Raw genomic sequence first — 144179 nt, 5'->3', positions numbered from 1 at the left:
TTTTAAGCCACGCCCACTTTAAAACACACCCATGTTACTACAAGACCATGTCCACATTAATGGTGGTAGCACACCAAAAAAACAGGTGGTTGGTGCTCACTGCAGGGATATCACTGAGGATAACATAGCACCCACCAGCACATTATTAAACACAAACCCTACGAGGTTCTTGTCCCACAGTTAGCCTAGGGCAGGCAGAGTATGGCACACACCGGGAGCATAGGGCAGGCAGAGTATGGCACACACAGGGCGCATAGGGCAGGCAGAGTATGGCACACACAGTGAGCATAGGTCAGGTAGGGTATGGCACACACACAAGAAGCATAGGGCAGGCAGAATACAGCAGGAGACAGAAAAAAACTATCAGGACTATTCTAAGATGAACAGATCAGCAGCAGACGGCTGACTGCAGTCTCGCTAGAATAAATTTGGCAGCGGGAGCATTTCATAGCAAACGTTCATTTCTGCCTAGAGAAACTTTGTTAGTACACTTGTGATTAGATCAATTTGAATAGAGCTGGTAAATATAGGTCTTTTATATTTCTTTATTAGTGATGTTGGTACAAATGCTTGAAATGGCCACGTATTATTAAAAATGTCCAAGGAAGCAAAATAAAGACAAAAGAGATGCTCTAATGTCCTAGATATAAGCCCACCCTAAAACACAATCCCACTTTAAAATATGAAAAAACGCCACAGTTTTTTTCATTTTTAACTTTTCGGCATATAAGATATGATGTCACTGACCTACGATTGAGGAGGATGTAACTTCATCTTATCAGTTATACCTGGTGAAGGAAACTCTAGCGAAAGGGGTAAAGTAAGAGGGAAAAATTTGCCTGGTGATAGGGCGCAAAACTTTGTTAGCGATGAACACTTTCCCTAGTTAATTGTCCTCTATGCCTGTTAGTAAGCTGGCGATGTCCCTGCGGATTGGATTTCTGGTGAATTTTCGCTACCAACGGCCACTCCGCCCACTTTGCCCCTTAAGGTCAGAACAGAGAGGTTTAGGAAAGGTTTTTATCCTCAGACTATTAGGCTTCTTAATCATGATATGCCACCACAGCTTTTTTAGTTAAATTATTTCTATATTAATAAATCTAGGAACATATTTTAGACATTGTTACCCTGTGGTTGCTGTGTTTTGTTAACAATATGACAATTTGCACTTTAGCATGTATTATTTATAATGTACTCAAATTTATGGATATTGTTAGTGTTTCACAGTAGGAAATTAGTATGTATTTTCATATTATAAGCACAATACATCTGTGTTTTGGAAAAATTATGGCACTACATTTTATTTATTATTTATTTAGTATGTATTGTTTATTATTGTCATTATTGCACTAGTAAAAATTACACAGTTTTGGAATGATCAGGGTACATTTCACTAAAGGTTGTACTTGTATGACTTTGTATGTGACAACTAAAGAATTGATCTATCTATCTATCTATCTATCTATCTAAATACTGTACAATATTAGTTACTAAATCTAGTGACCTGGCCATATTTAATAGCATCAGAGTAGGGCACAAAAGGTTGTACATAACTAGCTTTGCACAATATTTCCCCTTGAGAGATGTATCTTTGATTGTCTATATACTGTACATTTCACAGCATACAATGGCAAGGCTTTCTGATCGGTGTGTGAGCATGCTTGTTTAGAAAAATGTTTACATCAATAACACTTAAAATGTTCTAGAACTAAAAGCCATTGTTCAGTATAATGTAGCTATGATGTCATTGTACTCAACCATTCAATTGCTAACACCCCTGTTTACCCATTACTTAAATTACACTAGCAGAATTAGGTTTAAAGCTTTGAGATGCTGTATATAACTGCTTAATAGCCCTAGCTGTATGAATTGCTGCATAGACATGGTACATAAACGTTAAAATTGCTTGAAAACATCTCAGCTCCAGCATCAAAAGAAATGATGAGCTGCATATCTCCCACAAAAACAACCGGGCACACAATTCTGAGGATATACAAATACTAACACAATCAAACACAACTCCATGTGCCCATTTCAAGATGAAGGCGAAAAAGAGAATGCAATAGAAATATTGTCATATAAACATCAAAGCCTTTAATGTCATCATACATACATATATCAAATTAAGACAATAACATGCTAAAATTATAATGAAGAATATTAGGTGGTGATGAACAGAAGATATTGCATGTAATTATGCCCTGTGCATTAAAAAGCAACGATGCAATGATCTGAGTGAGCTTGTGAACAACATGTTGCTCATCAACCCCTAGGATGTTGCTCCCAGGGGCCTCAAAGCAGGTGCTCATTTTTTAATTCCTGACTTAGAGGCAAGTTTTGGTTGCATAAAAACCAGATGTGCGGCCAAACAGATCCTCCTGTAGTCTGCCAGTCTACATAAGGGCTACCAATTGTCAATCACAGCCCATAATTGGCACTGCAAAATAAGTACATTTTTTACATTTGAATGTGGCTCACAGGTAAAAAAGGTTGGGGATGACAGGTTTATGAAAAAGTCTTTTGTAACAAACCTAATTGCAATAAATTCAACACTTCATAGGACGATAGAAAATAATATTTTATTGCACTTTGTGGTTGAGCAGCAGACACAGGGATATCTAATAGTGCTGCAGATGGACAATACACTAGGGGGGATATTTATCAAAGTCCGAATTTATCTCAATATTTTCTGCTACAAACTCTGATCAAATCCGCTCATCTTTTTTACGCTTATTTATTATTACATTTTCCCAAAAATGTCCTTTTATGCAAAGGCAAAACTGTGCTTCTCCCAAGCAAATGCACAGACATGTTTTTCAAGAGATTGGCATCTCTTTAAACCTGTTTAGGTATATAGCTTATTTTGCTTTTGTTGCAGTGAGCACATTTGTATTTTTCTTATATGCTGAGGTGGGTGTAAAATATTTATATAAGTCTGATTTGCAAGCCAAGCCCTTCCTATAAATGCAAATATAATATCCAGGTGGCTGCTTTGTTTCTTGGTTTAGTTTGTGCTTACATTCACTGGCACCTTTCAAACATTCTACCTCTGGTGCAATGCTCTTCAGATACCAGCAATATTTGCCAGTTAAAGGCCACTTCCTATCCTGCTCCCTATTCCAGGTTTTTCCTGCTGGCTCCAGGTAGAGTGGAGTAGATGCACACCATGCAACATGGTCTACAGGGAAAATATTTTTATATAAACAGATAACGTGGTCTCTAAGTGGCAGCCATTAATTGAAATTACCTTCTCAGCGTTTTGGCTAAGATCAAGTGTAGTATCTGTAGCATCCTAACTGGTAGAATTTTATTCTCACTTTTTGAATGTCACTTCACTTTTTTATGTCTTTTGGATCAAGGTTCTCCTGGTTCCTGTTGGCTGAGCATTCAAGATCTAGGGGGGGGGGGGATATGTGGCCATAAGGCTCCCTTCCTCCCACAACCCTAGCCCCGTTGTTGGTGCAATTGTTGGAACTTTATAGATGCCCTTTCCCTTGAAATGCCTTTTGGCCGCTGAGATTGGTACAAATGTGTCGTCCAACCATTGCAGCGATGATGATTTAGACACAAATCGATATAATTTAAAGTTCACACTTGAACATAACAAATTTGAGATTCATTTTTCGGATCTCACTTTACGAGAAGATACACATCAGTGGTAGAATTGACTCCAATATTTACAGGAAGCCCACGTCAGGTAACACAATTTTAAGAGCTAATAGCTGCCATCCAAAACACATCAATCGAGGGATACCATATAGTCAGTTTGTTAGATACAAGAGGAACTGTAGTCAGGATATCACCTTTAAAGAACAATCAAGACTCCTGGGACACAGATTACAGAGGCGAGGCTATCCTAAAGATATATGATAAGGCAATCTTGCGAAAAAGCAAGTAAATACCAAACCAAGGACAGGTTTCATATATCCAACACTAATATAAATATAAATAAAGATTTGGACAAAAATGGAGAGAGAGATAAAATCTATTTTATTACGGAGTTCAGTGAGGAATATGGGAGAATTTGTAACATAATCAGAAAACATCTCCCGGTGTAGTATAACGATGCTAGGTTGTTTGAAATTTTGTCGACCACAGATTTAATGTGTGTTCCAAAAAGAGCTCCAACACTGGGGAAGATGCTGGCACCAAGTCTAGTCACTTCTATGAAGAATAGACAGAGGGACAATTGGCTATACTTGAAAAGGAGCTATAGATGTGGAGCAACCACATGCAAAACTTGTAGGGTTATCTCTATGGGTCCCAGCTTTAAATCCAGTGTCACAGGAATCGTAATCAAAGCTATTACAATTGTAACACTAAAGGGGTGATGTACTTACTAGAATGTAAATGTTGTGAAAAACAATATGTAGGTCACACTACCCGCAGTCTAAAGGAGAGGATACGGGAGCATATACGAGTGATTGACAAACAGGATGAGGGGTCCCCAATTGGTAAGCATTTTGCTTTATGTTCCAAAAAAGGAGTACAAGATCTATCAGTCAAAGTTATAGAACATGTAAAGACACCCCTTAGGGGTAGGGATCAGATGTGGTCTTTAAATTTAAGAGAGGCATTCTGGATCCTTAAATTGGAGACAAGAATACCTAAGGGACTGAATACTAGACATGATATATACTACTTATACTGATTTGATCTTGTGAATAAACCACCTCATTCCTTTCCACTCCATTTTTCGCTCTATTTTTTCATTTTTTCATTTTCTCACATTTTCTCATTCCCCCCCTCATTCATATGTTTGAAAATTTATATTCAATAATAATTTAAAATTACCAATGTTTAACATATTGACTCATAGAATCTGATCACAGATGTGTGTATATACATTTATAGACTAGGATTAAAAGACCAGGAGCTAAAGAAGACACACGTAGTTACATGGGTACAGGGATCATTTTAACTAACAGAATGTTATTTTAAGATAACATTCTGTATGTTGGTTTTATTATGAGGATTAAAAGTGTTTTTAATTGTAGTACTATGTTGAAGCCAGCAGGTGTCACTATGCCCTTTTGGTATATAATGTGTCTGTGGTTATTTGGATGTATGCCTATGATTAAGGGATTGTATCCCGAAACGCGTAGGGCGTTAGATCCTTGTAGGAGCGTGCAATAAACTTGCTACCTCCTCGAACGGAGTGCCGTCCATCCTTTTGGTTTTGACCCAATGACCAAAGGGGTCTTCCTAAGACTTGCAGCGAAGGGAGATCCTTGCCCACCATGATCCTTTTGGCCAGTGGATCTTTTGGGATGTTTGGCCGTTTTTGGGCACTTAATGTACTTTTTGATTTTTTTCACTTTGTGCACTTGGTGTTTTTGGATTTGAAGCATGACTCTAGCTGCAACAGAAAAAAATAAAAAATTAGCATAACATCTTTAGCATAGATTTATGTAAACATAATCATAATTAAGCTTTACAAAATGATTCATCTAACGAACTTCATCTGGTGCAGATGCAAGAAATGGAGAGCAAAGGGCTGCTGCTAGTCTTGAAAGCGCGGGTCCCTGCACTTTCTAAATAAGGACTACAGTCTCCAGCAGTTTTCCCATCTCTCTAAGCAGCCCCACTCCCAGGCCTGAGACAGCTTACTACCAGACCACACTCCCTTTAATTATAGGTGAAGACTAACCATCCCAAACACTTGAATAGATACTCATTTTATCTAACTTCTGCTCTGCATAGAATATTGTGGGAGATATACTGTATAATTTTCCTCCAGGATTCTTAAAATTACCATGCCATAAAAGATATATTTAATATTCTTATACAACATTGCTAATTCTGAACAGGCTGATCCACAGATTATCTTAACAATTTATAGTTTGAATCTGTTTTAGTTTGTTTTACTTGTTGAATTGAACATCCTTTATTTTTATTCTTTTTGGCATTGATTCATCTATGTCCGCTGGTTTTGGTTTTGATGCTGAGCCTGGTTTTCCTGTGTATATCTCAGTCTGGGTAAGTGTATGTGACAAACGTTTTAAAAGTTTTCTCTTTACATACATATTATCTCCTCCTGGCTACAGTAGTTGATTCTAGTAGTTTCTAAACCCCCTTTGTCAAGTCCTTCCCAGTTACCACAACCACAGCACATGGTTGAAATTAAACAGGTCTGATGTCATTGTTTATCTATTTTCAAATAGGGATGTCGCGGACTGTTCGCCTGCGAACTAATTCGCGCGAACATCGACTGTTCGCGTCCGCCGAATGTTCGCGAACGTCGCGCGACGTTCGCCAATTTGGGTTCGCCTTAGCTGGCGCTTATTTTTGACCTCTCACCCCAGACCAGCAGATACATGGCAGCCAATCAGGAAGCTCTCCCTCCTGGACCACCCCTACACCCCCTGGACCACTCTCCTTCCTGCAGCGTTTTTTCATTCTGCCTGTGTGTGCTTGGAAGAGCTAGTGTAGGGAGAGAGCTGGTTAGTGATTTGAGGAACAGTTGATAGTAACTTTGCTGGCTAGTAATCTACTTGATAACTGCTCTGTATTGTAGGGACAGAACTCTGCAGGGATTTGAGGGACATTTTAGGTTAGGTAGCTTTGCTGGCTAGTAATCTACCTTCTACTGCAGTGCTCTGTATGTAGCTGCTGTGGGCAGCTGTCCTGCTGCTGATCTCTCATCTGCTGACTGCTGCCTGTAACCCAATAGTCCTTGTAAGGACTGCTTTTATTTTCTTTTTTGTTTTTTTACTTTGCTACTATAAGAGCCCAGTGCTATTAGTCTAGCTGTGTTGGGGAGTGGGACTGGTGTGCTGCTCCTCCTAGTAGTTCATCACTACCAGCACCAACCAGAGTCAAAATTGTTACAAAGTATCTTATTTGCACCTGTTAGCTGTTCTGAGCTCTTTGCCAAAAGCTAATTAAGTTAGCTGTTCAGTTCAGAGAAAAGAGGGACTTTCCAGTACAAAAGAGGGACAGGGGGTTGAGTGGTCAAAAGAGGGACAGTTGGGAGGTATGCAAGTGCCACCTAGCTGTGTGAGCTTTTTCACATTCTGTCTAAATAACAATAATAATTCTGTGTCCGTAAACATCACCTGAGTGATACAGCAGCAATAATATATTGTAATATATAATATCCGTATCCACTACTGTATACGTTGCCCTTGCAGGCATTGTTTGCCCAGTCTTTAACCAAGTGCCACCTCGCTGTGTGAGCTTTTTCACATTCCGTGTCCAGAAACATCACCTGAGTGACGTAGTGTGATTTCTGCCCTTTACAGCACAAAACGCAGCGCTGTGTCAACAATGTATTTTTCAGATACATTTTTGCCCTTGATCCCCCTCTGGCATGCCACTGTCCAGGTCGTTGCACCCTTTAAACAACTTTAAAATCATTTTTCTGGCCAGAAATGTCTTTTCTAGCTTTTAAAATTCGCCTTCCAATTGAAGTCTATGGGGTTCGCGACGTTCGCGAACCGTTCGCATTTTTGACGCAAGTTCGCGAATATGTTCGCGAATATTTTTTCCGCCGTTCGCTACATCCCTATTTTCAAATACTATTCAAATATTTTGCTTACTGCACCTGACAATCTGATTTGTATATTTTCTGTGTGTTTTTTAGAAAAGCAAAAATAATATAAAACAAATTGGTTTGGTAAAGTTTGCCTTTTAACAGCTGCCTAAAATGCTACTTAAAATTCGAACAGACAAGGTCCTCATTGGTACAACAATATAGCCCTCCCTAGTTTCCAAATACAATCTGATTGTTGACCATAGAGTCAAATGATTGGAATGTGGCACTTTGTTTTATGGCAGAGGCCCATGAGCAGATCTTAGTATAGGTTCAAATTTCATTTTCATCACACTGGTGAAGAGCCAATTAACTAAAAAAAAATAAAAATAAAAAAAATACACATTTTCATACAAATATAAAATATGCATTTTTTTAAAAAAAAACAAGTATTTTAAAAATGTACAGAGGGTTTAACAGTCCATTGCCATATTTATATAAAAGCAATGCTATTAAGAGTACGTTTCTATCTTTAGACAATGCTACTTATTAAAAGTCTATACTTAAAACCCCTTGTAATTGACTTCTCTTTTCCTTTCCAAAGCATTAAAGCAGTGGCATATTTAATTATGGGGCAACCTCTTGCTAAATCTGGAATAGATCTATTATAGACCTGGAGTTAGTGGTGACATTGCTAAATCTGGAAGACATCAATTTATTTTTATGATCAGAGTTTGTCTTTAAGAGATCCCCACAAGTTTAATTAGTAGATACACTGACTGAAGTTATTGACGATAGAATCCTTTGTGCTTCTCAGCCACATATTCTCTATGAGAAACCAGCTGTTTCCTGGATTTATTTTTTTTATTCAGGCTTGAAGAAAGGAACAAGTATTTTATTTAAGTACAATTCTGCCTAACCTTTATTTATTCTAGGACAAAAGGGAAATCATTGATATCAAGCATATATGTAACATTTTAACTCCTGGTATCTGTTAAATAAACGCTTGTTGGAACCATGAGTATTTTGAGTATTTTATGTCTCTCTTGGTCTGCTGGCGACATTACGGTATTACAATTTAATACTGCTGGTAGTACCTCCATAAGTAAATGCATAAAAATAAGAGCTTGGCAGAAAAGATGAGAGGCAGTTTGCTGTATGTGAAAAATTCACACAATTTGCATTTGTGTTTAAGAGATTCATGTTTTTTCAGTACTGGCACTCTGGGGGGGGGTCTCATTGCATCCAATTCAGGATAGCAGGGGTCATTTTAAGGGGTAATTTGTGATGACCCTGGATGCAAGTGCTAGAGAGCTCATTCAATAAACACTTGCCATAGGAAAGGTAGTAAGTAGTGGGTTTTTTACAGTCCATGTCAGCTAACTCTCACTAAATTGCTGATTCTCATGACCACATAATACCAGATGCTCTGTATTTTTGGTGAATGTGTGGGTTCTTGCACTTAGAGCTGTGGCTGCAGGTTCTTTCACTTCCTGCCCACCTTCAGTAACTGACCCATTTTGAAATCTTCTACACCAGCTTAAATATCTTGGCACATAAAATGCCCTGCTTGCTTTCAACCTAATACCGTAAGGTAGACATTTCTAATAACAGATATTTAAATGAAACAGGATGAATTAATGGCAGAATGTATGCAAGCAGCTGAATAATGTATGGATGTCACTGCCAATACCAGAGTTTCCACAAAAATGTGGAAAATTGTAATAAAGGGCAAGATTTAATTAGTCTGTGTATAAAGGCAGTGTTTTGTAAACAATTTGTTTTCCAATTGTGCAAGGGTAACATAGTAAAGCAAAAAACATGTGGTATACTCCAAATAATAAACTAATATCAAAAGAAAAAGTTCTACAAATTGTCTTCTCATATAAACCAGTACATAAAGATCTTGGGTGCAGTGACTGCAGTACATATGCCTGCCCCTAGCAGTATCACAGTGTCAGCATACAAACAGTAGCGTGCAACATCCATACATCCAAACATTGCATTAAAACTATAAAACAAATAGAAATACAATTTTAAGTAGAACTCAATTTGTTGGCCTCCAGTGTACTACATAAAGCTATGGACACCTGACTGACAGTAAAAGGAGCTGGTCCATGTTGTAACCCCCACCCTTCCCAGCTACAGTCAGGTGATCCCACTGGTGTCTAATAAAAGGGCAGCCAAGTTTGGGAGTTTTACTTTGAAAGCAGCTAGTAAGTTGCAGGTAAAACCTAGTCCCTTTGTAAAAGGTATAATGAAGTAATAGAATTCTTAATGAATCAGATGAAAATTGAGCATAGGACTGGCCAGATATGGGATGACTTTGACGTAGTTGGCCAGCTTAAATATATTGCAATATATGGACAAACAATCCTTGTTTTGTTTAAATGGTAAGGCATTTTTCAGTAGCAGTATGCACAAAATGTCTCTGTCTTAAATATATTGATAATGAGTTGAGTGCAGAGGACTCTTGTATTTGTCTATATGTATTTTGTGGTCACACCTAGGGATGTAGCGAACTGCCGTTTATGTGTTCGCGAACGCCGTTCGCGAACACCGGCAAAAAATGCGAACAGTTCGCGAACAGTTCGCGAACTTCGAACATCCGAAAATCGTTCGATTCGAACGATCGAAGGATTTTAATTGTTCGATCGAAGGATTTTCGTTCGAATCGAACGATCGAAGCCATTCGATCGAATGATTTCATTCAATCCAATGGCTTCGATCGTTCGATTCGAACGAAAATCCTTCGATTTTAGCGGTCGAAGGAATCGAATGGTCGAATGGTCGAACGATTTTTGACGCGAACGCCTATTGGCGAACGTCGCGCGACGTTCGCGAACATTCGGCGGACGCGAACAGTCGAAGTTCGCGCGAACTAGTTCGCCGGCGAACAGTTCGCTACATCCCTAGTCACACCCTCATCAACATGTTCTTTGTACCCTGTTTTTCCAAGATGGACTTGATGTTGACATCACTAAACCACTTTTTGCAAATGCTTGGCTGCAGAACTATAGGGGGAGCCGAGAGGTATAAATAGTAGTTGCTGGTTACATTATTTGACCATCCAATGGGTAATTTCTTGCTTGGATTAACTATTGGATAAGTATTTAAATTTAGCTAGAAATATATCTGTGTGGTTTTAAAAATCTAAAAGGGAGCACTTCCAAGAAGAGAAGTCAGTAGAGATTTGCATCCATGATATTTTATTATATAAATGTATAAGCATGCCTTCATCAGGATTCATAAGGTTACATAAACAGCATCTGATAAACATACTGTACTGTTTTAAAGGAAAAAATTTTTCTTTGTGCTGCTTACCTCTTCTACTGTGTCAGAGACAATAAGTTACAGCCCAAATGAGTAAACAGCTCCAATACTTTCTGAAGAGCACTGTACAATATAATACTTCTTACATTCTGACATGTTGATATGTGCCTGGAGGATTTACTCAATGTTTTTTCCCTTAGGATCCTCCAGAAAACTATTTTTCAAACATATCTAAGGATATGGAACAATTGTGCATGAGATGGTGAGCTATACTACAGTATGGAACCCATTTATCTCAAAACTGACATTTTACCATTAGATAATAATGTACTTCCCCTTATTGTACAATATAAGAATATTTTAAGACATAGAGGCATTATATCCCCATATAAAGGCATGAGGTCAAAGGTATTTTTATACAGGTCATGGAGATTCAGTTTCAGTGAGTAAAACATATTACATCACTAAGCACCTAGTATAACTGTGTCAGGGAGCCGGGAGCCCCCTCTGGGGAGTAGTCCGGATCTAGGAGGAAGCCCCTCAGGAGGGATCAGGATCGTGGTATCCAGGGATTAAGCAGAAAGGGTAATCGGGTTCAGGCTACAGGTCACAAGGCAGGCAGAATATAATCAAAGTCCAAAGTCCAGGCAGGGGGTCAATAGCAGGCAGAGAATCAGCGAAGTCCAGGTCCAGGCAAAGGGTCACAACAAGGAATCAGGCAGATATAAGTAGGGAAAACAGCAAGGGAACCCAGGAAACTCTCAGGGAACAGAATCCTATTTTCGGGCGCCATCTTGGCGTCTCAGGCGTCCTTTTATGTTTGAATTTGGCGCCCTTGCGCCAGCGTCAGCGCGCCTGCGACCGTCGCGCCGCGCTGACGTCACGGCGCCGGCGTCGGAACCCACGTGGGTTGACTGGGCGCCGCCATCTTGAATTCTTCGCCGCCGGGAGCGGACGCGACTCCTCGCGCTCCCGGCGGTCTTGACAGTACCCCCCCCTCACGGGGGGCCTCAGGACCACCGGGACTTGGTTTCTGGGGAAACTTGGAGTGGAAGTCTCTTACCAAACGAGGAGCATGCACATCACGATGTCCCTCCCAAGAGCATTCTTCGGGGCCAAAGCCCTTCCAATGGATGAGGTACTGAAGGGACCCTCTGGAGATTCTGGAATCAAGGATTCTCTCCACCTCGAATTCTTGTTGACCCTCCACAGAGACAGCAGGAGGAGGAGATTGGACACCAGAGAAACGGTTGGAGACGGTGGGCTTCACCAGGGAGACGTGGAACACGTTGGGGATTCTCATCTCTGGTGGGAGTTGAAGTCTGATGGCTACGGGGTTAATTATCTCCAAGATGGGGAACGGACCCAGGAACTTCGGACCCAACTTGGGAGATGGCACCTTCAAGCGAATATTCCTGGAAGAGAGCCAGACATTATCACCCACCTTGTAGGGAGGAGAGGGCCTTCTACGGCGATCCGCGAAAGTCTTGTGGACTAGAGCACACTTCTCCAGATTAGACTTGGTTGCAGCCCAAATAGCAAGCATATGGGCTGTCAGATCATCTGCAGCCGGGACGTCCGACAACACGAAGTCCTGAGGAAAGGCTTGAGGGTGCTGTCCATACACCACCATAAATGGAGACCTTCCTGTGGAGGAATGACATGCATTATTATGAGCAAACTCTGCCCACGGGAGGAGGTCAGACCAATCGTCCTGGCAAAGAGATACGTGGTTCCTCAGGAACTGTTCTAAGGCTTGGTTCACACGTTCAGCTGCCCCATTCGTCTGCGGGTGGTAGGCAGATGAAAATTTAAGTGTTATTCCCAAGTCTTTACATAGAGAACGCCAGAACTTGGCGGTAAACTGGGTGCCTCTGTCGGAGACGATCTCCACCGGGAAACCATGCAGGCGGAAGATGTACTTAATAAAGAGTTGGGATAATTCCACCGCAGAGGGTAACTTCTTCAAAGGGATGAAATGGGCCATTTTGCTGAAGCGGTCAATGACAACCCAGATCACAGTATTCCCACCGGAGGGAGGAAGTTCGACAATAAAGTCCATAGAGAGGTGCGTCCACGGACGAGAGGGAACCGGCAAAGGCTGTAACAACCCGCTGGGGCGGGAATGGCTAGGCTTAGAAGTGGCACAGACATTACAAGCAGCCACAAAGTCCTTTACATCCTTGCGGATATCAGGCCACCAGACTAGGCGCCTCAAGAGTTCAAGGGTCTTGGCCAGACCAGGATGTCCAGCTTGTCTGGAGCAGTGGGTTTGTTGCAGGATGGCCAGGCGAAGTTCTGGAGGGACGAAGGCCATGCCAATCGGAGTATCTTGAGGAGCCGAGGACTGCCCAGCCAGAATCTGGTCGGCAAATTGGGGATACAGAGAGGCAATGATCTTGACTGGTGGAATGATTGGCTCCTGCCTCTCAGGGTCACGATCCACCGGAGTGAAGCTACGAGACAAGGCATCGGCTTTCAGATTCTTGGAACCTGGGCGATAAGTCAAAACAAAGTTAAAACGAGAAAAGAAAAGGGCCCACCTGGCTTGTCTGGGATTTAGCCTCTTGAGGGACTGTATAAACTCCAGATTCTTGTGATCTGTGAAAATCTGGACAGGAATTTCAGAGCCCTCCAGGAGGTGACGCCATTCTTCAAGGGCAAGCTTGACTGCTAAGAGTTCTCGATTTCCGACATCATAGTTCTGCTCTGCGGATGAGAACTTCTTGGACAAAAACGCACAGGGGTGCAATTTCCCATCAGTGGAGTGTCTCTGAGACAGGATAGCTCCGGCTCCGACTTCAGAAGCATCGACTTCGATGCAGAAGGGTAGTGCAGGATTGGGATGTCGGAGAACAGGAGCGGACGTGAAGGCCTCTTTCAAGGACTGAAAGGCTTCTATGGCGGATTGAGGCCACAGGCTGGGTTTACCCCCTTTCCGGATGAGGGCCAGGATAGGTGCAATGCGGGAAGAGAACCCCCGGATGAACTGTCGATTATAATTAGCAAATCCGATGAACCTCTGGATTGCCTTGGTACTCAGTGGGAGAGGCCACTCCTGGATGGCCGACACCTTCACGGGGTCCATCTCAAATCCCTCTGGAGAGATAATGTATCCTAGGAAGGGGATCTTGGATACCTCGAAGACACACTTCTCCAACTTGGCGAAGAGAGAGTTCTTCCTCAGACGAGAGAGTACCTCCTTCACCTGGGAGCGATGACTTTCAAGGTCCTTGGAAAAGATCAGGATGTCGTCCAAGTATACGACTACGAACCTTCCTAGGAGATCTCGGAACACATCATTAACAAACTCCTGGAAGACGGCAGGGGCATTGCATAGGCCGAAGGGCATAACGAGATATTCATAGTGCCCATCCCGAGTGTTGAATGCCGTCTTCCATTCGTCACCCTCCCGGATGCGAATGAGGTTGTAGGCCCCCCGGAGATCCAACTTGGAGAAAATCTTTGCCCCTTTCAGCTGGTCAAAGAGCTCGGCAATCAGGGGCAGGGGGTACCTGTTCTTCACGGTGATCTTATTCAGACCCCGATAGTCTATACAAGGCTAAAGGCCTCCGTCCTTCTTCTCCACAAAGAAGAACCCAGCCCCTGCAGGAGAGGTAGAAGGGCGGATAAACCCCCGCTGGAGATTTTCTTGGATGTACTCCTTCATAGCGGTAGTCTCTGCAGGAGAGAGAGGGTAGGTGCGCCCTCTGGGGGCATAGCTCCTGGCAGGAGTTCAACCGGACAATCGTAGGAGCGATGTGGGGGAAGGAACTCTGCCGACTTTTTACAAAACACATCGGAAAATCCCTTGTAAGTGGAGGGCAAAGTCTTTAATTCCGCAGAGGAGACATTCACCTTCTCGAGGGGTTTTGACGGAAGGCAATGTTGCAGGCAAAATAAACTCCAACGAGAGATCTGCCCAGTGGACCAGTCTATGGTGGGGTTATGCAGACGTAACCACGGAAGACCCAATATTACTGGAGTAGAAGGACAGGGGATGATGAAGAATGAAAGTTTTTCTTGATGCAGCGCCCCAACTTGTACAGATAGTTCCGCCGTGAACTTTGTGACGAATTCAAACTCCAGGGGTTTGTCATCTATGGCGGTAATTCGCAGGGGTGAAGATAATGGAAGCAGGGGAATCTTCATGCGTTCGGCAAAAAAGGCATCCATGAAATTGCCATCCGCTCCGGAGTCGAGGAAGGCCCTTTCGAAGATAGACTTACTTGCCAGGTGAATCTGCAAAGGAAGAAGAAGTCTGCGTGAACTTTCTTGATACTTCTCCTGAGGACCTCGAGTGATGCCCCCTACATGAGAAACCTGAGACATACCTCGGGGTACAAAACTCTTGGCTTTGGCAGGACAGGCGTTGGCAAAATGGGAATACCCACCACAGTATAAACAGAGACCTGCCATACGTCTTCGGAGTCTTTCCTGCTCGGAGAGGCGAGTCTTTCCTACTTGCATAGGTTCCTCCAAGGGGGACGTCGACACATGAGTCACAGGAACAGCGGGTGTTTGCAGAATCGGCCTTTGAAAGCGAGGGGCCAACAAGGGAGAAAATCGTCTGCTGCGCTCTCTCTCCACCTGGTGCTCTCTGAGACGAGTGTCCACTTTAATGGATAGAGCGATCAGCCCTTCCAAGGTGTCAGGAGTCTCTCTGGAGACGAGATCATCTTTGATGCGGATGGATAGGCCTTGGTAGTATACAGCCTTGTAAGCGTCATCACACCAGGAAGTCTCCGCCATCAGTGTTCGGAAGTCTATAGCATAGTCATTGACACTGCGGCTTCCCTGCCGGAGCTGCAAGAGACGGGCAGGGGCGTTCGTAACCCGACCTGGAGCATCAAAGATTAAACGAAAAGCTTGGAGAAAGTCTTTAACATCAAAAGTCAGCGGGGAATTCTTCTCCCAAAGAGACGTTGCCCACTCCAGTGGCTTGCCTTCCAATCGAGACATCACATACCCCACCTTGGAACGCTCACTAGGAAACTGTGTGGGTTGGAACTCAAATTGAATTTGGCATTGCGTGGCAAACCCCCTGCAGGCTTGTGGGTCCCCACTGAAGCGAGGGGGAGGTGGAATGCGAGGCTCACCTGTCGGGTAGCTTGCGTTCGTAGGGGCTGCCGCCATGGGGGGATCTCCAGTAGGTGGAGCAGTGGAAGGCTCAGAAGGCACTTGAGCTAGCAGGACATCGAGTGCTTGCCCAATGCGAACCTGCTGGTTTTCGTAGTCCTCCATGCGGGATGCCAGTCCGCGGAGCGCTCGTCCGACATGAGGTGTGGCTTCCTCAGAAGGATCCATGGCCCGAAAATAATGTCAGGGAGCCGGGAGCCCCCTCTGGGGAGTAGTTCGGATCTAGGAGGAAGCCCCTCAGGAGGGATCAGGATCGTGGTATCCAGGGATTAAGCAGAAAGGGTAATCGGGTTCAGGCTACAGGTCACAAGGCAGGCAGAATATAATCAAAGTCCAAAGTCCAGGCAGGGGGTCAATAGCAGGCAGAGAATCAGCGAAGTCCAGGTCCAGGCAAAGGGTCACAACAAGGAATCAGGCAGATATAAGTAGGGAAAACAGCAAGGGAACCCAGGAAACTCTCAGGGAACAGAATCCTATTTTCGGGCGCCATCTTGGCGTCTCAGGCGTCCTTTTATGTTTGAATTTGGCGCCCTTGCGCCAGCGTCAGCGCGCCTGCGACCGTCGCGCCGCGCTGACGTCACGGCGCCGGTGTCGGAACCCACGTGGGTTGACTGGGCGCCGCCATCTTGAATTCTTCGCCGCCGGGAGCGGACGCGACTCCTCGCGCTCCCGGCGGTCTTGACAAACTGATTACATAACTCAGCTCACTAATTATTGCAAAAAATCCAGTAGCACACCAATCAGTGTCGTAACGAGATGTTACTGGGCCCCACAGCAAATTAATTTTAGGGCCCAAAACATATCCAGATACCAAAATGTATTGAAATTGTATATGAATTTGAGCCTCATGGGGCCCCTATACTCCCCTGCAGCCATAGTTACGCCCCTGACACCAATTAGAGTTGCAGAAGTGCAGAATTTGTTTATTCAGTAAATAGACACATGTACAGAAGGCAATGTTTCAGACCCCCCTGGGCCCTTTATCAAGCCTAGTGAATTACGTCAAGAACACAACAATTACAGTCTAAGTGGGGGTGGAGTCACAAAACAAACCCCCTTACTGAGTGATGTCATCAAAAGTCTCATAAATATTAATACCGGGAAAGAGTAAAATTATTTTGCTAAATTGCCATCTGAAGTATTAAATGGTAATTATACCAATGCTGGTCACTCACGGCTATCTCTAAAAAAGCTGGATTAAGTAATCGTGGAACATCACCTACTACTGATAATGTAGTGGAGGCTTATGGTGACTACTGACATATACAAAATGAAAAAGAAAATGTCACGTAACCAACAGTTTAGGAATGTCTAAAACCTTAATTATTGGGAAAAGTCTTGCTAGAAAGAGCTAATGGCTAATGATAAAATCATCAAGCCAGTCAATAAAGGAGGAGCTCTAGTATTTCTAATTGAGTATTACTATGTCAAAGAGATTTTACAGAATGGAAAAGCATTCTTTGGACAGATGAATACAAGATCAACCTCTACCAGAATGATGGCAAGAAAAAAGTATAGAGATGGCGTGGAACAGCTCATGATCCAAAGCATACCACATCTCTATAAAACATTTGGGAGGCAGTGTGATGGCTTGGGCGTGGCACTGGGACACTAGTGTTTATCCATGATGTGACACAGAACAGAAGCAGCCGAATGAATTCTGAGGTGTTCAGAGACACTGTCTGCTCAAATCCAGCTAAATGCAGTCAAATTGATTGGGAGGCATTTCACAATACCGATGGACAATAACCCAAAACATATAGCCAAAGAAATACAGGAGTAAGTTGAATATTCTTGAATGGCCAAGTCAGTCACCTGATCTGAACCCAATTGAGCTGCATTTCACTTGTTGAAGACTAAACTTCGGACAGAAAGACCCACAAACAAACAGCAACTGAAAGCCGCTGCAGTAAAGGCCTGGCAGAGCATTAAAAAGGAGGAAACCCAGAGTCTGGTGATGTCCATGAGTTCAAGACTTCAGTCATTGTCAGCAAAGGGTTTTCAACCAAGTATTAGAAATTAACACTTTATTTCAGTGTTTTAATTTGTCCAATTACTTTTGAGCCCCTGAAATGAAGTGATTGTGTTAATAAAAGGCTTTATTTCCTGACATCTTTTTGCAGTCCCTGTCCAAATATTTATGGACTTAACTGCATATAAGCTTGTACATGATTTATCTCTCCATTGGTAATGTTTTGCTAGTAAACAGCTTTTTTGAGTTAGCACATAAGCTCCATTTCTCTGGATGTTTTTAATACTTTGTTATACTGATTTTTTCATTTGTACGTCGGGGTTATGTAATTAAAGGCACTATGTTATGTATAAAAGACATATCACTCCTGCTGCTTTTTAGGCATAGAATTGCTATGTTATTAGATTGCCCTGTCTAGCTGATCAGCTTGAAGGACTGACTATTTGATAGATCAGAGAACTTTAAAAGCACAGAATCATTTTTTTTATCTGTGTGGGATGATGCAATACATATGGAGGTCATTAGTCTCATTAATATTCTATTGACTAGTCTAAAGTTCGACCATCCAAAAACTGAAGATCTTGCTGCTAAAATATTACACTAAGCCAAATTCATGGAACTTTATTTTACTTACTAATTTGTTTTTTGTACATGCAACACTACCTCCATCTAAACCAGGGGTCTGCAATCTTTTTTACCCATCGACATTCAGATGTAAAAAGAGTTGGGGAGCAATGCAAGCATTAAAATGTTCCTGGTGGCACAAAATAAGTGCTGTAATTGGCTATTGGCACCACCTATGTGGACAGGCAGTCTACAAGAGACTCTGTTCAGAAGTTCATCTGTTTTTTATCCAACCAAAACTTGCCTCAAAACCAGGAATTCAAAAATAAGCAACTGCTTTAAGCCCACTGGGAGCACCATCCAAAGGGTTGTGAGTTACATGTTGCTCACAAGCCATTGGTTGAAGATGACTGCTCTAAACTATGGCAACAGGCAAGAGTGACCACGATCCATTGTACATATACAAAGAAGGACATTTCAAGGACAGAACTGAAATTCTGTTATCAGTTATTTAGTATTGCACAGCCCAAAAAAACGAAATAAACGTAATAAAAATATTAACTCATTTTACCTTGACATAAAAACCAAAAGTACAGACCTACCATATATGTTGTTTTGAAATATCAAATAGGCTATGGCTGATTCCATCTAAAAGAACATCTGAGATCATTTTTAGCTATTGTTAAAACCACTGTGCATTTGTTTCTCAAGGCATAAAATGCATAAATAGCATGATTATCAAGTCAGAATTTCCACAAGTCAACCATCCTGTGTAGCCACAGGTGCAGATGGACTCAAAAGTTACGGGATGCTGAACAGATCAGATTTTCCGACTAAAAGTTCAGAGTAATTATAAGCGATTAGGCATACGTAAGCCAAAAATGCCTTAGTAAAATAAAATCAATGGTGTAAATCCACTTAAAGCGCATCGTTTAAAACCCACTATTATGACTCCATAGAGCTAAATGTTTAAAAAATGAATACATACTGTAGTTGAGAGACCCATTAAACTTTGCCGTAATCATCATATTTTAAAATGAAATAGTCAAGGATGACTGATTTTACTTTTTACTCATTACGTTTTATGTCTCTTTTAACACATTGCCAGTCCCTCTGGTGCTTAAAGGTTTAATTGCACTTTACATTTAAGTCAAGTAGTGATTGTAGCACTGGTCCTAGAGAAAAAGCTCTTTGACTACATTTGGTAATACAAGTGGACCAAACTAGTGGATTTTTCAAGTCCAAATCAGCTGTTTTAGTAACACCTTTCTCCTCTGGGTTAAATTGCTTTTTAACTTAACAATACAAAACTTGAAATATGTGATTTTAGTTTTATCACTGGGCTTGAAAAGTTTTTCTTTTTTTAATTTTCTTGACTTTTGGGTGTTATAGTTTCAGTGTTAAACATACATGCGTTGAGTTTTTCATAAGATCTGTGTATCCCACTTTCCCACTTGGTGTCCAGGAACCCTGAAATTATTTCAAGAGGTCTCCCTGGTTGGAATGATGGTTACAAATTGATATTGCCAATGATATGTCTTTGATACACTGCCAATTCTGACTCCTAATTGTGCAGCTTAGTGAATGAGACTGTTTCTTCTGACCCACCTTGCCTTTTGAATGTTTATATACATTATGACTTTAAAAGAAAAGGAAATGTTAAAACCATGTAAGCTTTACCAGAAAGGTCTATATAAATATACCAGTAACCCCTCAAAGTAATGCTGCTCTGAGTCCTCTGTCAAAAGAAACATAGCTTTTCTCTCCTTCTATTGTGAACACATGGGCTTCTGTATCAGACTTCCTGTTTTCAGCTTAAACCTCCAGGGCTAGGGTTTGAGCATGCTCAGTTTGCTCCTCTCTCCCTCTTTCTCCCTTCCTCCTCCCCTTTCTGCTTTAATCTGAACCCAGAGCTATGAGTGAGCAGGGAGAGACTCAGGCAGGAAGTGATGTCACACTAAGCTAACATGGCAGCTGCTATCCTAAACAAACACAGAGAGTTTCTAGAGCTGTTATAGCTTGCACAATTGTGGCTAATCTATTGGAAATAAACTGCTTTGGTAGCTTTCCTTCTCCTTTAATGCATATTATTAGGACAGTAACCTATTGATGGTAAAGGTGACTTGGGCTCAAAGATAATATATCCTGGCTTTAAAATCAGTCAATGGTAAATGTGTACTAAAACTTCGGAACAGTGTTGATTGGTTCCCGCACACTAAATACGATGATGACGGCAAATTTATCATAGGTCAAGGTAAATTTTCGAATTCAAGAAATTTGAATTTCTAGCAAATTTTTGTTTACTTCGACTAGCGAATAGTCTAAATTCGATTGAAAAAATTAGAAAATACAAATTTCGAAATTTATCATGTACTGTCTCTTTAAAAATTCGACTTCAACCATTCGCCATCTAAAACCTGCCGAATTGCTGTTTTAGAGTACGGGGTAGCTCCTAGAACCTATTTGGAGTCAATTGATGGACTTTGAAAAATCAATGGGTTTTTTGGTAAATGCTTCGAATCGAATTCAATCGAATTCACTATTACTTTGACGCGTATGATTCGAATTTGGCCGAATACGGATCTATTCCTATTCGATCGAAAACTGACCTATTCGACCAAATATAAAAACTATGACTTACTTTCGGTTGGTCTTTTTGAATTCGAATTTCGCAGTTTTTCAAATTCGAAATTCAACCCTTGATAAATATGCCCCTTAGAATATTGTACAGCTGCAATATGAATGATTTAAATGTGTAGTTTGGCCATGAAAAACAATCAAAAACAAAAAAAATATATCTATTTAAGCTGGAATGTTACTGAACTCCTAAACAACAAGAACTGTCACGAAATTTTGTAAGAAATGAAAAACACTTGTGAAGGATTTCGTACAAAATCATTGGGGTGAAATAATATTCTTTTCACCTCATTAATGCATATTTTACTTGGCAACAATTTAATGAAGAGCCAGTACTGGATCCAAACAGCCCTCCTGGCTATCTCTGTTCCCGTGGCTTTATCATAACTAACATTCCATGAAAGGGAACAAGAGGCACATTTTTTGAGAACAACTGTGTTCAAAGCTCATTTTGGTAATTAGTATCTTGGCTTTTCGTAGGCGATGGAAAACAGCAGACAATATATTGTGTTACAATTGATTTGCTCCTCCTCCCACAGAGATAACCATAAAAATACATGGTGTAATGTGAACAGAAGAGGATGTGCATTTCCCAGACTGAGCGTCACCAATCATTGTTTCTAATTTTGTAACAGAGATTTCAGAATTATACACTGCTCAGGACATTCCTCCACACTGGGATTCTTCTTCTTGGGAAGGCTTAGATCATTTTAGGGTATTAAGTGACATGTCTGTTCCGTTTCTTTTCCAGACACATTTATAGTGTATGATGCTATTAAAATGCAGTGCTAAATCTTCCGTGCAGACTACTCCTCCAGAAAACTGCTAGGGTAATCACTTTTGGGCCTCTGCCATCTTGGCAGATATAGATAAGCCTCAGGCTTTCAGTTGAGTATCAAACAAAAAAATGAATGTGTTTAAACAGCAATTGGAAGCAATATCCACGCTATAAATCTTGTTTAGCATTTCCTCAGACCTGTTACACAATGTTTGTTCCTTTGATGCATAAGTAACGATTCAGAAACCAAACAGTAAAATCATTATTTTAATAGTGCAATTAGTTACAAGTTACACCAGGTATTAAACCCATGAACTGTTTGGGAGAACAAAACAATTTTATCATATTCAACGACACTAAGACACTTAGAACAAGAGGGTTTTACATGCAAGCTTATGTTGTAATGTTTTATAGCAAATGGATAGACAGACAGATGGAGAGACACTAATTAGAAAACATAGACAGATACATATATAGATATGATAGAAATAATTAGACAACTAAATGGTAGTTGTGGAGAAGAGTATTAACAGCTACACTGATCTCTGCTCTATGAAATAGAAACAGAATATGCAAAAAAAGTTAGGCCAGGGTCGGACTGGGCCTGCGGAACACTGGGAAAAATCACAGTGGGCAGAGGATTTCGGCTTGGGCAGAGGGCCCCTGGGGTTGGCAGAGGGCCCGATGCAGCAGCCCAGTGCAATACTGTTTAAGGCAGTGGTTCCAAACTATCTGTCTGTCTGTCTGTCTATTATCTATCTATCTATCATCTATCTGTCTATCTATCTATCTATCTATCTATCTATCTATCTATCTATCTATCTATCTATATTATCTATATATCTATATATATATGCAGTCCCACAGTACCAGCACTCAGACAGATGTTGCCAGTGGTGCACGATCAATAAATCGTATATAGTCTTATGAAGGATCAGCACACACTGTTCTGTAGTGAAGTAATAGTGTTTATTTTCAAACAAAACACATTTTTATCCTGATAAAAATGTGTTTTGTTTGAAATTAAACACTATTACTTCACTACAGAACAGTGTGTGCTGATCCTTCATAAGACTATATATATATATATATATATATATATATATATATATATATATATATATATATATATATATATATATATACACATATATATCCATCTATCTATTATCTATCTATCTATCTATCAATCATCTATCTATCTATATATCTATCTGTCTATCTATCTATCTATCTATCTATCTGTCTATCTATATATATTATCTATCATCTATATATATGTGTATATATATATATATAACATCTATCTCTCTATCTATCTATCTATCTATCTACCTAACCCTTTGCCTTTTACATCTGAAGATTCTTTGCTCTCAAAAAACACAGTTACATTTACTACAATTCATAATTAATGGAAAAGGCAGTGGTTCCAATCTATCTATCTATCTATTATCTATCTATCTATCTATCTATCTATCTATCTATCTATCTATCTATCTATCTATCTATCTACCTATCATCTATATATATCTAGATATCCATCTATCTATCTATCTATCTATCTATCTACCTATCATCTATCTATCTATCTATCTATCTATCTATCATCTACCTATCATCTATATCTATCTATCTATTATCTATCTATGTATCTATGTATCTATCTATCATCTACCTATCATCTATATCTATCTATCTATCTATCTATCTATCTATATCTATCTATCTATCTATCTATCTATCTATCATCTATCTATCTACCCCTTTGCTTTTTACATCTGAAGATTCTTTGCTCTCAAAAAACACAGTTACATTTACTACAATTCATAATTAATGGAAAAGGCAGTGGTTCCAATCTATCTATCTATCTATCTATCTATCTATCTATCTATCTATCTATTATCTATCTATCAATTATCTATCTATATCTATCTATCAATTATCTATCTATCTATCTATCTATCTATCTATCTATCTATCTATCTATCTATCTATCTATCTATGAATTATCTATCTATCTATCTATCTATCTATCTATCTATCTACTATCTATTATCTATCTATCAATTATCTATCTATATCTTTCTATCATTTATCTATCTATCTATCTATCTCTCTCTCTCTCTATGAATTATCTATCTATCTATCTATCTATCTATCTATCTATCTATCTATCTATCTATTATCTATCTATCTATCTATCTATCTATCTATCTATCTACTATCTATCTATCTATCTATCTATCTATTATCTATCTATCAATTATCTATCTATGAATCTATCTATGTATCTATGTATCTATCTATCTATCTATCTATCTATCTATCTATCTATCTATCTATCTATCATCTATCTATCTATCTATCTATCTATCTATTGTCTATCTATGTATCAATTATCTATCTATCTATGTATCTTTCTATCTATCATCTATCTATCTATCTATCTATCTATCTATCTATCTATCTACCCCTTTGCCTTTTACAAAGATTCTTTGCACTCAGAAAACACAGTTGCATTTACTACAATTCATAATTAATGGAAAATATAAGGGGGGGGGGGTCAGTCAACCTAATTTGTAGAATTTCTAGCCTGAACAACTAGGAGACAGGATATGTTGATGGTCACATTTTTTTTCTATGAACAGTTGTAGCATAAGGGCTTCTCTAACATGGAAACTGCAAGATAAATGTATCTTCCCATTGACTCCTTATAAATACATAGAATTTATATAGGCAGTGGTCCCCAAACCTAAACGTGGGACACATTCAAATGTGAAAAAGTTGGTGAGCAATACAACCATGCACCTGGGAGTGCCAACATGGGCTATGATTTACTATTAGTAGCCTCAATGTGGACTGGCAGCCTACAGGGGTTTCTATTTGGCAGTATCAGGGCCTAATAATTCAATTAGCGGAGAAGTCTGGACCAAGTAGGAAGCACTAACTATAAAGTCCAGTACATGGTAGCCAAGGGGTTAGGAAGGATCATAGTCATATTCAGGCAAAGGTTCAAAGGCAGGCAGCAATTGTACATGGTCACAAACAAAACGGAGGGTCAGCAGAGTGCAACCTATTTTCAGACATTCAGGGGGCTATTTATCAAGGTCCGAATTTATCTCAGTTTTTCTAATATCCAACTAAGAGCAACTCCGAATTCCCAAATGGACCTTATTTATGAAGATAAAAGTTTTTTGCGCCGAAATCCCGCACAGACACTGGGACCTTCCCCATTGATTTATACAGGACCTCGAGAGCTTTTAGATTCAGGGTTTCGGATTCTGAGTTTTTAGACCATCAGACTTTAATAAATCTCAAAAAAATTGTAGGTTTTCTTTTGCTCTGAAAACTACAAATTATTCGAGGTTAGGATATTTGGAGCTTGATAAATAACCCCCTAAATCTGTGACTTGGCATGCCTTTTACTTTGAAATTTCGTGGCTATCAGTGCCGTCATCTTGATCAGGAAACAGAGCTCTGCCAACAGGCAGTACACAGGGTTTTTTATGCAACTAAATCTTGCCTTTAAGCCAGAAATCACTTGCCCTTAAGCCCAGTGGCATAACTAGACACCTAGGAGCCCTGGTGCAAAAATTTGCAACTGGCCCCCCCAGCCCGTGTTGTGGGTGGTTAACAACATGTACTGACCTAATGTCCTAGAACTGAATTCAACTAAAATTAAAATTTTATAACACTGTAACGCTATTGTCAAAATAATCTAGTAGAGACTGCAGTGATAAAACATCATGGAAGCAGGGATAGTCTGTAAACACCTGTAGTGGTGGCCAGATATTAATTCTCAGTTACTTTTATGACAAGGCGCAACTAAACATTTTTACAACTCGCCTCTTACTCACAATGTGAAATAAGCCTGGGAATAAGGGTATGTAAAACTGAGGTTTTACTTTATATGGTATTCTTGTATACAGTCCAAATATTATTACACATTAATTTCATGCATAATACCAGAAACAATAGGCAAAAAGCAGACCAGGGCCACAACCATGTAAACAGACATAAAAACTATGGATGGCACAGTGGCAATTCCATGTATAAATACCCCAAAACTCATTGAAGGATGGAGCGGTGGCATTTCCATGTATAAATACCCCAAAACTAATAGAAGGATTTCGCGGTTGCATTTCCATGTAGAAATACCCTAAATCTAATAGGAGGATGGCACAATCACAATTCCATGTATAAATACCCCAAAACTAATAGAAGGATGGCACAGTCACAATTCCATGTGAGAGGGGCTGGAGGTGAATGAGAGGGGATGGAGATGAGTGAGAGGGACAGGTGGTGAGTGAGGGGGCAGTAGGTGAGTGAGAGGGACAGGAGGTGAGTGAGAGGGACAGGAGGCGAGTGAGGGGGCAGGAGGTGAGTGAGACGGGATGGAGGTGAGTGAGAGGGACAGGAGGTGAGTTAGAGGGGCAGGAGGGGAGTGAGGAGGTGAATGAGAGTTACAGGAGGAGAGAGAAAGGTACAGGAGGAGAGCAAGAGCTACAGGTGGTGGGTGAGAGGTACAGGGAGTAAGAGAAATGTACAGGAGAATAGTGAAAGATAAACTAGGTGAGAGAGGGGTACAGAAGGTGAATGAGAGGGACAGGAGGCGAGTGAGAGTGACAGGAGGTGGGTGAGGAGTACAGGAGGTGAGAGAAATGTACAGGATGATAGTGACAGGTACAGGATGTGAGAGAGGGGTATAGAAGGCGAATGAGAGGCACAGGAGGTATGTGAGTGTTTTGTGTAACCTAGGCATCACAGTAGATAAGGAGCACTCACAGTAATATGTCACCACTGGGTCCCTCTTCTCAAGCTCCTGGGCAGTCCACAAGTGATGCTGCAGTGATGTGAACTGCTGCGGTAGTGGAGACAAAAGGTCGGCCATGCTGCAGGGACAGGGATATAGTTCAGTGGGTATTGATAAGACTAGTCCCTCATACCTGAGCGCCTGTGTATGACAACAGATGACAACAATTCCCCACGTCTCACGCTGATACAGCAACTCTTCCGCCTACAAGTAGGCGGGATCGAAGTAGGTGATGAGAGAGGGAGGCTGATGAAGGGTGGGTGTTCCCCCCCGAAACGTTGATGTTTGGTGGCTGAATAAAAGGGGATAATCCCCGACTGCACTAATTGGTGTGTGTGCGGATCCGTTTCTTTTACACACTGTCCTACAGATGGCAGGGCTCTGAACTCATTTAACTTTGTGGTGAAAGAAAAGTAATATTTGCGAAAGGTGTATATGTATAAATAAATACATGCATTTAATGTAATGCTGGTGCCGTAACTAGAACAGCTGTACCTTTGGATGAGGACACGTGCGGCGGGCCCCAAATGGGGTGCAGGGGCCATGGACCCTGGTGCAGTTGCACCCTTTACACCACTGGAAGTTACGCCACTGGATTTCGATAGTGGTGCAAGTTTGAACCAATATAAATTATTGAAAGCCTTTGTTCCCCAAATACAGCATTAAAGAAATACTCAAAGCCCAGATTCAATTCAGAGAGAAAAAGTTAAAGTAAATTCATGGATGAGATTCAATAGAATTTTCACATGATAAACAGTGAGATAATTAGTTCTGAATTGAATTGCATCCAAAACTGAATCTCATTCATGAGTTTTCATGTGATAAATATTTTTCTCACTGAATTGAATCTGGCCCAATGAATAAAGTTTGGTATATATTTAATATGACATGCACTGTGCTCTTTACTGCATTTTTCTAGTTATTCCACCTTGCCTTCACTTCTACTTTGGCACTAGCCAGTAGGAATACGGGCAGCAAACATGGGATGTAAAGTTGTAACTCTAAATTAGAAAAAAGCATAATAATTCTCTTGGAACATGCCTGTGCATTATATGAAGCTATGGGATTACTGTAAAACAGGGTATGTAGAAGGATCACCGGCACACAGGAATTTAGTTAGCAGGGCAAGCCCTTGCAATTTTATTAATGCAGTGCAACGTTTCGGGGCACGCCCCTTTGTCAAGCATTACTGTAAAACAGAACTATCCAAGCTCTTCCATAGAGTGAAAACATTAGCTAAAAAACCCGAAGGAGGGGCTGTATCCAGCTCACAGTCTCACTGTTGCCACAACCATCCTTGAAATTGGGTTTTCTGTCTTGAACGCTGGTATCCAGACAAAGTAGCACTACAAGAAATAAACAAGACTTTACTAGAGTTTTCATGTAATAAACAGTGAGATACACAGGGCCGGATTTACATAGTGCGCGCCCCTAGGCCCACTGCCGTTCGTCACCCCTGTCCCCTCCCCTTTATTCGTGCAAATTTTCTGGACCAGAGCAATGGGGATTGGCGGATGGGAAACTTAAAAAATTATTGTATCTCCAGTGCATTCCCAGTGTTGGGCAGCATGCCGCCCCCCTAAAATCCTGCCCCCCTAGGCCCGGGCCTAGGTTGTCTTTCCACAAATCCGGGCCTGGAGATACATTTTATGTATTGAATTGCATCTCAATTTGAGGACTTTTCACATGATAAACCACCCTCACTGAATTGAATCTGGCCCAATGTTTCTTATATTTACAGTGTTTATTTGGCCCATTGATTCAATTCAGTGAGAAACAATTTGGACGAGATTCAATTTGAGGAGAAAATATTTTTATCCAAATTCAGTTCCAGTTTTTTTCCCATAGGCTTCAATAGAGTTTTTCACATGATAAACTATATCTCAAATAGAATCACGTCCATGACTTTTCACGTGATAATCCTTTCTCTCCCTGGATTGAATCTGGTCCATTATATGAAAGATATATACTGCTTATTTAGTGGGTCTCTCTACATAAGCCCAAATACAATTGACTGAAACTGCAAACAGGAAGTCACAGGTTGCTAATGTGAAGCCAACAGCCTATATGCAAAATACCGAATTATTATTTGTGTGAATCTCAGTTAACATATCAAAGCTATAATTATTATAGCGTAGATTTAGTATTTTTATCAGCTTGCTATATGCAATAGATGTGCAACCATGACAAGCAAGACATGCCAATGTGTAAGAAAATTAGTATTCGCATTATGTTGCTGTCACTACTTGTGAAACATGTTTTTATAGTCTATTTGACGTCAACATATTTTATAGCCCATTGCAGACATCAGTTGCTTTGTTTAGTAGCACAAATTACCATCATCACAGGGTTGTTGTAGATTCAAATATCATTGAGTCATGGACAAATACAGATTGAGCAGAATGCCACTATTTGTTATGCAATTTAAACTTAATCACACCTTTTTTTTCGTAAAGGTTTTCAAAGTAATGAATGAATGAATTAAAATGGAATACTAAGCTATGTGTTTTTAAACACCTGTTTCAATCAAAATACCTCCCTGTAATATTAATTGAAGGAAGGCAGCGTGCATTTCAACCATATTATTTTATATCCTTCAAGTTACACGTCATATTTCTGTTGGATATTGTATTAAGTAACTTCAGAATCCAAATAGACCAAGTCAGTCTCATTCCTTCCATTCAGGTTCCTGCTTACCAACTCACATAAAACTGAAATAGTTTTGTTTGGCGTGATTTAATCCTGCTGATTTCTTTGATTTCTAATTTTGGTCTCCGAAATATTTTTTATGAATATCGTCCGTTGGGGGGCCAGCAAATAGTGTTCCTGGATTTGACATTAAACTAAAAGTTTTTTTAATTCACACACACACTAAGGCCTTTGTCCCTTTTTATTTCATGGCACTGTATCTGCTTTCCACAAATCCTCTAAAACTATGCCAGGGTGGGGTTCTGACTATATCTTTTTTTTTTTTTTTTTTGGAAAAAGCTTCAGAAATTTAAAGGGAAATTGTAGATCATGTCATAAATCTGAAAACTGCTGCAAAAAAAAGCACAAGAAAAAGGACATAAATCATGCTTCAATATAATAAATGCATGCTAAGCACCAGATTCAATTCAGTGAGAAAAAGTTATCTCCCGATTTATTACTTTCTTCCTAATTCAGTTCCAGATTTTCCCATAGACTTCAATAGACCTTTTACATAATAAATATTGAGATTTTCTTTTTTTTTTTGATGAATTGAATTGCATCTCAAATTGAATGTCGTCCATGATTTTTCATGTGACAAATCTTTTTCTCAATGAATGACCCAAATGTAGTACCACCACTCTTGGAAGGGAACTTCATAGCTTCTCTGCTTTAATGGAAAACTTTAATCCATTCCTTTAATTAATCTCTTTGTCGTTCTCTAACCTTTTCCAGGTCTGCCATGTCTTTTTTAAAGATGGGTTTCCAAAGCTATAGTAGTGATTATAAAACTTTACTTTGAGCAAAACTTCACATGCTTATTAAAGTCGACTTCTAAGCCACATCAATATGAAACTTTTTTTTTATAGATTTGTACCCACAGAAAAAATTGCAACCAGAACAAATGGAATTCAATCGTCTGATCTAATCAAATACTAAGGTCCACCTCCTGGAATTTAATTTTTGTGCAAGACTCTATGACAGTTGTGAACACTGAGAAACAGAGTCCTCTTTCCTTGTATTTGTTATTGGTTGTATTATCTTGGTGTATGCACCCATCTATTGTGCAGTGCATTGGAAAGGTTGGTGCTATTTAAATTATGTGTTAATAATAAAGACTAAAGTGTTGTAGGCACTCACCTATATGAGATCATCTATGTCTGGGTGCAGTCCAAAAATACATAGATATCACCAGGAAAGATGTAATACACACTCACAGCTCATTGCAGATATTATGACAATGTTTCATTGGGAGACTCACAATAAATATGACCTACTAAGGCCCATGAGTGTGGATTTATTTTCTGGTATTATTATTATTATTATTAATAATAATAATGATAATAATACATAGGTATCTGTAGGGTCTGTAGTTTTTATCTCCACATCTAATTCTTTCATTTCATTACCAGCAATGTTATCTTTCATTCAAAGTGTACTACAATATAGTTCCATTGAAGTAAATATGGTAATTAGAGATGGGCAAATCTGTGGTGTTTCACCAAAAAATTTGAGAATTTACAGAAAAATTCACGAATGGGGGAAAAATTTGTGAAACACATTGAATTCAATGGTTTTGCCGGGCGAATAATTTTGACAAAGGTCAATTTTTATATGTGCGACAATTCTGACAAATCTGCAGATTTTTGCCGGCGAACTTTCCCCTCATTTTCGTGAATTTTTTCACTGGCGGCTAAACACATATTTCTCAGCGAAAACCATGCCTAGTGAATTTATTCGTCCATCAGTAATGGTAATGCAGTGTGGTGCCAACAGATATAGGTAAATAATGGTCAGCCACAGGTCCACATGTTTGTAAGCCTTAACATAGTCTAATAACTCTCCAACTTTATTTCACAGAGACTGGTTGTATAGTTAAGTCAAGTGTGTTCCATATATGGTTATATATATTGAACTTAGCATTGGGCCTGAATTTTCTGTTTGTATCCCAGCAACCCTATGTTTGTTAATTAAGTAGAGGTTAAGCTTTGAATTAGCTGTTGATGAGATGTTGATGAGTGAATGAGACACTGTTATGCAGGAAGATATGTAATTCTGTTTTCAATCAAAACTGTTGCTTTATTGCTGTATAAATGATTACAAATATATATCTATAATTTTGCATTAGCAACCATGTTTATTTGCACCTGTGTCATGTTTATTTTTGATAAGCCAAAACCATTATACTGATTGCTCTGAAGAGGATAAAATCATACTTAGCCTCCAAACAGCCTCCAAAATTAGTAATCGTGGCAACTAACGATTTATGCAGATATCAGAAAATGATTGTTGCTTCAAGATAAAAGTGATTAGTTTCAAAATATAGGAGGATAAGACCAGTTGAATGGGACTAGGTGCAGGTTTTTCACCACTGCCCCCCCAACCCTCTGAATTGGCCTCCTCTACTCCTTGAATGCACATCTACACTTATACCTCTCTCTAGAGATGTAGCGAACGTCGGAAAAAAAGTTCGCGAACATATTCGCGAACTTGCGTCAAAAATGCGAACGGTTCGCGAACGTCGCGAACCCCATAGACTTCAATGGGAAGGCGAATTTTAAAAGCTAAAAAAGACATTTCTGGCCAGAAAAATGATTTTAAAGTTGTTTAAAGGGTGCAACGACCTGGACAGTGGCATGTCAGAGGGGGATCAAGGGCAAAAATGTATCTGAAAAATACATTGTTGACACAGCGCTGCGTTTTGTGCTGTAAAGGGCAGAAACACACTACATTTCTAAACCTGTGTAATAAACTGCTTTAAAACGTCCAGCGTCTACATGTAAAGGTTACAGCCTGTTCACACGCAAAGACGAAACGCGGCGCTTACTGCGACGCAAAAAAACGCAAAGAGCTTTAATGAATGATACCGTCAAGTGAGCAAATAATAGTTGTTAATTACTAGTTGAGCTTGTCACCTCCAGGATGTTCGTCCTGTTGGTGGCAATATTTCTGTAGTGGTGTGTTTAGCAGTCACCGTGCTTGTGCGCACGTGCACGGTCAGGCAGAGGTAATTCAATGTTTAGTGAAGTGAACCAAAAAATACTGATTCTGCAGTGTGGGCCCAGTTTTGGTCTACTTTGTTGATCACCTGTGGTGACCATAAAAGATGCGATTTTGCCACTGTTGCAGAACCCTGAAAAATTAGGCATGTGTACTTTCCTGAAAAATTATGTTTTTTTTGTCGCAGCCACTGAAGCACAGAGGCCAGAAAAAATATGCCATATGAATGCTAAAAATATAATTTTTTTTGGTCGCAGCCACTGAAGCACAGAGGCCAGAAAAAATATGCCATATAAATGCTGAAAATATAAAAATTTTTTGTCGCAGCCACTGAAGCACAGAGGCCAAAAAAAATATGCCATATAAATGCTGAAAATATAATTTTTTTTTTGTCACAGCCACTGAAGCACAGAGGCCAGAAAAAATATGCCATATAAATGCTGAAAATATTCATTTTTTTTTGTCACAGCCACTGAAGCACAGAGGCCAGAAAAAATATGCCATATAAATGCTGAAAATATTCATTTTTTTTGTCACAGCCACTGAAGCACAGAGGCCAGAAAAAATATGCCATATAAATGCTGAAAATATTCATTTTTTTTTGTCACAGCCACTGAAGCACAGAGGCCAGAAAAAATACGCCATATAAATGCTGAAAATATTCATTTTTTTTTGTCGCAGCCACTGCAGCACAGAGGCCAGAAAAAATATGCCATATAAATGCTGAAAATATTCATTTTTTTGGGTCGCAGCCACTGAAGCACAGAGGCCAGAAACAATATGCCATATAAATGCTGAAAATATTCATTTTTTTTGGTCACAGCCACTGAAGCACAGAGGCCAGAAAAAATATGCTATATAAATGCTGAAAATATAAAAAAAAATTGTCGCAGCCACTGAAGCACAGAGGCCAGAAAAAATATGCCATATAAATGCTGAAAATATTCTTTTTTTTTTGTCACAGCCACTGAAGCACAGAGGCCAGAAAAAATATGCCATATAAATGCTGAAAATATTCTTTTTTTTTGTCGCAGCCACTGAAGCACAGAGGCCAGAAAAAATATGCCATATAAATGCTGAAAATATTCATTTTTTTTTTGTCGCAGCCACTGAAGCACAGAGGCCAGAAAAAATATGCCATATAAATGCTGAAAATATTCATTTTTTTTTGTCGCAGCCACTGCAGCACAGAGGCCAGAAAAAATATGCCATATAAATGCTGAAAATATTCATTTTTTTTTTGTCGCAGCCACTGAAGCACAGAGGCCAGAAACAATATGCCATATAAATGCTGAAAATATTCATTTTTTTTGTCACAGCCACTGAAGCACAGAGGCCAGAAAAAATATGCCATATAAATGCTGAAAATATTCATTTTTTGGTTGCAGCCACTGAAGCACAGAGGCCAGAAAAACTCAGGATTTACCTGGATTCAAATGAAACCAGTAGGGTTTGCACCCTAGTTTGTAACGGTGGCGGAGGGAGGAGGACGCTAAAGGACAGCTGTGTGTGGAGTCATGAGGCGTGCAGAGAAGGACAGCTGCATGGGGAGTCAGAAACTCAGAACAAGTCTTCCGGCGTGCAGTAACCCTCCGAGATCCACCCCTCATTCATTTTAATAAAGGTCAGGTAATCCACACTTTTGTGACCTAGGCGAGTTCTCTTCTCAGTTACAATCCCAAAATCCCAAAAATTGTGACAGCTCTGGCCACAGATCAAGCCTGCGCACCCAGTAGTCCAGGGGTTCATCGCTCCTCAGAGTGTCGATATCTGCAGTTAATGCCAGGTAGTCCGCTACCTGCCGGTCGAGGCGTTCTTTGAGGGTGGATCCAGAAGGGTTGTGGCGCTGCCTTGGACTGAAAAACATTTGCATGTCTGACGTTACAGAGTGGCCAAAGTGCTTTGTCCTTGCAGGTGCGCTCGTGGCAGGATTACTGGCACCTCTGCCCCTGGAATGTTGATGAGTTCCTGAAGTGACATCACCCTTAAAAGCATTGTACAACATGTTTTGCAGGCTGGTTTGTAAATGCAGCATCCTTTCGGACTTGTGGTACGTTGGTAACATTTCTGCCACTTTATGCTTGTACCGAGGGTCTAGTAGCGTTGCGACCCAGTACAGGTCCTTCTCCTTAAGCCTCTTGATACGAGGGTCCTTCAACAGGCATGACAGCATGAAAGACCCCATTCTCACAAGGTTGGATGCAGGCATCGCGCATAAGCACCCAGTAACGGGGGAAAAAAATCCCCAGCTCTGCAGATCCAGTCCTACCACCCAGTTCAAACAGGTATTCGTTGACGGCTCTTTGTTGTTGCAGCAGACGTTCCAACATGAGGAGCGTTGAATTCCAGCGAGTCTGGCTGTCGCAAATCAAACGCCTGACTGGCATGTTGTACCGCTGCTGAATGTCAGCAAGGCGTGCCATGGCTGTGTAGGAACGTCTGAAATGGGCCGACACCTTCCTGGACTGCCTGAGAACGTCCTGGAATCCTGGGTACTTCGAGACAAAACGTTGGACTATTAAATTCAGAACATGTGCCATGCAGGGCACATGTGTTAAATTGCCCAGTCTCAGTGCTGCCAACAGATTGCTTCCATTGTCACACACCACTTTTCCGATCTTCAGTTGGTGTGGGGTCAGCCACCGATCGGCCTGTGACTGCAGAGATGACAGGAGTACAGATCCGGTATGGTTTCTGCTTTCCAGGCACGTCATCCCCAAGACAGCATGACAACGGCGTACCTGGCACGTCGAATAGCCTAGGGGGAGCTGGGGGTGCACAGGTGTGGAGGAGGAGGACCCAGCAGCAGAGGAGGAAGAAGAGGAAGAAGACGAGGTAGAGAGCGAAGGAGGAGTAGAGGTGGTGGCAGAACCGCGTGCAATCCGTGGCGGTGACACCAACTCCACTGTCGTTGTTGAGCCACACATTCCCTGCTTCCCAGCCATTACCAAGTTCACCCAGTGGGCAGTGTAGGTGACATACCTGCCCTGACCATGCTTGGAGGACCATGCGTCAGTAGTCATATGGACCTTTGGCCCAACACTAAGTGACAGAGATGCGGTGACTTGGCTCTGCACATGGTGGTACAGGTGTGGTATTCCCTTTTTTGAAAAAAAATTGCGGCTAGGTACCTTCCACTGCGGTGTCCCAATTGCTACAAATTTGCGGAAGGCCTCAGAGTCCACCAGCTGGTATGGTAAAAGCTGGCGGGCTAAGAGTGCAGACAAGCCAGCTATCAGACGCCGGGCAAGGGGGTGACTCGCAGACATTGGCTTCTTACGCTCAAACATGGCCCTCACAGAAACTTGGCTGGGGGCAGATGACTGGGAATGGGAACTGGTGGTCAAGGTGGAAGGCGGAGTGGAGGGTGGTTCAGACGGGTCAAGGACAGCAGAGGTAGAGCAGTAAGATGCTGGACCAGAAGGAGGGTGGCTTTTAGTTTGCCTGTTGCCTTTGAGGTGATGCTCCCAAAGTGCTTTGTGCTTGCCGTTCATGTGCCTTCGCATAGAAGTTGTACCTATGTGGCTGTTGGGCTTCCCAAGTCTCAGTTTCTGACTGCACTCATTGCAAATTACAACACTTTTGTCAGAGGCACACACATTAAAAAAATCCCACACTGCTGACCTTTTTGAAGCTGGCAATCTGGCGGTAACAGTAGAAGTTGGCGGCGTTGGCGGCAATGGCGGGCGCGTTGGCCGGCTGACCACAGGTGCCGATACATGTTGTTGCCCTACTGTTCCCTGCGAGCTGTCCTCCCTGCTTCTTCTAAGTCTTATTCTCCTCCTGCCTCTCTGACTCTCCGTCTCTCCATCTGAACTATCCTCCTCTTGCTCTCTTCTACTGGGCACCCACAAAACATCAATCTCCTCATCATCATTCTCCTCAGATGCATCAATTTCTTCTGACAGCTCACAGAAGGAAGCAGCAGTGGGGACCTCCTCATCACTCATTATGTCCATCTCTGTTGTGTTCTCTGCCAGAATTAAATCTGGTGTAACGTCCTCATCTCCTTCATCTTCTTCTGCCAATAATGGTTGCGCATCACTCAGTTCAAGAAACTCATGTGAAAATAACTCCTCTGACTCCAGTGAAGAAGGGGCGCCGGTGGTGGAGGAAGTGTTACGTGGGGTGGCCATAGCAGTGGAGGATGAGGATGTTGTGGTAAAGTTAGAAACGGTAGAGGATGGGGTGTGCTGTGTAAGCCAGTCAACTACCTCTTCAGCATTTTGGGAGTTCAGGGTCATTGCCTTTTTAAAACTGGGCAATTTCCTAGGGCCACAGGATACAATAGCAGCACGGCCCCTAGTGCCTCTGCGTGGCGGCCTGCCTTTGCCTGGCATTATTTTTAAAACAACAACAACAACTCAGGTGGTGTTTCTGGAGACGGTATTATTATTGATATTTAGACAGTATGTGAACAAGCTCACACAGCTAGGTGGCAGTTGTTTGAAAATGAAGAACACACTGGGCAAACAATGCCTACAAGGTCAACGTATACACTACTACAGCAGTGGATACGGAATATATTATTGCTGCTTGAAAAACGTCACTCGGGTGGTGTTTCTGGAGACGGTATTATTATTGATATTTAGACAGAATGTGAAAAAGCTCACACAGCTAGATGGCAGTTGTTTGAAAATGAAGAACACACTGGGCAAACAATGCCTACAAGGTCAACGTATACACTACTACAGCAGTGGATACGGAATATATTATTGCTGCTTGAAAAACGTCACTCAGGTGGTGGTTCTGGAGACGGTATTATTATTGATATTTAGACAGAATGTGAAAAAGCTCACACAGCTAGATGGCCGTTGTTTGAAAATGAAGAAAACACTGGGCAAACAAATTGAAACAATGCCTGCAAGGTCAACGTATACACTACTACAGCAGTGGATACGGAATATATTATTGCTGCTTGAAAAACGTCACTCAGGTGGTGGTTCTGGAGACGGTATTATTATTGATATTTAGACAGTATGTGAACAAGCTCACACAGCTAGGTGGCAGTTGTTTGAAAATGAAGAACACACTGGGCAAACAATGCCTACAAGGTCAACGTATACACTACTACAGCAGTGGATACGGAATATATTATTGCTGCTTGAAAAACGTGACTCAGGTGGTGGTTCTGGAGACGGTATTATTATTGATATTTAGACAGAATGTGAAAAAGCTCACACAGCTAGATGGCCGTTGTTTGAAAATGAAGAACACACTGGGCAAACAAATTGAAACAATGCCTACAAGGTCAACGTATACACTACTACAGCAGTGGATACTAGGGTTGGGCGAATTTGACCCGTTTCGCTTCGCCAAAAATTCGCCGCCGGCGAATTGTCGCAGATGCCCATTGAAGTCTATGGGCGTCAAAAAACTTTTGTCGCGCGGCGAAACTGTTTTGACGCGCGTCTTTTTTTTGACGCACGCCACCATAGAAGTCTATGGGCGTCATTTTTTCGGCGAAACGAGGCAAAAAAATTCGCCCATCCCTGGTGGATACGGAATATATTATTGCTGCTTGAAAAACGTCACTCAGGTGGTGGTTCTTGAGACGGTATTATTATTGATATTTAGACAGAATGTGAAAAAGCTCACACAGCTAGATGGCCGTTGTTTGAAAATGAAGAACACACTGGGCAAACAAATTGAAACAATGCCTGCAAGGTCAACGTATACACTACTACAGCAGTGGATACGGAATATATTATTGCTGCTTGAAAAACGTCACTCAGGTGGTGGTTCTGGAGACGGTATTATTATTGATATTTAGACAGTATGTGAACAAGCTCACACAGCTAGGTGGCAGTTGTTTGAAAATGAAGAACACACTGGGCAAACAATGCCTACAAGTTCAACGTATACACTACTACAGCAGTGGATACGGAATATATTATTGCTGCTTGAAAAACGTCACTCAGGTGGTGGTTCTGGAGACGGTATTATTATTGATATTTAGACAGAATGTGAAAAAGCTCACACAGCTAGATGGCCGTTGTTTGAAAATGAAGAACACACTGGGCAAACAAATTGAAACAATGCCTGCAAGGTCAACGTATACACTACTACAGCAGTGGATACGGAATATATTATTGCTGCTTGAAAAACGTCACTCAGGTGGTGGTTCTGGAGACGGTATTATTATTGATATTTAGACAGAATGTGAACAAGCTCACACAGCTAGATGGCAGTTGTTTGAAAATGAAGAACACACTGGGCAAACAATGCCTACAAGGTCAACGTATACACTACTACAGCAGTGGATACGGAATATATTATTGCTGCTTGAAAAACGTCACTCAGGTGGTGTTTCTGGAGACGGTATTATTATTGATATTTAGACAGAATGTGAAAAAGCTCACACAGCTAGATGGCCGTTGTTTGAAAATGCACACAGAACACACTGGGCAAACAAATTGAAACAATGCCTGCAAGGTCAACATATACACTACTACAGCAGTGGATACGGAATATATTATTGCTGCTTGAAAAACGTCACTCAGGTGGTGGTTCTGGAGACGGTATTATTATTGATATTTAGACAGAATGTGAACAAGCTCACACAGCTAGATGGCAGTTGTTTGAAAATGAAGAACACACTGGGCAAACAATGCCTACAAGGTCAACGTATACAATACTACAGCAGTGGATACGGAATATATTATTGCTGCTTGAAAAACGTCACTCAGGTGGTGGTTCTGTAGACGGTATTATTATTGATATTTAGACAGAATGTGAACAAGCTCACACAGCTAGATGGCAGTTGTTTGAAAATGAAGAACACACTGGGCAAACAATGCCTACAAGGTCAACGTATACACTACTACAGCAGTGGATACGGAATATATTATTGCTGCTTGAAAAACGTCACTCGGGTGGTGGTTCTGGAGACGGTATTATTATTGATATTTAGACAGAATGTGAACAAGCTCACACAGCTAGATGGCAGTTGTTTGAAGAACACACTGGGCAAATAATGCCTGCAAGTGCACTACTATTGGTGCACTACTATGAAGAACAGCAAACAGCACTGTACACGTTAAAGAACAGTAAGATAAGTAAAATAAAAAAAAAATTATATGTATATTAAAAAAAAAAAAATTCTCGGGTTGGTGCTGCTGAACTACTAGGAGCAGCACAGTAGCACACCAGTCCCACTCCCCAACACTGCTAGACTAATAGCACTGGGCTCTTATAGTAGCAACTAGCAAAGTAAAAAAACAAAAAAGAAAATAAAAGCAGTCCTTACAAGGACTATTGGGTTATTACAGCAGTCAGCAGATGAGATCAGAAGAGATCAGTGCCCACAGCAGGCAGCTACATACAGAGCACTGCAGTAGAAGGTAGATTACTAGCCAGCAAAGCTACCTAACCTAAAATGGCCCTCAAATCCCTGCAGACTTCTGTCCCTCCAATACAGAGCAGTATCAAGTAGATTACTAGCCAGCAAACTTACTATCAACTGTCCCTCAAATCAGTGAAATCACTAACAGCTCTCTCCCTACACTAGCTCTTCCAAGCACACACAGGCAGAATGAAAAAACGCTGCAGGGCTTCAGTTTATATATGGAAGGGGAGTGGTCCAGGGGGTGTGGGGGTGGTCCAGGAGGGAGAGCTTCCTGATTGGCTGCCATGTATCTGCTGGTCTGGGGTGAGAGGTAAAAAAAAAGCGCCAGGTAAGGCGAACCCAAAATGGCGAACGTCGCGCGACGTTCGCAAACATTTGGCGAGCGCGAACAGTCGATGTTTGCGCGAACAGTCCGCGACATCCCTACCTCGCTCTTCCTCTCCTTGATCCTAGCACTGGTGTCTGCCAAGATGTAGCAGCACCCTGATAGTTACAACACTGTATAAGATAACATTTTTTTATTATTACTCAACTAATAGGGATTCTATCATTCAATACAAGTTGCATCAGTTAATAGCTCTCCTCCTGCAGATTCCAGCATACATCTGTTTTTTAAAAGAGCCAACAGATTTTTTATATTTAATTTTAAAATCAGACATGGGACTAGTCATGTCAATTTTCCAGGTGCCCTTAGTCATGTGACTTGTGCTCTGATGAACTTCAATCACTCTTTTCTGCTGCACTGCAATTTGGAGTGATATCACCCTCTCCCTTTGCCTCCCAGCAGCCAATCAATAGAACTATGGGAATGTAACCAGATAACAGCACACTGACACCTACATTGCTAAAATGCCTGCTTGTACCTGTTGAGGAGAGAACTCATCCATATTGGAATAAAAAAGTGACTTCCAGAGAGCAAAGGATCATGAAACATAGTAGAATGTTAGACACACTAAAAGCATTTTGCAGACTTGTTTGTCAAGAAAATTATTGAAATACATTTTTTGTTGTGATAAGGAAGAACTTCCATAATTCCTACTTCCTCCATCATCCTCTAAAAATGTAATAATAATAATAATAATAAATATGAGGCGTCAGAGAAGTTACTCAACCTTAACTGAGTAAAGTCTATCTGCATTGGCCTCTCTCTATTTAAAAAGAGAACCATTATAATAAGTATTTGATGAGTGCAGGGAATTCCCTAAACTACCTTTTGATGGGGATTCCATCCCAACTTCATGTGACAATATGTAATATAGCATAGATATTAAACAACAATTTTACTTGGTATGAGACTAAGGATGACAGACTTTACCTTATATATAAAAGAAGCCTGACCATCTAACAGCTGCACTACTAGAACTTTTCATAATGTTATTTTTCAATGTTTTCCCCAACACTGGAAATATCTTGAACTATAGATAAATATACAGGTCTGTAATTTTTCTTCTGCTGTACTCTATGAAAGAACCTTCTTACCCATCTGTAATTAGGATTACATTCATTTAAATGCACATTAATTATAGCTCAAAACTAGGACTGTGTTCAGCGTGATGATGAGATGCTGTGCAGCTATCTCCTCAACTCTCTATTTCATCAAGAAATAGTGTCTTGTGAAAAGAAGTGAATTTTAAAATGAAGAGATAGGAAATCCCCAAAGAACTTCACACTGGACGATTCCATTGTATGGAATTCCAAAGCCTGCAGAAGGTCAGTCAGTTATAGCAATACATTTTTTATTTATTGTTTAATTTAGATTTGATCTCATAAAACACAATTTACAAGGTTTATCATGTATCACCTTTTTTACATGAGGCACACACACAAGATGCATATGTGTCCAGGTCATTTTGTTGTCAATGTTATTTCTCATGTTTCACAATGAGATCAAATGAGCCAATATTTGTTAACAAAGAAGTAAATTAAATCATTTTAAGATTAGGATAACAGTTGACAAATTCCCATGCTTCTTTATTTTAATTTGTCCACTTTCTTTTAATTTAAAGTTTATTTGTTACGGTCGAGGCTATCATCTTGAATTGTTCTTTTAATCAAACAAGTTAGCCAAAGGGATGATAATCTTTTCTCTAAATGAGTGAGGTTTCATGAGATGAAATAAAACTGCAAGGAGGCAGAACAGATACCGTATAATAAGGCTATATACTACAGTGACAGCTATGGGCAAAATTTAAAAGCTCAAGGAAGTCAGCCATCAAAACAGGTGTCAGACATGTAACAGTAACCCCCTAATATTTTATTTTGTTCTAATTTTTTTAGTTTTTTGTTAAAGAGGCATATTTCATAAGTAAGCAGACACTAAAGGGTATAATGACATACATCCATGCAATTTGCATCCATCAGCTGCTCCTTTGTTTCCCCCTCTGTCTACTGTTTTCTTTAAGTATTCAATAAATACTTTTGGAGAATATATTGGCAATAGAGCTGGATTAAGGTAGAATAGGACCCTAGGCAGAGTACTGATTTGGGGAATTCTAAATGTTCTGCAATGTAAGGGAAATGCTTTAAATGCTTTAAATGAGACACATTGTGTTAAAAATGTAAAAATATATAAAATGAATGCACTTCAGCAGCTAGGCTGACCTGATAGGGAACTAAAACCTGTCTTTGTTGTGTGACTGTAGGGCTCTGATTGGCTAATCTCCTTCTACTGTGCTTCTGTCAGGGACAATTAGAACACGCCCAAGTCTCATTTGAAATAGGGACAGAAACTGTAGCAGGTCTATAGCTGCAATAAAAGGGACATTGTTAAAGATAATACACATTTTTAGCCAAAGTAAAATCAACACCACATAGTTTTCATTATTGCCTATAAAATTAGTTTTTTTTATTTATTCTACATGTCTCCTTTAAATGTTATTTTCTACCCCCAAATATAATTTTTTTTTATTTGGTTGGTAGTGATGTTGCTCTCAACTAGTTTCAAGTTCTGAATGGAAATATATTAAAAGATCGATATTATATACAGTCATAAGGAAGGCTTGCATGGGTCCCAATGTTCCTTGTCTCTGTTTTGACTTATAAAATGGGGAGCATGCCAGTAGGCCTTAGGTGAGCTGTATTCTGAAGCAGAAAAACATTCATTTTCTTTTGAAAGCCTACCAATTATTTCTCTTGATTCTGGAACAGGGCAACGGGCTTGAAGAATTGTATTCCCCAATCCCCCAAGTTTCATAAATGGTGTATTGGGTCCAAGAAGGGAAAGGGATCACGGTGATTTCAATAAAATAACTAGAATGAATAAAAAGTTTAGTCATTAAGATCTAAGGTATGAATTTTCTTCCTGTTCCACTATATAGATCTAAATGATTTCCCCTCGTAAATGGGATAAGTCTGCTTTTGTGCTTAATGCAATCATTTTCCCACATAGAATCCATGAGAAAACCTATATGTGCTGCTATTCGCATTTTTGCTTCTGGGAAAAACTGTGTTTCATTTATGTAATTTGGCTTCCTCTTGTAAACAATTACGCTAATTTTCCTTTTTGCTTTTTTTTCTTCCTCTATCGTACATCCTGTTTGGTGCTCAACATTACTCTGTCTGTTTGAATTATTGCTGTTTTTTTTTTCATCTTTCTTTTAATGAACTTTTGAAACGAGTCCCTGCAAGACCCTTGTAACACAAACCCCTGCAGCTTTCCTGTATTATATATTTTATTATTTGTGGCGTTTTAATAAAAATTTTATGTAAATATTCCATGATGTTGTGGGAGACACTTAAATGAGCAATACAGTTCTTTAAAATGAAATTCATTAGATTACATGTCTGTACTTACTGTACTATACAATAAATCTTATTTTTTTAAATAAAATGCTTAGAAATCACTGCTGCTGAGGCTCCAAGCTATACTAAAATATGTAAAAAGCAACCTTTTAATTGTATTCCAATTCATGTTATTCTTACTCACTGCAACAAAAATGTATTGTTTTCCTATATTTCTACCAACACACACAAATCTAATTGGGAGCTCTTGTAATTATTTGACATAACTAACATTACATTCAGCCAATGGTTTAGGGTCTAAAAGTAAATTTGTTACTGGTTATTTCCTGTCTTACTCCCTCTCTAATTCAATTCCTCATTATTCTCTGTTTCACTCTCTGTCCACATTTCAGTGGGAAGATGTCTGTGGAGTGTACAAGGCATTTCAATTGAAAGAGGGGTTCTTTACTTTTTTACTTGCTATTCTACATCTGGTGTTTTTGAATTTAAGATTTTTTTTGTATGATTCTTTGGTACATAACAAACATATTGCAAATACAGTGGTTGATTATCATTTAATTTAAATCTGACCTCCTCTCCATAACGAGACCAAATATAGACCAGAAAATGGGTTCTAGCTTTTCAAGCACACAGAGACCCAACAACCCACCCACAGGCCCAAAATACTGTCTATGGCATTGTAGGAATCAATAGGGTTAAGCTCCTCTATGGTGTTGAAATCCCACATGGTTGGAAAAGTGTTGGAGTACAGGGACTGTAGCGGGGATGTAAAGGGGTCTATGTAGTTTGAGAGGACCTGGAGGGCTTGGGGTACAAAGCCCTAAGTCTGTGTGAGCTCAACCCTGGAGGGTTTAGAGCTTGGAGGCAGCAGAAAGACTGGGATAGCAGCTGCCTGTGTATTGGATGCTGATTTGAAAGGACTTGTAAGGTGCTTGAACTGCGAATAGTGTTGGAGCTGTACCTGGAAGAATAAAGCAGGATTATATGCTCGGCTAGGATAGCTTGGAAGCCCAGCCTGAGGATTGAATCTGTGTGGGTGCCTGACCTATATGTGTCCCCGGTGAGTTGTGCTTGAGGGAGGGTATTGAAAGGCTCCAGCGTGTCCCATGTTTGAAAACATGCATTGTTAGTGTGCCAGCTATGTGGGAGCAACTAACTCTGTCCATCTGGAGAGGTATTTGGGCAGGTAACGCTACCTGGTGAAAGTTAAGAGCCCTTGGGGGAAAACGGACTATGGCTAACTTTTTCCACAAGGAGTGGAGTGTAGGACTCACCTAGTAAGGACTGTGCCAATGTTGGACTGTTGGACACAGGTTCCCCAGGGGTTATTGATATGTGATTGCATTTTACTATGCTCTTTTCCAATTATATAAGGTCATATAAAGTTCTCTTTGAAAATTATTTATACAGACTTACTTGGAGGTTGCAGAAAAACACTTTAGATAATGCTCTGCTTCTCTGCCTGTTCACAGCTGTATCTCATAACTATTCAGACAATGGCAAAGTGTCACATTTTGCTGAATTACAAATGATATATTCACAGTTTTTCTCCACATAATGTATTTTTTATTCTAAAGCCACATGTGTAAACTGACAGGTTTAAATGTGAAATCTGTGGTGTCAGCAAATCAATAAGGCAAATATCAGGAAAAGAAAATAGTTTTTCTGTATTGGCTTTTGTTTTGAGGGATGACAATACAAACTCAAATCTCTTGCTCTTGTGAATTGTCTAAAATGGAATATTTTGGCACTTGGCAGTTATATGAACAATAAATTGCTTCCATTGGAATCTACAGAGTAACTGCCAGAGGAAACAGGAACATTTCAGACCACTTTTTCCACTAGTGCACATATCTTGAGCTCTGTATATTGAGCCAAAAAACGTAAGGTTTATTTAAACCAGAATTAGGTGCTGCAATATTGACCCTTTTCCGCATGCTTCTTAGGGTATAATAAACAAGTAGCAGAGCGAATCTAAGAGACAGAGCAAGATTAATGATCCTCAAACATACAGCAGCAGATGTCAATCTCTTATCACCAAGGCCTCAAATAAGTAGCATCCCGCCATCAACCATAACAGAACTAAAATGAGTATAGATATGGGATCTGTTATCCAGAATGCTCCGGACCTATGGCTTTCCAGATAACAAATCTTTCTGTAATTTGGATCTCAAGCCTCAGAGCTTCTGTTAGATCTACAGAGATTTACTTCTAACCACCCATTCATCCCACTTATGTAAAATATTTTGAATGCCAATATAATCCTTTCTTGAAGGTATATTCTAAAGACAATATTCCAAAATAGAAATATACTTGTTTGCTTGGATTTGCTTGGTTTTATAAAAAATAATGATTCTGGTACATAGTGATAAAGAGCTTTAACAAAAGTAGTGTTAATAATAAAATAACAGAGCTCATGATTTATTACATTGGCTCCATTAGACATTATCTCAATATCATTAACTATTACTCCATATATATATATATATATATAAATATATATATATATATATATATATATATATATATATATATATATATATATATATATATATATATATATATATATTACACACTGAGAAATACTGTTTTTTTTTCTTCCAGGAACTGATTTCAAGCTTTTTAATATTCATCAATATATAAATAAACACATTTTTTTATTGTGTTCTGATCTGACAAGCAACCATATAAATAAATGGTTTTGCATGATATATAACATGCCGATTAATTTCTGGTAAATGTTTATCACTTAGGAAACCACGCTCCATCTACGCCAGCCTAATCTGTGCCCCTGCCCTTTCTTATTACTGAGCAAGTGTAGATCCACAGGCCTACCAGGCCATATTTCCCTATCCCTATCCTGCCTTGAGTTGAACAGTGACCTGGTGCTGTCATGCTCCTGTTATCTGGTTCTGACCTGGCCTGTATGACTACTCCCACTACTCCCAACTCCTTATCAGCTCCTTCCCCAGACTATATGTTTGGGACCCTTGCCTGGCCCTGTGGTACTGGATTCTCGTGTTGCAAGTCCTGGCCGCACCAAAGTAGTTGAGGGCCAGGCCCAAAGCCAAAGGTGGCTGTTATAGGCAGAAGATCACGCCTAAACAAGAATCCAGTCACATCCCTGGGGTTTGGGTTTGCCATTCGTGGCACAGTGAGTTTGTGATCTATAAAGTTTGCTAAAGTGCAACTGTACAAGGAAAAATATACAGAGCGACATAGTAGGAGAAGAGAAGTGGAAAGTGGTTCCCAATACGAGTTTCCTTTTTCTCCTACTGATGTTTCATAAGAGGAAGATCAGCATAATTTCAGATAAATAAAACAAAAACCTAGACATCCAGTACATTTGGGGATTGGGGCATAACTAAAATGGCACACAAGGCCACTTCGACATGACACAATAGACATCACAAGAATACAAGTCCCATGCCAACTGTTCCAGCATTCAGGGAGTTGACCAGGAAACCATTTGAATGTTCAGCTGAATTGACTTTCAGTTGGTAAATGGAATGTGGTGATCAGATGAGAAAAAGTTATTAAATAATGTAGCAGTAGGCCTACTCCGCACCTTTGGGACATTTTCTGTATTTGGCTAGCTGTGTATATTCTGGGAGACTCATTACCATTCTATTTTTTCAACATCCCTATAATAATTTGGTATCTGAGCCTCTGTAAGCAATATCTGGCCATAACTGCACTGTTCTCTCTTTCCACCATTGGATAGAATAGAAACAGATAGTACATGGGGCCATCTCTTCATATTCATGTACTTCATATTTGTAAAATGTGATCATTGATTGACAATGTTAATTCTGTAATAAGTAATGAAAACATTTCTTTTACCTTGATTGGTGCTCATTGTTATATCATTTTACATTCTATAGCACAGCTCTTTGCAGAATATCTCCACATTAAATGTTACTGGTCACAGCAGTCGCCACATCAACCTGGCTCAGCATTGAGCAATGTTATGGTAATCCTTGGTATTAAAATAGAGGAGAAGCCATATTATTCTTCTTTGAACTCCAGTGCAGGAGGGTGGCCAGAAATTGTGAAGAGTCTTAGGTAGGAGGCCTCAGTATGTGACTGAAGAACATGGTCTCAGTATAGGAGAAGCCAGGACCTGAGGAATATCTTAGTGGATGTTGGGGAAATGTGGAGCCTTTGAGAAAGGCTAGAGTGGTAGCCGAAACGTCAGCTTCTGTTTGTTAAATAAAAACACTTTTATTGGACTAATAAGACCTGAGAGTGCTCGTTTTGGTTCTGGATATTCATGATACTTTTTTGCTGATAGCACCCAGGCTAATAACACAGCGGATTACTAGTTGCGCCGGCTCTTCACAGATTAAATATATATATATATATATATATATATATATATACACACACACATAAGTATATTCTCCCATATTGAAATAGTAATAAAAACATGGTTCTCCGTTATGAAAAATTAAGCCATTATCAGCAATAGACTTTGCAGGCTCCAATGTTTTTTATTATACAAAGTCTAATCATTGGAATTTAACAGTTAATGTTCTACAATTTCCAGTATCTTCTGACAGCTTTTAGCTATTTCTTGATGCTAAGAGCTGTAATTCGACAACAATAACAAAAGAGCCCAAAGGTTTGGCAACATAGACTAAATGTAGAAATGCCACATTTTTGACCTGCTGTTGCTGTCTATGCTATCTTTCACTCCTTCTACCAATAGCTGTCATTGTGTAGGAACCAGCACAGTCTTCGTAATATACTAAAGAGGACTCTTTTTCTATCTCTCAGTATATGTCAACATATGACCTCTCACCTGCCTCAAAGCAGACATGGCTCCACAGGAAATGTCTTTTGATATATTTTTAAAATTAATGTTGACAATTCGAAATATCAGAAGAGCAATTATTAAACAAAATTCAACCATTTTTTACTTCTTTTTATAGTTTCTGTCAGACAGGCACATTTGACCAAAGATTTGCAAAACTACAATTTATTGCTGTGTTGATTTAGAGCCACAAAGGTCCTTCCACATCTGTAGACCCAGTGATTACTTGAGTTCATTTTTACATTTCCCACAAGTTTGGAATTTTGGTTCTGATTTATTTGTGCAGTGGGATGGTTCATTAGATTCCTAAGACAAGAAGCAGAAAAAGGGGGGGGGAATAAGGGTGAATATTTCCAAATATTAACTCAGCTTTATTTCCTTCCATGCCCCTTGTTTTGGAATGTAGTGTCTAAAATTAATAAGTACAATTGCCACAGAGTACTTTAATTTCGATCTGTTTTGCTAATTTGGGAATTTATTCTATCCCATGGAGCAAGCTAAAATAAGATATGGGGGCAAATTTACTTATGTTCGAATATCGAGGGTTAATTAACCCACGATATTCGACTGCCGAATGTAAATCCTTCGACTTCGAATATCGAAGTCAAAGGATTTACCGCAAATAGTTAGATCGAACGAAAAATCTATTCGAAGAATTTTAATCCATCGATCGAACGATTTTTCTTCAACCTAAAAATTGTTAGGAAGCCCCATAGGCTAACATTGCACCTCAGTAGGTTTTAGGTGGCGAAGTTTTTCTTAAAGAGACAGTACTTCGACTATCGAATGGTCGAATATTCGAACGATTTTTAGTTAGAATCGTTCGATTCGAAGTCGTAGTCGAATTAACCAATTCGATGGTCGAAGTAGCCAAAAAAAACATATGAAATTCAAAGTTTTTTTTATTTTATTCCTTCACTCGAACTAAGTAAATGGGCCCCATAATTTTCAGCTAAAATATTAGAAGGAAAAACACAAAAATTGAAAGCTTAAATGCAATATAATTTCCCTAAGTAGCACGCCCTAGGACGATGAAGTACATCATTTAACCATTTGTACTCTCCACTTAAACATATTTACCATCAGCTACAATGATGGGTGAAAACTGGTATTATTCCCATTTCAGTCTATCCTAAAACCCACAACCAGGTTCAATCACCTATTTATTTTTCAGCAGCCATAGTAAAATAAAACTGGTAATACAAGTGGCCCCATTATATGCAAAGGGTATTACAGCAATTAAATAAAAACACAAAAATAATTCCTACGTAAAAATGTGACTGCATTGTCAAAGTTGATAATTAAATCCCACAAAGTTACACCACTGCTACCTAACCTGGCTGGAACTTTAGCCAAGACCCAAGTGCTGTGAAACAACAGTTATGACTGTGTCACTCAGTCATGCCATATTGATGCAGAATAAGTGTAATTACCATTTACTGTAGAAACTTGAGTTTCTAAAGACTTCTCCCATTTTTAAGATCAAACAGAACAAATCTGTATTATTTGCGATTCAGACCTTCAGCAAATCAAGAAGAAATCAGTGGTGTGCCAGTCTGTAGTCATCATAAATTATATTTTTCATATCTATAAGTTATTTTTGTATTTCCAAAAAAAATGGAAACTTCAAAAGTATTTGGTCTGTCTTGGAATTATTGTGTTCTTTCGTTAAATGACTCACATCTCACATGTGCTAGCAGAATACAGAGCAGCAGAGCATTCATTATACAGCAGTTTTTACTAAAAGAGCACATTGCTATTGATGTTTCCCTCTTGTAATCTAAGTGAGAAATCAAACTCTTCCAGAAAGTTATCTGTCCTCCTTTACAGCCCCATAAATGTATTTTCCTTGTGTCATTTCCTGGTCAACACCTAACATTTTCCCATTTCATTTAAGTGTTAGAAAGTAGAACTGCATGGCTCATATTTCCTTTAAAAACAAATTTTTCTTTTCCTCTAGCATATTTTGCTCAGTCCTTTGTCTCTGCCCCTATGTGTGTAGTGGACAGCAGTTGGCAGTAGAAGAGAATACCATGGGACAAACATGGGAAGAACAACCTGCAGAGGTGGTGGTGGACTTAAATGTACCATGAATATAAACAGTATCTCATCTGCATAGTGCCCCTATAGTGTTGATACACCCATGTCTTTTCTTGTATGGTGTGGATCTTTAATTAATTGGTGGTCACAAAGGTAATTTGAAGGTAGATATGCAACAGTGTGCTGGTCAATGCTTTTAATTTTACAAAAAAAGCATGCAAATGCAGTAAGTCAAGGAACCCTGCACATGAACAGATAGATAGCAGGACCTGACAGCCACAGAAACGGCCAAATACTAAATCAAACCAAATTGAATTCCACATGAGAATCCTCAAGTCTTGGCTTGATCAAATTTAAAACTAAGGACATTCTCTAAAATTTGAAAACCGGTTGTCAAAAATAACCATGGTCTGTTCTTCTATATCTTTAATCCTGTCCTCCCCCCCCCCAACAAAAACATATCTAATAAGCCTCAAATTAAGAAGACATGGCTTAAACTTTTCTTTTGGTCATTTTTACTGAACAGCTGCTCATGTAGCAGGTTTTAAACCCTAGCAGATAAAATAAATGAGTACTGCTTCATCTACACCATCCATCTACAGCATCTTCTACTCTCCAGTGCAATTGCGGAATAATCTAACCCCAATCAGGAGAGGGAGTCACATTCTGCTGCAGGAACAAAGATGCCTTTTTTTAAAAAATATTGTTTCTAAACATTGCAAAATATCACATTGGCTCTGTGGATAGTAATGCAGCCTTGTAGTGCTGGGATCCCAAGCACAATTCTGCATTGGACACTCCGTAAGATTGTTTGTATGCGCTCAACAGGTTTGCATGCATTTCTTGCATTGATAAAACTTTTGCCAGTTTTCTATTTATAACAATGCAAAGGAATTCTCCAATAATCTGTTTAAATCTAGCTCCATGGAAGATTTAAACACTGTTAATATTATAGCAGTAATTTGCTGTTGGTGCTATATAAAGGATAAGAATAAAAGGGTACACGTTAGCATAAGTTTACACTTGAATTTCATGATGTTTGTGTTTTAAAGCAAAGGCCTACGAGGAAGGTGAACCTATGGGTGTCAGGGAGGAGGGAAAAAGTATTTACAGGAGTGAAACTATTAAGATGTAAATAGTGGCAAAATATTCCTCTTGTTTCAATATTAGACACCAAGGGGCAAATTTACTTAAGGTAGAATATCGAGGGTTAATTAACCCTTGATATTTGACTGTCGATGTTAAATCCTTCAAATATCGAAGTCGAAGGATTTACCGTAATTCGTTCGAACTAAGAAAAATCGCTTGATCGAACGATTAAATCCTTCGAATCGTTTTTCTCCGACCAAAAAAAGATAGCAAAGCCTATGGGGACCTTCGGTAGGTTTTAGGTGGCGAACTAGGGGGTCGAAGTTTTTTTTAAAGAGACAGTACTTCGAATGGTCGAATAGTCAAACGATTTTTAGTTCAAATTGTTCAATTCAAAGTCGAAGTAGCCCATTCGATGGTCGAAGTAGCCAAAAAAGACCACGTTTGCCTTAATGACCATAAATTCATTGGAAACAATCAAACTGTTGAGAGATAGTGGGAGTGATCATGAGGAAGACAGGGAGAAAAATACAAAGTAAAGGGAAACTACACTTGCTAAACACTTCGTTGTACATGACCATAGGCTTGCTCATTTAAGATGGCAGATCCTGAAGAAAAAATTAAAGTGAATGAAGAACTGGATAGAAATAAATCCATTACAGAGGGAATGCAATTGGATCTAACAAAGAGTTTACTCTGCCATGTTAGTTATAAATTCTGTTTTAAAGGTAAATGCTGCTATTTATAATACCTTTCCTTTTTATTCCAGATATGAAATATGAGACCCCAATCAAGTATAAAGGAAAAATGTTTATTTTACAGAATAGGGTAAGCCAGTCTTAAACTATTAATTATTTAGGGGCACATTTACCTAGGGTCGAATATCGAGGGTTAATTAACCCTCGATATTCGACCGTCAAAGTAAAATCCTTCAACTTTGAATATCGAAGTCGAAGGATTTACCGCTATTCCTACGATCGAACGATCGAAGGAATAATCGTTCAATCGAACGATTAAGTCCTTCGAGTCGAACGATTCGAAGGATTTTAACACATCGATCAAAGGATATTCCTTCGATCAGAAAATTGTTAGGAAGCCTATGGGGACATTCCCCATAGGCTAACATTGGCCTCGGTAGGTTTTAGGAGGCGAACTAGGGGCTCTTTTTAAAGAGACAGTACTTCGACTATCAAATGGTCGAATGGTCGAATAGTCGACCGATTTTTAGTTCAAATCGTTCGATTCGAAGGTCGTAGTCGAAGTAGCCATATTCGACCATTCCAAATTCGAACTACTTTTCCTCTATTCCTTCACTCGAACTAAGTAAATGGGCCCCCTAAGTGTAGAAGTTGTTGTCAAATCTGTACCCTAAATAAATCAGGCATTTTTGCTGCTGTTTCTGCTATTACAAGACAGAAGAAGGGTTTGTATTCTGTATCGAAATCTGTACCCCTTTGGCCGAATCCTAAAAGAGTAGAGTTTGGTGCATCCCAAGCTAGAATGACATAATCTCGTATGAAAGATAACCGCAAGATACCTGAGTTCTAGCAATCCATATACTCATTGGCACATCATCCTGTTTGTATAATTAAGTTTTGGTCAGTAGAATTCTAATGTGGGAATTATCTTGCATGGGTAATTGCCTTTTCCATTACATTCTATAGAGAGCTAGGGGTTGCAGCTTTAAATCTTGAGTGATTTGTTTTACCTGACATGATTCATATTAGCTAACGTCTCACGCATCCCATGTCCAAGAACATTACATGCAAAACAACATATATCTGTCTGCTTTGTTTCTCTGTGAAAGTAACAGCACTGTACATGGGTTGTGTATGTGGAACAGAGAGATGCATTCTGCTGAAGACTCATGTCTGAACACACTTCAAACATTAGTTTGAAATATTTGTTTTTAATATTTATAAAGTTAGAACAATTCCAGTCGCTTTGATCAACACAGCAGCTTTATGACATGCTGACATTTTGCTCCCCTCTTTGTGTTGTTTTCTTTTATTGAACCTTCAGCTATAACTTCAGATCTTTACTCCTGGTCTTTCTCCTCGCCGTGGGTGATAATATAGCATAGGTTCTTATAATCTAGGTTACCAGCAACATCTGGGGGGAAAGCAGTAAACATCTGGGTGATCTGTAAGAACAACAAAGAGTAAACTGAAAGCCATGTTCATATTTCTTTTCATGTTTCTCCTAAGCAATGCAATGCAATGTGGGATGCACATGTGACACTGGCAAACACTTAATCAGAATGTTCAAAGAAATCGAAATCTGGCAGTGATTTATTGAGCAAGCAATCAATTTTTATGATGTAGCAAAGTTATTAGAACAAAAGTAATTGAAATAAGAACATGGGAAGCATCCTGACATGAACTACATGCCCAAAAGTAAGACCTGCAGAAATAAAATTATATGTACTGTGTTTTTACTGGAAATAGTGTCCCTAAACTATATGAAAATGTTCAAAGACAAAGTAATGGGAGTTTGATCTTTGACTTGGTCAAAGCTATGCCCCCTCCTGGATCCTTTCCTCCACACCCAGCCTCCTTTCACCATACACTAGGTATTCTCCTTAATAAAATGTGCGACCTAACTTCCTTATGGTGTCACTCAGCTCGAACACCTCAAAGCAGTGTGGGACTGGGACACCGGGGGCCCACCCAAAAATCATTGGGGCAAATTCACTAAGTTGCGAAGTTGCGCCAGGCGCAACTTCGCCGCACTTCGCTGCACTTCGCCAGGCGTAGTTTCGCCAGCACTTCGCAAATTCACTAAAATCCGAAGTTGCGCACAGGGGTAGCGTAAGGTTGCGGAGTTGTGCTAGTGTTGTTTCGCTATATAAAGCAAAGTTGCGCTAGCGAAGGCTAATTTGCATACGGCGCGAAATTCAAATTTCAATGGAGGAACACGTATCTGCACTACAAATGCCTAGAAAACCTTCAAATCTGCAAATAAAAATTTTATTTTGCCCTACACATGTGCCCACTGTCTAGGTAAGTTGCCATGAGTCAGGAAATGTAGGGGGGAGGAAGGGGAGCCCCAAAAAATTTTCGATCTTTTTCAGCCTATCAGCCATCATGTAGAAAACACGCCAGCGTTTTTTGGGACTTAGAAAAAATTATGACTTTTTTTAAACAATCCCTATCTACTCTATTGCGCTTTGCCAGGTCTGAGGTGGCGAAGGAAGTCTAGCGTAAAAGGTAGCGTTCACTACACTGCGCAAGTTAGTGAATTTGCGTAGTTTCATCGCTAGCGAAGATTCGCCTGGCGTAAGGTTGCGAAGTAACACTAGCGAAACTACGCCAGCGTTCATTAGTGAGTTTGCGCAGTAGCGAAAATGCCAAACGCTAGCGAATTAACGCTAGCGTTCGGCGCTTCGCGCCTTAGTGAATTTGCCCCATTGACCAGGGGCCCACCAATTAATCTTAGACCAGGGGCCCACTCTCAGTACTATTATTCTTCCTCTCCTCACTCAACCTTTATTCTCCTAGTCTCTTTTCTTAACATACTATAATCTATTATTCCATCTATTTATTCTCTTTGTTCTCATAGAAATATGGAATGGCCATGAAATAGGCCAAATGTTTAGCAGCAAAAAGACCCACTAACACCATGGCCCACCGGGAGTTTTCCTGGTATCCCTGTGGGCCAGTTCGACACTGCCCCAAAGGCCAGGCAGGACCACCAGGCTGCTGAGTCAGTTGGGACCATAAACAGATGTGTAAATATCATCGCAGAATTATTTGTATGTGGCTGGTATAAAGGCTGTTGCACATGTTCCCAGTGTTGCTAATGAGAACATGTACAGAAGTTCTATGCATCATGGGGATAGCTTACATAAAAACTTTAGTGACAAGGTCGCACCAAGACCAGGTGAAAAGTTGCTAAGAATAGGGAATTCTGTAGCATGCTAAAATTTAACTTAAGGAAAACTATTAACCATTAAAGTGACTGAAGGTGAGGGCACCTATAATTCTGTGTGGCATAAAACCTGCCCACGTTACCAATATAGTTTCCTCTATTTTCCTTACCTCTTCCTGACTGAAGCGGTCTGCCTGAGTAGTCAGCATCTCACGTATGCTATTTGGAGAAAAATAAATACAATTAAAAAATGAACATATTCCTTGGCTTATTTCAAACTTGTAACTATACTGTAATATAATTAATAACATGCTGAGCCACAAATGCATATAATGTGCACTATAATGTTACAGCTGGGAACTGTTGCATAAAATTTGTTAATTTTTTAATAATTTGGGGTCAGGTTCCTATAGTTTATGGTTATTGTTTAAGGTTGTATCATTGTATTATGTAAGGTTAAGCATGCCACACACTGTTTGTACGGTATAATTTACAATAAAAGATTTTAATCGAAGGGATGTAACTCGCTATTGAAATGTTGGCTTGCTTGCCTGTGTTCTATTGCGTATTATGTGGACATTTGCACTGGGGATCAGACTAAGGGCTCTTACTCACTAGCGTTCTGACCTGCGCTCCCCTGCATTCCGTTTTCTGGTGTTCAGCCGCAGGGGAGCGCAGGAATAGACGCATGTTATTTTTTCAAATGGGGCTGTACTCACTCAGGCGCGTGTAGGCGCCGAACGCAGGAAAAATGCAGCATGTTGCGTCTGAACCTGTGTTCGGCGCCTACATGCGCCTGAGTGAGTACAGCCGCATTTGAAATAATGACATGCGTCTATTCCTGCGCTCCCCTGCGGCTGAACGCCAGAAAACGGAACGCAGGGGAGCGCAGGTCAGAACGCTAGTGAGTAAGAGCCCTAAAGAGGTTAATAACACGCTACAACAACTGCAGCAGTGTCGGTGAGTGCAATTAAGTTTGTTTGAAAAGATTAAACCAAGGCTGCAGGGGATCGGAAGGGAGAGAATTATTAGCAAATTCATTAATTGAGCTATTTAAATATAGGGATGCACTTAATCCACTATTTTGGCTGCGGCTGAACCCCCGAATCCTTTGCGAAAGATTCGGTCGAATGCTGAACTGAATTTTTATCCTAATTTGCATATGCAAATTGGGATTAGGATTTGGTTCGGTATTCGGACGGCATATACAAATTAGGGGTGGGAAGGGGAAAACAATATTTACTTCTTTGTTATGTGACAATGTGTGCATGTGCAAATTAGGATTCAGAATCGGTTCGGCCTGGCCAAATCCTGGATTCGGTGCATTCCTATTTAAATATATATTGGGACTTATATGAACTTTGCAGCAGTAGAATGACTAGTTATTGGGCCCTACAGCAATATCATTGGACCCCTACATTTTGGGAACAAGACAGTTTCTATAAACATATATTTTAGCTGCTTTTCAGTTTTAGTTTTTAGTTACACCTTTGTTTTTCATTAAAAAATGGTGAGTAACTGTGTTTGAAAAAAACCCACATCCATCAAGTTCAACCTTTTGTCTTAGGAAAGCCAACCAACCTAATGGCTGATCTTTTGTATAGCGCAATCAAGGGAATGCCTTAAAATGTTGGTACTACAGGGTTGGGTGGGGCCCCAGACAAATAACTTACAGGGACCAAAAGTTAACGATAGTGGCCCTGGATTCAGCATAAGCTCCATTAATTGTAAGTGCAACCAGCATACTTGACCCCCCCCCTTGCACTGCAGTTAAAGTAAGATTTTGGAGGATAAAAGTTTCCCAGATATAAAAAATATATTTTTCTAACAATGTTAGCGCTGTTTTAAATTAGTACGGCAGGCTCTGTGATACCATGCACAAACTGCAGCTAAAAGGGTCAGTAGATTTTGCACTCTGCTTGCTAACAAAATACACCTTTACTCTTTTACTGAAGCAATGTTTGTTGCTAGTCAAGTCAGATGCATGCCTACATGATTCATATTCATTGCAATTCTTTGAGGCAAAACTAGTCCACTGGTCTACGGCTTCTTTTGTAAAGTGTGCAGTGTCGGACTGCCCACCGGGATACCAGGAATATTCCCGGTGGGCCCAGGTGTCAATGGGTTCTCATGCTGCTAAACATTTAGGGGTATATTTATCAAAGAGTGAAGCTAATACTGAAGTTCCGCCACTAGAGTGAAATTCCGCCACTTTCCATTCATTTCTATGGGTTTTTTAAAGGCTTGAACTTTCACTTTCACCCATTGATTGATTTCAAAATCCCATAGAAATTAATTGTGAGCTGCGGAATTTCACTCTAATTTCACTCTGATAAATTTACCCCTTAGCCTATTTCATGGCCATTCCCTATTCCTATAAAAACAAAAAGGCCAGAATAGATTATAGTATTATAATATGTCAAGAAAAGAGACTAGGAGAATAGAGGTTGAGTGAGAAGCAGAAGAATAATAGTTCTGAGAGTGGGCCCCTGGTCTAAGGTTTTTGGGTGGGCCTCTGATCTAAGGATTTTAGGTGGGCCCCTGGTGTCCCAGTCCGACACTGAAAGTGTGGAATGTGTCTGAATGCAATTTTTTCTGTCAACCAATATCCCTCAGCACATGTTCATATACTGGAAATCTTTTACACTGTGATGTAATATCAGTATTTTCTTCTAAATGCAAAAATATATCAGTCCTAGTTATAGCTGATTCAGTTGATTCTGAGACCTACTAAAAGAGTTCAGTGTAAATGAGATCTACCATAGTGGAACAATGCAGCACTAAAACTGATCAGTTAGATCAGTGTGAAGGAGCCTTAATGCAATTGCACAATGGACACAACGAGAAGCATTTGTTCAACGCTCTACAATTCTTTTATATGCTACATACAATGGGTACAGTCAGGCACAACACGCGTGGATGCTTTTTCTGAGCAGGGGGATAATACGCTAGGCCATACTTAGACTATTTGAGAAATGAAAATGAAAGATTGAGTAGATACTTAAAGACTGCCTTAAAGACACTGAACTGATATAAAATGATTAACTTACTAATCTGCTTTAATGTGGCCTTTCCCGTCAGGGTCGAAAATCTTGAAAGCATTCAGGATAGTCTCCTCTGGGTCTGTGCCTGGAATACATACATCAGAGGTAATAAAACATCTGTTTTCATTCTCTTCATCTCAAATGAAAGGCAACTCTCTATCTATGTGCCTGAACGTTCAACTATCTTTTCTACATTTTTCACCACCTCAACACTTCCTTTAATTACCTAAAAACTGGCAGGGTATGAGGACAATCTGTCAAGAATTATTGAGTAAAAGAGGCTCATTAGAGCACAATCTTTGATCTGTCATTTTTCAAAAAACTGATATTCTTTGCGCACTTAAGGCCATGTTGTTGTTGCATTGCCTTTACTATAAATGGTCAGCCCATGGTTACCGCTGTGCTACTGTAAGGATCCTTATAGGAACACACTACAGACATGGGATCCGTTGTCCTGAAACCCAGAAAGCTCTGAATTTCTGGAAGGCCATCTCCCATAGACTAAATTTTATCCAAAATAATCCACATTTTTAAAAATAATTTCCCTTTTCTCTGTAATGATACAATAGTACCTTTTACTTGACCCAAACTAAGATATAATAAATCATTATTGGAAGCAAAACTAGCCTTAGGTGTATTTAATAGTTACATAGTTACTTAGTAGACTTAAATTATAAAGATCCAAATTACAGAAAGATCCATTATATGAAAAAATTGAGGTCCCAAACATTCTGGATAATAGGTCCCATACCTGTACTACAAAAAGCATTTCTTAATGGAGGGATAAAACAGCACAATATTTTGAAAAAACTTTGAAAAAATCTTTCCTTTTGGTTCTGCAAAGTTTTACATGAATACACTGAATCAGATGTTGAACTTTGTGTTGTTTCTGTCTATTTCTGGCTTAGGTCTGCAGAGTGGTTCTAAAGGCTCTGTAAATCTGATCCACTGCATCAGCTAACCAAATAGGTGGTTAAAACCTAATTACAGATGCAAGAACCATGATTACAAAGCATTGGTCATCTTGGTGTTATTGGCATATTGCCCCTGATGCAGATTTTCATGGATCAGGAACAATTCACACTGGAGAGTTCTAGTGCATGCATTGGGTCGCTGGAGAAAAGCTTTGGTGAGAGATGTTGCTTTAAGAATCCAAATGTGATTTGCTCCTCTATATGAGCATTCTGGTCCAGTAATATTGGAGTAAACTATGGTTGAGCAGCAGCGTTTAGAACCCTTTTTAGCTCCACTAAATAAACCTTTGATATATCATCCAATCTAACCCCCTGTTTTATGGATCTGGTCTTTCAAGTATGACTGAATGTAGAGCATTAATGAAAGTTTAGTGAATATAACAACCAGATAACAGCCTTTCATGTAGAACTGGTCCATTAGTCTGCAGCTGTTGGTGAATGTGCCAAGAATACAAAAAGCATTTCATTTCAGCAGCACATTTCAAAGGTACAACCTAGAATACAATTCACATGCTTAGATATATATTAACATGGGATATCCTACTGAGAAATAACTCATCTTTTAAAGGAGAATTCAACCCTAAAGCCTAAGTGTTACCCGGGGCAAATGCCCCTAACGTTTTACTTACCCCTTGGTGCAGATTCAGGCATCGGAGTTCACAGAGCCATCTTCTTCTCTTCGGAAATCTTTGGAATGAGACCAGCGTGTCGGCACATGCGCAGTTGGAACAACCGAAGCACCGTCCCATTACAAACATTACCGAAGCAGCTGAAGATGGCGCTCGTGAACTCAGACGCCTGAATCTGCATGGAGGGGTAAGTAAAATGTTAGGGGTAACACTTTTACTTTAGGGTTGAATTCTACTTTAAATTATCTCAGTTAATAAGAACAGATTTGGGAAGCTTGAAGCTTGGTGCATTCATAAAATCAAGAGACACATACCAGAAGAACAATTTGACTACATGACTTTATTTAATGAAACCTTGTTTCTGCAGACTGCTTTCCATCCAAATTAGACCACAGAACACCTCAAGATCACGTGAACATGTATGAATTCCAATGTGTCTGAAAGGCAATGATGTACAGTACCTTCAAGTAACTGAAGGAGCTACAGTATGTAGCTAAATTCTACTGCACGATCCTCTCTAACGTTTTAATATGGGTGATTGAATATGGTGGGTCTGCTACGTCCCTTAGCATCATAGCCAAGATATATAACATTGTATTGTAATTAATTAACGCCCTTGATAAAGTCAGGAGATGATGAAACATGTGGTCTGCAATTTGCTTGCTGACTGTGAAATCTGATGAGCTGTTTTATCACTTGTGTTGGTAAGTGCAACTCTTTTACTATAATAAGTCTATTCGTGTGATTTACATCCACCCCTCTTTTTTTATTTGTTTTCAGAATTTGAACTCAGCCAGCTGTTTGAAGAGGCAGCACTGGACATAGATATTTGGGTATTTGCATTGAATATTTCATGAACTGTCTTTTTTATATTTTTTGTATTTTATCTTTAGTTTTGTGATTAAGACATATGCTACTGTACTGCTTACCAGCCAGTTCATACTGGGCCTCTTTTCCTTCTGGCCCAGACCAGTTGCAGGGTCTGTTTCCTTTATCGTTCTGCCCCTTGACAGAGTACGTTTTCTTTTTATTTTATCAACTTTATCAGAAATAAATCTGACATGAGAATTTTAGATTTAGATTCAGGGATTTAAAATTAGAGCCACACCATCACTCCAAAAAAGGATACAACCCATAAATTACTGTCCACAATTCTCTAAATAATACAGGCTCTCTTTTTTGTGGCAGGTAAATTATCAGCTACATTGCCCCTAGAGCCTTAAACTATTCCTCTGAAGCTAAATATATCCCATGGCATGAAGAAAAAAATACCAGTAACACTTCAAAGGAATGATACTGTAAAATGCTTCTCATGATGGGAATGTCAAAGGCACTGCCAATATTATTATCTGAAAATGACATTGTAACATGATGTCTGATTGCAACTAGTCTAAAAACACACCAGTGCTCATCTTATAATAAGAGCTGAAGAGTGAGAGCTCCAGTCTGGGATCCTATCATGCTACGTAAGACATACTTCTGGGACTGTACAAGGGCTTAGCATGCTAAGTACATTGAGTGTTAGTGCGTAACATTCTTCTCTGCTGCTAATGACATTTTGGACAGGCTACAGAATCAATTGATCAGATAGAAATGGAAATGACAATGATGGGCCAGGAGGTAATGTGCTGACCACTGAAGAGTCATCACCGTTGAAATCACTAAGCTTTTACAGTATAGGTGACTTTTGTGGATAAATTCACATTTATGGGAATTCTTTATAGCTTATAATCTATTTATTGTTGTGTGAGTTCCATTCAATGGACTTGATGGGTTTGTTTGTTTTTTTATAAAGTCCAGTAATTATCTTGCTTGTGATATATAAAGCCATTTTCATTGAAACTGACACAACCCCATATACAGAAATCATTTAATAACATTTACATTCCCAGAACCCAAGTGATTCCTCAAATAGGCATGCCCACAGTTCCCATCCTTTTTGCTGAATTTCTGTTTTGATGGTTTCTTCCAAACCAAATCCAAATCCAATGAACCGCTAACTGCACATACATGTAACTCATTTTTGGTACAGCAACCCTCCCAGAGTTTTGCAGTTCACAGTATGGTAGTGCCAAACTGAACTTGTAAGGAGCCCAGTAGCACCTGGCTTAATACCAGGGGTGACAAAAAGTTGCTCCCGGTAACTTTAAGTTACAAATTTCCTGTTCTTAAACTGGAAATTTGGCTCTTCTAGTGTAAGAGAACCCAATTGTGCTCTCTGCACTAGCATTGTGAACCCCCAAGGACAGGTGGGTATGGGGGGAGGGGGGTCATTTTACTCAACTTTTCAATTGTTCTTCATTATTTATTTTTATAGTTCTTAAATTATTTGACTTCCTCTTCTGAGTCTTTCCATCTTGCACTGCTGTTCGTTTGTTTTATAGCTGTTCATTGTTTTTGTTGGTCACTGACCTCATCTAAAATAAATACTATTTAAGGTCATCGTTATTGTTATTACTAGTTTTTATTACTTATAGTCCTATTCAGGCCCTCTCCTATTCATATTTCAGTTTTTCAAATCAATTCATGATTACAAGGGTAATTCGGACCCTAGCAACCAGATGCTGAAATTGCAAACTAGAGAGCTGTTGAATAAGAAGCTAAATAACTCAAAAACCAACAAGTACTAAAAACAATTACAAATTGTCTACATCGTACTAATCGTTAATACCTGCTCTTCCTAATTCTTCAATCAGCCCTGGCATACTGTAAATTCAACAATAAAGAAATATATTTACTAGAAGAAATGGCCATAAACTATAGTCCTTTCTAAAATAGAACCTTATAAAAGGCATTAGAGATTAATATTCATGCATTTGAACAATCAAACGTTTGCCCTGTATGACTATGAACTGTGTATTTGTGTTACAAAATGCTTAAATGATCTGGAGTTCCCCAAATCTAGGCCATTACAGCATATTCTTCCTTACTTAATAGTTAAGAGCATTACTTGGGCTTCACTTGAGTAGATTGTCGATAAAGGAAATGAAAATAGTTCTTAAACATACTTAGGGGCAAAAAGATTGTATTCTGTCTTTCTTTAAAGGATCACTGAGCATCTTTGCTATTCAATCAATACCTCTTTACATTTAGTTTTCTATTGTCAATCTCACTGCTAGTGGCAAGCACAGGGCACTCCAGAAAGCCTGGGCTGTACAAGGAACCATTTCTCATTGTGTGTACTACATCCGTCTTTGGGCTCTGTCTGAAATAAAATTCCTTGCGTAACCCATTCTCTATTGATTACTTGGTAAATAAAGAGGCTCCAATGATGTGAATCTTATTTCATTTCTATACAAGCTGCAAATGCATGTTTCTAACACGCAATAAAAATAAATATCCAGCTGGCAGATATTATTTAAAGACAGAGCATGTTCAATAAATGCCTTGAAATCCCCGGCTCCTATTTCACATCTCTTTTTTTTACATAAAATGATAATTCCATACCGAGTGTAATTTTTGTAAATAATCATTGCCTGCCATAGTTTTATGGCAGAATTTGTATATAAATAGTTGCAGTTTGTGCACCAATGAGCTGCTGTGTCAAGACATTATTTAAAAGGAATGTGTTAAAACGGACTCAAAACTGAATGTGAATTGATGCAAAGTTACTTGTCCCCAAATTATAATGCAAGTTCTAATGTGACCACTCAGTTTGTTTAGATGAATAGGGCCAAGTCAAAGTCATTAGTGCCCCTAGGCAGAGCACCATCGGAAAGCCACCCTACCTCTGCGTGTTTGGATTGGCGTGTGCGCACTTGGGGGTATATTTATCAAAGAGTGAAGTTAGAGATCGTAACAGTAGAATGAAATTCTGCCACTCTCCATTTATCAAAGGATGAATTGTCACTTCCCCCATTGATAAATACTTTTTTAAATAATCTCATAGAAATGAATGGAGAGTCGCCGTATTTCACTCTAGCAGATTGTGGCGGTCTCTAACTTAGACTAATACAAGAGATCTTCTGCACTCAACCCATTATCAATATATTAAGGACATTGAAACATTTTGTGCCTTAAACTACTAAAAATGCCTTACCCTTTAAACAAAACAGGGATTGTTTGTCCATATATTGCAATATATTTAAGTTGGCCAACTACATCAAAGTCATCCCATATCTGGCCAGTCCTACGCTCAATTTTCATCTGATTCTTCAAGAATTCTATTGCTTCATTATACATTTTACAAAGGGACTAAGTTTTACCTGCAACTTACTAGCTGCTTTCAAAGTAAAACTCCCAAACTTGGCTGCCCTTTTATTAGCCACCCGTGGGATCACCTGACTATAGCTGGAAGGGTTGGGAGCTACAAAAAGGAGCTGGCCATCTTAAATATATTGCAATATATGGACAATCAATCCCTGTTTTGTTTAAAGGGGAAGGCATTTTTAGTAGCTTAAGGCACAAAATGTTTCAATGTCCTTAATATATTGATAATGGGTTGAGTGCAGAGGACTCTTGTATTTGTCTACATATCTCACATTGATAAATAGATTTTATCACAGAGGGAATTGGACAATGAGCAATTACAGTTAAGGTTGTTCCATAGGTAATCATAGAAAAATGAATTTCTGGGGTAATCCCCTATGGGTAGGGATGATCTCTTAGGGGGTTGAATACCTTTAATTTAATTTTAGGTGCCCGTTTACTAAAGTGCGGTAAATGATATAGGGAGTGATATTCTGAGACAATTTACAATTGTTTTCATTGTTTATTTTTAATGAGTTTTTTTAGTTATGTAGATTTTTATTCAGCAGCTCTACAGTTTGCAATTTCAGCAATCTGGTTGCTAGGGCCCTAATTACCCTAGCAACTATGCTCTGATGTTAATAAGAGACTGGCATATGAATAGGAGAGGGCCTGAATAGAAAGATGAGCAATAAAATGTAGCAATAACTATACATTTATAGCCTAACTTAATATTTTGTAGAAAAAGTTTTTTGTACATACAGCAGTTTTCTGATTTATTACTCCCCAGCTTTAGAGTGCAGCAGAATTAGCTCTTAGTTTATTAATGAACAAAGATACTGTAATCAGATGTCTTAGGGCCAGAATATTAGGGGCTAAATAAAGCTAAACCGTTTTCATTTTTTTCAAACTGGGAACAGGTTTCTAGAAATAGTAACTTAGTTCACATAAAATAAACAAGAAAAGTGGTTTTGGTGATACAATACTTTTGTTATTACTGAGAGGATTAGTTCTGCAATTTGTACTGCCATTACAGGGAGTCTGCGGAACATTACTGACGCCTCATTAAGTTCGACCTGCTGTACGGTGTATACACAGTTACAAGAAATGAATTACTAACCTCAAGTACTTTTTTATGTGAACAAGTCTTTTTTTATTTAATTACCTGGTCTCCAACATGTCATGTCTTCTGCCCTAGAAGCTTCTTTTTTAAAGCAGTTTATAATTCTACATCCTGTCTTCGTCTGAACTGTTCTTTTAATCAGTTTCCAGCCAGTTTTTCATCAACCATCTCAATGGAGCTTTGATGCCCCGGTAATATTGCTGGTTGATCTTGTAGAGCAGTGTCAAACTGGCAGGGCAGGTACTATGGGCATGCAGAAAAAGAATGTGCATTGGGCACAGTAGCAGAGGGGTGCCAGGCATGTAACTATTCGCGCGCCTACCCCTGTTCCATGACTTGTCCCCTCACTGCTTGTCCCCTCAATGCTTGTCCCCCACACTGCTTGTGGTTGCCTCCAATTTGTCAGAGCTGGGTGGGCAATGCTGGGTTGTCAGTTCTCAGTCTCATGTGCATGCCCAATCGTGCCATAAGGCAGGGACTGGGAACTGGCTGGCCTGGTTGCCTAGGGTGCCTGACTAGCTTGGCCCACCTCTGCAAACTGGGGTATCCAGGGGCCACCAGGGCTGCCACCTCAAGCCACCCCTACCCCAGTTAAAAACTCTTCCCTATACCCCCATGAGTGTGGTGTGGAGCAATTTCAAAGACCAAGGAGCAGGCCTGGATCAGCAGGGCCCACAGGTGTCCTGCCAATCCAGTCTAACACTGCCATAGAGTACCACAACACAAGTGTACCACCTTAAATGAATCCAATAATAAACTGATAGCAGCACACATGAAACAGGTGGATTTACACTTATTCATAGTTGCACATGAAACAGTGATTAAAGGATCAGTAACACCAACATATGAATATATCATGTAGTGTTGCCATGTTCTTGGTCCAGGGGCATAACTACAGAGGAAGTAGACCCTGTGGCTGCAGGAGGGCCAGGAGGTACTTGACCTGATGAGGCCTAATTGATATACAGTTTTATTCAATATTGGTAAAACAGGTCAACCTCTAAACATTTTGGGGCCTGAAAAATGACTTGCCCAGTGATATATAATTACACCACTGTCTTGGTCAGTTGCTCTCTAACTCTAGCCTTAAAGGGATACTGTCATTGGAAAAAATATGTTTTTTTCAAAATGCATCAGTTAAGAGTGCTGCTGCTCCAGCAGAATTCTGCATTGAAATCCATTTCTCAAACAGATTTTTTATATTTAATTTTGAAATCTGACATGGGGCTAGACATATTGTCAGTTTTCCAGCTGCCCCCAGTCATGTGACTTGTGCTCTGATAAACTTCAGTCACTCTTTACTGCAAGTTGGAGTGATATCATCCCTTCCCTCCCCCCCCCTCCCCGCAGCCTAACAACAGAACAATGGGAAGGTGACCAGATAGCAGCTCCCTAACACAAGATAACAGCTGCCTGGTAGATCTAAGAACAGCACTTAATAGTACAATCCAGGTCCCACTGAGACACAGTTACATTGAGTAGGAGAAACAACAGTCTGCCAGAAAGCTGGCTCTTTATAAAAGCACATGACCAGGCAAAATGATCTGAGATGGCTGCCTACACACCAATATTACAACTAAAACAAAATACACTTGCTGGTTCAGGAATGAAATGTTATATTGTAGAGTGAATTATTTGCAGTGCAAACAGTGTAATTTAGAAATAAAAACTACATCATATTAATCATGACAGAATCCCTTTAAGTTCTTCAGCATGAAGAAAGGAGACCTACCAAAAGAAAATATATATTGCTTGGTAAGGGTTGAAATGAGTTACATTATATACAAAAGCAATACTTAATGGTGCTGAAAGTAATGTATAAACCTGTATATGTTTGATTGGGGCACACAATATCTCATTTACATGAAAGTAGAGATGGGATGGAAGGTTAGTGCAGAGAAACAAAAAGCTCAAATAAATTTGTCTTAATTCTTCTGGTGATCCATTATATAGGCGGCAAAACATTACACAGCATACATTAGCCTAGCATAATCAATTTTGCTGTACATCCCCATGATCATATTTAAAGCAAGCACGGAACATAGATTAAATCACGAACAAAGCTGAAGGAATTATACCTCTACTGAATACTGCAGTGGGCAGACACTATATGGTATAGTAAAAACCATACAGGTGTTGTAATAAAATTAAATACGCTTGCATATTGTTTGATAATAACTGAAAAGCATTAACTGTACTTGATCAAATTTTCAAATAGAAGTGGGTTAAGCAAAGCATCTGCCACACAAAACCACACCCTTACTTACCAGATCATTTGACACTTGCAAATCAAGCTCTGAGAGCTGCATTGTATTTTATTCAATGTGATATATACAATAGATCAGCTAATTGTGTACATGTACATGTATATACCCAGGTTACATTGGTCTTTCCCTTGGTCTCCCATATTTTATGTGAATTTATATTTTTATGACTGTAACTGCTTTTTGCATTTTTGTGCTGATTATGTTCATATGAGCAGGGCCACATTAGAAATCACGGGGCCCCGTACAACAAATTTTTGGGGCCCCCTGGGCCCCGCCCACCTTCACGCCCACCCTCACGCCCAAACCCACCCCATATCCCACCCACTCCACATCACAGTTAAAAGACCACACAAACATCAGCGCTAAAAAAGTAACCCCCCACACACACAAGTTAGAAAAAGCTATTGATGGTCTGGTTCCCCTTATAAGTTAAAAAAAATTGGGGCCCCAAAAAATACATTTTTAAAAAAAATTGGTGCCAGGACCCCCCTTAAAAGTAAAAATTTTTTAAAAAAAAAAACATTGGTGGGAGGGGCCTATAGAATATTAACATAATACATTGGTGGCCAGGGGATTAAAAAAAAATAAACACAAACTGGCATTCAGTAGAATTGAACTCAAGGCTTCAGGACTTCAACTTCGCCTCCTTTCGTGACTTTGGGTCTTTTTGCCGCTTCAGGACTTTAATTTCGGCTGTTTGCATGACTTTGGGTCTTTTCGCCACTTCAGGACGGGCGCTCGTAAGGGGGCCCGGCTCTTTCAAAAATGCAGCACTGCCTGGCCCCCCTTTAGGCCCGGGACACTTATCCCCCCTGTCCCCCCCTGATGGCGGCCCTGCATATGAGTGCACACAGGGACCAATTTTTGTATAAGCATTGATTTAGAATTAACATTAATCAAACCTTTTAGCTTTTCCCCAAACATTGTAAGGAAGATAGTGAAGTTGATTGGACCCGGAGCCTCCTGGACCATTTCATCCAGCTCTTCACTCTTCACATTTATACGTCCTGAAAGAGAAGCCCACACAAATTCATTCACTTAGTTGGTCTATGAATACACTATATGACATTGCTTAATTTGTTTATTTGCTGGGTAGTTGCCCATTTACCAAAAAAAAATCTACCAAAACCCACAGCAAGCCTGTTTAGCTTCTATTCCTTTTTACATGAATGTGAATTCACCTACTGAACCCAGTATTGAGCTTCCCTGCTTATCCCAAAATGTATGGAGGCTTCTGTGATTGTCCCAGTGATACTCAAACCAGGACTGAGACAAAGTCATAGATCCATTAATTAAATGCATGGAGCAACGCTCTGAGTACTGTTATATGGAGTAGTACTCTATATAAGTCTGTTTATTAAGGGTGCTGATATTTTAGATATGTCTAAGGGTATTCCCTCCCTAAACATTATGTAATGAATGGAGAAATGTATATTTATAAAGTTCTCCTGCGCATATATATATTGAATTGAACTCTGCTGTCTTTGGCATTAGTCTTGCATGTAGGTTTTAGTTCAGTTCAATTTGGGTGTAAGTTAATGTGGGCACAACCAAGGCATATAGAGAAAAAAATAAAGTTAATGTAAGAATACATAGAACATTTTATTTTAACTGATCACAATTGTGACAATTGTCACATTTGCACAGGTCACTTCCAGCTGAAAGTAATGTAAACACCACATGCCTGTAATTATCAGATGAAGCCACATGCTAATGTGTTTTCAAGTGGCAATTATGGGGCAAGTTGTTTTATTGCTATATCAGCTAAATCAAAATTCAGTGTTTTTTGTGGTGCCATATGTCTTTTTTTACTAGAGGGAAGCCTAATTAAAAGGGGTACACGTTATCTGTCCAGGCTCTATATATTAACATTTATGTAGGTAGCACATTCTAAAAAGATCAACAAATCCCCCAAGGCACTGCTAAAGAGGAGGAAAGTTGTCACCTCCTATAGATGTATGTGGTTCTTAAGTAATAATTGAACCATCTGAGTTTATGATGTTATGTGAGCTATAGACCTTTCTACTGGATGGATGCCTGACATTGGCTGGCGTATGACCCTTTTACTGCTTGTTTGACTATATTGCTACATTTTCAAGGCCTGAATTACTGAGTGAATTCTCCCCAAGCAGACCAATAATTAAGAACTGCTACAAATGAAGTGTATTTATGTCCTTGTTTCCATGATTTTATTTATCAAAATGACTTTTTCATGCCTTCTATGTCTTACTTTGTAGGAAAAATAGCAATAGAGTGCTGTAAAGCCCCCAACAATATTATTAGATGGAGTTAGATCCTAGAGAAACCTCCCTGAATAACCATTCCAGCCAGCTGTACTTTTTTTTGGAGGAATGCTGTCTGGTATCATTATACCTTGTAGCTGTGTCATCATCTTTGTTTCGACTTTCCTTAGGACAACATTGTGACAGCTTTTATTAACTTGGCAGGTTACATATTCAAAGGTGATTAGCTGCTCACAATAGTTTTTAAGAATGATAATAAGGCTTCGCATATGACACATCTTGGCTGTTTGTCTATTAATTCTCATCCAATGTAACTTCAGAAGCACACACACCTCACTGGAGATGAATAATGATGAATAACATTACCTATAGGGTGCACAACTTTTATAATCACAGTGTGGGGATATTGTCAGTGTCACCCTAGTGGAGTTTGCCCAAAATGCTGCTAATTGATGTGGGCTGCACTTTGAAATATTATTTGTGCTATTTGTGGCTCTGGCCTTAAACTAGCAATGAATTTGGAAATCCCAGTGTTTCATCAATGCCAAGGAACTGTATGTAATTTGGTCTCTCTGTAATTATTCAATACAGAATAAACCCATTGCAAAGGCCAATATTCTACTGTCAAAAATACAGCAATAATATTTTTCTTGTTTTATTCTCTGTTAATTATTGAGCTCCTTCTGACAGGGCCACTAATAGAACATTTTTTGTTTACATCTTTGTATCTAATAATGATAAGCCAGAACTGTTACAGCAGGATTTATCTTACATTAAGAACCAAATGCACATATTGTGTTATAGACCTAAATGAAGTTACATTCACAGCTTTTCTATTCATGTCAATATCTCAGTTCCTGGGAGCTCTTTATCTTTGACCTGAAGTTGGAATCCTCAAAGCTTTAAATAAAAACTGAACAATGATCATAAACTGTACGTTTTTTGCTTCACCATGTGATATTCATTTGATCCTACATATTCTGTATATTTGAATTAAAAAAATATCTAATATTTAATTTTTAAAAATACTAGTTCTTTTTGGAAAGAGTAGAAAAGACCAATGTAGGAAGGAAGGAGATCCCAAGTCCCATATAGACAAGTACCCTTCTAGCCTATGAGCTGTGCATAGAAAGGAAATAGGGGGAAATAGAATTATTTTATTTCAGTATACAGAGGAAGGTTCCAATCACATAAACAAGGATTATATTAAATCAATTTGGCAGTCTTCCCTTTTGGCTCACTGAGTTTGACAAATCATCTTTGACTCACCCGGCTCTGGTTTAACTATAATAGCTTTTAACAAACATGAGCATGTGAATTTTATTAAGATACATATATATATATATATATATATTTTTTTTTTTTTTTTTTTTTTTTTTACCTAGAGCAGCAAACGTGTCTCTCAGGTCCCCTTTATCAATGAATCCATCTCTGTTCTGGTCCATGATGGTAAAAGCCTAGTGACAGGAAAATAGCCAAGTGTTAGGGTTTTTTTCTTGGTCTCTTAAATCTCCCATCCTCTTTGATTCCCTCTTACAGTCTATGACAGATTTCACTTCCAGTTAAAAGTAAGCAACAAACAAAGCCATTTTGAATTAGACACATCTAGCATGCTAATAGACTTTGACAAGAATTTTAATTGAAATACAATTAACCCACCCAGAGTTCTCTTCGACTAAACAAAAGCAACATGCAATACAACATACAATACAACAATACAATATGATGAGGGATGGCAGTATTCAATGTAGCCAATATTAACCCACTAATGACTAGCATTGATTAGACTACTCTGATTGCAGCAGTCATATAGATTAACACTCCAAGTTGTTTCCTAAACTGTAAATTGGAATTTTAGGTCGTATTGTATAAACAGGGTACAGCTCAGTCATTCCGTTACTGCATGGAGGTACATTGTAGTTCAGAGGGCAGGTGAGTGGCAATGGGGATCAGCATAGGTGATCAGCATTTAGGGACAGAATAAGGGACAGTCTTACATATTAGATGCTAGATAGATAGATGATGGAGAGATGAAACATAGCTAACAGATAGATAGATAGATAGATAGATAGATAGATAGATAGATAGATAGATAGATAGATAGATAGATAGATAGATAGATAGATAGATAGATAGATTGATAGATCAATAGATAGATCGATAGATGATAGAGAGAGAATGATGATAGATGACAAATAAATAGATAGATTATAGATGAGATGATAAACAGCCAATTGATAGATTAATAGAAAGCTAGATAAAAAGAAAGATAGATGATAGATAGATATATAAATATAGAGATAGATAGAAAGATAGATAGATAGGTAGATAGATAGATAGATAGATAGATGATAGATAGATAGATAGATAGATAGATAGATAGATAGATAGATAGATAGACAGATGATAGAGAGAATGATGATAGATGACAGATAAATAGATAGATTATAGATGAGATGATAAATAGCCAATTGATAGATTAATAGATAGCTAGATAAAAAAGAAAGATCGATGATAGATAAATACAGAGATAGATAGATAGATAGATAGATAGACAGACAGACAGACAGACAGACAGATAGATAGATAGATAGATAGATAGATAGATAGAAAAATGATTGACAGATAGATAGATAGATAGATAGATAGATAGATAGATAGATAGATAGATAGATAGATAGATAGATAGATAGATAACTCTATACTCTATGACAATATGATGCTAAATTTTAAACTGGTAAATCTCCTGTACAGAAATCTCATAATAGATCTCCAAAGCCAAATGGATTTTAATAGGGAATATCAAACAAATATGGTGTTAATCTGACAGTACTAATCATTGGCTCGCTGGCACTATGTTGTTATTCCCCATCCCCATACTCTGACATGGCATGTGTCTTAATTACCTCTTTAAACTCCTGGAGCTGACTTTGATCAAACATGGAAAATACATTTGAACTTGTTCCTTCTGCCTTCTTTTTTGCCTTCTTGGGTGACTAGAAAAACAAAACAAGTCATTATGCAGATCCTTTTTGTAAACTTTTGTTATTGATAAAATACCTTTGTTGCTGCTGTATTATAATGTCATCAATGTCAATACTATACTTTATGGAAGACTATAGTTACTAATGTTTAAATGGGACATTTCATAAAATGCTATAATGCAGAGCAAATGAAAGAGAAAACGATGCATGCCAAATACAGCTCAAATTTAATTTAAGGGGCTGTTCCCCTTGAAATAACTTTTTAGTATAATGTAGAGAGAGAGATATTCTGAAACAATTTGCAACTGATTTTATTTTTTTATTATTTATGGTTTTTGAGTTATTCAACTTTTTATTCAGCAGCTTTCCAGTTTGCCATTCGGCAATCTGGTTGCTAGGGTCCAAATTTCCCTTGCATTGATTTGAATAAGAGACTGGAATATGAATAGGAGGGGGTCTGAATAGAAAGATGAGTAATAAAAGTAGCAATAACAATACATTTGTAGCCTTACAGAGCATTTGATTTTTAGATGGGCTCAGTGACGCCCATTTGAAAGCTGGACAGAGTCTGAAGAAGAAGGCAAATAATTCAGAAACTATAAAAAATGAAGACCAAGGGAAAAGTTGCTTAGATAAAAACATTCTACAACATACTGAAGGTTAACTTCAAGTTGAACCAGCCCTTGCCATTGTTCAGGTTGGCTGACCACAATCTGGCTATTGCCTAATTATATATATATATATATATATATATATATATATATATATATATATATATATATATATATATATATATATATATATATATATATATACATATATATATATATATACATATATATATATATATATATATATATATATATATATATATATATATATTGGGTTTACTGACCAATCCCCCTTGGGACAAGTGTTGAATCTCTAAGGACTCATGGGAGTGATGTGCTAAGCCAATTCTCTTACTAATAAAAAAAATTTAAAAAGTATAACATATCAAACAAGTCAAAGTGGAATCACACATTGAAACTTCAAAGATTTCCAGATATTGTAGACTCATTGACCTTCTGAAATAAATACAAATCTAATATTACAATCAAACATCCCTACCCCTCCATCTGCAGGACACACACATTCTGTGATTTCAGCTGTGTCTGCTACTACTTACATCAACATTTTTTAATAAGCAATAAACCAGATAGCTTTCAAAACGTCGCTTAATATGATTTTTCTTCAGCTTTAAATCCTCATTTAATCGCATGCGTTAAGTAATTATGTTTTCATCAGCGAGAGGAGTCCAAACAATTTCAAATACAAGGGTGTTAATAAGTGGCCATCCTACATAACAATTACAACCTATTTAATAAATGAATAAAGCATTTGAATCACAGCAGAACACTGATAATTGTACGTGTTTGAATGAATTAAATGCTTAAATGCCAAATAAAATGTCAATTGATGAGGGTGTTTCTCAAGAAAGCGAGACAGAAAGTCGTCTTTCTTTTCTTGTTATTGTACAGGGGAATAGGGAGATAATAGTTTGTTTTATAAATGATTTTAATACCTCTAATATCTTTGTTTAATTACTTGTTATGTACAAAATAAGGTTTAAACTTTTAAGCTGCTTGTTGATGACCAGGTTTTGTTTTTTTTAAAGGCAAAATATTTTTTTTCATTTTGAACATTTTCAATGAAACATTTTGTAAATAGAATACTATTTTATTTTTAAGTTATTATTTATGTGTTATATATGTATTATTATTTATTTGTGGATTCTGGCCGGCATGTTTCACAAATCCAGGAAGGGATATATTCCATGTCAAGATAAATGAATAGTAAAACGATGTAGTTCTTTCACATGTAACAGCAATGTGCTGTTGTCTAAAACTGCTATTTCCTACCAATGTGTCAAGATGTCACGTGTTGCACTGCAAATTACAGTTATTATAGCAACAAGTGTGAAAACATCCAAGTTTTTAACCACTCCAAAATATGTATACAAAAAGGAGAAGAAAGATATGTGAAAAAACAAATACATTCTAAATCCAACTGATTGTATCCACTTTATAATTTAAATGATTCAATAAATTACTCTCTGGAAAAGTTACTTATAAAGGAAACTGGCAAAATTCAAACAGTTATGGCTAGTCTAGGTCTTTTCCTTACCACTATACCAGCCAGCTCCTTGCTGAACTGCTCCCTATATACCTATATAGCTTTTATTGCAAGCTTGCGTATAGTTTTGGACTACATCATATGGGCAGAGACAAACTACTGCATTAAATGCAATAGAACTAGTGATGGGCGAATTTATTCGCCAGGCGCGAATTCGCTGCGAATTTGCGCGATTCGCCGGCAGCGAATAAATTCGCAAAACGCCCGCAAAAATTCGCGGAAAAAATTCGCCGGCGTCAAATTTTTTTTCCGAAATAAACGGACACCGGCGTCAAAAACAGGCGGCGCCGTCGAAAACGAGACGCCGGCGCCGTTTCAGGAATTTTTCCGTTTCGGGAATTACACGCGAAATTCACGAATTTTTCGGCAAATCGAAACGGCGCAAATTCGCCCATCACTAAATAGAACGAAGGCTGGCACAAATGCTGCTTAAAAAATATTTTATTAACAAAGTTGTATAAGATCTTATTTGTGGTACAAAAAGCCTAACGCATTTCATAGCACAACTAGGCACCTAATCATATGCCTATGATTAAGTCCCCAGGAGTGACATGCATTAGTCTTTTTGTACCACAAATAAGATGTAATATAACTTTCGACTAAAAGATGTAATAGAAATTTTTTTGGCTGAGGCCCAGTTTGTGCCAGCCTTTATTCTAAATCAGGGATCCTCAACCATTCGAACCCGTGAGCAACATTCAGAAGTAAAAGGAGTTGAGGAGCAACACAAGCATGAAAAATGTTCTTGGGGTGCCAATAAGGGCTGCGATTGGCCATTTAGTAGCCCCTATGTGGATTGTCAAAATACATAGAGGCTCTGTTTCAGTGTCGGACTAGGATGCCAGGGGCCCACCAGAAAACCTTAGACGGTGGGCCCACTTTCCAAACTATTACTCCTCCTTTACTCACTCAACATCTTTATTCTTCTAGCCTTTTATCTCTACATACTATACTCTATTCTTACATTATTAAGCCCCTTAAGAAATAGAGAATAGCCATGAAATGGGCCAAATGGTTAGAAGCAAGAGGCCCACTAATACCTGTGCCCACGGGAGTTTTCCTGGTATCCCAGTGGGCCAGTCCGACACTGCTCTGTTTGGCAGTACATCTGGTTTTTATGCAACTAAAACTTACCTCAAAGCCAAGAATTCAAAAATAAGCACCTGCTTTGAGGCCACTGGGAGCAACATCCAAGTGGTTGGAGCACAACATGTTGCTCATAAGCTACTGGTTTGGGATCAGTTCTAAATGGTCATGTGATTTCTCCACTGAAGGTCTTGGGCATGCTCCCCTGGACCCCCATTTCCTGTGGTGAGTGTATCTCTGCAGATGGGGTTAGTTTGTTCTTCATGCTTACAATTCATTACTGTAACGGTTGGCACCCAAATTCTAAAACCGATGCCAAGCACCCTGGTCTCGGCTCGTGCTTCTGCCTGTAGCAGCCGCCTTTGGCCTCGGGAGGAGCCCTCAGCTGCTCAGATGCCACCAGGTCTTAAAACGAGAGGTGCAAGGCGAAGGGTTCTAGACCAGCAGAGGGGCACAACAGTAAGGCAGAGTCTTTGGGCTGAAGGTAACAGTACAAGGCGTGAGACGAAATCGAAGTCAGATCAAGCCGGGTCGGGGCAGGCAGAGAATAAGCGTAGTCAGGCAGGCAAGTGTCAAACCGGGTGATCAATCAGAAAGGATTTAGCAGAAGAGGTAGTCGTATAACAGGCAATGGTCAGGAATCAGAAGTTCAGGATAGTCGATAGCCAGGCAGGGGTCAAAACAAGAATCAACTGGATCAGGATACAAGATAGCAAAAGCTCAAAATCACCTGGTATAAACCTATCAAGGGCAATGAGTAATACCCTTTTGAATTTTGAGCCATTGCACGCCTTTGCACGCTGACGTCATTACGCCATTACGCGCCCTAAGTAGCTGCAATGGTGGCCGAAGAGGAGCTGGACCACCAGGGTGAGTTTCTTTTCTCACAATTACATGGTGAACAACAAAGCCCCATTTGAGCTGTTCCAATACACAGGCTTCTACATAATAGGTTTATAAATAACTGGAAGAAATTAAATGTTAGACTTTAGTCATCCTTTAAACTGAGACTGAAGTACAGGTTGTAGGTATCATGGGGTATGTGTACTCTCTAAGCTGGCGTAGAAAAAAACAGGAGTGTAGTAGCACAAACCACAGTAGGGTTAAACTGTATCTATATTTGCACTTTAATACACTGCTTCTATATTGATCACTTGGATATTGATCTGGTAAGACATATATTCTGCTTGTCTCTGTTGGATAGATCATAGAGAAAAATAAGTGTTGCTTCTGAATCAATTCCTCCTATTGCACCCCTGTAAAAATATTACTGATACAACTTTAGTTAGACATGTTTAATGCTATTTGTATTTGCAATGCTGCTTTTTGATAGAGGGCACTGCCTTTAACTTAAGAAATACCATCCACAGGAACATCACCAATTTACTAACAGGAGTAGAGGACAAGTCGCTAGTGAAAGAGACCATCGCTAGGGCAGTTTCGCTCTTTTTCGGCAGGCACATTTTCGATCAGACAAACGATCGTTACTCCGCAAATTCACTGTGTCAATTTTATAGAGTGTTACCTCTTTCGCCAGAGTTTCCTTTGCCAGCTTAGACCTGTCGAACTGATAAGATGAAGATTGATATGCCGAAAAGTTATAAACATTTTTAAAAACGATGTTGTTTTTTCATATTTTAAAGCAAGATTGTCTATAAAAGTTGTAACAATTAAAAATGTTTATTGTCATTTTTTTTACCATTTGAGGGGCATGCCACATTTGTTTTAGGGTGGGCTCATGTCTAGGGCGTTAAAGGATCTCTTTTGTCTTTATTTTGCTTCCTTGACATTTTTAATAAGTGGCCACTTCAAGCATTTGCACCAACATCTCTAATAAAGACATATACAGTATAAGACCTATATGTACCTGCCCTATTCAAATTGACCTAAGCGCAAATGTACTAATAAAGTTTCGCTAGGCAGAAACGAACGTTAGCTAAAGTTCAATAAGAAATGCTAGCGCTGAGGAATTTACACTAGCTCGGCTGCCAAGACTCAACTTCGCATTTTAGTGAATAAGCTTAGTGGTAGCGAATATGCGTCTGGTGAAGTGGCGCAAAATGTGGTGAAGCTTTCGCAGGTGAAAATTCTCCCTTTAGTGAATTTGCCTCTATGAGTCCTGCATAGAGCTTAACCGGAACCCGCAGGCCTGATATGTTCCTTCCCAAGAACCGCAACCTGCAATGGGTTGACTTTCTTACAGACCATGGAACCGTGAATCCAGAAGTGATATCACAGTGGAACAGAAGTGGATACCCATGGACTTCTTGCACAGGGGACTTTCTGCTCAAAACTGGACTGCTTTGCAGGTATTCTGTGGATACCTGACCCAAAGCAAGCCTCTAATTTAAACACATGCCTGGCAGGTTACAACTCCCTGCAGCCCTCAGTAGAGCATGGTTTACAGGTTGCTTACTAACTACACCAAGCCTAACTCTTACTCCTAGAATGAACTATAACAAAGTCTATCCTCACATTCAGTGGATTCAGTGGATTAACTCTAGGGAACTGACTCCCCCTCCAAAAATATTTCATAAGCAAGCTTGGCATGCACTTCACTGTTATCGGCAGAGAGAGCAGATTGAAAATGAGTAGATCCCATGATCAGCCTGTGCCTATGTGTGTATGCTGTATGGTAGTTATGCCCCTGCTAACACTACTATCACTCATACTGAGGCCTAACTCCACCTCAAACTCTTCAGAGCCATCCACCTCCCACCCCCTTTTTAAAAACTGTAAACACCTGAAACCCCTGGCCAAACCCTACCTAAACTTTAGGGGACAACTTTTTCACATCCCTAAACATACTTACTTTTCCTTATTTTCTTGCAGAAAGTATGTTAGATGTTGCCATTCCTTGCAGGAAGGTTCATAAATAGGGATGTAGCGAACGTCGGAAAAAAAGTTCGCGAACATATTCGCGAACTTGCGCAAAAATGCGAGCGGTTCGCGAACGGTTCGCGAACCCCATAGACTTCAATGGGAAGGCGAACTTTAACATCTAGAAAAGACATTTCTGGCCAGAAAAATGATTTTAAAGTTGTTTAAAGGGTGCAACGACCTGGACAGTGGCATGCCAGAGGGGGATCAAGGGCAAAAATGTATCTGAAAAATCTGCCTGTGTGTGCTTGGAAGAGATAGTGTAGGGGGAGAGCTGTTAGTGATTTCAGGGACAGATGATAGTAAGCTTGCTGGCTAGTAATCTGCTTGATACTGCTCTGTATTGGAGGGACAGAAGTCTGCAGGGATTTGAGGGACATTTTAGCTTAGGTAGCTTTGCTGGCTAGTAATCTACTGTTCTCTTTAAACAACTGCCATACGTTGACCTTGTAGGCATTGTTTGCCCAGTTTTTTTGGACGCAGCCACTGAAGCACAGTTGCCAGAAAAAATATGCCATATAAATGCTGAAAATAGTCATTTTTCGCCATACGTTGACCTTGTAGACATTGTTTGCCCAGTTTTTTTGGACGCAGCCACTGAAGCACAGTTGCCAGAAAAATTATGCCATATAAATGCTGAAAATATAAATTTTTTTGGTTGCAGCCACTGAAGCACAGAGGCCAGAAAAATTATGCCATATAAATGCAGAAAATATGCATTTTTTTGGTCGCAGCCACTGAAGCACAGTTGCCAGAATAATTATGCCATATAAATGCTGAAAATATAAATTTTTTTGGTTGCAGCCACTGAAGCACAGAGGCCAGAAAAATTATGCCATATAAATGCAGAAAATATGCATTTTTTTGGTCGCAGCCACTGAAGCACAGTTGCCAGAAAAAATATGCCATATAAATGCTGAAAATAGTCATTTTTTGCCATATACGTTGAGTCAACGTATGGCAAAAAATTACTATTTTCAGCATTTATATGGCATATTTTTTCTGGCCTCTGTGCTTCAGTGGCTGCGGCCAAAAAAACTGGGCAAACAATGCCTACAAGGTCAACGTCGTTGACCTTGTAGGCATTGTTTGCCCAGTTTTTTGGCCGCAGCCACTGAAGCACAGAGGCCAGAAAAAATATGCCATATAAATGCTGAAAATAGTAATTTTTTTGGTCGCAGCCACTGAAGCACAGTTGCCAGAAAAATTATGCCATATAAATGCTGAAAATATAAATTTTTTGGTTGCAGCCACTGAAGCACAGAGGCCAGAAAAATTATGCCATATAAATGCTGAAAATATAAATTTTTTTGGTTGCAGCCACTGAAGCACAGAGGCCAGAAAAATTATGCCATATAAATGCAGAAAATATGCATTTTTTTGGTCGCAGCCACTGAAGCACAGTTGCCAGAAAAATTATGCCATATAAATGCAGAAAATATGCATTTTTTTGGACGCAGCCACTGAAGCACAGTTGCCAGAAAAAATATGCCATATAAATGCTGAAAATAGTCATTTTTTGCCATACGTTGACCTTGTAGACATTGTTTGCCCAGTTTTTTTGGTTGCAGCCACTGAAGCACAGAGGCCAGAAAAAATTAAACCAGTAGGGTTTGCACCCTAGTTTGTAACGGTGGCGGAGGGAGGAGGAGGACGCTAAAGGACAGCTGTGTGTGGAGTCATGAGGCTTGAAGAGAAGGACAGCTGCATAGAAGTCAGAACAAGTCTTCCGGCGTGCAGTAACCCTCCGAGATCCACCCCTCATTCATTTTAATAAAGGTCAGGTAATCGACACTTTTGTGACCTAGGCGAGTTCTCTTCTCAGTTACAATCCCTCCTGCTGCACTGAAGGTCCTTTCTGAGAGCACACTTGAGGCTGGGCAAGACAAGAGGTTCATGGCAAATTGTGACAGCTCTGGCCACAGATCAAGCCTGCGCACCCAGTAGTCCAGGGGTTCATCGCTCCTCAGAGTGTCGATATCTGCAGTTAATGCCAGGTAGTCCGCTACCTGCCGGTCGAGGCGTTCTTTGAGGGTGGATCCAGAAGGGTTGTGGCGCTGCCTTGGACAGAAAAACATTTGCATGTCTGACGTTACAGACTGGCCAAAGGGCTTTGTCCTTGCAGGTGTGCTCGTGGCAGGATTACTGGCACCTCTGCCCCTGGAATGTTGATGAGTTCCTGAAGTGACATCACCCTTAAAAGCATTGTACAACATGTTTTGCAGGCTGGTTTGTAAATGCCGCATCTTTTCGGACTTGTGGTATGTTGGTAACATTTCTGACACTTTATGCTTGTACCGAGGGTCTAGTAGCGTTGCGACCCAGTACAGGTCCTTCTCCTTAAGCCTCTTGATACGGGGGTCCTTCAACAGGCATGACAGCATGAAAGACCCCATTCTCACAAGGTTGGATGCAGAGCTATCCATCTCCGCTTCCTCATTATCAAGGACTGCATCATCCACGGTCTCCTCCCCCCAGCCACGTACAAGACCAGGGGTCCCCAAAAGGTCACCACTAGCCCCCTGGGAAGCCTGCTCCTGTTGGTCCTCCTCCTCCTCCTCCACAAAGCCACCTTCCTCCTCTGACTCCACTTCTGGCACCTCTCCCTGCGTTGCAGCAGGTGCCTGGGTTCGTTCTGGTGATTCCGACCAGAAATCGTGCGCTTCCAGCTCCTCGTCACGCTGGTCTACAGCCTCATCTGTCACTCGTCGCACGGCACGCTCCAGGAAGAAAGCGAAGGGTATTAGGTCGCTGATGGTGCCTTCGGTGCGACTGACCATATTTGTCACCTCTTCAAAAGGTCGCATGAGCCTGCAGGCATCGCGCATAAGCACCCAGTAACGGGGGAAAAAAATCCCCAGCTGTGCAGATCCAGTCCTACCACCCAGTTCAAAAAGGTACTCGTTGACGGCCCTTTGTTGTTGCAGCAGACGTTCCAACATAAGGAGCGTTGAATTCCAGCGAGTCTGGCTGTCAGAAATCAAACGCCTGACTGGCATGTTGTAGCGCTGCTGAATGTCAGCAAGGCGTGCCATGGCTGTGTAGGAACGTCTGAAATGGGCCGACACCTTTCTGGACTGGGTGAGAACGTCCTGGAATCCTGGGTACTTGGAGACAAAACGTTGGACTATTAAATTTAACACATGTGCCATGCAGGGCACATGTGTTAAATTGCCTAGTCTCAACGCTGCCAACAGATTGCTTCCATTGTCACACACCACTTTTCCGATCTGCAGTTGGTGTGGGGTCAGCCACCGATCGGCCTGTGACTGCAGAGATGACAGGAGTACAGATCCGGTATGGTTTTTGCTTTCCAGGCACGTCATCCCCAAGACAGCGTGACAACGGCGTACCTGGCACGTCGAATAGCCTAGGGGGAGCTGGGGGTGCACAGGTGTGGAGGAGGAGAAGGAGGACCCAGCAGCAGAGTAAGAAGAAGAAGAAGACGAGGTAGAGAGCGATGGAGGAGTAGAGGTGGTGGCAGAACCGCGTGCAATCCGTGGCGGTGACACCAACTCCACTGTTGTTGTTGAGCTACCCATTCCCTGCTTCCCAGCCATTACCAAGTTCACCCAGTGGGCAGTGTAGGTGACATACCTGCCCTGACCATGCTTGGAGGACCATGCGTCAGTAGTCATATGGACCTTTGGCCCAACACTAAGTGACAGAGATGCGGTAACTTGGCTCTGCACATGTTGGTACAGGTGTGGTATTCCCTTTTTAGAAAAAAAAATTGCGGCTGGGTACCTTCCACTGCGGTGTCCCAATTGCTACAAATTTGCGGAAGGCCTCAGAGTCCACCAGCTGGTATGGTAAAAGCTGGCGGGCTAAGAGTGCAGACAAGCCAGCTGTCAGACGCCGGGCAAGGGGGTGACAGTCAGACATTGGCTTCTTACGCTCAAACATGGCCTTCACAGAAACTTGGCTGGTGGCAGATGACTGGGAATGGGAACAGGTGGTCAAGGTGGAAGGCGGAGTGGAGGGTGGTTCAGACGGGTCAAGGAGAGCAGAGGTAGAGCAGTAAGATGCTGGACCAGAAGGAGTGTGGCTTTTAGTTTGCCTGTTGCCTTTGAGGTGTTGCTCCCAAAGTGCTTTGTGCTTGCCGCTCATGTGCCTTCGCATAGAAGTTGTACCTATGTGGCTGTTGGGCTTACCAAGGCTCAGTTTCTGACTGCACTCATTGCAAATTACAATGCTTTTGTCAGAGGCACACACATTAAAAAAATCCCACACTGCTGACTTTTTGGAAGTGTGCGATCTGGCGGTAACAGTAGAAGTTGGCGGAGTTGGCGGTATTGGCGGCAATGGCGGGTGCGTTGGCCGGCTGAACACAGGTGCCGATACATGTTGTTGCCCTGCTGATCCCTGCGGGCTGTCCTCCCTGCTTCTTCTAAGTCTTATTCTCCTACTGCCTCTCTGACTCTCCGTCTCTCCATCTGAACTACCCTCCTCTTGCTCTCTTCTACTAGGCACCCACAAAACATCAATCTCCTCATCATCATTCTCCTCAGATGCATCAATTTCTTCTGACACATCACAGAAGGAAGCAGCAGCGGGGACCTCCTCCTCATCACTCATTATGTCCATCTCTATCGTGTTCTCTGCCAGAATTAAATCTGGTGTAAGGTCCTCATCTCCTTCATCTTCTTCTGGCAATAATGGTTGCGCATTACTCAGTTCAAGAAACTCATTGGAAAATAACTCCTCTGACCCCAGTGAAGAAGGGGCACCGGTGGTGGAGGAAGTGTTACGTGGGGTGGCCATAGCAGTGGAGGATGAGGAGGATGTTGTGGTAAAGTTAGAAACGGTAGAGGATGGGGTGTGCTGTGTAAGCCAGTCAACTACCTCTTCAGCATTTTGGGAGTTCAGGGTCATTGGCTTTTTTAAAACTGGGAAATTTGCTAGGGCCACAGGATTGCATAGCAGCACGGCCCCTAGCACGGCCTCTGCGTGGCGGCCTGCCTTTGCCTGGCATTATTTTTAAAAAAACAACAACAACAACAAAAACTCAGTTGGTTTTTCTGGAAACGATAATACACACAGCTAGATGGCGGGTTGAAGAAAACACTGTGCAAATAATGCCTACAAAGTCAACGTATACACTACTACAGCGGTGGATACGGATTACGTAAAATATATGAATGCTGCTTGAAAAAAGTAACTCAAGTGGTTTTTCTAGAGACGATAATATTATCAATATTTAGACAAAATGTGAACAAGCTCACACAGCTCGATGGCGGGTTGAAGAAAACAGTGTGCAAATAATGCCTACAAGGTCAACGTATACACTACTACAGCGGTGGATACGGATTACGTAAAATATATGAATGCTGCTTGAAAAAAAGTAACTCAAGTGGTTTTTCTAGAGACGATAATATTATCAATATTTAGACAAAATGTGAACAAGCTCACACAGCTCGATGGCGGGTTGAAGAAAACAGTGTGCAAATAATGCCTACAAGGTCAACGTATACACTACTACAGCGGTGGATACGGATTACGTAAAATATATGAATGCTGCTTGAAAAAAAGTAACTCAAGTGGTTTTTCTAGAGACGATAATATTATCAATATTTAGACAAAATGTGAACAAGCTCACACAGCTCGATGGCGGGTTGAAGAAAACAGTGTGCAAATAATGCCTACAAGGTCAACGTATACACTACTACAGCGGTGGATACGGATTACGTAAAATATATGAATGCTGCTTGAAAAAAAGTAACTCAAGTGGTTTTTCTAGAGACGATAATATTATCAATATTTAGACAAAATGTGAACAAGCTCACACAGCTCGATGGCGGGTTGAAGAAAACACTGTGCAAATAATGCCTACAAGGCCAACGTATACACTACTACAGCGGTGGATACGGATTACGTAAAATATATGAATGCTGCTTGAAAAAAGTGACTCCGGTGTTTTTTCTGGAGACGGTAATATTATGGATATTTAGACAGAATGGGAACAAGGTCACACAGCTCGATGGCGGGTTGAAGAAAACAGTGTGCAAATAATGCCTACAAGGCCAACGTATACACTACTACAGCGGTGGATACGGATTACGTAAAATATATGAATGCTGCTTGAAAAAAGTGACTCCGGTGTTTTTTCTGGAGACGGTAATATTATGGATATTTAGACAGAATGGGAACAAGGTCACACAGCTCGATGGCGGGTTGAAGAAAACAGTGTGCAAATAATGCCTACAAGGCCAACGTATACACTACTACAGCGGTGGATACGGATTACGTAAAATATATGAATGCTGCTTGAAAAAAGTGACTCCGGTGTTTTTTCTGGAGACGGTAATATTATGGATATTTAGACAGAATGGGAACAAGGTCACACAGCTCGATGGCGGGTTGAAGAAAACAGTGTGCAAATAATGCCTACAAGGCCAACGTATACACTACTACAGCGGTGGATACGGATTACGTAAAATATATTATGGCTGCTTGAAAAAAGTGACTCCGGTGTTTTTTCTGGAGACGGTAATATTATGGATATTTAGACAGAATGTGAACAAGGTCACACAGCTCGATGGCGGGTTGAAGAAAACAGTGTGCAAATAATGCCTACAGGGCAAATAATGCCTAAAAGGTCAACTTATACACTACTACAGCGGTAGTAAAATAAAAAAAAGTAAAATAAAAAAAAAAGAATATTAAAAAAAAAAATTAAAGTTGGTGCTGCTGAACTACTAGGAGCAGCAGATTAGCACACCAGTCCCACTCCCCAACACTGCTAGACTAATAGCACTGGGCTCTTATAGTAGTAGTAGTAGTAGTAGTAGTAAAACAACAAAAAAATAAATAAAAGCAGTCCTTACAAGGACTACTGTTATTGCAGCAGTCAGCAGATGAGATCAGAAGCAGGACAGCTGCCCACTGCAGCTACATACAGAGCACTGCAGTAGAAGGTAGATTACTAGCCAGCAAAGCTACCTAAGCTTAAATGTCCCTCAAACCCCTGCAGACTTCTGTCCCTCCAATAACAGAGCAGTATCAAAACGATTACTAGCCAGCAAACTTTCAACTGTCCCTGAAATCACTAACAGGCAGCAGCTCTCTCCCTACACTATCTCTTCAGCACACACAGGCAGAGTGAAAAAACGCTGCAGGGCTTCGGTTTTTATAGGGAAGGGGAGTGGTCCAGGGGAGAGCTTCCTGATTGGCTGCCATGTACCTGCTGGTCTGGGGTGAGAGGGCAAAAAAAAGCGCCAACAATGGCGAACCCAAAATGGCGAACGTCGCGCGACGTTCGCGAACTTCCGGCGAGCGCGAACACCCGATGTTCGCGCGAACAAGTTCGCCGGCGAACAGTTCGCGACATCTCTATTCATAAATCCTAATTCTTGTTTATAGTTATGATTCCTCCCTAATGTAGACTGAGCTGATGTCTAGATGTTTTATGTTCTCTATAGCATTAACGTGTGGGAGTGTTTATATGTCTGGAAAAGCTTGTTTAACTCAAACAATACATTTTCATACATTCCTGTTTACAACTGAAGTGCACCCTTATAAACTGCACATAAGCAAGACTGCACTTCTCTACAAGAAGCTCATGTGAAAAGTGCAGTATTTACATATTTTATTGCCCTTGATTTTTAATTCTCTCTAATGGGTATAACTATGCTCCTACACTTTATATTCTTTATTTTTCTCCTTCCTTAAAGAGGGAAATTATACTTATAATTCAGCCTCCCTTCAAAAAAAAACAAAACGTGTGAACTGAGAATGCATTTTGATTAAATAAGGTTTTACTTCCATTTAAGAAAACCCTAACTTATGCCAAGGGACCAGAAAAGGAATGACCACCAGGTTTAAGGCTCCTGAGCTTTAGGCTAATGGCACACCAAGTTGTTTCTCTTTCTGTTGCTGTGTTTCTCTATGTAGAAACACAGGTGGAAAAAAAGCAAAAGCAAGCAGGTCTACTCCCGTCCACATTGCATCAGCCTGTGTACACACACTAAGCTGATTTTGGTGCAGAAACACTGAAGTTTTCCTGCACTCGGGGCTATGCCATGGATGTTATGGCAAGAAGCAGATTGGTTTGGTTTGCCATTGACCTTTTTATATAGAAAGTTCTAATTGCCTTATCTGGAATTGAAGGATAACTGTGAATGTAAAGGTTATACTGTATATGCCATGGAGAGAAAGGGTGGGCCACTTTAATGAGAAAACTGTGCAATGTGCCCCAACTAGGAGCACTATTTTTGAATTGTATGCTTTATTATAGTAGACCAATAATGGAGCTTTATTATAAAGCAGTAGCATATATCTTCAGAGTAAGGAATTCTTCCATAGTTACATACTATTGGAGGTTGAGAAAAGACAAATAGTTGAGACAACCTAACTTGTAACTGATTCAGAGGAAGGCAAAAACTAGGGCTACACTGAATCCGCTTCAGGATCCTGCCTTTCTGAGCATGATCCAGACTTGACTGAATCAAAGTGGCTGACCAAATCATTCATGAAAGATTCCACCTGTTTTTTCTTAAATATTTGCTGGTGTGCCTTATTCACATTAAAGGAACAGTAACGTCAAAAAATAAAAGTGTTTTAAAGTAATGAAAAGTTGCCCTGCACTGGTAAAACTGCTGTGTTTGCTTAAGAAACACTACTATTGTTTATATAAATAAGCTGCTGTGTAGCAATGGAGGCAGCCATTCAAAGGAGAAAAGGCTCAGGTTACACAGCAAATAGCAAATAAGCTCTGTCTGTCTAATGGTGTTATCTGTTATCCACTATTTAAAGGTGGCCATACACGGGCCGATAAAAGCTGCCGACAGACCAAGTCGGCAGCTTATTGGCCCGTGTATGGGGGCCCCCGACGGGCTTCCCCGATCGAGATCTGGCCGAAAGTCGGCCAGATCTCGATCGGATGGGGTTAAAAATCCCGTCGGATCGCGGCCGCATCTGTTCGTTGATGCGGTCCCGCGATCCGACCGCCCGTTTGGCGAACGCTAGGATCCGATCGTTGGGCCCTAGGGCCCACGATCGGATCAGCCCGATATTGCCCACCTCAAGGTGGGCAATGGCAATGGCTTTTCAACTTGTTTATTAATGACCTGGAGGTGGGCATTGAAAGTACTGTTTCTATTTTTGCAGATGATACTAAATTGTGCAGAACTATAGGTTCCATGCAGGATGCTGCCACTTTGCAAAGTAATCTGTCTAAACTGGAAAACTGGGCAGCAAACTGGAAAATGAGGTTCAATGTTGATAAATGCAAGGTTATGCACTTTGGCAAAAATAATATAAATGCAAGTTATACACTAAATGGCAATGTGTTGGGAGTTTCCTTAAATGAATAGGATCTAGGGGTCTTTGTAGATAACACGTTGTCTAATTCTGGGCAGTGTCATTCTGTGGCTACTAAAGCAAATAAAGTTCTGTCTTGCATAAAAAAGGGCATTAACTCAAGGGATGAAAACATAATTATGCCTCTTTATAGGTCCCTGGTAAGGCCTCATCTGGAGTATGCAGTTCAGTTTTGGACTCCAGTCCTTAAGAGGGATATAAATGAGCTGGAGAGAGTGCAGAGACGTGCAACTAAATTGGTTAGAGGGACGGAAGACTTAAATTATGAGGGTAGACTGTCAAGGTTGGGGTTGTTTTCTCTGGAAAAAAGGCGCTTGCGAGGGGACATGATTACACTTTACAAGTACATTAGAGGACATTATAGACAAATGGCAGGGGACCTTTTTACCCATAAAGTGGATCACCGTACCAGAGGCCACCCCTTTAGACTAGAAGAAAAGAACTTTCATTTGAAGCAACGTAGAGGGTTCTTCACAGTCAGGACAGTGAGGTTGTGGAATGCACTGCCGGGTGATGTTGTGATGGCTGATTCAGTTAATGCCTTTAAGAATGGCTTGGATGATTTTTTGGACAGACATAATATTAAAGGCTATTGTGATACTAAACTCTATAGTTAATATAGGTATGGGTATATAGAATTTTAATTAAAAGTAGGGAGGGGTGTGTGTATGGATGCTGGGTTTTCATTTGGAGGGGTTGAACTTGATGGACTTTGTCTTTTTTCAACCCAATTTAACTATGTAACTATGTAACTATGTAACTATGTAAGGTGGGCATATCGGAGGGAGATCCGCTCGTTTGGCGACATCGCCAAACGAGCGGATCTATCCGTGTATGGCCACCTTCACCTGTGCCATATAGCCGTTTTTCAATTTCCGCCATTGCTTGTTTATATGAACTATAGTAGTGTTTCTGAAGCAAACAGATCAGTTTTACCAGTGCAGGGCAACACTACATGATATTTTCATTACTTTAAAGCGCTTTCATTTTTTGGTGTTACTGTTCCTTTAAGTGCTCTTACAGATGAGCTTTCATGTGTCCCATCACAAGGAAGCATGTGTGTTAATGCAGCCTATTGTTTGCATTCACTTCACTGCTGGGAATTGGCAATCGCAGGTGGAACCTATTAAAGGAAAACTATACCCCCAAAATAAATACTTAAGCAACAGATTTTATGTCACATCAAGTGGCATATTAGAGAATCTTACCAAACTGGAATATATATTTAAGTAAATATTGCCCTTACATCTCTTGCCTTGAACCACCATTTCGTGATTATCTCTTTGTGGCCTCAGAGATCTCCTGACCAGAAATACTACAACTCTAAGGGGCCGATTCACTAACTTCGAGTGAAGGATTCGAAGTAAAAAAACTTCGAATTTCGAAGTGTTTTTTGGGCTACTTCGACCATCGAATGGGCTACTTCGACCTTCGACTACGACTTTGAATCGAAGGATTCAAACTAAAAATCGTTCGACTATTAGACTATTCGATAGTCGAAGTACTGTCTCTTTAAGAAAAAACTTCGACCCCCTAGTTCGCCATCTAAAACCTACCGAACTCAATGTTAGCCTATGGGGAAGGTCCCCATAGACTTGCCTAAATTTTTGTGGTCGAAGGATAATCCTTCGATCGCTGGATTAAAATCCTTCGAATCGTTCGATTCGAAGGATTTAATCGTTCGATCGAAGGATTATTCCTTCGATCGAATTGAAGGATTATTCCTTCGATTGAACTATCGAACTATTTGCGCTAAAATTAAAAAGGATTTTAATTCCCAGTCGAATATCGAGGGTTAATTAACCCTCGATATTCGACGCTTGGTGAATCGGCCCCTAACTGTAACAGGAAGAAGTGTGGAAGCAAAAGACAGAACTCTGTCTGTTAATTGGCTCATGTGATCTAACATGTTTGGTTTGATTGGTATGTATGTGTGCACAGTGAATCATACAATCCCAGGGGGGCGGCCCTTATTTTTAAAAATGGCAATTTTCTATTTATGATTACCCAACACGTACTACTAAAAAGGTAAATTATTATGAAAATGGTTTATTTACATGAAGCAGGGTTTTACACATGAGCTGTTTTATGCAATATTTTTTTTTATAGAGACCTACATTGTTCTGGGGGTATATATAAGTGTTTCACCAACTCTTCATTGGTTGCAGAGGAAAAGCATGAAGGAGCCACCACATGGGAAATCACAAGTGAATGCTCATCTGTGAGAGCCCTAACTTTGCTTAAAATGTAACTACCATGTCCTGTATCAGCCTCTGGCAATATGATTGTCCTAAGCCTTCTGCACTACTGCAATATGAGTTCTGTAACACTGGATCCATAAATACAATCCACAGATTTTCTTTTTTGAAGCCCACAAATCGCCAAAGTTAGTTTGATTTTTTTAGCAGACCCTTAATCTCAATCCACATCATTTAAACAAATATTGAGGGATGGTCTTTTAAAAAATAAAAAAAACAATTCCTTGTTTTATATGATTTTTTTACATCACTTAAGTGACACTAACAGAAATAGACAGATCTATCCCCCTCTGATTTGTACATTTCGAAGACTTGATTTTTCCTTCCTCTAAACTTTCCTACTTCTAAGTATGCCATATTGGTCGTCCTTAATAATTGTATGTTTCTTTTGTTAGGGCCAGGCCAGATGTGGCGTTTTTGCTGCGTTTTTATGTTGCGTTTTTAAAAAAGAACAGCCAGGCGTAAATACGCATAAACTGCACTACCACTGAAACTAATGGAAAACGCACTTTGGCAATTCACACAGGGCGCTTGCAAGCTGAAATCCGCCACAGGACGCCAGTATTGGCGTTTTTTAGCAGAAATGCCAATACGTCAAGAAACTACCAAATCAATAGACTGTATGGGATCTGCATGTTTGAAACCACACCTTGAATAATACACAGCGTATTTTAAATATGGCGTCCAAATTCTCAATGAGAACAATGAAAAAAAGAAGAAGTGCATGTTGGGAAAAAAATCCTACGTGCTGAAAAACGCATGAAAAATGCATGTTGACTGTTGCATGTGGTTTCAGTGGCGTATTTACGCCTGACTGTTCTTTTTCAAAAACTCAACGTAACGCCGCAAAAACGCCATGTCTAGCCTTGCCCTAAGGGAATAGACCTATTTAGGTTGAATAGTGGTTTTAGAGGTTTTTGAAACCACAATTAAACTCTACTTTTCTAAAACCATGAATGCCATGAAAGTATCAAAGAATATAAAAAGTATGAACAAAAAAAACACTGAAAAATGCTCTAAAAAATACAAATATCTCTAAAACCTCTAAAAATGTAAGTTTTTCAGACTATTACTAGTAAAAAAATCAGAAAACATCTAAGGGTACACAGGCAGATTCAGGGAGATTAGTCGCCCAGTGGCAAATCTCCTCTTATTCTGGGCGACTAATCTCCCCGAACTGCTTCCCCTGCCTTTCCGCCGGCTAAAATGTAAATCGCCGGGGGGAATGCAGGGGAGGCGGTTCGGGGAGATTAGTCGCCCTGAAGAAGAGGAGATTTGTTGTCGGGCGACTAATCTCCCTGAATCTGCCTGTGTGCCCTGACCCTAAAAGTCCAAATTGATTAAAAATGGTCCAATAGGATTAGTGCAGTTCCCATTGACTTCTGTGGGACCTCGACAGCTCTTACCTGGCGTAGTTTTGTATTAGAGGTTTACCAGGAAAGGAAGGCAATTTCAGGTGCATCATCGGTTCACTATGGGCCCCCTGCAGAGGAAGCAGGCCCGGGACCCCTGAAAGCCACTTAGTCTGCTTTCTCTGTAGTTTCACCACTACACCAAAACACTACAAATTCTCTCACTGATTTGTACAGAACAGCTAACTTTTGTAGCTTGAATACATGGTAGTTTGTAACTAAGTCTTAATTTTACTGCCTATGATGTTTGCTGAACTCGTTTTCTAAAGGGCTTTGTTCCCATTCACTTCAACTGACTTCACAGACTCCATTTGAATGTATAATGTTGGTGTCAAATTCTGACACATTCACTTTTTAAAAACAGAAGCACCAGGACTGTTACTTACTGGAATTTACATGGGGCACCTCAGCATTCACCTCAGTGCTTCAGCTTTATATATATATATATATATATATATATATATATATATATATATATATATATATATATATATATATAGCTTGTTTTTCTGTTAGTATGTTTTTGTGTTAAAGGAGTGGTTCACCTTTAAAGAAAAACTATACCCCCAAAACGAATACTTAATCAACAGATAATTTACATCATATGAAGTGGCATATTAAAGAATCTTACCAAACTGGTCTATATATTTAAGTAAATCTTGCCCTTTTACATCTCTTGCCTTGAGCCACCATTTTGTGATGGTCTGTGTGCTGCCTCAGAGATCACCTGACCAGAAATACTACAACTCTAACTGTAACAGGAAGAAGTGAGGAAGCAAAAGACACAACTCTGTCTGTTAATTGGCTCATGTAACCTAGTTTGTTGGTTTGTTTGTGTGCACCGTGAATTGTACGATCCCAGGGGGCGACTCTTATTTTTTAAAATGGCAATTTTCTATTTATGATTACCCAAAGGCACATACTACTATAAAAGGATATTATTATGAAAATGGTTTATTTACACAAAGCAGGGTTTTACATACGAACTGTTTTATGCAATATCTTTTTATAGAGACCTACATTATTTGGGGTATATTTTTCCTTTAAGTTAACTTTTAGTATGTTATAGAATGGCCAATTCTAATCAACTTTTCAATTGGTCTTCATTATGTATTTTTTTATTGATTTTTAATTATTTGCCTTCTTCTTCTGACTTTTTCCAGCTTTCAAATGGGGGTCACTGACCCCATCTAAAAACACAAGCTCTGTAAGGCTACAGATTTATTGTTAATGCTACTTTTTATTACTCATCTTTCTATTTAGGGTCTCTCGTATTCATATTCCACTCTATTTTTTAAATCATTTAGGAGCCTAGCAACCAATTGCAAATTGTCTCAGAATATCACTCTCTACATCATACTAAAAATTAACTCAAAGGTGAACAATCCCTTTAACACATTTTTATAACGGTGCCCACAGTGTTGCTGGTGGTAGTTAAAATAGTATTAATTATAAGATATTTTTGTTGTTGTTATTGCAAATCCATCTTAAAGAGCTAAGCCCTAGCTAATTGCACACACAAAGAGGGAGGAACATCATTCTGATTGTCCTGTGAACCTTACACATTTTACTAATGTATTCACAAGGCCATAGTGATTTCTTAGCTCAGGTGGTACATTCCAGACACTTTATTAGAAATCATGCATCTATTTTCAGACACATGAATCACTGCCCCCAAATCCTTCTGCATACACAGCTCACTCCGGAGTGTCGCCAAGCTCAATAAACCCTCCCCGGACTCACAGGAATATAAAAATAGAGAAATACTTTTATGTCATCCTCAGTTACATTCCAGTGTTTTAGTTAAAACAACAGAGCCCCTGCCTCTTTGCCTCCCCAGTAAATTTGTGTGGTCCTCTGCTGCACACGTCATTACATTTTGTTAGTACCCAGCAGCTGAAGCTGAACATGTAATTATATTCACTTGGCTGCTTTTGTCTGGACTAATCCTTTGAAAGTAGATTTAGCCAACATTACAAATGTTATGATGCCTCCAATGTTCCTCTCATATTGAAGAATCCGTTCGTTCATCACAAAGGAACAAATCCCCCACAGACTCCATATGACATAATTAGTACTCGAGCATTTCTAGAGGATTAAAACAATTGTCAGCTTTTTATTGTAGAATCACTCTACCGCAATGATAAATGCACATTTTCATACCTTCAATATTTGTATGTCATTCATTTTATCAGTGTGCCCATGGCTGCAAAGAATGCAGCAGGGGGAAAAATATAATTTTATTTTAGTACCTGGTGTTCCAATATGCAGAAACCTACATAAATAAACAACATGTACAGGTTTGTCAATAATGCTTTTAAATTTTATACAGATACATAAACATATTAAAATTATTAAATTCCAAAATGTCTTTAAAACATAGAAGTCCATATTTTCATTTTTACTAGTAATTATATTTAAAAAAAAACACTTCTAGATGTATGTTGGTAGGTTGTTGATCTGCATATTATTATAGGTTTAAAGGGGAGCCAACTGGGCTCTCAGGTTCTCTAAAGTGAGAGCTGGAGAAAGGATTTTTAGAGGAATAGTGCATTAAGGGAGAAGAACAAGTTGATCCAGGGACTAGTCTGAAGATACAAGTTGATCCAGGGACTAGTCCGATTGCCATTTTGGAGTCAGGAAGGAATTTTTTCCCCCTCTGAGGCAAATTGGAGAGACTTCAGATGGGGTTTTTTGCAGTTAGGCAGGTTAAAAAAATTTAAAAGGTTGAACTTGATGGACGTGTGTCTTTTTTCAAACTAACTAAAGGTGGCCATACACGGGCCGATAAAAGCTGCCGATAGACCGAGTCGGCAGCTTATTGGCCGGTGTATGGGGCCCCCCGATGGGCTTCCCCGATCGAGATCTGGCCGAAAGTCGGCCAGATCTCGATCGGATGGGACTAAAAATCCCTTCGGATCTCGGCCGCATCTGTTTATTGATGCGGTCCCGTGATCCGCCCATAAAGCCACCGTAGAATCCGATAGTTCGGCCCTAGGGCCCACGATCGGATCAGCCCGATATTGCCCACCTCAAGGTGGGCATATCAGGGAGAGATCCGCTCATTTGGCGACATCGCCAAACGAGCGGATCTCTCCGTGTATGGCCACCTTTACTATGTAAGGAACGGTTCAATCAATGGGGGGTGCCAAATGTTAGGGTGCTCTTGTTATAAGAAAACGGATCCAGCCTGGGGTTCTTGCAAGCAAGTAATTCTCTTCCTCCCTTCTTTCCTTCTTTTTCTAAAATCCAGCAGCAAGCGTATGTGCAGTAAACAGGCACGGATTATGTTTCCCAGGGTTCGGTAAGACTGGGGATATACAGGAGATTTGATAGATTTTTAAATCTCCTGCACACCAATCCGCATGCTGTAGACGCGATGAGACTTCTGTATGCATGTGCATCCATATGATGGGTGAGGTGGGGGCGATGAGTGGTCCCGGCCTAGGGGCGCCCTATGCATAATATCGGCCCTGGCAGTAAAAATTTCCAGTTAAATTCCAGCTCTTAACTCTATTGCTCATACACACCCACACAAAGAAAGAAGGAAGGAAGAAGATGGCCTGCAAGTACTGGAGCAGTTTTCTGCTAACAGGATCACCGTCCGAGTTACCAGATAAGTCATTACAATCTTTGAGGACTGCTCTAGAATTTGGTAATCCCCATCAATTTGACATTTCCTTCTCCTTTCAGAATATAACCCTGATGATTCTGGAATATTGCTTCCAGCATGCTTTGGCCCTTGATACTTCTGGGAATTGAGCAACAACGTAGTAAAGTGGAGTTGAGCAACAGTGTTTAAATACCATTTTATTTGAAAGGGATATAACACCAGGTTTGGTGCTTGACACTGTGCTCCCATCAAGCCTTGCTCTGTCCTTTCACCCACACTGTTAGCAAGCAGCATCTCTAAAACATGGTGACCATCAGCTGTATAGTTTAGTGTTGCATAACATAAATGCATACCATTCACATAAAAGCTGCCATCTTGCAACATAATAACAGCAGTGTGGCTTCTACATAGACCTTTTCAGAACGGATTAAAGGGGTGGTTCATCTTCAAGTCAACTTCATTTTTAATTTTGTAAATTATTTTTTAATCATTTGTCTTCTTCTTCTATCACCTCTTTCCAGCTGTCAGATAGGGGTCACTGACTTCAGCAGTCAGAAATGTATTGTTGATCATTACTTATTTTTCTATTCAAGCCCTATCCTATTTATCTTCCAGTCTCTCATTTAAACCACTGCCTAGTTGTTCGGATAAACTGGACCCCAACAACCAGATTGCGGTTCAAATGATACACTGGAGATCTGTAGAACAAAAAGCTAAATCATTTAAAATTGGATATATTCATCCTATATACATCCTGTCATGGGAAAACCTGTTTTTGTTTTGTTTTTTTTGTTTTTTTTCAAAAAGCATTAGTAAATAGTACTGCTCCAGCAGAATTCTGCAGTGAAATCAGGTTTTTATAAGACCAAACTGATTTTTTATATATCGTTTTTTGAAATCTGACATGATGCAAGCCATGTCAGTTTCCCAGGTGCCCTCAGTCATATGAATTGTGCTCTGATAAATGTCAGTCACTCTTTACTGCTGCACTGCAAGTTGAGTGATATCAACACCCTCCTCTCCTTTCCCCACAGCAGACCTTGATCAGAACAATGGGAAGGTATCCAAATTACAGCTCCCTGACTTAAGAGCTCCCTGATAGATATCAGAATTGCACTCAGTAGTAAAAATTCAAGTCCCATTGTGACTCCTCCAGTTACATTGAGTAGAAGAAACAATATCATAATCTGAAAGCAGTTCAATCCTGAAGTGCTAAAAGCATAGGATCAGGCGCAATGACCTGAGATGTCTGCCTACACACCAATATTACAGCTAAAAAAACTAGACTTGTTGGTTCAGGAATACAATTTTATACAGCAGAGTGAATTATTTGTAATATAAACAGTATAATTTAGAAATAAAATCTATACCATATCATGAAAGAATCCTTTAAGTAAAAGGTGAAGCACCCAATTTAAAGGGCAAGTCAACCCCAAAATAGACATTTTTCAATATACATTTCAATATACACTGTACATTTATTTTAAAATGTCAGCACTTTAAAAGTTATATGTATTTATATGTTGCAAAAGTCTTAGCTCCCCAGGTCTGTTAATCAGCTGCTTTGTCTTACATTGTATAAATGTGAGGCAGAGAATAGAAACACTGCTTTCAATAGCTTTACATAAACAAATAACTTGAAACCCATAGGAAAAATTGTAATGTATATTGCAAAGCTTAGAATTATGTCTCCATTTATTAGGAAAAAAATGTTTTTTTTTTTGGTTTGACATTCCCTTTAAGTCTGGAGAAAAAAGAAGTGTTAAGCCAAACTGCACTGGGACTCCATAAACACGTACAATACCATCTGTTATACTATTCTATACTAATTTTTAAAAGAACTCCCAAAGCAAAAACAATATTTGAACACATACAAAGTAATTGCAAGGCTTAATAATTCCCAGAATAATATGGCACGGAATATGTCAGAGGCTTTGAAAGCATAAAGTTACTCCACAGGTATATTTTTACACTGTAGCTTACTGAAGAACTTGGCTGGTCAGAGAGCATTCTACCTCCAAGCAAAGCACAAGCATTCACAAGTCGTTTCAGGAGTTTGTTTTTTTTTTCCAAAGGAAACTTATTTTGGTTGTTATTTTTATGTTGCTGATCAGGCACCTTTTTTATACATTCTAACATGCACGTTTCCAACTAAAAAAGGAACACACGTGCCATAGGATGTTCTTGGGCTTGGAAGATCTGTGGTTGTCCAGGCAAATACAACACTGCATGGGTGCTGTTGAACCCATGCAGTGTTGTATTTGCCTGGACAGCCACAGCTTTTATGTATTCATGTGTGTGTGTCTTTTCAAAGGCTGCCCTATGGCACACAGTAAGGGTAGGTTTGGACTGCATCCCCTGATACTGCACTGTGCACCTCACCCCAGATACACAGTCATTCCCCCCATAAGTAGTGCTCCATGTATGAGCAGTAAAGGTGCAATCTTGCCCCCCAGTGTGTGACATAAGCCTAAAGCACTGTGGGATGGCCACAGAATACTGACCACAATTTGAAGCTCTGTGAAAGGTTCTTGAACCACCATTCTCACCTAAAAATGCATCATTATCGATTTCGGGTGATAAACATAGGGTGATCATGACTGTTTATAGCAGTGATCAAGATGCCTCTTGTTTTATTGCACCATATTAACTTCAGCAACAAAAAGTAATTTAATGCAGAACTGTTCTAAAACTAAATAAAGTGGCTTCATTTCTTTATGCAAAGATAGACTTTTTTCTGCTTGCTGGGCAGAACATCAGTAATTAGTAAGTGTGACCTAATTTCCTCCAAACTGTCTCTCGCATCTTACACCACGGCATTTTCTTCCACACTACATTAAACATTCTTAACGGCTGCCCAATATTAAATGTCATATCTGCTAGGGACTCGGCTGTTTCCCTTCTTCCAGAATAAATTCTAATAGCAGAATATTGCATTCAAAATGGTGCAATTGCAGAATTATTAACTGCGGTGTAATAACCGGGGGGGGGGGGTTTGCAATAAATGCAATAATAATTAGAATTGATAGACCAACCTTTTTTGTGTCATCAAAGCATAGGGAATAATCATTTACAAACATTAATTAAAGGGACATACGCACCTCTGTAAATAAAATGCATAGTTTTGTCCACTGAAAATCATCCCGATAAAATTTCAGTCATTTTGTGATCTACTGTGCAATGCCAATAGGTACACTATACTCCTTTTTTTGTCTTTGGTAATTATTATAAATAAAGAAGGGAAAGTATGATCCTCTTGCATTAGCTGGTCTCCTATTTGATCAAACACTTTTGGATTTTAGAATTTTTGAATTTGTATCTATGGGCTGGTGGATCACAGACTTGTGCTTGAAACCTTATTAATTTTACTTGGGTGAAACAACACTGTTTTAGATGATTTATGTCCCCTGTAATCAATGCACAAGAAGATCACTGGCACTACAGTATAAGGAAGGCTAGGGACAAATTACTCCATCCTATGTGTAAATGAGATAGTCATTGTCAATCGGGTTAAGAGTCTTATTAATACTAACCACCCCCCAAAAAATAACTTTCAGCAAATGTTACTCTCACTGCAATATTCAATATATATCTAAAATATAGCAGTAGAAAATAATGTATTTATGCCTAGAATAGTAGGAATTCACTGGTACTAGGCACTGCACAATCACAAATAACAAATATACTTTATAGTTTAAATCTGGTCTTTGGCTGTAAACTTTACTTTATAGGAAGTGCTAGGAAGGTGCAACACCATGCATTTCCTGCAGGATGACAATACATGTTGATGGCAAGCTTTAACCACAGTGTATTATTCAGGCCAAATAATTAATAATAAGAGAATTAATAATAGAGAATGACACATTAGATAGATAGATAGATAGATAGATAGATAGATAGATGATAGACAGACAGACAGACAGACAGACAGACAGACAGACAGACAGACAGATAGATAGATAGATAGATAGATAGACAGGCAGACGGAAAGACGGAAAGACAGACAGACAGACAGACAGATAGACAGATAGACAGGTAGATGCGATGATAGATAGATAGATAGATAGATAGATAGATAGATAGATAGATAGATAGATAGATAGATAGATAGATAGATAGATAGATAGATAGATAGATAGATGATAGACAGACAGACAGACAGACAGACAGACAGACAGACAGACAGACAGACAGATAGATAGATAGATAGATAGATAGATAGATAGATAGATAGATAGATAGATAGAGTAGATAGACAGACAGGCAGGCAGACGGAAAGACGGACAGACAGACAGACAGATAGACAGATAGACAGACAGACAGGTAGATGCGAAAAAGATAGCTACAGAGAGAGAGAGAAAGATAAATAATAGATGATAGGTAGATAGACAAACAGACAGACAGACTGACAGACAGATAGATAGATAGATAGATAGATAGATAGATAGATGATAGATAGATAGATAGATAGATAGATAGATAGATAGATAGATAGACAGACAGATAGATGAGAAATAGATAGCTAGAGAGAGAGAGTGAGATAAATAATAGATGTCATTCCAGCACTCTTTCCTGCCCATGCAAAATTTTCAAATAAAATAGAAAAGAACATTTAAAATGTTATTAAATACATAAATTCTGAAAAACAAATGCCACAGAAAATGGAATACAATATTTACTTGGATTTACAGAAAGCACCGATCCAAGGCAGAGTTACAAATACTTGAAGATTTTGATTGAATTGTGCAACATATCCATGTAAGCAATTACAAACTGCAGCTTTTGCAGGATTACATCACACATTGCCTTTATCCAATCAAAAACATTCGCCATTGGTGAAATAGTTTTGCAAAACCACCACAATATTTTCGCCATGATAAAGTGTAGTAACAAAACAGCCACAGACCCCATTGTATTTTGTGAAAAACTGCCCATAGACTAACTTATTCTGTGCTGAAAAAGATGCCATGAAAAACAAGTTGCCAGGGGAAAAGTCTCCCCTGGCAAAGTCCATAGACTACAATGTATTTTGGGAGGAAAAAGTCAACACGAAAAAAGTCTCAGTTGAAAAATGCCCATCAATGTGTTTTTTCAACTTTCACTGCTTCACAAATCTTTCAGGGAAACAGGACAGATTTGTTCCACAAAGGGGCTAATGTTGTGATACATAGGCTAATGTTTTGATACTATTTAGCCACTTAAATAGAAATAAGAGACACTCAGGGGCACATTTACTAAGCTCGATTGAAGGATTCGAATGAAAACAACTTCGAATAATTTTTTTGGGTACTTCGACCATCGAATAGGCTACTAAGACCTTCGACTTCGTTTCGAACGATTCGACCATTCAAGAGTCGAAGTACTGTCTCTTTAAAAAAAACTTTGACTACATACTTCGGCAGTTTAAACGTACCGAGTTACAATGTTAGCCTATGGGGACCTTCCCCAGCACTTTTCTTACATTTTTTTGATTGAAGACAAATCCTTCGATCGATCACTAAAAATCCTTTGATCGAAGGATTTGCGCTAAATCCTTTGAATACAATATTCGAATTCGAAGGATTTAACTTCAAGGGTCGAATTTGAGGGTTTATTAATCCTCGAAATTTGACCATTGATAAATCGGCCCCTCAGTTATGGATTAAATTTGTTAATACGATAGTAGTGTCAAAACTTGTCAAATTTGGGCTTGGTTTGTTGATATTTTAAGTAAAAGTACATTTTAATTCATATTCACAGCTTTTAAAATATCTAGTGATGGGCGAATTTATTCGCCAGGCGCGAATTCGCGAAACGCCCGCGAAAATTTGCGAAAAAATTCAAAAAGGGCGCCGGCGTCAAAAACGGGCACCAGCGTCAAAAACGAGACGCCGGCGCTGTTTCGCAAATTTTACGCCATTTCCCGAAATTCGCGAATTGTGCGGCGAAACGGCGCAAATTCGCCCATCACTAAAAATATCCTGTTAATAAGAACAGTGCATTCTACAGCTCAACTGAATTAAAAGTAACATGAAGAAACCTTTAGATCAACAGATCTCTGTTTGCGGTTTGACTTTATCCATATCAGCACTGAACAAAAATTCTTAACAGCATACAGGTATGAGACCTGTTATCTGGAAAGCTCCGAATTATGGAAAGGCCATTTCCGACTCCCTTTTATCCAAATAATTCAAATTTTTCTAAAAATTATTTTCTTTTTTTTCTGTAATAATAAAACAGTACCTTGTACATGATCCTAATTCGGATGTAATTAATCCTTTTTGGAAGCAAAAATAGCTTATTTGGTTTATTTAATGTATACTGATTTTCTAGTAGACTAAGGGGGTTATTTATCAAAGTCTGAATTTATCTCAATATTTTCTGAAATACAACTTCGACCAAATCCGCACGGGTTTTTTTCGACTTATTTATGGATTCATTTTCCCAAAAATTCTGTTTGCAGGAAAAAATCCAAAAAAATCGTGAAAAATACGAATTTTACTAATTTTTTGGAATATTCACCCGAAAACCCTGAAAACTTCGGATTATTGAACGAAACGCAGCACAGATCAAAAATTATTTTTGACTTTTCCCATTGACTTATATGCAACTTCAGCAGGTCTGAGATGGCGGATTTTCGGATTCTGACTTTTTCCATCAACGGGGTATAATAAATTTAGAAAAATTTGTGATTTTTTATTCACGAAAAATTCAGATTTAATACAAAAAAAACATGAATTTTTCAGGTTTTTGGCATTTGGAGTTTAGTAAATAACCCCCTAATGGTGTGAAGATCCAAATTACAGAAAGATCCTTTATCCAGAAAACCCCAGGGTCCAAGCATTCTGGATAACAGGACCCATACCTGTATAACCAATGTATCCAAAATAACTTTGCATATATATAAATGAAGGGGCCCGGCTTAACCCCATAGGACGCTTCATTTTGTAAACTGCAAGTGAGTAAACCCTAACAATCAATTTGTCATAAAGTCATTCCTCTTCATTTGGATATTACATTTAAAATACTGATTTATAAAGATGAAATAATTGTGAATAATAAATATTATACAAAACTGGCGTCAATGTGTTCCATGACACAGCATGGGCAGTGTTTATATAGAATACGTAGATGTTCCATTAAAATGTAATCAGCGTTCATCAGCGCAAATATCTATATAACAACAATATTATCAAGTGTGTGTGCCATTATTCCAATAATCATCTCAGAGTCAGTGCAAGTCTTTTTCTATAGTTGTTCATCCATCAAGCAAAGAAAAAAATAAAATACATAAGAAGCATAAAATCCTACCATTGTGATGCTTTTGCCTTGAGCCAAGTGCCAATCCATCTGAAACAATGGCACCTGACTTTTATAGTGTCAGGCAAGAGCAAAGCATGATTGTTCCAATTTTAGACAAAACATGTAAGCCTGGAAAAGTTTAGTAATAGTATCTGAGAATTATCCCAGGCATCTGTTTGTGCTGCCCATTGTTTTCAGAGAAATTTTACTTGGTTGTAGGAAGCTCTTTTAACAGCAGTCCTGCTGGATTGCAAGTCTTGTATGGAATTCAGGCAACCATTCAAAGGCCTTATGTGATTTAATGGATGTTCTTATGATGATCTTTTTGAATACCAGCATCGTGATGCGACATTCATGGGTATATAAATTTGAAGGCCTAAACATTTCATTTGAATGTAGCCTTGGCACTTTCAGAGTGAAGGTATTAAAGTACTGCAAGTTATTCCATTAAGGATGGACCTTTATAATGCTTTTTGGGATACAGTTACAGGACACCTGATAAAAAGTCATGATATATACTTGGAAAACTATTTTAAGAGCTATAGGATAGAACTTACTGTAGGTAAGATCTATTAGCCCTTTGCTGACAAGTTCTATGATTACAAATGAAAGGCTAAATGGGTTTCCTCGAGAACGTATAAAAATAGCTACCAATGTCTTCCTAGTGCACAACAGTTAGAGGTCAGGCTAATTGAAACACAATGAAAAAGAAACCTTTTGTTACAAGATGAAGGTATTGTTGAAGGGGAAAGCATTATAACATTGACAGCCCTACGCAGTATAGAAAAGTGCCTTTGAAAACATATTTTCCCTTTTTATTATTGTGTCCTCCAGGCTTGCCTTTATAATCCCTGGTCAAATTTCTTCAACTTTCTAACCTGGGTTTAAAACAATCCGTTTTAGGACTCATATCAGAGTGTTACACTGAATCAGTTGTATATTACATAGACCAATTCATCATTACATACACAATTTCTTCCGGTAATTAATAAATTGTATTTTAGAACCCTATCGTAATATATCCCAGTTCATAAATAGCAGTCCAAATTGATGTCATAAACTGTTAAAAACATCAAGGAAGCTATACAATATGTGAGCCTGCTATTTATCTTGTAAGGCAGTAATATTTCCACAATTTCACATCAGGACTTGTTCCAGGAGAACAAAAACACTGTCTGGGGACAACATTGTTACAACATTGTTATTGGTCAAAATAGCCCCTAAATCATTCATATGTTCTCCAATAGCATCATAGTTGATGTGCAAGATTCCTGTCCTTTTTGATTTATTTATTTATTTATTTTTGTTACTTAGGATCATAGGATCATAAGTGTTGATCTGGGCACTCTCCTCTCAAGTGAGGAGGATTAAGCCTGTGAGGTCAATGTTTTGGCTGTGACAATCTCTCTCCAATTAAAGTTAAAGGAAAACTATACCCCCAAAATGAATACTTAGGGGCACATATACTTAGCTCGAGTGAAGGATCAGAATGAAAAATACTTCGAATTTCAAAGTATTTTTTTGGCTACTTCAACCATTGAATTGGCTACTTCGACCTTCGACTACGACTTCAACTTCGAATCGAACGATTCGAACTAAAAATCGTTCGACTGTTCGACCATTCGATAGTCGAAGTACTGTCTCTTTAAAAAAAACTTTGACCACCTACTTTGTCACCTAAAACCTACCAAGCACCAATATTAGCCTATGGGGAAGGTCCCCATAAGCTTTCTAAGCTTTTTTTGATCGAAGGAAAATCCTTCGATCGATGGATTAAAATCCTTCGAAACGTTCGATTAGAAGGATTTAATCGTTCGATCGAACGGTTTTTCCTTCGATCGTTCGCTCAAAGCATTTGCGGTAAATCCTTCGATATTCGAAGTCAAAGGATTTTACTTCGAGGGTCGAATATTGAGGGTTAATTAAATTTATCGGGCTTGTTTATAAAAAATCTAATTTGCGAGTTTTTTTCTACTACGAATAAACTCACAATTAGTGATGGGTGAATCTGTGTTGTAAAAAAATTGCAAATTCAATGGGAGTGAAGTCAATGGGCGTCAAAATAATTTTGACGTGAGCGACAAATTTTATAAGCGTGACTATTTTGTCCAAATGCATTAAAGTCAATGGGCTTCTGAATAATTCTGATTTTTTTGTTTCTCGCTGGTTTTAAAGATATAAAGAATTGCATAGATATTAAATTACTAATTAAACAGGGGCCATGGAATGTGCATTGCTCAAAACCTCCTCTTTGTATGTAGTGCTAACTCACACAGGAGTTCAGCAAATTCATAATAATCCAATAAAAAATCTATGGACAGTATTACTAATTGCAAACCTATAATTAGTATTTCAGATATGTACAGTATGCTGTCAATTCTACTTTCCTCACAAATACTTCTTGAAAAACCCTCTAATATTAAAAAATGGAAATAAATTTGTTGTCATGTAAAATGATTGATCGGTATGATACCTCAATTTTATTTAAATTGTATATTAAAATTCCATTTCTTAAAGTCTTTCTTTTACAGTAAGCCTCTTCCATATTCAAATAAATATATGATCTTTATCCCCTGGGAGACTGATAGATATGATAATTTTTGGGTTGTTACAAAATTTTCAATCTTCCCAGCCGTCCCATTAAGTGCATTTTAGATGTAACTGCAGCGATTCATTGCAATATTATCATTAAGAGTAATTTTGTAGCTCAATTTTTGCCCATTAACTCGGCACTGTAGATAAATTCCCCAGTGTTTTTTTAAACTAGTATTTTCCATCTGAATATACAGGAGCGATTTTCTCTGAAACACAAATGCATGGGACTTGGCAAACAAGTTACAACAACAGGAAGATGATTAACATTTTTTCTAGACCGTTTTTGTTCAAAAAATATAAAAAGAAAAATGTTGTGATATGAAAATGAATCTGGTTAAAATACTAATGAATATTCCATCAAATTAAAAGTGGGAGCATGGTCACAATAGCATTGCTCCAGTGATGAACCATTCAGCAAACAGTTGGTTCGGTGGACAGGGGTGGAAGTCCTATACCACAAATGATGTATCTAGCAGCTCATAGGCTTTGTTTTTTTTAAACCAATAAAACACTCGAATCAATCTTATTTTAATCTACTTCAATGGTTCCTATCCAATGAAACTGATGAAGTTGGTGGCTGACTGGTAAATGCCACTAGGAAGTCCCAATGCCATGGCTTCACGTTCAAGCACCTCAGCTAATACATAAAAAGGAAAAAATCACTAGGGGGGTTATTGTCAGGGAGCCGGGAGCTCCCTCCAGGGAGGTAGTCAGGATCAAGGAGGAAGCCCTCTTGAGGGAACAAGGTCGCGGTGTCCAAAGGGTTAATCAAAGAATAGTCAGGATCCAGGCAAGAGTTCACAGGCAGGTAGATATCAACAAAGTCCAGGCAAAGGGTCAGGAAACAGGTCAGGAACAAGATTAGGCAATAAGGCACACAGGAAACCCAGGATACACTTTAGGGAAGTAATCCTATTCTTGGGCGCCATTCTGGCGTCTAGATGGAGTTTTTATTTGAATTTGGCGCCATTGACGTCATTGACGTCCTTGCACCGACGTCGGCGCATTGACGTCATCGCGCCGGCGCCGCTTACCCACGTGGCGGCCATGGGCGCCGCCATTTTGGGAGCGACGCCGGCAGGAGAGGACGCGCCGCCCGGAGCTCCTGGACCTACTCCGGGCGGCGATCGCGACAGTACCCCCCCCCCCTCACGGGGGGCCTCCGGACCACCAGGACTTGGCTTCTGGGGAAATTTGGAGTGGAACTCCCTCACCAGACGAGGAGCATGGACATCAGAGCGTCCCTCCCAGGAACATTCTTCAGGGCCAAAGCCTTTCCACTTGATGAGGTACTGAAGAGATCCCCTGGAGATTCTGGAGTCAAGGATCTTCTCCACTTCATATTCTTGTTGACCATCCACAGAGATAGTAGGAGGAGGAGGCTGGGCAACAGAAAAGCGGTTGGAGGTAGCGGGTTTCACCAAGGAGACATGAAACACGTTGGGAATTCGCATCTCAGGGGGAAGCTGAAGTCTGACAGCCACAGGATTGATCACCTCCAGGATGGAAAAAGGACCTACGAACCTCGGACCCAACTTAGGAGATGGTACCTTCAACCGAATGTTCCTGGAAGACAACCAGACTTTATCACCGACCTTGTAGGGAGGAGAGGGTCTACGTCTACGATCTGCAAATGTCTTATGAACCAGAGCACTCTTCTCCAGGTTGGACTTGGTTGCCGCCCAAATAGCAGACATGTGGGCTGCATGGTCATCAGCGGCCGGAACATCGGACAACACAAAGTCTTGTGGGAAGGCTTGAGGATGTTGACCATACACCGACATAAATGGGGACCTTCCAGTGGAAGTGTGGCAGGCATTGTTATGAGCAAATTCCGCCCACGGGAGAAGATCAGACCAATCATCTTGACAAAGGGAAACATGGTTTCTCAAGAACTGTTCCAAGGCTTGGTTCACTCGTTCAGCCGCTCCATTCGTCTGGGGATGATAAGATGAGGAGAACTGAAGATTAATACCCAGATCTTTGCACAGGGAACGCCAGAATTTTGCAGTGAATTGGGACCCTCTGTCAGAAACGATCTCGGCCGGGAAGCCATGCAGGCGAAAAATAAACTGGATGAACAACTGTGACAACTCCACTGCAGATGGAAGCTTCCGTAGAGGAATGAAGTGGGCCATCTTAATGAAGCGGTCAATGACAACCCAGATCACGGTGTTCCCACTGGAGGGAGGAAGTTCAACAATGAAGTCCATTGCCAAATGCGTCCAAGGATGAGAGGGAACAGGCAACGGCTGTAGTAACCCGCTAGGGTGAGAATGGCTAGACTTGGAAGTGGCACAAACGGTACAAGCAGCAACAAAGTCTTTGACATCTTTACAAATAGTCGGCCACCAGACTAGACGTGGTAAAAGTTCAAGAGTCCTAGCAGGACCAGGATGTCCCGCCTGCTTGGAACTATGAGTCTGTTGCAGGATAGGCAGACGAAGTTCAGGAGGTACGAATGCCATTCCAATGGGAGTATCAGGAGGGGCAGCAGATTGACTAGCCAGGATTTGATCAGCAAATTGAGGGTACAAAGAGGCGATGATCTTGACAGGAGGAATAATAGGCTCTAGTCTTTCAGGAGTACGATCCACCGGAGTGAAACTTCGAGACAGAGCATCGGCTTTCCGATTCTTGGAGCCAGGGCGAAAAGTCAAGACAAAGTTAAATCGAGAGAAGAAGAGAAACCACCTTGCTTGTCTGGGATTCAGCCTCTTGAGAGATTGGATAAACTCAAGATTTTTATGATCCGTGTAGATCGTGACTGGGATCAAGGAACCTTCAAGGAGGTGACGCCACTCTTCTAAGGCAAGCTTAACAGCCAGGAGTTCTCGATTTCCTACATCATAATTTTGTTCAGCAGGGGAGAATTTTTTAGAGAAATATGCACATGGGTGCAGTTTCCCATCAGAGGGATGTCTTTGGGACAGGATAGCTCCAGCTCCAACTTCAGAAGCATCTACCTCGATGAAGAAAGGTAACTCCGGATCAGGATGGCGGAGAACCGAAGCAGAAGTGAAGGCATCCTTCAAGGACTGAAAAGCTTCTATAGCGGGCGGGGGCCATGAGCTGGGTTTACCCCCTTTTCTGATGAGGGCCAGGATAGGAGCAATACGAGAAGAGAATCCCTTTATGAACTGCCGGTAGTAATTGGCAAAACCAATGAATCTCTGGATTGCCTTAGTGCTCAACGGTAGGGGCTGTCACGTAACGTGTGACGTATGACCAACTAGCACACACCGGGAAATACCACACCTTTAAGAGGGGTTTACACAGGGGTTTATTTCCGATATACAACAAACAGTAGATCAGGAACACGGCATTAGCATGTGAACTCCCCCAAGTCCCAAAACACTCCTGGTCCGAAATAAAGAGCCTCCCTTGGAGCAATCCACTCCAAGATGCACACGCCCTCCAGGCCAATCCAAATCCAAAGTCAGGGAGTTCCTTTGGGCAATTTCAAAGGGGTAAGGAGCAAAGTGCCTTTGGGTGAATCCACAGAATAACCATACCTCGAGGGGATCCAGGTATAAACAGTCCTCTGGGAGGTAGGGAGATCCAAACTGTTGGAGGGAGTCTTCTTGCCTCAGCTAGGATAAACTCCAAGGAACCGCAGAGGAGGGTGACCTGCCGCAGCCAGGTTACACCCCAGACGAACAACAACCCCTCTCCCCCCTTCCCCCTGGTATTTATACCCTGCATCTGGTGACCCTGCCCTTTTCCCCACCCCCTAGGGTTGATTGGCTGGGAGGCCGGCCCTGCTTCTGGTTAACCCCACCCAAGCAGGTCTGATTGGCAGGGGCCCTGCAGCATCATGAGGGGAGGGGGAAATACCTTGGAGGGGTTTGTCCAGCTCTTCTGGAGGGCAATCCTGGGAGCTCCTTTGTTTCAAGCTTTTTGGCGGGAAAGTAGAACAAAGAACCACCATCTTGGATTGTATGTGTACTAGTCAGTAAACTATGGGTAAAATGGGGCCAGTAGAAGGGGGTTTTGGTCACATTTCTCCCTCCTGGGAACAAGTGGTTTCTCTGGGGCTCCCCACTCTTAGGGAGAGCCTCAGGAACCACTGCTGGTTTCTTAGTCCTCCTGTCGGGAGAGGCCATCTGCATTGTGATGCTCTTTTCTCCTCCTGTGCTGAATGGTGAAGTTATACTGTTGAAGCAGGAGGCTCCATCTCAGCAGTTTTCCATTGACTCCTGAAACTCTCTGTAACCAACTGAGTGGGTTGTGGTCTGTAACAACAGTAAATTCCCTGCCATACAGATAGGGCTGCAACTTCTGTAAGGCCCATACAATTGCCAGGCACTCTTTTTCAATAGTGGCATAGGCAGCCTCTCGAGGGAGCAGCTTTCTGCTCAGGTAGGCAATTGGATGCTCCTCCCCATGGCCATTAACTTGGGAAAGTACAGCACCAAGGCCAAAATTGGAAGCATCCGTTTGCAGAAGGAAGCGTCGTGAGAAGTCTGGGGCAGCCAGCACAGGGGAGTTAGCCAGGGCTTGTTTGAGAGTGTTCATGGCTGATTCACATTCTGGGGTCCACACAATGGTTCGAGAACACTTGCGGCTTGTCAGATCTGTCAAGGGTTTTGCAATAGTACTATAGTTAGCAATAAATTTACGATAATAACCTGCAGTTCCTAAGAAGGCTAATACCTGCTTCTGGGTTTTAGGTATAGGCCACTGGCAAATTGCCTCCACTTTAGCAGGGTCAGGGCGGAGCTGACCACTCCCAACTCTGTGTCCTAAGTACTGTACCTCGGCCATAGCTAGGTGGCACTTTTCTGCCTTAAGGGTGAGCCCAGCATTCTGAATTTGTGTCAGCACTCGCTGGAGGTGCTGCATGTGCTCCTCCCAGGTCTGGCTAAAGACAGCTATGTCATCCAGATATGCCTGGGCAAAGTCCTGCATTCCGTCCAGCAGCCTGTTCACAAGACGCTGAAACGTGGCGGGGGCGTTTTTCATGCCAAATGGCATTACTGTGAACTGAAACAGACCAAATGGGGTGATGAAGGCTGACTTTTCCTGGGCACTAGGGGCAAGGGGAATTTGCCAGTAACCACGGCTGAGATCCAGGGTAGTTAAATATTTAGCATTTACCAGCCTATCTAATAGCTCATCTACCCTGGGCATTGGGTAAGCGTCGGTGGTTGTCACGTCATTGAGTCTCCTATAGTCCACACAGAATCGGGTACTCCCATCCTTCTTGGGCACCAGCACCACAGGGGAAGCCCACGGACTATGGGAAGGAGTAATAATCCCAAGGGCCAGCATCTCGTCTATTTGACTTTTCACCTCGGGCCGAACAGCTTCAGCCACTCGATAAGCAGGACTACGCACAGGTAACTGAGTTCCTGTGTCTACTTTATGTTCAGCCCAGTGGGTGCAACCTGGGTTGGCAGAAAACATGGGAGAAAAGGAATGCAAAATTTGACAAAGCTGGTCTTGTTGAGATGGGGTAAGGTGGTGACTTATGGTGACTGAGTCTATACCCTTGGCTGGAGTGACCTCTCCAATAAGGTTGGGGAGTGGGGGGTCATCTGTATCTTCAGTTGGGAGACTACAGATGGCACTAACAATATCCTCTCTTACGTGATAGGGCTTCATCATATTTATGTGGATAGTCTTATAGTGGGATGGATCATCGGGAGGGGTTACCACATATGTTGTATCATGAAGCTTATGGGTCACCACATAGGGTCCTTCCCACGCAGCCTGGAGCTTATCATGCCGTGTGGGAACTAGGAGGAGCACCTTGTCTCCTTCCACAAACCTGCGCTCCCTGGCCTTACGGTCATACCACACCTTCTGCCTTTGCTGAGCTGCAGAGAGGTGGTTATGTGCCAGGCTGATCATTTGTTCCAGACGCTGGCGGAATTTTAACACATAGGGGATGACGGGGACCTCTTGGGATTGTGGGGCCCCCTCCCAATATTCACAGAGTAAATCTAAGGGGCCACGGACCCTCCGACCATACAGCAGTTCAAAGGGAGAGAATCCTGTGGATTCTTGGGGAACTTCTCGATAGGCAAACAGCAAATGGGGTAAATAACGCTCCCAGTCCTTCTCACCCGATTCCACAAAGGTCCGTAGCATGGACTTTAGTGTCCCATTAAATCTCTCACAAAGACCATTTGTCTGTGGGTGGTATGGGGATGAGTGGATAGGCCTGACCCCACAACGCTGCCACAGGCATTGAAGCAATTGGGATGTAAACTGGGGCCCTTGGTCTGACAAGATTTCACTAGGGAAGCCCACCCGTCTGAAAATCTGGATTAGGGCGTCAGCCACTGTAGGAGCATCAATTTTACGCAGGGCTACCGCTTCTGGGTATCGGGTGGCATAATCAACTACAGTGAGAATATACTGTTTCCCAGAACGGCTTGGCCGGCTGAGGGGCCCAATAAGATCAACTGCCACCCGTTGGAAGGGCTCACTAATGATGGGCAAGGGACAAAGGGGAAACCTGGGTTTGTCATTTGCCCTGCCAGTCCTCTGACAGCTGTCACATGTGCGGCAGTACCGTGTCACTTCCTGAGAGACACCAGGCCAGTAGAAATTTTGGGTTAAACGGTGTTGGGTGCGGGTAACGCCCTGGTGTCCTGCTAGGGGAATCTCATGTGCCATATGAAGAAGCTGGGCGCGGTAACTCTGAGGCACTATAAGTTGGCGGTAACACTTCCATGGCTGGTCAGGGTCCCCCTTCACAATCCTATAGAGTAACCCATGCTCCCACACAATCTGTTCCCCCCGCTCATTAGGGGGTTTTCCTGCCTCACTTCGCATACGCTCTAAAGTTGGGTCAGTGTGTTGATCTTCCCTAAAGGTAGTGGGGTGGAGTAAGTCAAGGGAAGGGGGTCTGTCACAGTCAGCCGCAGGTTCTCTTACCTTTTGTGCTGCATCTGTAGCTTCAAGCCTGGTTCCATTCATATCTCGGGAGAGGCTGCATTGAATATGGCCCACATCATTGCCAAGGAGGATCTCAGCAGGCAGTTGTCGCAATATCCCCACTTGGTGGGTGAATGGTCCATCTCCTAGATCCAAGGTGACTTGTGCTATTGGTATGTCTTGTTTGTGCCCACCAGCCAGAACAATGCGGGCAGCTTTACCAGGAACCACTGCATCTGCAGGGACAATATGGGGCTCCACTAGGGAAATACAAGATCCTGAATCCAGGAATCCTTCTACCTGTCTCCCATTGACCAGGACAGGAAGTACATGCTTTCTTGGCTGGCCATTGTTTCCCCAGCCCATCCCCATGACAATGTATTCCTCTGATACTACCTCTCTTGGGCTGGATGTGGCAACCGCTGTGTCAGTGGTATGCTGTCGCACGGTCTGGATAACCTGCTGGCGGATATTGGGTTCTGGTGAAGAGATAGCAGCAATCGGTCGGGGAGCAGGGAGCTTTCCTGTGGGCCCTGATGGGGTAGGGCGGAGATTCAAAGGGCATGCTGAAAATAAATGGGTCAGAGATCCACAACGAAAACAGGTCCGGGGTGGGGCTGCACGAATAGGTGCTGAGGGGGTACGATTAGATATAGGGTTGGACCGTGGAGGCTGTGGACGGTCTAGGCCACGGGAGTTAACCAGTGCCCCTGTAGCAAGGTTAAGGGGGCGGGCCTGAATACGGTTTTCCACATACTCATCAGCTAGCTGGGTAGCCTCCTGTAGGGTATGTGGCTTACGGTCACTTACCCACTCCCTCACCTCACAGGGACACCTCTCAAGGAACTGTTCTTTAAGAATGAGCTGGCACAAGTCTTCCAGTGTGAAGGTCTGGTTACCACGTATCCAATAGCGGAATGCCCTTTGCAGCTTACTGCCAAAGTCCTGATAGGTGTCCTGAGTAGTTTTAAGCAGGTTGCGGAAAGTCCTCCGGTAGGAGTCAGGCGTAATGGAGTAGCTGGCTAGAAGAATGCGCTGTACTTCCCCATAATCTGCCCGTTGGGGATATGGTATTTCCTGGTAAACTTCATTAGCTTTACCAGTGAGCTTACCAGCCAGCACGAGAACCCACTCATCCTGAGGGACCCGGTGGTCCTCACACAAGGCCTCAAAAGAGCGCAGGAAGCTGTCTATGCTCTGCTTAGACTCATCAAAGGCAGGGAAGGCAGCATGAGTCAGTTTCACAACTGGCTGTCGTGCAATGGTTGGGCCTGCTGTGGGCCCAGAACTCAAGTTCCTAGGCTGATTTCCCTGTATAGTTAGGCGCAATACCTCTAGCCGTTCTGCTGGGGTCAGCCCTGGACCAATAGCAGCAAGGTGTTTTTGAAACAAGGTAACGGTGTTGTCTTCAGGTTCCCCAGCTGCATCTTGGTGCAAATTATAGTTTTCTTCTCCCTCCTCAGGGGTTTCTGGGTCACCCTGGGCATCACCTTCCTGGGTAGGTAGAGCATGGGGTGTGAGAAGTTCTATGAGTTCCTGTCTCCGCTTTCCCACTGTGTCAATACCCCATGTGTGGCAGAGCCTTTGCAGCGTTGGTAGCCTGAGCTCAGTAATCTCCTGAGCTGTAAGGTTTGCAAAGTTCCCTGATGTGCTAGTTTCCATTATCCGCACCGCTTGCCACCAGAAATGTCACGTAACGTGTGACGTATGACCAACTAGCACACACCGGGAAATACCACACCTTTAAGAGGGGTTTACACAGGGGTTTATTTCCGATATACAACAAACAGTAGATCAGGAACACGGCATTAGCATGTGAACTCCCCCAAGTCCCAAAACACTCCTGGTCCGAAATAAAGAGCCTCCCTTGGAGCAATCCACTCCAAGATGCACACGCCCTCCAGGCCAATCCAAATCCAAAGTCAGGGAGTTCCTTTGGGCAATTTCAAAGGGGTAAGGAGCAAAGTGCCTTTGGGTGAATCCACAGAATAACCATACCTCGAGGGGATCCAGGTATAAACAGTCCTCTGGGAGGTAGGGAGATCCAAACTGTTGGAGGGAGTCTTCTTGCCTCAGCTAGGATAAACTCCAAGGAACCGCAGAGGAGGGTGACCTGCCGCAGCCAGGTTACACCCCAGACGAACAACAACCCCTCTCCCCCCTTCCCCCTGGTATTTATACCCTGCATCTGGTGACCCTGCCCTTTTCCCCACCCCCTAGGGTTGATTGGCTGGGAGGCCGGCCCTGCTTCTGGTTAACCCCACCCAAGCAGGTCTGATTGGCAGGGGCCCTGCAGCATCATGAGGGGAGGGGGAAATACCTTGGAGGGGTTTGTCCAGCTCTTCTGGAGGGCAATCCTGGGAGCTCCTTTGTTTCAAGCTTTTTGGCGGGAAAGTAGAACAAAGAACCACCATCTTGGATTGTATGTGTACTAGTCAGTAAACTATGGGTAAAATGGGGCCAGTAGAAGGGGGTTTTGGTCACAGGGGCCACTCTTGAATTGCAGACACTTTCACAGGATCCATTTCGAAACCCTCTGGGGAGATGATATAACCCAGAAAAGGGATCTTGGACACTTCAAACACACATTTCTCCAGTTTGGCAAAGAGAGAGTTCTTCCTCAAACGAGAGAGTATTTCCTTCACCTGGGAACGATGGCTTGAAAGGTCCTTGGAGAAAATCAGGATGTCGTCAAGGTACACGACCACAAACTTTCCCAAGAGATCCCGGAAAATGTCGTTCACGAATTCTTGAAAGACAGCGGGGGCATTGCAGAGACCAAAAGGCATTACGAGGTACTCATAGTGCCCATCCCGAGTGTTAAATGCTGTCTTCCATTCGTCACCTTCCCGGATGCGGATAAGGTTATACACCCCACGGAGATCCAACTTAGTGAAGATTTTAGCCCCCTTCAGTTGGTCAAAGAGTTCGGCAATCAAGGGCAAGGGATACCGGTTCTTAACCGTAATTTTATTAAGACCCCGGTAGTCGATGCAAGGACGTAGGCCTCCATCCTTCTTTTCCACGAAGAAGAATCCAGCCCCGGCAGGAGAAGTAGAAGGGCGAATAAACCCCCGCTGGAGATTTTCTTGGATATACAGTTTCATGGCAGTGGTCTCCGCTGGAGAGAGAGGATAAGTACGACCTCTAGGGGGCATGGTTCCAGGCAGGAGATCGACAGGACAATCGTATTGTCGATGTGGAGGAAGGAATTCTGCAGACTTCTTACAGAATACATCAGCGAATTCCTTGTAAAAGGGGGGTAGAGTCTTCAGATCTGACAAAGAGATATTCACCCTCTGGAGGGGTTTAGCAGGAAGACAATGCTGCTGACAAAATGGGCTCCAACGGGAAATCTGTCCTGCGGACCAATCAATGGTGGGATTATGCAGGCGCAGCCAAGGGAGACCCAAGACAACAGGAACGGATGGGCAGGAAATAATTAGGAACGATAGTCTTTCTTTATGCAGCGTCCCAACCTGCACAGGCAATTCCCCAGTCGTCTTAGAGATGAATTCAGCCTCCAGGGGTCTGTCGTCAATGGCAGTGACAAGGAGAGGAGTAGACAATGGGAATAAGGGAACTTCCATGTGTTTGGCGAATTGAGCGTCCATGAAGTTCCCAGCAGCTCCAGGGTCAATGAACGCAGAGCCGACAATTGTCTTAGTGGCTAGGCGAATCTGTAATGGAAGGAGAAACCTGTGAGTGTTCTCTTGAGACTTCGGAGTAGTGCCCCCTACATGAGTTACCCTAGAAATACCTCGGGGAACAGAACTCGTGGGCTTCACCGGACAAGAGTTCGCAAAATGAGACTGTCCGCCACAATACAGACATAAGCCAGCCATTCGTCTACGGAGTCTTTCTTGTTCGGATAGACGAGCCCTTCCAACTTGCATTGGTTCCTCTGGGGGAGAAGGAGAGGCTTGAGTAGCAGGAGTATGCAGGAGAGGTCTCTGGAAGCGAGGTGCCAGCAGGGGTTGAAATCTTTTACAGCGTTCCCTCTCTACTTGATGCTCTCTGAGCCGAGTGTCCACCTTAATAGAAAGTGCGATCAGATCCTCCAGCAGGTCAGGGAACTCCCTGGAGACAAGATCATCTTTAATGCGAATAGACAGACCTTGATAGAATACGGCCTTATAGGCATCGTCATTCCAGGAAGTTTCAGCCATCAAAGTTCTAAAGTCAATAGCATAGTCACTGACACTGCGGTTACCCTGCCGGAGTTGCAAAAGACGAGAAGGGGCATTAGTGACCCGACCCGGGGCATCAAACACAGTACGAAATGCTTGAAGAAAAGCCTTGGCATCAAAAGTCAGTGGAGAATTCTTCTCCCAAAGAGATGTTGCCCACTCAAGCGGTTTGCCCACCAAACGAGACATCACATACCCCACCTTGGAACGTTCATTGGGGAAGTGTGAGGGTTGAAACTCGAACTGGATCTGGCACTGAGTAGCGAAACCTCTGCAGGCCTGTGGGTCCCCACTGAAGCGAGGAGGAGGCGGAATACGAGGCTCACCAGACGAGAAACCTGTGCTAGACAAGACGTCCGCCATGGGAGGATTTGCAGCCGCTTGGGAAGCAGGAGGCGCTGGAGGCACTCGGGAGAGAAGGGTATCGAGTGCCTGTCCTATGCGGTACTGCTGGGCTTCATATTCCTCCATGCGGGATGCCAGTCCGCGGAGCGCTCGACCAACATCAGGCGTAGCTTCCTCAGTAGGATCCATGGCCCAAGAATAATGTCAGGGAGCCGGGAGCTCCCTCCAGGGAGGTAGTCAGGATCAAGGAGGAAGCCCTCTTGAGGGAACAATGTCGCGGTGTCCAAAGGGTTAATCAAAGAATAGTCAGGATCCAGGCAAGAGTTCACAGGCAGGTAGATATCAACAAAGTCCAAAGTCCAGGCAAAGGGTCAGGAAACAGGTCAGGAACAAGATTAGGCAATAAGGCACACAGGAAACCCAGGATACACTTTAGGGAAGTAATCCTATTCTTGGGCGCCATTCTGGCGTCTAGATGGAGTTTTTATTTGAATTTGGCGCCATTGACGTCATTGACGTCATCGCGCCGGCGCCGCTTACCCACGTGGCGGCCATGGCCGCCGCCATTTTGGGAGCGACGCCGGCAGGAGAGGACGCGCCGCCCATAGCTCCTGGACCTACTCCGGGCGGCGATCGCGACAGTTATTTACTAAACTCCAGTCTGGCTTTTTGGGGCAAAACTCGAATTTTTATAAAAAAATTTCTAGATTCATTAAAGCCCGATGCAGCAAAAAGCCCAAATCCTAAAATTCACCATCTCAGACCTGCCAAGGTTGTGTATAAGTCAGTTGCAGAGGTACCTATCCTATTTTAACATTTTGGTGGGTATACGCTGGAATTAGCACTAAAATCCGACCTTTTCGGACAAAAATCTTAAAAATCCAGGCTTTCGTGAACAAGTCAGAAAAAAACAAGCGATTCAGGAAAAAAATCTGGAAAAAAATGTACGATTCGGATTTTTGTCTGATCTTATCGAGTTTTTACTCGAAAATTTTGTTTTTTTAATAATAAAGAAGGTCAAACCGTGGATTCTAGTTTGGTCAGACTTTTTTTATTTAAAAAAGTGTTGATGAAAAATCTTATGTAGTTTACAGTAAAGATGCAGAGTAGAGTAGCCTTTAGATGTCTTAATATTCATATTTCTTATGTCCTCACTTCTAATAATTTCTTAGATAGTTAAATGGTTTCATTCATTCTGGAAAAAAAGGAACATAAAATACCAGATAATCTTGTGTATTCTGTATACTGTAAGTGATGAGCGAGTTAAATTAAAACCCATGGGACCCAAAGACTAGGTGGGTTTGGGTGGGTTCAGATCAAATAGTTTAGTTCCAGGTGAGTGTTCAGGTGGGCAACAGGTCAACTTCTAGCAAGGCCTTCCCCTTTGGTGATTTAATAGTGCTGGTTATGGCTGATCCTATCATAGTCTGTGAGGTGTTGGGTTGGTTGTGGGTTATGAAAGCAGAAGAAGATTTTGGGTTGGGTTGGGTGTGGGTTGGTAAGTAGTTGGGTTTAGGAACTTGACCCTCATGTTCCTAGTGAAACACATTATGTGGTATACCAGTGGGCAAAAAAAGAAATTAAAAAAAAACACATACCACCACAAAACACAACAAAGTGTCTATGAAATCAGAATGCAAGCGGATTTCATGTACTGAAAAAGAGTGAGGGGCAATGGGTTCTCAGGACAAACAAAGAGAAAAAGGCTACAGGATAAAGCTTCTCTAGAACATGTTCTTCACACACAATGCTTCTAATCTTTTCGTGGCACTATTCGCCGGATGCCAAAATCCTGAGTGCCATTTACCAACAGAAAAAAAAAAGAAAAACAATCAACATGACCTATAGGTAACTTTTCATGTACATTTGTATTTTAAAAAGTAGTTTTTTAGTGTCAGTATCATTTTAAGTCTAATTGAAAATCCTTTAAACATTAACTAAAGCCAATAGGCTGGTTTTGCTTCCTAATATCTTAGTTTGGATCAAGGCTTAGACAAGGTACTGTTTTATTATTACAGAGAAAAAGAAAATAATTTTAAAATTTGGATTATTTTCTGTCATTTGGAGCTTTCCAGATTATGGGTTTCCTGATAACAGATCCTATACCTGTATATATAAATTTATCATTTTTAAAAAAATTACAAATATGATTTTGCTGTGATTTAGTTCTCCTGGCTGAACTTATACCCTTGTTCAAGTCTGTCCCAAGCCATTTGGGTTCATTATTGCAAAGTTCTCGTACCCTCGGGTAAGCTAAGTACAAGGTTAATGTTACCATCTCTAAACATGCAAAATTACCCAAAAATGATATCACCCAACCACATTGAAATCATATAATATAAACATAGCAGGACTGAGAATACTACGTTAGGAACACGAAGTGACTGGCAACAAGAGAGGAAATGGAAAGCCATGAGTAAGCATTCGGCTGCTGGTAGATTGTGCTTGTCATTTATTAGGTTACAGATGGAAGAGGTTAAATTACTATAGATTTCAGCAAAAACCTTCCAACAGACTATCCAGCCCAATGTCTCAGCAGAGGCTGTCAGAGTAGGGTATGTTTTTGATCCCAGAAATTCCAATTTGCCCCAATGGTCTGTAAAGCATGATACCTTTTGGTACTAGGCTGCTCTGGAAGCTGGAAGTATGTTCTAGGTGGAGAAGCAGAGGGTAAATTAATGGTTCAAAAAGGTGTCTACTCAAACACCTGGTATTTGCTTGCCCGGTATTCTTATTAAAGTTCCAGATAAGTTTTTGTTTTCCTTTGTTATGTCAGTGACCCAATCCTCAGGGAAGATGCACATAAACACATGCTTCGTGCATCAGCCAGGACACCACCAATCTCTCTGCACTCCTACACTTCTGGCCCCCTACGTCTTGGTCTGATATCTCTATTGTTGTTTTCTTATGTAACCTCTTGACTGTCACATCATGGAAATGTATGTCATTTGTTGATAAATTACAAAAAAAAATACGTCAAAGAAACGGAAAAAAGAACACTCACAAAAGTCATATATACTGTAGCTACATCAAAGGAGTTTTTCATTAGCTAGTTAGCAGTTAAATTTTTATGATGTCTCCAGCACTTGGCTACAAAAAACCCATAGGGGTATGTTTATAAAAGAGTGAAGTTAGAGGTCGCCATGGTCATCTAGAGTGAAATTCCTCCACTCTCCATTCATTTCTATGGGATTTTTAAAAGAGTATTTATCAATGGGTAAAAGTGAAAGTTCACCCTTTGATAAATACACCTATATTAAAAATCCCATAGAAATGAATGGAGTGTGGCGGAATTTCACTCTAGTGGACCGTGGCAACCCTCCGACTTCACTCTTGAGGTGGCACCCCAGTTTGACATTGGTATCATCCATGGGGAAACATCTGTGTGCCCAGGAACTTTCTTACTCACCACCCTGTGTTGTATGGACTGTTTCAGGGCACCCATACGGAAGGGGCAATTATGGAAGCCTGGTGCATATGAATTGTGTTAAGGATGTTTTGTTGTTTTCCAGGCTGATTCTCAGTCTGCTTCAGGACTACACCCTCCAGGACAGCCTTAAGGAAAAAGAAGACTAAACACCCTCTCAGTGGAGTAACTAAAGTGTGCTGGGACCCCTGCAAAAAAACATTGTATGCTCCCGGTGCATTGCAATCCCCTATCGCCTACCTACTCCCCACCCACTCCCCCCCATGGCTGCCGACTCCATGTTTTCCATGCCACCTACATCCCCCTTCCCCACTTATGCCACTGTAACCCCTCTCCTTCTTTCCATCCATCCCATTGTGTCTTGATGTGAAAATAAAGGTGCGGGCCAGTTAACTCCAATACCCCTTCTTCACTTCAGAACTGTAGTTTGAAAAGAGTTTTGTGAGCAGAGATTCATGTAAAGTCTTTGTTTTTTCTTTATACGTTTTATGAATAATATATAATAAAGTATATTTTTTCAATAAAAAGTGATATTATTCTGTTACACAGTGAACCAGTATATGGGAAATGGCCCGATTTTAGAATGTTGTTATAGACCATCTAATCTGCTCATCAAGTAAAAAAAATGTAGTGGAAAGCAGCATATATATATATACAGTGACACATTTTGCAGATTATATTGGAGACAATAAGCTTCTGTGGGCTGGAATTTCCTTTGAAGCAAAAGCATTGAGTAAAAAGAGAATGATATCAGAAGTTTTTTACAGGCAGCGTGTCTATGATCCCTTACGATGTGACCATGTTAGGAGCGAGATTAAGCCATGATCAAACAGTAACCTGGCAGCTGGGGTCACGGACTGGAGAGCAAATGAGCTCTCTCATTCTTTCTGGAATAATGCAGGCTCAGATATTGCCAAACACAGTACCACATCATTATTTAATTGTGACATTAGAACCGGGATCTGATTTCAATGGTTTCCTTTTATAAACCACACTCCCATGGGAAACGACTAACTGCAATTAGTCAATTAACAGTTCAGGCTTAGGCAGAAAGCACAATATTTACTTTTGAATAGATCAAAGGCTACGAGGCGTGTTTTGTATGTGGAGCCGCAGCAAGAAAACACAAGGCCTTTGTGGAAGATAAGCAGTTAAATAACAGAGGTTAACTAAACACTATATTCAGCTGAAATTTGTAAGAAAAGTAGAAATCCAGAACAAATTTCAATACCCTTTGGCTGTTGGTGGGAGACAGTAAATTGCCATTTTACTACATCTATAAGGCTGCTGCTTGACCATAGATGCAAAGATTTGGGGAGATTTAGTCACCCGGCAACTCGTCGGATGGTGTTCTTCCTTCCAGTATCCTGGTGAGACGATCGTGCCCCTTTGCTTGTCCAGAACCGTTAGCTTTGCTCCTCTCTCAAATAAGACCTGGCGGGATCCGATTAGCCGAGGGCTCCTCCCGAGTTGAAAGGCAGCGGTTATCGGCAGAAGTGATAGCCGTGACCAGGGAGCTTAGCTTGGGTGCCAAACATGACAGCAACGACTAATTGTCATCTACTGACTTCATTTTATGTACAGGTATGGGACCTGTTATCCAGAATTCTCGGGACCTGGGGTATTTCTGGATCTTTCCATAATATAGATCTCCATATACTTTCTACTAAAAATAATTTAAACATTAAATAAACCCAATAGGATTGTTTTGCCAGCAATGAGAATTCATTGTTAATTATTGGGATGAAGTGCAAGGGACTGTTTTATTATTACAGAGAAAAGGGAAATCATTCTTAAAAATTTGAATTATTTGATTAAAATGGAGTCTATGGTTATTCCGTAATGGTTTTCTGGATAATGAGTTTCCGCATAACGGATCCCACCTGTATTTGTAAATAATGTAATTGGGTAATCAGCTATAAGCATAATGCTGGGGGTTAGTTTAATTCAACAGAATGTACATAGTTTATTCTCAGCGCCGATTCCGTGGCTGCCGCCGCCCCCCTCCTCTCCCGATCCGCGCTTAAAAATTATCGTCGGAGCGGGTCTAAGGTTACAGTATCGCTAGTGCATTAAGCGCAATGGTGCAACGCTCTCTGCACTAGCGGAGCCGAATTTCCGGGTTAAAACACGGAAGTTCGGCTCTTAAAGTTACAAGAGGCGGCTTTTTGCCGCCCCCTGTAACTAGTCGCTCGTTGCCGTCTGAGGCATGGGTCTCACCTTGCCTCATGGCAGAAGCAGCCTTGTTTATTCTAATATACATTCGGTGCACATTTACCAACTCCCTAAGTTGCAGCACACACACTTCAGTCTCTGGATGCCTACATTTTATCATTCTGTTCACAGGCAAATACTAAATCCGGCCAGACATTGGGAAGCACATGCAGGCTATATGGATCCTATTTACGAAAAAGATTTTGCTGTTGCTGCAACTTGTTAACAGACAATAGTGAGATGATTCCACACATTTCCATATTTCATAATGTCATTAATTCTTTGCCCACAAGACAATTAACACTTACAGTATGCAGAATATCTCAAATACTTTCTCTTTTGCCATTTTTCATCAGTAAATGACAAAAGAATGCGTTTTTCTGTTGCACAATGGTTGAAATGTTTGCCTGAAAGAGGGGGTAAAATGTAAGTGGAAGGAAGAGACATAATCAAGTTTTAGAACGGTTGCGGTCTATATATATATATATATATATATATATATATATATATATATATATATATATATATATATATATATATATATATATATATATATATATATATACTGTTTATATACACACACATACAGGTATTCGACTTGTTATCCAGAATGCTCAAGACATGGGCTTTTCCGGAAAAGGGGTCTTGTGGATCTCTAAACATTAAATCGACCTAAAAATAATTGAAACATTAAATAAACCTAATTGGGTTTTAAAACTGGAATTATTTTATTAAAATGGAGTCCATGGGAGATAACTTTCCCATAATTTGCAGCTTTCCGGATAACGGGTTTCTGAATAATGGATCCCATAACTGTATATATGTGTGTGTGTGTGTGTGTGTGTATATATATATATATATATATATATATATATATATATATATATATATATATATATATATATATATATATATATATATATATATATATATATATATCCCCAAACTGTTGCTACAAAGTAGGGAGTATGGAATTTCAGGAATATCATCATAGTCTAAAGCAGGGCTGTCCATCTGGCAGCCCGAGACCCCCCTTGTGTGGCCCCCCACCTACCTGCTGTGTTTGCTTACCATGTGTAAGAATTTGATTGTATCAATACAGAGGTTAACTGGCCCCTGCATTGTTTAAATCTCAAACTCAGACTAACCCCCCTGCGTTGTTCACACTTGTGACACCTCTATTGTTCACACCCCTAAAGCCCTGTACTGTTAACACCTGAAACCCAGACTGAAACTGCCCACATTGTTCACCTGTTCACACTTTATTCAAAATGGTAATGGGGCACCAGCACTGTGTCACTGTATGTAGTACATCTTAGAGGTTTCCCTGTCTCTTGCTCTGTTCTGCCTTCCATATGCTCCCTGTGTGTGCCATACTCTGCCTGTGTGTGCCATACTCTGCCTGTGTGTGCCCTTCTCTGCCTGTGTGTGACATACTCTGCCAGTGTGTGCCATACTCTGCCTGTGTGTGCCCTGCTCTGCCTGTGTGTGCCCTGCTCTGCCTTTGTTTGTCCTGCTCTGCCTGTGTGTTTCCTGCTCTGCCTGTGGAACATAAGCCTGGTATTTGTTCTTGGGGTTTGTTAGCATTTGAAAATAAATTATAGTTAGGGGCCCCTAAGGTATTTAATCATGTACTGGGGGTGCTGTGTTATCCAAGGGGAAGAGGAGGCATATGGATTTAAAGGTATGTCTTTAAATATGACAACTTTTTTCACATATGAGTGATATCCCTGCAGTGAGCACCAACCATTTGTTTTTTTGGTGTGCTACCACAATTAGTGTAGACATGATCTTGTGGTAACATGGGTGTGGTTAAAAAACAGGGAGTGGTCAACACTGGCTTCCATTATCGGCCCTCCACTATGTAGGCCGGAAAAGTTTTGTCACTTGGTAGCACAGAAGTTGGACAGCACTGGTCTAAAGCCATAAATTTGTTTAAATGGAATCAGAGGCCCTAGTTTTAAACCATAAAAAGAGCACCAGACTTTTATTCTTTATACAGTACTGTCAACATTATGCATTCAGTCAGGTAGAAGAGCAGTTCCTTTCAACTCCTTTATAGATTGACCAAAAACAATGCAATGCAAATTGGTGTATATTGGCATGTATTCACGTTATGCCGTCATAGTACAGAGGGTTATTATCAGACTGCAAGAAATATAACTTGTTTATCAGGATTTCTGGGGAATTAGCTCTTTATACAACCAGTGAAACAATCATCTTAAGGGTATGGGCACACGGGGAGATTAGTCAACCGCGATTTTTAAACAGGAAGTGGCGCGACAAGGAGATCGTCTATGTGCAGGCAACATTTCATGCGACTTTTGATTCCAAGCGATTTATATCCCATAGTGCTTTGCGCTACGTTCTCCTCCCATGCAAGAGCCGGAAGTTGTCTCGGCGTTCATTCCCTCGCCGTGTTGTCTCCACGTCATTATGCCAGCGCAAGAATTTACATTCCATCGCGGCTACTGTGATTTCAGTACTTCTCTATGTACATGCTATTTCTGACAAATCGCTCCAAAAAGGGTCTCGGTGCGTTTTGGAGCTACAGGAGATCTCAAATCGCTCTGTGTGCATAATAGCTGGCGATTTGCATATAGCTGCATGCAATGACAAAACGAACGGCTTGTCGCCAGAACTTGCTTTTGAAAATCACAGGTAACTAATCTCTCCTTATGCCCCTACTCTAAGATGATACAAAAGGAGACCTTCCAAATCATCTTCAGTTGGGATTCAATATCAGTCCCCAGCCCTTCTACATTTTTATCGATTCACCAGCACAAAATACTTCTTTCATCAGTCAGTCACCAAATCAACTTTATTCCTCTGTCAACAGTATTATATTAGAACATGAGATGCAATATAACACCATGCATTAGTATCCCTTTTCAACTTAACAGCTTAACATCACAGCTAGGCATGACACCACAGTGTATCTATTTATTACTTATTAAATGTCAAAGCTATTAAAAAGTTACCGTTTTTATCATCTCTGTAGGTTTACATAAACCAAAGAATTTTAAAGACAGAAACAACACATCCAGGTACAGTCAGGCTTTCTATTTGCTAAATGTCACTAGCATAGCACAAAATTCCACAATGGGAAATCTAAAAACACAAAGCACATTTATTTAGGAAAAGCAGAAGTCCCAAACGTTTTGAAATTATGAAACAGCATTCCAGAAGAGAAAAAAAAGCAAACCCCAAATCAAGACTTGGGTTTCGTTCAATCTTCTTATCTAGATTGCTGATTAATGACATCAGGACGTGCTCCTGACCCTAATGCCTTTACATAGGCAGGAACAAGGTTTTCATCTACCCCTGTTTCCTGTGGACAAGCAGTTTCAAGACCATGGTCCCTGAAAATATCCATGCTATCTAGCATTACTTGCAATAAGTCCCTTTAACTGATTTTGCATGTCACAGTCCCAACCCATTGTCAACTATGTTTATTCTAATATGTAATGTTTGCATTGTACTGTGCTCTGCCATTAACCGGGAAAAATGAACTAGCATTAGCGTTACTAATATAAGCAGCTTTTTCGGTCAGAAAGAGAGTCAAGCAAAAGTAAAAAACGTCTGGCCTAGGCTGCATGCTGAACCAGAGACAGTGATCAGCAGAACCTCTGTATGTAACAGAATACAATGACAATATTGTAGTGCGGTAGTGTCAGGAACTCCCTAGTCTAGGGGACCAAGTTGCACTGACCACTACTCTTCTATGTTGCGCCACAGGAGGGAGTGTGGTTTGGGCCTAGTGGATAATATCAATCACTTTTTCCCCGGTTAATGTTCCCTGATAGCTGCCTACAATCTAGTTGCAGGCAATGCTCGAATAAATAGGCTATTTAACACTGACTCCTCCAACAACCTCTGCTGGACCATTAGCCTTTCTGCTGAAACCAAGTCATTCTGAGCTTCTGTCCTATAATTTGGTTCCTGGCCTGTCCTTATCTTCATTGATTTTGATTCCCTAGATTCTGACCCCTGGCCTGTTATTGTGTTTCCACTTGCTGCCTCTTGCTCCGATCTTGTGTCTGTTTCACAGACTCTTTTCTTGTTGCCGGCCCTGACCCAGTTCCTGAAATTGGACTTGTTTTGTGCCTGCTTCAGATGCTCTGTTATGGATGACACCCACTGCCAGTGATGGACACCACTTGTCTTTTTAATTCCCCAAGAACTGTATTGAGATGGTATAAGATATTGAGTGTTGATAGGCACTGACTTAACCCTTATTGCTATAGATTAGAGAAGTGACCTGTCCACTTGATCATGTGTCGCAGAAGTAACATGGTGTTTGTATAGCAGCGCTGATGGAAACAGACCTGAAATGAGTGTCAGTGAGCCTGCTGGCTATAATGCCAATTCAAGTTTAGATTTATACAAGGAATGGGGCCAATGTCTTATGTCACTTTTAGAAACGAGGTTTCCAGGAGCGCACACTGATTGTTCCTAGCAGTACAACGTGTAGTGCAGCATCATTTCCTTTCCCACAAACATTAAGAAAATGTCCATAAATTGCCTGCAGAGGAAAATGTGGCCTTGATAGAGTGCGCCAACCTTTATGGTAAAGCTATTGCCATGCAGGACTAGGAACAGAACAGGTTGGGCAGCCAATGCCACAATGCACCACATTTATTTTGTTTAACTCTCGTGTTCTCCACATTAAAAATGGTGTTGATAGTTAGTGGAGCCTGAAGAAATACAGAGTGAAAATCCATAAAAAAACTTCCTCTCAGGTAGAATATTTTAGTTTGCTTTTGTGTGTTTAGCAACACTGTCTCATCTGTGTAAATGGAAAATAGGGGGGATGTGTTTATGGAGTAAGACCCAAAAGTGGGCTTTGTGTTCCACTATTTTGAAATACTTCCCTAAACTTCATCTTCAAAATCTGGTAACCCTGGTTGGGAAGTGAATTTTTAAGGGTTTTTGTTTGTTTCTCTCCTCAGCCCCCCTTGTTGGTTTGGTTGCTGGTTTACATCTAGATATGAATACAACAGCGCTGTTATACAGATTGCTCACAATAGGTATGCTTAAATTTTTGACAATATTATTATTATTTTTGTGTGTAAAATGTAACATGATATTTTTCTTTATCTGTTTGTCCAGTACAAGGATACATCTGTTCACAGTCGGAACAGTCTGACAACTGGAGAGCAAGCTGAAAAGATATGTGCACTAGGCAGGCAGCCAGCTATAAGGATCTGGAAACTGGCAGAGACCAGTCAAGGAAGAGTAGACATCTGAGTACATCTATATTATAAAGAATAGTTGGAGGTTGAGGTGAGCTATTGATAGACTCATGGAAAACAGCTCTCAGTGCTTAGAATCCTGAAATGCAAAGGGCCTTGTTCAAACAGCCACACTAGATTTTGGGTTGGCATTCCCTTTAAATGATCAAAAGTTGGTCATTGTTTTTCCTGTTAAATATCCAACCATCAATTTTATTATTCTAACCAAATGTTTGTATCAGAATACATGTGACAGCAGAACAGATTGAGATCCAGCTGATTCTAAACCTTAGAAAAACCTCCAAATAACTATCCCTGCATCTCTTCGATAAGCAAACACAAATTATAACTGTGTGTAATATCTGTTCAGGACTTTTATTCCTTATAGAGGAAGTGAGAATGCTATTTAGTTTGCTAAGCTAATCATGGATAGAATTAGTCTTGATGCACACAAGAGGTATGATTGTATTGGCTGTCAGTTGTTTCAACTTGCAGCTGTCTTTGTTTTGGACACAGCTATTTAAACATGCAATGGACCAAACCATGGAGAGAACACCTCCATGAACACCTTAAGACAGGTGTAATAAAAGTGAGAAAAAGTTATCTCATGGTTTATGACGTTAAAACTCACAAAACAATTCCATTTGAGGAGAAAAAACTATTCTACAAATTTAGTTCCAGTTTATTCCCATAGACTTCAATAAAGTTTTAACATGATAAACATTGAGATAAGTTTTTGTCTGAATTGAATTGCATCTCAAATTGAATCTCATCCATGACTTTTCACATGATAAAACTTTTTCTCACTGAATTGAATCTGACCCTTTATTTTAGACAGATAGTAGACATAACAAAGCCTTACACGTTTGGTGCACTTAGACACCATAGCTATAAGCTGGTGAGATCCTCTACTCTGCATGGCTATATACCAAGAATTTCTTTATCATATTTTGAACAAGCAATGGAGCCCCTAGAGCTCCCCTCCTATCCTTTAAGAAATGGGTTGGCGGTTGTCTTTTCCTGATGATTTCCCAGATATTTATTGTTGCTGATTTGGATGGGCACATGAGTAGCACGGCCCTAATCCACAAAAGCTGCAGCTAGGAAATTTACTAGTGTTTATAGAAAAGTTATACTTGCCTAAAGTAGAAGGTTTGTACTTTTGATGATTGGCTGGTGTCTAACAAATCACTCCCAAAATGATTTTTTTTTTAATGGGCTGTTTATATTAACTTTTATTATAGATGGACCTAAGCAGCATTTCAAATGCTCGTTAGTATTTATTATGAATGGTGTTTGAAATTTCAGCATTGCTGACTCCAGGTGAATAGGCAGTAATACATTGTTTTCTGTTATTGTTACTCTTCAGTTTTAGTTCTGTAGATAAGCAAGCAGAAAACAGCAACAAAGTATGGAATCTAGTGTTTGTTGTTTTTTTTTATTCTAACCACATTTTGCAATGAATATTCCCCAGGCTATAAATACCTAAGCATGAGACAGGAATAGCAAACAGAAGTAAATCAAGGACATTAATGATTAATTAGCAATGAATGGCATTTTTCATCAGACATGGTCTTGCTGCGAAATTCCATGATTTTAGTATCAGCAATTTTTTGTGCAAAAGTGTAGCAAAATGTCGAATTTTGCTATGAAATTTTGCACGAAGAAACCACCATGCCTATTGACTTTAATGCATTTTGCGCTAATAAAAAAAAGCAAAAAAATTGACTTCAAAGGCACGTAAAGGCAAAAAAATAAAATCCCTTTAATAAAAAAGAAACCTATCTCCAATATACTTTAATTAAAAAATGTGCACCGTTTTTATAAGAAACCTGACTGTATGCAGTGAAATTCTCCCTTCATTTACTGCTGTGGATAGGAATTGTCAGATGGTCCCTAACTGATGAGCAGGGAAACAATCATACTTATGAACAGCAGGGGGAGCCCCCACCTTACTTCCCAGCCATGCAGAACTCAAGCAGCTTTGTTTATGATGATGATCCCTAAGCAGCCCAGACCACACTGAGCATGTGCACAGTCTTGGTCTTGCAAAGATGTTTAACAAAGTTACAAGATGGTGACCCCCTGTAGCCAACTTTGAAAGCATAAATTATTTGTTTGATTAGGCTTGTGGTGCAGTAAGTTCATGTTTATATTTAGTATACAAAATACAGCATTTCTAGCCTTATTCTATTTTAGATTTTACATGCCCTTTAAATGTGTTTTGCAAGTTTTTTTAATTTCAAATTTTTTTGTCATTTTGCTAATTTTTCTGTGATTTCACAAATTTTGTGGCAAAGTGAAACAGGACAGATTCACTCAGTTATCACGATTGATATGACTCCAAGCGCTTGAATCCTTCCTTAAATCCAAATCACACCCCTGCGTGCTCACTCAGTAAACACTTTTGTATGGGGAAATGTTACACTCTACACCTCACACCAAGTTTAAAATCAAGCATGAGGTACAGGCTGGTGGGCACAAGACAGCCCAATTCTAAAAAGTAGCAGCTGGGCGGCATGACACCCCTTAATTTGTGTTGCCCTAGGCCTTTGAGGCATTCCCACAAATCAGAATCTGGGCAGAAGAAGCCTGGGTTACATAGCATGTGCCATACGAGGTTGTAAATGAAATTAACATGTTGGGTTTTTTTTGGGGGGGTGGGGGTTGGTTCTAGAGTAATTCCACACTGTAACAGTCCTGTCCATGTAGCAGCCATTCATGGCTGTGCAGTGATATAACAATGGGCTGCAAAATATAGAGGAGAAGCTTCTGAAAGACACCAGATAACCAGATTAATATTTTAGCATCTTTATAACTGACCCCTTACACAAGCATATTTCTTCTTCTGTAATTCCATTGTATTCTATTTATATGTGGTGCTGCAGACATCTTTCACACTTTCATTCCTAATTGGTGATGCAGTATATCACTTGACAGCGAAGGAGCATGTGACCTGACATATTTATTCTCTTTTTAAACTTGACTAATAGCTGGATGCAGCTGTCAGCAGGGGAATATTAGGCGAGTACTAAAATAGGGTATGAGCCTCTACATTTGGATTACTAAACGTATAAAGATGTTTATATTTGGACTGATATACTGTAAATCTTGCATCTTACTATCTATAACAAAGGGTTATTTTATTATTTCGTATCTTCCTCCTGACAAGGCTACTGCTTTAAAGGAAAATGTTAACTGACCCTAAACACACACTGAAAGGTGTTAACAACTAATTGTTTGACCTCTGACATTCTGGCGTTTGTAAGTGTAAAAGGAGCCCTTGGCTCTTCAGTGGTTTCATATTAAAGCCCAGATCAAAGGAATATAACTCACATATAAAAAAGTTTGATGCCTCTTAAAAGTATGAAGTGCTTACTTATTTAAGTATGAGTTTTTACTCATTGCAGATTCTATACTGATCCTGGTAATCCAATTAAAGGGATACTGTCATGGGAAAAAAATATTTTTTCAAAATGAATCAGTTAATAGTGCTGCTCCAGCAGAATTCTGCACTGAAATCCATTTCTCAAAAGAGCAAACAGATTTTTTTATATTCAATTTTGAAATCTGACATTGGGCTAGACATTTTGTCAATTTCCCAGCTGCCCCTGGTCATGTGACTTGTGCCTGCACATTAGGAGAGAAATGCTTTCTGGCAGGCAGCTGTTTTTCCTTCTCAATGTAACTGAATGTGTCTCAGTGGGACATGGGTTTTTACTATTGAGTGTTGTTCTTAGATCTACCAGGCAGCTGTTATCTTGTGTTAGGGAGCTGTTATCTGGTTACCTTCCCATTGTTCTTTTGTTTGGCTGCTGGTGGGGAAAAGGGAGGGGGTGATAACACTCCAACTTGCAGTACAGCAGTAAAGAGTGATTGAAGTTTATCAGAGCACAAGTCACATGACTTGGGGCAGCTGGGAAATTGACAATATATCTAGCCCCATGTCAGATTTCAAAATTGAATATAAAAAAAATCTGCTCTTTTGAGAAATGGATTTCAGTGCAGAATTCTGCTGGAGCAGCACTATTAACTGATTCATTTTGGAAAAAAAATTTTTTCCCATGACAGTATCCCTTTAATTGGATTACCAGGATCAGTATGGAATCTGCAATGAGTAAAAACTCATACTTAAGTAAGTAAGCACTTCATACTTTTAAGAGTTTAGACACATTTTATGTTTTGATGACAGTATCCCTTTAAGCACTATGATTACTGTTTATGTTTCATTTCTAACTAAGCAATAAGTAAATAAGTAAATTGGAATTCTTATTAAACCATAAAGATAGTAGAACTCTCTATTTTACATTTTCAGGGACCAGGAAAAAAAATGGTGTAAAATCAGGGAGAATGTAAAATCAGGGCAACATATTATTTATAATAGTGGGAACCAGAAAAAAATATATAAAGTGTCCCAAAATTAAAATACGATGAATTCTGGTCAGTTGTGAAAACCAGCAAAAACTCAGGATACATACAGATGGGTATTCTGATTCTGCCACATTGTGCCACCCAACAACCATTCAAAGTAAGGAAACATGAAGGGTACAAAGTGCAAAACTGGGTACACTTTATGCCATGAACTATTCCAAATGGAAGTTTAAAACTTAGCTTGCATGGAACACTCCTAAAAGGCTTAGGGTTCACCCATGGTTTTTTTCCAAACATGGAGTGAGTATTGATGTTACTCTTAGTTAGCAATAGTTTCTGCCTCCCCACTCTTCCATTTACTTAAAGGGGAACTAAGTCTAAAATAGAATAATGCTAAAAATGCTGTATTTTGTATACTAAACATAAACATATACATATACTGCAGCATAAGCCTAATTAAACAAATGATTTATGTTTTCAAAGTTGGCCGCAGGGGGCTGCCATCTTCTAACTTTGTTAAATATCTTTGCAAGACCAAGAACATGCACATGCTCAGTGTGGACTGGCTGCTGTTGAGAGGTTAAGCTTAGGGAACTTCATAAATTATCAAAACAGCACAAGTAAAATAATATCTGCCATAGAATTTGATACAGCAAGACTGATTAATAAACAGAATATGCAGACTGCACTGGGTCTACGGATACAAATCTCTACACAGTCACCGGCTGCTCTACAGGGAAACAAACAAAGCCGCTCGAGTTCTGGGAAGTAAGGTGGGGGGCTCTCCCCTGCCATTTGAAAGTATGATCAGTTTCCCTGCAAAGCAGTTAAGGACCATCTGAAGTTTCCTATCTGCAGCTGTCAAGTTAAACGAAAGGGAGAATTTCACTGCATACAGTCAGGTTTCTTATAAAAACGGTACACATTTTTTTAATAAAAGTATATTGGAGATAAGTTTCTTTTTCATTAAAAAAAGTAAAAATATGATTTTATTTTATTTTTGCCTTTACATCCCCTTTAAAGGCACTGTTTACCTTACAAACATTTTCAGTTCAGTTGCATTCCTGTTTCTGGTGTTTCAGTCTGGCAGCTCAGTGATCCAGGTGCAGACTCAACCGTTACAATTTGCTACAGTTAGTTGATACAATCAGTAGTAGCTACAGAATATTAGCAACTATTGTATCAATTCTAACAGCTGTCTTTAATGAAACGCAGGGATTCTGCTCAGCAGGGCCAAAGATGAGATATATATCCCAAAAATGTATCAATTTAGAACAGTTATAGATTGTGAAAAATGAAAATGTAAGCTTCAATATTAGAGAAAAAGTCTATATTTCAGGTGAAGTATCTAAAAAAAACAACAGTACTGAAAAAAGTGTTGGAAGGTGAACAATCCCTTTAAGTTGTGCCAGATCTATTTGATATTCTTGAATTATGAATAATGAATACTGAGGCTAAAAAGGTCTGAAGTATTTTGAAGCACTGACTTTAGCCCGGGAACTGATATAAGCCTGGCCACTTGGTTTGGAGATAATGACTCTCATGATCAACTAAAAAGACCAATTTGGCAGGAAAACAATGGGGAGCTGCCTGCTTGGCCCTGCAAACATAGATAGATTGCACTGAGACCGACAAAGATTTTTTAACCTGGCCGATCAATTTCCTGACAGATGTCGGCCGAAAATTCGTAAGATTTTCGATCGTTCGAATCCCACTAACCACACGATAATTTCGAAGGATTGGTCGGACTAAAATCAGTCGTTCGGCAAGGGAAATCTTTGCGTCTATGGGGACCTTAACTTTTTAAAAATTCTTCAGAAATGTTTCTTTTTATTTGTGATGGGTCCTGAGTGTACCTGGAGCTGGGATAAGATAGAAGGCATGCAAGATGTGTGCAGATCACTGGCATACTGAACCTGACCTGGTGTAGAGAACACGGGTGCCTGGATCTGCACACATCTGGCCACACAGGAGTGGGAGTAGCCTAGAAGGGGCCTGTGGAATGTGTAGCCTATTGGCCTCACATATTATTAATCCGCCACTGTGGTCCAGACTCTTAGAAATTGTTGTGTAACCCTCAGGGCCGCCATCAGGAGGTACAGGGGGGACAATTGTCCCAGGCCCCTTGGTTTTTTTTTGTTGCTTAGGGGACCCGGCCGTGCCGCACTTAATTGTTCAGCCAGCCCCTCTGCTGTCAGGGAGCTGCAGACTTTCAGGAGGAAGGGTGGGAGCTCACACGCTGGTATCATCTTCATGCTAGCAACTTTTGTTGCTGATTTGTCACTGAAGTCTATGTCCCGGTAAAAGCTGCATGGAAAGTTCAAACTTGACCCATCCAAACCCTGAGCAGCGGTACCGGGACTTAAACTTCAGTGACCAATCGGCAGTATAGAAAGCGAAACCTAAGCTCTCCTCCTCCCTTCTGAAGTCTGCATTTCCTTGACAGCACTGGGGGGGCTGTTAAGTAAAGTATGGGGGTGGCCACCAATGTTTTTATTTTAATATGTAGAAGGAGTCCTGGCCACCATGTTTTTTTTAACTTCTAGTGGGGCCCTGGTCACCAATTCCTTTTTTTTAACTCCAAGGGGGGGGGGCGTCCTGGCCACCAATGTTTTTTTTTTAGCTTGTGTGGGGGGAGGGTCTGACCATCAATGATTTTTTTACTTGTGTTGGGGGCCCTGGCCACTAGTTTTTTATTCTATTCATATAAAATGGCACTTATTTGAACATTAGAAATGCATGCAAATTGTAGATCAAAGTGAAATTTAGGTTAGAGTAGGTACCTGCTTTATGTGGTAGCAGGCTTTATAATCCTTTTGCCAAAAGTGTTTTTACTGTTTTAGCGCTCATGTGTGTGGCCTTTTTACTGTAGGGTACGAGGGGTCTGGGGTGGATTCTGGGCCTGTCCTGGGGTGGGTGATGCCTAGAAAATGTTTTTATACGGGGTCCCATGATTTATGACTCTAGTAACCCTACCCCAATTTCTCAACAACTTTGTTTTGCATCTCTGACATTTCCTTCGATCGTGGCATAGCAATATTGTAGAAACATTGGTTTAATAATGGTAAGCTTTAATAAATACTGAGATCTACATTTAACAGAGCTGGCTGTGTCACATCATCTCAGCTCTAAGGGGCCCATTTACTAACAATAGAATTTTCTTTTTTTTTCGTGATTACTAGTAAATTATAGACTTGCCAGGTTGGATAAGATGTAGTTAAAGGGAGATGAATTCACTATGTTTAAATATATAATATAATCTCTTACACACCCCCCCGCCACAACGTGCCTTTTCTAGTGTCCCACCGTCCCAGTCGGAACCTGGTTGCAATGCATATACTATTTAGAACCCTATTAAGACACTTTGGGTTGGTATTTCATTTATTTAGGCAGTTACCTGTAATAACAAACTAGGTTAGAGATTTATTTTTCTGATTGTTTCCGAGCATTAAGTAGGGTAAAATACAGCTATTTTGTATTAATACCCCATATATTATGCTGATATATGTTGGCCCAATGGAGTACTGCATTGGGTATACAATGAGCTGTGTGCGTGTATTTATTACATAAATAATGTTGATATAATTCATTAGAGACCTTGTGTGCACAGTATAGAGTACACTTCCAGACATTAGCACTACAAGTATAATATCAGCAGGTGAGAAGCCAAGATAGGTAATGTACTTTGTAACTGGGGGTTACTCTACTGAGACTTTGTTGATTTTAGAATAACGCACCTGCATATCCATTACATGATTTGCAAAGGAACATGGAATACTGGTGAGCCCATCCATTTTTTTTTTCATGTAACATGAAAAGACCCCTACATGGAGTTTGAGTTTGTTGAATTTGTTGATCCTTGATGATTTCCAGGTCTCTATAAGAGTGAAGCAGTTAATTCACTGAAACGTATCCATGTGCTAAGTGATTACATTTTTCCCTACAGGAAACGCCAGTTCATTTAGTTAGTGACTCATATGCCAGTCTGCCAATTACAACATACATGATCTCAAACACATTCAGGCTGATTATATTCTTCACAGTAACGTACAGTGTGCAGTAAAGAAAATACATCTTCTCCTATTGGTGTTTAGTCGCTTTGTATTACACCAACTTACAAGCAACGGCCCACCTGTATTCATATTTAATTTTATTTTCTTTCTAAATTTCCAGGTTCCAAACATCTTTCACCACAGCCGCCAGACAGTAACCACTTGCTCATATAACAAAGTAGTAACATTTTACAAATCAGTTACCTTTAAGTTAACTTTTAGTATATCATAGAATGACTAATTCTAAGAAACTTTTCAATTGGTCTTCATTATTTTTTTTATAGTTTTTTAAATTATTTCCCAACTTCGTCTGATTTATAAGCTTATAAGCTTTCAAACGGGCTCAGTGAGTCCCTCTAAAAAAACAAATACTCTGTAAGGCTACACATTTATTGCTATTGCTACTTTTTACTTTTTTACTCATCTTTCTATTCAGGCCCTCTCCTATTCATATTCCAGTCTCTTATTCAAATGCATGGTTGCTAGGGTAATTTGGACCCTAGCAACCAGATTGCTGACATTGCAAACTGAAGATCTGCTGAATAAAAATATTAATAACTCAAAAAACAATTGCGAAATGTCTCATAATACAGGTACAGGATCCCCTATCAGGAAACCCGATATCCAGAAAGCTCCAAATTATGGAATGGCTGTCTCCCATAGACTTCATTTTATCCAAATAATCCAAGTTTTTAAAAATGATTTCCTTTTTCTCTGTAATAATAAAACAGTAGCTTGTACTTGATCCCAACTAAGATATAATTAATCATTATTTGAAGCAAAACCAGTCTATTGGGTTTCTTTAATGTTTAAATGAATTTCTAGTAGACTTAAGGCATGAAGACCCAAATTACGGAAAGATACGTTATCCGGAAAACCCCAGGTCCTGAGCATTCTGGATAACAGGTCCCATACCTGTATCACTTACGTAAAGTTAAATCAAAGGCGAACAACCTTTCCTTTAATTACTTTGGTTCCTAGACACAGCTAGGGGGTTATTTACTAAACTTCAAATGCAAAAATCTCGAATTTTTTTTTCTGACTTTTAAAAAAATCATGATTTTTTCTGAATTTATTAATCCCAGAGGATGGAAAAGTCCAAATCAGAAAATCCGGCATCTCAGACCTGTCAAGGTTGCATATAAGTCAATGGGAGAAGTCCCAAAGATTTTTTGATGTGCGCTGGGTTTCGTCCGAAGTCCCTGAAGTTTTCATGGGAAAAATCCGGAAAAATTGTAAAAATGGGATGAAAAGTCCGAAAAAATCGTGAAAATCTGATTTTTTTTCCGCAAAGCAAATTTTCTGGAAAATGTAATAATAAATAAGTGCAAAAAACCCGAGCAGATTTGATCAGAGTTTGTTGCAGAAAATATTGAGATAAATTTGGACTTTGATAATAACCCCCCTAGTGTCAGAAATTCTTTGAGCAGACCCATTCTCATACCCAACAGGTGATTAACAAGCCTTTCTAACGACAACTTCTTACAGTTTCCCATTTTATCAGGCTTGTCCTAACCACATTGCAGAAATTATAAAGACATACAGTATAAAAAACAGTCTCCACATTAACATCCATGACAAAAAAACAGTTCAAACTGTTTTTTGCAGTACATATTAATATTACAAAAACAGCAGCATGAGATATTAAGAACACAATTACTGGCACTCTCCTTTAACTGACAGCCAGAGTTACTGTATAATTCACTGGCGCTTCCAACTGTCACCTTGATGAGTTTACAGCAAAGAAATGAAAATAAATATTTGCACAGTATAGCCCTACCCACAATGCCTTGGTGCAGATTAAAATCCTGTTTTCACTGGCAGTTCTTAATAGTCAGTGGCCATGCAAATGCTGTTCCTGTTGAAAGAAAGTTTTTCCAAGTAAATGCAAGCGATCCCATTAGTTATGTGTCTAAACACTAGGTGGCAACCCTTTAACAATGAAATGGCCTTCCACATCCCAGCTGGTCACAAGCCCTATTAAATGTAACACAAAGGGTTGATGAAAGTCAGTATATTTCAAATATTTGCCAATGTAAATGTTGCATAGAAGGCAGCAAGTCATTTTCCTTAAGGCAAATATATCCCCGCCTTACAAAATCATATACAAATGCCCTGAATATATATTGTATTTTTTTTATCAATAATTATAAATCATATCTCAAAAAAACAATGTGCTAATTAATAGATGGGTCCAATACATTGATAGTGGCGTTGCTTTGCACCAGTGCTGTGCTTATAGCAACTGTAAGGGGCAGATTTACTAAGCTCGAGTGAATAGTTTGAATAAAAAAAATATTAGAATTTCGAAGTATTTTTTTGGTTACTTCGACCATCGAATTGGTCAAATTCGTTCGAATTCGATAGAATCGAACGTTAAGAACGTTTCGAAGTAAAAATGACCATTCGATAATGGAAGTACTGAGTCTTTAAAAAAAACTTCGACTTCATACTTCGCCAGATTAAAGCTACGGAAGTCCAATGTTAGCCTATGGGGACCTTCCCCAGCACTTTTCTAAGTTTTTTTCGGTCGAATAAAAATCCTTCGATCGATCGCTTAAAATCATTCGAATTGTTCGATTCAAACGATTTTATCGTTCGATCGAACGATTTATATTCGATCGTTCGATCAAAGCTTTTGCGCTAAAATTTGACCCTTGATAAATCTGCCCCCAAATGTACGTGATGTACCTTACCTTGTGCACTTTTTCATCTCGTATTTGTGTCTGTATGTTAGCCTCTCCTATCCACTTAGACTGTAAGCTCTACGGCGCAGGGACCTCCTTCCCACTATGTCTGTTACCACATAGCACTTAAGCTCTTTGTCCTATTATGAATTCTGTGTATACTTATTATGTGATCTGTCTTCCCTGTGTATACTTTTATATATACAGTATTGTATTTTTATGCACTGTACAGCACTGCAGCGCTTTATAAATAAAGTTATACATACCTACATTTATTTCACAGTCTTTCACACATTTACATGGAATCATTACACAACTACACAAAATAAGCAGGATTTTACATATGGTACCCATGTTTTAGGGAACTGTCCAATGGGTTGTTGCCTGCGCTTAATATCCTCCTGCCACCAAACTCCCACACTACCTACCTACTTGCCAAGATTAATGTAATTGCCACACATATACAACACATAGTAAAACAAAATTCACCGGAAAAAAAAAACGGTGTAAAAAGCTGTGTGTGTGTGTAAACTTTACACCATGCAAACGCCGTTATTTTACATTGCTTTCGGTGAAAGTCACTCTAAGAAAAAAAGCATAAAAATTTTACTCTGTTTTTTACATGGCAAAGCCTGGCTATGTGTGGTGCATTATGTCATCCCATAATAACTATGGGGCAGATTTACTAAAGAGCAAAGTGGCTAACGCTAGCGACTTCTTGCCAGCGTTGCCACCGGCAGGGACATCACCAAGTCACTAACAGGCTCAAGTGCAAATTCACTAGCGAACGGGATCGTCGCTAGTGCGAATGAATGATATCGACCATAACGACGTATTCATAGGGTATTTGCGCTTGGTGAAGTGGTGCGATGGGTGCTAAGCTGACGCTGGCGAAAATTCGCCCGTTAGTGAATCTGCCGCTATGCCCCTTAAAATGACTTCTGCCGGAAGCAATGCAAAATAACAGCGTAAAATCTGGAGTTTGCATGTTGTAAAATTACACACACCTTCACCATTTATATTACACAGCGTTTTCAATTTGTTTCACGCAGCATAATAAATATGCCCCTGAGTGTGTGATTCAACTTAAATCTGTAACCATTGCGAATGTTAGCGACCATGATTTTGTCCGTTTTGACCAATTGCGACTTCTTTTCAATGTTTGCAAAACGAATGGATTTTGTGAACACACACAGTGTACTGTATGTAATAAAATTTTGCAATCATGAAGCGTTTTTTGCGGCAAGATATTTAACAAAACTCAGGGGTTAGCAGGTGTTAACGCTAACCTTTCCATATATATAATGAGCGATGTAATATTCTCCAGTGAATTATTTTACATTGTGACCAGTGCTAAACATTTGCAAAAACGCAATTTTAAAGAACACTTTGAATATTTAACTACACCCTCCCCCCAGGACCTCAAAATAAAGCTAAAGATTGCCACATGCACCGTTCTTCTCCTGGAGATCCCTGACAAGAACATCTACAGCATTAAATAAAATGTAATTGACATTTTCTAAAGTATAGTGCCGTTACTTATTACACTCATACATCTACTTTTTCTCATTGCGTTTGGTTTGCGTGGTCGCTTTATGGTTTAAAAAAAAGAAAAAAAAGAGAGAACAGGGTAATCGAGGCTGGAATTAAAAAAAAAAACAAATTAAAGTGTTTCTGCCAGTTTTATGAAGGTGTGAAATTTTGGTATAAATGTAAATGAACTGTTCACCTGTTCTGCATTTGTCATAGTACTGCTAAATTAGGACCAGTGGCATAACTAGATATTAATGGGCTCCAAAGAAATTACCTTTGAGGCCCCCAAAATGTCTAGAAGTTTCCCTGTTTTACTAAAATGTATTGAAACTGTATATGTATTAGGGCCTCATGGGGCCCCTATACCTCCTGCAGCTGCAGGGTCTGCTTCCTCTGTAGTTACCCCTGGTTCGGATTATACATGTAAGTCTATATAGCAGTTTAATCTATATAGTATATTAAAAGCAAGTGTTGTAGAGCAGGTGTGGTTGATCAAGTAAAACTGGTAAGCCGGCTCAGCTACTCAATTGGTCAATATTTTGTTCAGAAAAAGGAATAGTGGCAATTTGATATTGGAAACCTGAGGGTAAACCACCCCCAGAATGGGACCAGTGAGGATGGATAGTCCAGTGTTATCATGTTCATGCAAGAAGAATCCAGTAAACTTGAATTTCAAATATGAGTCTAGGCCATAAGCAGCACATTTTGTTGAAATTAAATTTCGCATAGAGGGCGACATTGGGCACCTTGTTGTACAGTAAACAGACAGTTATACCAAGAGATAACTTTTTGGGGGTGTTTCTTTCACTGTGGCAGGTATAATGTTCTTTTTTTTTTTTTTAATTTATCTTTTATTAATCATAAAGTATAACTAGATAGATAAGTAGTGATGGTCGAATTAATTCGCCAGGCGTGAATTCGCTGCGAATTCCCGCGATTCACCGCGGGCAAATAAGTTTGCGAAACTGCCAAGAAAATTTGCTGGTGTCAAAAAAATGGACGCCACAAATCTTGGAAAATGTGTGGTTATCCAATATTAAAAGCTCTAAAAAATCAATCCTTATTAAGTGTAAATACCACAAAATTCTAATGCAAAAAAATCGCCAAGTAAAAACTTGTAAAGGTCCTAAGAAAGTCAATGTGGGCTGCAGTTAATTAATTTGGCCTTTTAGAGGTTTTCAGATTTTTGGGGCAGAAATTATCCAAAAAACTAAAATTTTAAGAGGTTTTCAAGGTATTCAGATTAGATAATGTGAGCTTAGTCATGGTTTTAAAAACCTCTAAAACCATGAATATTCGGCCTTCAATACTGTTCAGTAAAATTCAATAGGACTCTACATAATTCTATTTATTTCTCTAAATCTTGTAATTACAGAAATTACTTGCATGTGTACGTATCATTTGCCACAATGTAAATTGCTGTATACGAAATGTTTCCAACAGAAAAAGGAATCTAAGGTGATATGAGGATGTGTTTATTAAGGGGCTAATATATTAACATTCATATTTTGTAGCTCTAAAAATCATGTACTAGAATCATTATCTAAGCCATGAAAATTTTTATATTTATTAAATGTAAAAAGCATGAAAAATTCTAATACAAAACGTTGTCATCTAAAAGCTGTCAAGGTCATGTAGAAGTCAGTGGGAGCTGTAAAATCTTTACTTCGAGGTTTTAGAGGTTTGTCGGGATTTTTTTTTTCAAACTAGGGGGGTTATTTACTAAACTCCAAATGCAAAAATCACGAAAAATTCTAGATTTTTTAAATAATATCTGACTTTTAAAAAATCGTGAATTTTTCGGAATTTATTAAACCCCGAGGATGGAAAAGTCAGAATCTGAAAATCCAGCATCTCAGACCTGTCGAGGTTGCATATAAATCAATGGGAGACGTCCCAATGATTTTTTGATGTGCGCTGGGTTTCGGGCAATACCCCGAAGTTTTCAGAGTTTTCGGGTGAAAATTACAAAACAATCTTGAAAATCAGATGAAAAAGTCTGAAAAACTCGTGAAAATCGTTTTTTTTCCCCCGCAAAGCAAATTTTCGGGAAAATGTAATATTAAATAAGCGTAAAAAACCCGATCGGATTTGATCGAAGTCTTACAAAGATTTACATTCTTTGCACGCATGGTTCTGACTCATGAAACAACACTGTAAGCCACCTGATTTACAGCCAACTGACTCCTGTTACCTTGTCAGAAAGAGATTTAAAAAAAAACTGGGATAAACAACTACTGTTTTCATCTGCAACTTCTTTGCAGAATTCTGCTGGAGTAGCACTATTAACTGATGTGTTTTGAAAAAAACATGTTTTCCGATGACAGGATCCCTATACTTAAAGGGATCCTGTCATCGGAAAACATGTTTTTTTCAAAACACATCAGTTAATAGTGCTACTCCAGCAGAATTCTGCACTGAAATCCATTTCTCAAAAGAGCAAACAGATTTTTTTATATTCAATTTTGAAATCTGACATGGGGCTAGACATTTTGTCAATTTCCCAGCTGCCCCCAGTCATGTGACTTGTGCCTGCACTTTAGGAGAGAAATGCTTTCTGGCAGGCTGCTGTTTTTCCTTCTCAATGTAACTGAATGTGTCTCAGTGGGACATGGGTTTTTACTATTGAGTGTTGTTCTTAGATCTACCAGGCAGCTGTTATCTTGTGTTAGGGAGCTGCTATCTGGTTACCTTCCCATTGTTCTTTTGTATGGCTGCTGAGGAGGAAAAAGGGAGAGGGTGATATCACTCCAACTTGCAGTACAGCAGTAAAGAGTGATTGAAGTTTATCAGAGCACAAGTCACATGACTTGGGGCAGCTGGGAAATTGACAATATGTCTAGCTCCATGTCAGATTTCAAAATTGAATATAAAAAATCTGTTTCCCATGACAGTATCCCTTTAATTTTGGATTCAAGAATTTTCCAAAGTTGGTTAGAATAGCATATAACTTTATTATGCCCAAAAAATAGTTTTTGGGCTAAAGGCATATAAGTATTTTCAACCTCCTCATCCCTGATCATTTTATTCAATGGAGAAGCACCTAAACCTGTCCCTGCCGCCTCCCATTAACTTCAATGAGAATTATCTGACGCCACCATTGTATTCACATGACACACCACAACTAGTGATGGGCGAATTTGCGCCGTTTCGCTTCGCCGAAAAATTCGCGAATTTCGCGCGAAATTCGCGAAACGGCGAAAAATTCGCGAAACTGCGCCGGCGTCTCGTTTTTGACGCCGGCGCCCGTTTTTGACGCCGGCGCCCGTTTTTCCGACGCCGGCGTCCGTTTGTGACGCCGGCGTCCGTTTTTTCGAAAAAAATTTTTTGACGCCGGCGAATTTTTTCGCCGAATTTTCGCGGGCGTTTCGCGAATTTATTCGCCTGCCGCGAATCGCGCAAATTCGCCGCGAATTCGCGCCTGGCGAATAAATTCGCCCATCACTAACCACAACACATCATGTTAATTCCACTGGAAAAGGGCGTGACAATGATGTAGTTAAATAGGGCGACATGATGGCACATGGTGAGCCATCAAATCTGAAAATAAACTTTGCGCATTCTGTATACATATTGAGCCTTTGCCTTTGATAGAGATAGACCTATCCAGCAAATTTCTTTTCACATCTAGATAATTTGGACAGCAATTTAACAGAATCTAATTCATTTTCTTGAAAGATTTAACGTTTTACCCTGTCATTAGTATAAAACATAGTCACGTCCTCACAAGTCTGTGTTTTGAATACCATAAGCCACATCAAAGATAAGATTCCACCCAAAGCATATAAAACACTTTATTTTATTTTTCAGATACACTCTTAAAATCAAATCCGGTGTATTAACTTGGGAACGGACTAATATGAGATGAATGCAATGTAAAGGCTTTATCATTTAGGGATATTGTCAAATGTCAATCCCTTGGA

At 40.2% G+C, this 144179-nt stretch overlaps 2 protein-coding genes and 1 pseudogene across 3 annotated transcripts; 1 reads left to right on the top strand and 2 right to left on the bottom strand.

Annotated features, from left to right (window-relative positions):
• The first annotated feature begins 3243 nt into the window (after positions 1-3243).
• On the top strand, positions 3244-3341 carry LOC121400828 (annotated as a pseudogene).
• A 49924-nt stretch (positions 3342-53265) lies between these two features.
• LOC108709092 (myosin regulatory light chain 2B, cardiac muscle isoform) lies at positions 53266-137836 on the bottom strand. Of its 2 annotated transcripts, none has more exons than XM_041583653.1 (7): positions 137817-137836; positions 72617-72706; positions 71092-71167; positions 68370-68474; positions 58293-58371; positions 55413-55461; positions 53266-53515 (listed from the first exon to the last, which is right to left on the bottom strand). In XM_041583653.1, exons 2-7 carry the CDS (start codon positions 72650-72652, stop codon positions 53411-53413), a joined length of 450 nt encoding a protein of 149 aa, XP_041439587.1. In that variant the 5' UTR covers positions 72653-72706; positions 137817-137836; the 3' UTR covers positions 53266-53410. The 2 variants fall into 2 exon arrangements, with proteins under 2 accessions (XP_041439587.1, XP_041439586.1); XM_041583652.1 differs by lacking the exon at positions 137817-137836 and adding an exon at positions 102730-102815.
• LOC121400486 lies at positions 108581-114682 on the bottom strand. The gene has a single exon (XM_041583651.1). It carries the CDS (start codon positions 113863-113865, stop codon positions 109396-109398), a length of 4470 nt encoding a protein of 1489 aa, XP_041439585.1. The 5' UTR covers positions 113866-114682; the 3' UTR covers positions 108581-109395.
• Positions 137837-144179: the final 6343 nt, after the last annotated feature.

This window comes from Xenopus laevis, chromosome 2S (genome assembly GCF_017654675.1).
Source record: "Xenopus laevis strain J_2021 chromosome 2S, Xenopus_laevis_v10.1, whole genome shotgun sequence".
In the NCBI taxonomy this organism is placed as follows: domain Eukaryota; kingdom Metazoa; phylum Chordata; class Amphibia; order Anura; family Pipidae; genus Xenopus; species Xenopus laevis.
Note: the sequence above shows the minus strand (reverse complement) of the source record. Positions and strands in the feature narration are given on the sequence as shown.

Bases quoted from the DNA above. Each gene is read 5' to 3' on its own strand.
- LOC108709092 (XM_041583652.1), bottom strand. From the start codon at position 102,768: ATGGATTGGCACTTGGCTCAAGGCAAAAGCATCACAATG. The intron at 71,168-72,616 runs GTAATTAAGACA...TCCTGTCACTAG, and splicing joins AGCTCCAGGAGTTTAAAGAG to GCTTTTACCATCATGGACCA. The intron at 55,462-58,292 runs GTAAGTTAATCA...TTCTCCAAATAG, and splicing joins GGCCACATTAAAGCAGATTA to CATACGTGAGATGCTGACTA.
- LOC121400486 (XM_041583651.1), bottom strand. From the start codon at position 113,865: ATGGAAACTAGCACATCAGGGAACTTTGCAAACCTTACAGCTCAGGAG.